Source organism: Ranitomeya variabilis, chromosome 1 (assembly GCF_051348905.1).
Source record: "Ranitomeya variabilis isolate aRanVar5 chromosome 1, aRanVar5.hap1, whole genome shotgun sequence".
NCBI classification, from domain to species: domain Eukaryota; kingdom Metazoa; phylum Chordata; class Amphibia; order Anura; family Dendrobatidae; genus Ranitomeya; species Ranitomeya variabilis.
In genome coordinates, this window is record NC_135232.1 from 65,602,153 (window position 1) to 65,746,331 (window position 144,179).

At 45.8% G+C, this 144,179-nt stretch overlaps 2 protein-coding genes across 2 annotated transcripts in view; one reads left to right on the top strand and one right to left on the bottom strand.

Annotated features, from left to right (window-relative positions):
• Positions 1–7,900: 7,900 nt before the first annotated feature.
• On the bottom strand, positions 7,901–75,381 carry LOC143805313 (uncharacterized). The gene is made up of 6 exons (XM_077284504.1): positions 75,201–75,381; positions 21,778–22,263; positions 17,528–17,638; positions 15,751–15,816; positions 9,321–9,411; positions 7,901–8,820 (listed from the first exon to the last, which is right to left on the bottom strand). The coding sequence occupies exons 1-6, from the start codon at positions 75,250–75,252 to the stop codon at positions 8,616–8,618; spliced, it is 1,011 nt and encodes a 336-aa protein (XP_077140619.1). The 5' UTR covers positions 75,253–75,381; the 3' UTR covers positions 7,901–8,615.
• Positions 75,382–99,478: 24,097 nt separating this feature from the next.
• The window catches only part of CIMIP2B (ciliary microtubule inner protein 2B), a 47,767-nt gene continuing 3,066 nt past the window's right edge, over positions 99,479–144,179 (top strand). The window contains exons 1-4 of the mRNA XM_077284516.1: positions 99,479–99,618; positions 105,342–105,568; positions 105,844–106,019; positions 120,101–120,239. Of these exons, the coding sequence (XP_077140631.1) occupies positions 99,551–99,618; positions 105,342–105,568; positions 105,844–106,019; positions 120,101–120,239 (610 nt within the window). The 5' untranslated portion in view covers positions 99,479–99,550. The remainder of the gene's footprint in view (positions 99,619–105,341; positions 105,569–105,843; positions 106,020–120,100; positions 120,240–144,179) is intronic.

Here is a 144,179-nt window from a genome sequence, read left to right on the forward strand (position 1 = left end):
TGTGCGATCACATCAGAGGACAGAGAAATAACTGATCGCTTTTTTTTTTTTTTTTTTTTTTGCGGTCGCCGGTAAACTGTTAATTACCGGCGATCGCAAAGCAGGGGTCGGTGCAAACCGACCCCGATCATGTTCTTTGGGGTCTCGGCTACCCCCGGCAGCCGAGACCCCAAAGAACATCCGGGTGCCGGGCGGCGGGCGCACTGCGCGTGCGCCCGCCATTTTTTCCCGGAAAAAAGATGGCGGCGCCCATGGGGAGACACGAGGAGCACCGGGGGAGGTAGGTAAGTATTGGGGGGCTATTGGGGGCCATCGGGGACCACATTTCTCTGTCCTCCGATGTGCGATCACATCGGAGGACAGAGAAATTAAACGGCAAATCGCGTTTTTTTTTGTTTTTGTTGCGACCCCCGAGTTGCGATCGCCGGTAATTAACCGTTTACCGGCGATCGCAACTCGGGGGTCGGTAAAAACCCCCCGAATCATGTTCTCTGGGGTCTCGGCTACCCTCGGCAACCGAGACCCCAGAGAAAATCCGACTCTGGGGGGCGCTATTCACTTTTTCCACAGCGCCGTTAATTAACGGCGCTGTGGTTTAAGTACCCTTAGCGGCCGCCGTTAAAAGGCGTATCGGCGGTCGTTAAGGGGTTAAAACATTTTCTCATTCAGATAGTCAAATAATTTATCTCTTTATTTCATGATACATGGGGCATAATTTCTATGTCATTTCTATATTCCTTTTTTTTTTTACTTTTTGCTGATCAGTGTAAAGAAGAATATGAAATATGTGTCTATTTTTTACATTCCTTTTTTCCACCACAAAGGACAGCTAAAAACATTTAAAATTGTGTCCCCCTTTTATTAAATTATTTTTACGTATTTTTTTTTTTTTTAACTTGGTCGGGGCTTGAGAGCGGTGATTTGTACTTGCAGTATGTTTTTTTTGTTTGTTTTTGTTTTATAAATCATTTTGTTTCTATTTTATTTTCTCTTTCTTATTTTTTTTTTTTTTTTTTTTTTTTTTAACACTCATTTTTCCCTCTATAAGGTTTTAAAAGGTATCTGGGGTCATTTGGACATATTATTACATTCTGTTTATTGCTGATTTTCCCTGGTACTGGTATATTGGCCTCAGTTAGGCCGGGGTCACACTTACGAGTGTGATGCAAGAAACTCATGCAAGTCTATCGCATCAATACCCACCACCGACACTCAGACCGGAGAGTGCGGCTGCATGTATTCCTATGCAGCGGGATCCAAGAAGTATCGTTTCTCCTTGCGGAGAGTGACATGTTCAGCATGTCGAGGTGAGGAGACTTAAAGCTGCAATGCTCCTCTGGGAAATATGCAAATTGTCTCTTCAGAGAGGAAGAGGACTAGAACCCTAGTACCACCTATTGGAAGTAGCAATCCTAACAGTCAATGTCGACTCTTTAACGAGCCTTGTCACATGACTTAGGATAAAAGCCAAAACCAGAATCTCAATTTGCAGACATTGTGTTTCGGGGTACTGCCCCTCGTCAGTGCAAAGTGGAGATCTGGTTTGGCTGAATGAGAGGCGTCTCCTTGCGGAGTGACATGATAAGAATGTCGAGGTGAGGAGACTTAAAGCCGCAATTCTCTTCCTCTCTGAAGAGACAATTTGCATATTTCCCAGAGGAGCATTGCTCACCTCGACATTCTTAACATGTCACTCTCCGCATGGAGAAACGGTACTTCTTTGATCCCGGTCAGACGCCTCTCATTCAGCCAAACTAGATCTCCACTTTGCACTGACGAGGTGCAATAGCCTGAAACACAGTGTCTGCAAATTGAGATTCTGGTTTGGCTTTTATCCTAAGTCATGTGACAAGGCTCGTTAAAGGGTTGACATTGACTGTTAGGATTGCTGCTTCCAATAGGTGGCACTAGGGTTCTAGCCCTCTTCCTGTCTGAAGAGACAATTTTCTCTGCAGCCGCACACTTCGGTGGCAGTGCCAGGTATTGATGTGATAGGCTCGCACAAGTTTCTCGCATCACACTCGCAACCCGGCCTTACAGGGGAAATTCAGCCTCCTGCCTGGATAGCAGAACTGACTGGGTTTCCTTGGACCCAGCACATCCTGTTTCCGCCCTACACCCAATGATTACATGACCGCCTGGTCTGGAGAAGGAAGCACTGTCAGTGCATCCTAATCTATAAATACAGCACTAATTCAGCACTTGTGTAGACATTAAGGGAGAAGGTAAACATGGTTTATCTTTGCTGTTGGTAGTCTGGCTGTATCTGTCAGCCGATTCTCTGCCCACAGCTGCACGATTTCCTGCATGCTGCTTACTCTGCATTGATGTTTTAGAACGTCAGTGCAAAGTAAAGTGTGGACCACCTTCACATTTATATATATATAAAAAAAACTGACCGGGACTTTCAAACAGAAAAGACAAATGTGAACAGGTGAAAGCTAAGAGAGCCTCTCTATATATAACTAACAAATTACATTTATAGTCATGGGGTGGTCCAGAAGTAGTATTTATGTACTTTGGAAAAAACTGAAATGAATATGGAGAATTGCTATACATTGTTTAGTAAGCACGATTAGAAAACATGGCTGAATCTGCTAAAACCGGCGCCACATTTGTCCAGTTTGTTGGTGGAATTGTAGCTAAGCCATCTTAACTTTGTTAGAGCCGAGTTGCCATACTAGACAACAACCCATGGATAAGTGTAGTTACAGAGCAGGCTTTTTTTTCTAATACCATACAACCTTTTTTAAGTAGTGTTTTTTCACAGATTCCATGTCAAAATCAATATGTAAAAAAAAATGCTTCAAATCAGCTTGCAACATGCTTCCCATTCATTTGAATGATAACACGTGCCTATTGTGAACTTGTGGTGTCCATTTCCACACGGTTTTAAACATATCAAATAACATTTCAAGGTCACTTTATTGCGGGGCACAGGAAACCATAGGTGTCTGCTACTACCAGTCTGGAGGATACGCCTTTACTCTTGTTCAGGTACACCCCATGGTTCCTATGTGCCCACAATGAAATTACAGAAAGGAGAGTTTAATGGTGAGCACCAAATATCCTCTTATCAATTCTTTGGCACATTGTCTGCACATAAATTATGGCAAAACATTGACTATTGCTACAAAATAGCTGCAAAAAAATGGCAAAAATCACAACAAAATAGCATGAAAAACTGTAAGTCTTTACAAAACCACACCAAAAGCCACGTGGACTTTTTAGCCAACAAAATCCATATGAAAAAAATCAAGCCATTTTTTTTTCAACATATACAGCTCTAGCAAAAATTAAGAGACCACCGCATCAAAACCCTGTTATGGGCAGCCCAATCTCCAGACCTGAACCCCATTGAAAACCTCTGGAATGTAATCAAGAGGATGATGGATAGTCACAAGCCATCAAACAAAGAAGAACTGCTTACATTTTTGTGCCAGAAGCAGTGTGAAAGACTGGTGGAAAGCATGCCAAGACGCATGAAAGCTGTGATTAAAAATCATGGTTATTCCACAAAATATTGATTTCTGAACTCTTCCTGAGATAAAACATTAGTATTGTTGTTTCTAAATGATTAAGAACTTGTTTTCTTTGCATTATTTGAGGTCTGTAAGCACTGGGGTTTTTTTTTATTTTGACCATTTCTCCTTTTCAGAAAAAATAAAATAAAATTTATTGCTTGGAAATTTGGAGATGTGTCAGTAGTTTATAGACTAAAAGAACAATTTACATTTTACTCAAAATTATACCTATAAAGAAAAAAATCAGACAAACTGAACATTTTGCAGTGGTCGCTTAATTTTTGCCAGAGCTGTATAGGCCGTCCCTGTGTACCGCGCATTTATGTGTTCGTATTGGTCTCATGTGGCCACCGTCTTTCCGTTGTGGGCACCAGATGCTAATTTTATCTATAAATTACATTGTAAGTTATTTAATATTTTCTTTTTTTAAATTTGACTCTTATGTCCTTGAAAATCCTGAATTCTTCCAGAAGACAATAAATGTTAGCAGGCATATATTTCTCTTTCATGTCTTATCCTGTCTGGATGTATCACTATACGCTGTTCTCAAATATCACATTTAAAATGGCAACGCACCATCTGTTATCAGCGGATTGTTCCAGTTCTCCCAGTGAATGTAACCACCAAAGACACCCGATCCCCACACACTTTGAAAAATATCCACAGATAGAGTTATAATCCGGGCAGCCAATCTCATTAATCTACTCGACATCTGAAATGAAACACTATGTATACTTGCGCACTGAGCGTTTTCCTAAATGGTCTTCGTTAAATATGTGCTACCATTTTGCGGTTGCAGATTGTCTATAAATCCTTTAGTTGTGTAGTCTGCAAAAATGTTGCAAATTTGCCAGAACTCCTGCACCCGCTTCTGACAGCTCTCTCGGTTCTCCTTTCCTTCTCTCAGGGTTAGGCCTCCTTCACATGTCCTGGTGATCCCTGAAAAACGAGTACTGGTGAGGTCCGTGTCCCTGTGTAGTTATGTGACAGCCGTGTGCCGTACGCGTGACACGTACCGGTGTCTGTGAAAAGCAGAGGTCATGAGACAATGATGAGAGTTGTCATTAGTGTGACACGTACCGGCACCTGGGAAGAAGCGGTACAGTTCATGCTGTTCCCTGGCGCCGGCTGCTGAAGGCAGCTCTTATCATTGTCTACTACTCGCGCTGAGATCAGTGCAACCAGGAGACGATGATGAGAGTTGTATTCAGCAGCAGCTGAAATTTAAAAAAATGGCGTGGACTCCCACTCGATTTTCATAACCAGTATAGGGAAAGCCGATGGCTGATGTTAATAATCTGAGAAAAGGGCTATATCCTAAAAGGTTCCCAGGCTATTACCGGTAATAACAGCTCACAGTTCTTTGCTTAGCCTTTAATGGTGAATCTACAGGGGATCCCAGAAAAAAATGAGGTGGGGACCCATTATAAACGAAAACCAGCAAAGGCTAAACAGCTGTGGATTGATATTAATAGCCTGACATGGGGTCAGAGATATTGGCCCCTCCAGGCAACCAACATCAGCCCTCAGGTACATCCATAAAATGCACCAAATACAGTATGATGCGTAGCCTCATTCTTCCCACTCGCTGTGTGGCGGTGGCAAATGGGGACATATGGTTGGGGTTCAAATCAACTTTGTATTGTCAGCTGACATTGATATCAAGCCCAGGAGTTAGTAATGGAGAAGCGTCTATAAGACGCCACCATTACTGACCCCATAGTCAAATTGTAAATAAAAAACACCCAGAATAAAGTCCTATATTTGAAATAAAAATCCACACCGTTTTACCGTTGCGGTGATCTCAATGAGGTCACCGCCGTTCATCTTCCCGGCACACAGTGAAGTGAGTGTGGGAATGCAGCCTCAGGGACCTGCAGTAACCTCGATGGTGTCACCGCACGTCACTGATGCTGTGCTCGCAGCAGCTCGTTCTCCCATGGTTTTCAGCAAATATGCAAATTACCTTATTACAGAGGAAGAGAGCTTGAACTCTGATGACATCTATTGGAAGTAGTAATACTAAAAGTCAATATCGACCCTTTACCTAGCCTTGTCATATCACATAAGATCAAAGCCAAAACAGAACCTTAATTTGTAGACATGTGTTTAGAGGTGTTGCCCCACCTCAATGCAAAGCGTGAGATCTGATTTGGCTGCACGAGAGGCTTTTGACTGGGGTCTCAGAAGTAACATTTCTCCTAGTAAAGAGTTTCATGCATGACATGCCAAGGTAAGCTTGTACGCAATGTCTCTCATGCAGCCAAATCAGATCTCATGCTTTTCTGCTCAACTTCTGCTCCTAAAATTCCTCGAAAAACATCAATCCTTGAGACTTCAATTACTGAAAAAGGAGAATGGTCATTTGTTAGTTGGAAAGACAGAAACTAATGGTCATCCGACCAACTAAAGGTCTATAATAAACATATTGTTGTTACTTGAACAATACAATGCACTGTGCGCACAATTATTAGGTAATTTGTATTTTTTATTACTAATTTTATTATTGAACATCTCCAATGCTCTTGGTCAATCCAAAGAGTTAATAAACCTGAAACTTGAATATTTAAGAAAGTAAAAGTGGGAATATCTACATGTGCAGAATTATTGTGCAACTAATAAAAAAATCAAAATTTTACATCTCTATTGTTTATTTTCAATTGTTAAAGTGAGAATAATAACCAAAACAGCTCAAAATGTAAAAAAATACATTTCTGGCATTTGAATAAAAATCTCAGTGACAATATATCTAACCTTCTATTCAATAACAGTCAGAATTCTTCTACTCATAGAGTCTATCAGATAGTTAATCAGTTGACGATTTTTTGGGGCAGCACCAACCACAGACTCTGATCAGAGAGGGGACTGTTTTCCCTCACAGTAAATTTCCCATATAGGAAGGGCCACAAGTTCTCTATAGGGCTTAGGTGAGGCGAGGAAGGGGCCGGATCATTATTCTGTCATTATTAAGGCATTTACTGGCTGCTGAGCAGTGGAGACTTCAATGCTGCGATGGAGCAGTGTCCTGCAGAAAAATCATGGATTTCTTGAAAGATGCAGACTTTTCCTTATACCACTGCTGGAAGAAAGTGCCTTCTAAAAACTGGCAGTAGGTTTGAGAGTTGATTTTGATTCCATCTTCAACCCCAAAAGGTCCAACTGGCTCATCTTTAACAATACCAGCCCATAGCAGTGCCCCAAGTCCATCTTGCTGGCGTCTGAGTAGAGGTGGAGGTTTGTGACCATGGTCCGTCAAGAGTCATTATTCTCCTCAGTCCATAAAACCCTTGAAAAATCTGTCTTCACATATTTCTTAACCAAGTATTGACATTTCGTCTTCTGTGTCTTGTTTAGTGGTGGTCAGGTTTAAGTCTTCCTTACCTCGACCATGTCTCCGAACACTGAAAACCTTGCACTTCTCTGCCTTGTTCAGTGGTGGTTGGGCTCAGCCTTCCTTACTTCGGCCATGCCTCTGAGCACCTTGTATTCTGTGTCTTTTTCAGTGCAGGTTGGGTTCAGCCTTCCATACCTCGACCGTGTCTCTGAGGCTTGAACACCCTGTACTTCTGTGTCTTGTTCAGTGGTGGTCGGGTTCAGCCTTCCATACCTCGACCGTGTCTCTGAGGTGTGAACACCCTGTACTTCTGTGTCTTGTTCAGTGGTGTTCGGGTTCAGCCTTCCATACCTCGACCGTGTCTCTGAGGCTTGAACACCCTGTACTTCTGTGTCTTGCTCAGTGGTGGTCGGGTTCAGCCTTCCATACCTCGACCGTGTCTCTGAGGTGTGAACACCCTGTACTTCTGTGTCTTGTTCAGTGGTGTTCGGGTTCAGCCTTCCATACCTCGACCGTGTCTCTGAGGCTTGAACACCCTGTACTTCTGTGTCTTGTTCAGTGGTGGTCAGGTTCAGCCTTCCATACCTCGACCGTGTCTCTGAGGCTTGAACACCCTGTACTTCTGTGTCTTGTTCAGTGGTGTTCGGGTTCAGCCTTCCATACCTCGGCCGTGTCTCTGAGGCTTGAACACCCTGTACTTCTGTGTCTTGTTCAGTGGTGTTCGGGTTCAGCCTTCCATACCTCGGCCGTGTCTCTGAGGCTTGAACACCCTGTACTTCTGTGTCTTGTTCAGTGGTGTTCGGGTTCAGCCTTCCATACCTCGAATGCGTCTCTGAGGCTTGAACACCCTGTACTTCTGTGTCTTTTTCAGTGCTGGTTGGGTTCAGCCTTCCATACCTTGACCGTGTCTCTGAGGCTTGAACACCCTGTACTTCTGTGTCTTGTTCAGTGGTGGTCAGGTTCAGCCTTCCATACCTCGACCGTGTCTCTGAGGCTTGAACACCCTGTACTTCTGTGTCTTGTTCAGTGGTGGTCGGGTTCAGCCTTCCTTACCTCAGCTGTGCCTCTGAACCTTGATCACCCTGCACTTCTGGGCCTCCAGGGAGGTTGCAGTTCTATAACATGACAGCATTGGAAGATAATGGCTTTAGTCACTTCACATTTGTTTCTTCTCACAACTTTGGCAGCTAATTTGCATCTTTCTGGCTCAACGCATTTGCTTGTCACCCCGTTCACTATTTGAAACAAAACTTTTGATAGTTCTGTGTTCACTCCCCAATATTTTAGCAATTTCAGGAGTACTGCATTCCTCCCTAAGGCTTGTATCAATTTATTTTTCAGTTGGTTAAATCATTTTTTTTTTTTGGCCCATTTTACCTGAATACAAATACATATCACCTGATCTCCTTCATCTAATAAGCATCGAGTTTATACAGCTTGGAGGTGGAAAATCGGCATAAAAATGATGATCTGTTCAAAATACTCACTGCCTAATAATTCTGTACACAGTGTAGACACATGGATGTGTATAAATTAGGTGGGAAGTTAGGAATCTAACGATCTTAAAAGTCAAGATGGTCAAGAAAAGACATTGTTGTGATTTCTAATACTAAAAATAAGAGGATGAATATTTATTGGTTGGGATTACAGAAATGTAATGGTTATTCAACCATTAGAAAGTCAAGGAGAGAGTATTTATTGAGGAGTCTGGGTCAGCCATGGCTTGGTCACAATGTGTATAAATCTAGGTCATCCTCTTACTGCTGATCATACAGCGGAGTGATTGTTCCGTCCTTCCACTCGATCAGGATCTCTCCATGCCTCAGGGTCGTTGAGTTAGAATCTGGACCCGGATACTCAGACAGGTCGACCTTGCCGGTTAAAGGGGATTGCTCATAGGGAGAACCAAATTTATGGTGAGGTTTGACATGATTTGGTAGTGCTGATAAAAGTTTCCGTTTCCTGGAAGGTAAAATAATATTTTAATATTACACCTTTAAATTTATGTATAACATTTGCTAAATATTCTGTACTAGCCTTGTAATGAGTATTTAAAGAGGAATTGTCATCAGGTCAAAAGTGGCCAGTTCCTGTTTCTATTATATTCTTGCTACTCCCTTGTGTTATCTGTTTTCTGTTTTTTAAAAATCCGCCATACCGTTCAAGAGATATTGGCCTTTATATTTAGTGTTAATGTTTCTGGCCTTTACTAAGGGGAGTGGCTCACAGGGTAATAATGTGTAAAAGCCCAAAGACACGCCCCAGGAGGATTATGTGAGCCACGCCCCTTTAGTAAAGGTCATAAAAATTAGACCGAGATAAAAAGACCCATATTTCTGGCACTATATGGTGGATTTTTAAAAAGAAAAAAATGGAATCTTCAGGACAGCATCAGGAATAAAATAAGAGCAAAAACTACCCACTTTTGACCTGGTGACAGGTTCTCTTTAAATCAGACTTACTTGTTGACACGGACATTCAGTACAAGTATGATCACCCCCAGGATGAATGTAAAGGGGCTTAAAATCAACATGGCGATTCTCCATCCACTGCCTGTGAGAAGAGGAGGAATATTGAATAATAATGAATGATAGTCCACAATACTTTGTAAATTACTTTCATCATATAACTCTATAGGGATCAGAATTTTATTTTTATAATACACAGCCCCAAAGCAAACCACATGCATCATTGAAAGAGGGGGTAGACCCCCGAAGCGTAAGGAAATGATTGCACAGTTGTAACTTAGAGTGAATATGTTTTTCATTATTCACTGTTTTAGCGTATTTGAAAGATGCCAAGATAAAAACGTTTCTAAAGTGCTAGAGAAACTTCTTGAGTGGTGTCCTTTCTAATATACTGCATACAGGGTCCCTTGCTTTCATTTGCAGGGCTACAGAGTTTACAAAATGTTTTTGGCCTGCAGCCTCCAGTAGGGGGAGCTCTCTGTATACAGCTCTCACAGAACTCAGTATCCAACAGGTTTTCAGATTTCAGAAAACCCCCAGCCCCCTGCAGCTATTTGTTTAATAAGAAAAAAACGTGCTGTTTCCTCTGCCACCCTTCCGTTCAGCACTAAGATTACGACTCTGCTAGAGGTGCCTGATTGGTTGCAGCGCTGTCCACATGACTTCAGCGCTGCAGACAACTACAAACATTGAGAGCAGCGTCAGAAACTGAGTGCTGGACCCGGGGAGGGTGATTCAAGAATTATTTTTTTTTTAAACAAACTTCAGACGGGGGACCTCGGAAACCCCCTTCTTCAGTAAGCTAAAAATTTCAAATGACCAACCAAGCTATACGATATGCAGACTTTCTGGAAAATTGGTGCATGGCCGGACAGTTTTCTTTTTATAGTGGTTTTTTTTTTTGTTTTTTTTTTTAAACCTGTGCCATTTAAGAAATATCTTTTTTGGGGACATAGCATAGTGAAGACTTGTTTGCTGGACAAGTGTCACTTTTTATTGGCACAGTCTATTGTAGCATATTATGCACTTGTGGCACACCAGGGTCCTGGTCGTCACAGTGACATTGCTTTCCTCACGGGGAGAGTGATGTTACATTTGGAAGCGATGAAGGATATCTTTTATCAGGTAACCACAATGCACCCAACAGGTTCCCACTCCAGGCCACAAGGGGGAGCTTTTGATCCTATTTCTAGGTGACTCCCCTGCATATGTATATATGAGTGGTTTGGAGGGAAGTTAGTCAGATTCTGTCAGAGGACAGAGGAGAGAGTAGTCAGACATGAAGTGTCAGAAGGACTGAAGGAGCCGTGAAGCCAGAGCCGCTACAGCTCCTAAAGAAAGAGATATACAGAAGGAAAGAACATCGTTCAGTGAGCGTGCAGGAGAGCAAAGCACAGGAGAGTAACATCAGGGGAGACCAGCTATGAGCAGGCTGCCTCCCTCTGAAGCGTAGATAACCGGTAGCCGGAACACCGAGGTTGTAAGGGACTCTACGACTTACAGCAGAGACCGGCAGGACAGCTGAACTGCAAGTTACCTGTCCGCCACACACACCTGAGACACAGTAACACATAGAGCCCGGGGCGTGATAGAGTCCCTGTAAAAAGACTCGAGTTACCTGTCATACAGGTATTGTCCTATCCTATATGGGGGACAGAGAGAAGAACTGTGAGGACCTTATCTGAAGTCATAGGTGGTAAGGGACTACAACACCACCGCACTAGAGGAAGGATTTTAACTCCACCTGGTAAAGGGGAACTCTGGATTCGCTTCCAAGCCGGCCGGAACCTGCATGCCCTGTGATCTGGTGCTGCCTGAAGTCTTCAGTAAACTAGGTAAAGAGACTGCAAATCTGTGTCCTCGTTCTTTACTGCGCCATTCACCATCTTCCATCTCCACAGCGGGAGCCCTGGGGATATACTTCACCTGTGGGAAGGTATACCATCTAGCTGCCATAACATCACCCTAGAGGATCACTTAAAGCAGCGTTGGTCCCCACTGAACGAATACCACAGGTGGCGTCACGAACATAAACTTTATTCAATTTTCTCTTTTACATGGGCGCCCAGGGCCACGGACAGGGTCGCCACCGTGACATCCTCCTGTGAACACCGGACCCAGTACCGGGTACCCCACGGCCCTGGCGGGTGACTTACACTAAAATACAGCAAAACATTATTTCTGGGGTTCAGATTAAGAAAGGAAAAAAAAAGCAATTTTGCCATTGGTTTCGGGGTTACCTTTTTACTGTAGTCAAAGCACAGTAAACATGACATGTTTTTTTTTTGTAGCTCTGGAAAAGTACAGCAATATCACATATACTAGATGGTGGCCCGATTCTAACGCATCGGGTATTCTAGAATATGTATGCGTAGTGTATAGCACAGCCCACGTAGTATATTGCACAGCCACGCAGTACATTGTGCAGCCCACGTAGTATATTGCACAGCCCACGCAGTACATTGCGCAGCCCAAGCAGTACATTGCGCAGCCAACGCAGTACATTGCGCAGCCAACGCAGTACATTGCGCAGCCCACGTAGTATATTGCGCAGCCCACGCAGTATATTGCGCAGCCCACGTAGTATATTGCCCAGCCCATGTAGTATATTGCCCAGCCCACGTAGTATATTGCGCAGCCCACGTAGTATATTACGCAGCCCACGTAGTATAATGCGCAGCCCACGTTGTACATTGCGCAGCCCACGTTGTATATTGCGCAGCCCACGTAGTATATTGCACAGCCCATGCAGTACATTGCGCAGCCCAAGCAGTACATTGCGCAGCCAACGCAGTACATTGTGCAGCCAACGCAGTACATTGCGCAGCCCACGTAGTATATTGCGCAGCCCACGCAGTATATTGCGCAGCCCACGTAGTATATTGCCCAGCCCACGTAGTATATTGCCCAGCCCACGTAGTATATTGCGCAGCCCACGTAGTATATTGCGCAGCCCACGTAGTACATTGCGCAGCCCGCGTAGTACATTGCGCAGGCCATTTTGTACATTGCGCAGCCCACGTTGTATATTGCGCTGCCCACGTTGTACATTGCGCAGCCCATGTAGTATATTGCGCAGCCCACGTTGTATATTGCGCAGCGCACGTAGTATATTGCGCAGCCCACGTTGTATAGTCACATAATATATTGCGCAGCCCACGTAGTATAATGCGCAGCCCACGTTGTACATTGCCCAGCCCACGTAGTATATTGCCCAGCCCACGTAGTATATTGCGCAGCCCACGTAGTATATTGCGCAGCCCACGTAGTACATTGCGCAGCCCGCGTAGTACATTGCGCAGGCCATGTTGTACATTGCGCAGCCCACGTTGTATATTGCGCTGCCCACGTTGTACATTGCGCAGCCCACGTAGTATATTGCGCAGCCCACGTTGTATGTTGCGCAGCGCACGTAGTATATTGCGCAGCCCACGTTGTAGTCACATAATATATTGCGCAGCCCACGTAGTATAATGCGCAGCCCACGTTGTACATTGCGCAGCCCACGTTGTATATTGCGCAGCCCACGTAGTATATTGCACAGCCCACGCAGTACATTGCGCAGCCCAAGCAGTACATTGCGCAGCCAACGCAGTACATTGTGCAGCCAACGCAGTACATTGCGCAGCCCACGTAGTATATTGCGCAGCCCACGCAGTATATTGCGCAGCCCACGTAGTATATTGCCCAGCCCACGTAGTATATTGCCCAGCCCACGTAGTATATTGCGCAGCCCACGTAGTATATTGCGCAGCCCACGTAGTACATTGCGCAGCCCGCGTAGTACATTGCGCAGGCCATGTTGTACATTGCGCAGCCCACGTTGTATATTGCGCTGCCCACGTTGTACATTGCGCAGCCCACGTAGTATATTGCGCAGCCCACGTTGTATATTGCGCAGCGCACGTAGTATATTGCGCAGCGCACGTAGTATATTGCGCAGCCCACGTTGTATAGTCACATAATATATTGCGCAGCCCACGTAGTATAATGCGCAGCCCACGTTGTACATTGCGCAGCCCACGTTGTATATTGCGCAGCCCACGTTGTATATTGCGCAGCCCACGTTGTATATTGCGCAGCCCACGTAGTATATTGCGCAGTCCACGTAGTATTGCACAGCCCACGTTGTATATTGCGCAGCCCACGTTGTATATTGTGCAGCCCATGTTGTACATTGCGCAGCCCACGTAGTATATTGCGCAGTCCACGTAGTATATTGCGCTGTCTACGTTGTATATTGCGCAGCCCATGTAGTATATATCACAGCTCACGCAGTATATTGCGCAGCCCACATATTATACTGCACAGCCCACGTAGTATATTGCGCAGCCCACGTAGTATATTGCGCAGTCCACGTAGTATATTGCGCAGCCCACGTAGTATATTGCACAGCCCATGTTGTACATTGTGCAGCCCACGTAGTATATTGCGCAGCCCACGTTGTACATTGCGCAGCCCATGTAGTATATTGCGCAGCTCACATATTATACTGCACAGCCCACGTTGTATATTGTGCAGCCCACGTAGTATATTGCGCAGTCCACGTAGTATATTGCGCAGCCCACATTGTATATTGCGCAGCCCACATATATTGCGCAGCCCACGTTGTATATTGCGCAGCCCACGTATATTGCGCAGCCCACGTAGTATATTGCGCAGTCCACGTAGTATATAGCAATGTAGGCATGATATCCCTGTTAAAAAAAAGAATTAAAATAAAAAATAGTTATATACTCACCTTCCGTTGGCGCCTGGATCCAGGCAGTGGTTACCGATGCTTGGGATCCAGCAAAGCTCCGCCGAGCCGCTCGCGCCAGCCGCCATTTTCCGTTCCCAGGATGCATTGCGAAATTACCCAGAAGACTTAGCGGTCTCGCGAGACCGCTAAGTCTTCTGGGTAATTTTGTAATGAATCGCCGGGAACGGAAGATGGCGGCCGGTGCGAGCAGCTCGGCGGACTACGGAGTGTGAGTATAGCAGGTTTTTTGTTTTTTTTATTATTTTGAACATTAAATTTTTTTACTGTTGATGCCTCATAGGCAGCCTCAATAGTAAAAAATTGGGGACACACAGGGTTAATAGCAGCGGTTACGGAGTGCGTTACCCGCGGCATAACGCGGTCCGTTACCGCCAGCATTAACCCTGTGTGAGCGCTGACCGGAGGGGAGTATGCGGGCGCCGGGCAGTGAGTGCGGGGAGTAAGGAGCGGCCATTTTCTTCCGGACTGTGCGCGTTGCTGATTGGTCGTGGCAATGGTCGTGGGCGTTTTGCCACGACCAATCAGCGACTTGGATTCCATGACAGACAGAGGCCGCGACTAATGAATATCCGTGACAGAAAGAAAGACAGACAGACAGACATAAGTGACCCTTAGACAATTATATAGTAGATATTATTTCTTTATGGTTTACAAATTTTACAAATTAAAAAACTTTTTAAAAGAAAAAAAGAAAAATGTGTTTATCTTACTCACTGAGCCACCATACTAACCACTAAGCCATTGTGCTAACCACTGAGCCACCGTGCTAACCACTGAGCCACAGTGCTGCCTTTTGTTTAATTTTTTGCCATGTTTTGAAACCTATAACTTTTTTGAGAACTTGTTTTTTTTGCTTTTTTTTATGGTGGGGTGAGCTGAGTATTGGCACTATTTTATTTCAGCATACAGTTTATACAACTTTTGCTCAATGTTATACCATTTTTTGGTGAGGTGAATGATAAACAGCAATTCTGGCATTTTTTATTTATACTATGCTGGATAAAAAAATATGATATTTTAATAATTTGTACCTTTTCTAACACAATAATGCCAAGTATGCTTAATTTTTTATATTTAGGAAAGGGAGGCGATTTAAGCTTTGCTGTGTTTTTAGAAAAAAATATTTTCTACGTCTTCTTAGAGGACTAGAACCTGCGATCCTTAATTTGCTGGTACAGTACATAGCAATACTTTTCAGTTGACAAAGAGGGGACACCCTACTCAGCCTAACCCCTTGTATGACGTGACCGCTATTGACTTTTGCTAAATTCCCACAATTGGAATAATCTCTGACAACAGTAGCAGCAGATAGATGTCACCTGTGTATCACAGCCAGCATCGGCTATGTCTGGAGTACGAATGCATCCATACAACATACTGTATATGAAAGTCACATGTCATAAAGGAATTAAAAATTGTTCACGGTTAAAATAATAAAAATACATAATTGGAATTGCTGCTGAAGTATCAACCAAAAGATTATAGTTGAATAAAAATTTTACCAAATGCTAAAAAAGGGAACAAAAATTGAAAAAAAACAGTTGATATTGCTGGTTTTTTTACTATGTTTCCACTAAAAAATAATAAAAGTTAACCCAGAAATTGTACAAATCACAAAACCTTACGCTACAAAAAAAACAAGCCATCTAAAACGTAACTCACCATCCTCCTCCACGACATAGATACTTTCAGTTAGATTCTCCCAGGAATTGACCTCCCACTCATTACCTAAAAAAGCATTAATGGCGAAAAGAGAATGAGACACCTACATGGCTTCATACCTGACATTGCAGATGCTGTACAGCTCCAAATTCTCAGGTCTACAACTGATAGGCTTAGCTAAAGTACAAATTCCAGACTTGATTTGGGTTGGGTTGACGAGGACCGACAGACCCATTCCTTACAGTCATTTTATAAGTGGCAGTCTCCGTGCCAAGCAAGACAAGCTTAGCTGTACTCCAAAGCAGGGTCTTCATGATGGGCCCTATCCTCGCTCTTTGTCCCTGCTTTTCAGCTAGAAGTCAGATGAACAGTTCTCAATGTATCAGGCACAACATTTCTTGTTTCCAGGCATTACTAGCCATCCCTCATGGACTATCCCTACATTTACTGGCTCTGTCAGATGCGGAGTTTCCCATCCAGTTCCGCCGTACACCCGAGATCCGTTACCTTCCCTTCACGTGGTTCCTTTTCTATCTTCCTCTGTACATCAGAGGATGAGACACTCTTTGTGACACCTGTAGCCAGCCTTGAGCTCCGGACGTTGCATGAATGTCCGCAGGGAATTTCTGTAAGGCCTCCTACTGCCCCGAACAATGGATTACCATTTTCGCTATCAGTCCACTGCACCCTGAATTTGACCTTGGTTAACAAACTTCCCTATCTGTCTGTCTATAAGGAAGCAGTCCCTTTTTACTGTGGCTTTCCTCTCCCACTATGGGCTAGACCCAAACTTTAACTATATCTGCCCCTCACAAACACTATACACTACATTTCCATATACTAAGCACATTACACTTGCAATGCTTAATTAACCGAAAAAACACCTTCACACTGAGCCAGTAAAATATACGTAAACTTTATTAAACACCATAAAAACAGCTATAAAAGGCTAGGTATCTTGCCACAAGCACAGGCAAACAAACAGGTGGGTAGCCCAGGTTATACCTCCAAATAGTGGTACCATGTAAACAATACACAAGAGGTACAAGTAACAATGAGTAATAAATATAAGGTGCACAGGTTATAACATAATAGACATAGGTATAGTTACCAATGGAGTACTCCTGAGGACCCACCACACCCGACGCGCGTTTCGCAATGAAATGCTTCGTCCAGGGGTAATATATATATATCTGCCCCTCACAAACACTATACACTACATTTCCATATACTAAGCACATTACAATGCTTATCAAAGTCTTTCTTACCCTACAGTCACTACCTTATGCCCTAAAACTGAACCTATGTCTTACTCTATACTTTATACATTACCATATTACAATATATATAAAATACACATAACATTATTCACACAATGCTACAATGCAATTTGTGGCTTCTTGAGCACAAACGTGGCAGTACAGTCCACCACTCTTACATTAATACCAGAGGAGGTCAGTTATGGAGACAGCAGAGCGTTGGGGACTTTTCTGCCTTCTGCTCCTCAGCCCTCGGGGACCCCGCTCTGTAACGTTACAGGGTCTCCACTTCATGGCTGAGTTACTGCGGCTCCTTCGGTTTTGCAATAATATCACTTACAGGTGATGGGGGGAATATTTAGGACAAAGAAATGTCCTGACCTGACTTGTTCCCCTGGTGGCTCCTATTACAGCTGGTATCGGACAGTAATGCCTACCTCTTTGTAGGAGTAATACTTCATAGAGAAATTCCATAATAAAGACAATCATTCCTATTTATAGCATTCCATTATACTTACTGGTGTCTGTGGTGTAAGTCAGTGCAGGCATCTGCGTCGCTGTGATCCTCTCGCTCATGTTTGGCAGACGGAGAGTCGATTTTATTTCATCTGTGATGTTGCTGGACTTTTCTATTAAAATACAACAGTCACTGTTATATGATGGATCACTGAACAAGGGAAGATATATATATATATGATGTATAGATGTATATATACAGTATAGAAGATTTCTATACTGTATATATACCGTTTTTCATTAAGTTTTCCATTTTATACATACAGTATTATGCTATGTATCTACTTATACTGTCATTTTCCGTATATTCCTTTTTTATATATTTGTGTATGGATTCACAGAGTCTCTTTATCTGTTTGTATTTACTGACCTAGTCAGACTCATTACTGATATGTTCCTTTGCTCCTCACATAGCGACAGTTTGCGAAAATAATTGCCAAATGGAAACATCACTACAGTCACAATTAAGGTGCACTACAGAATTATTCAATGTAACGTGCACTACGTTAATATTTTGCATGAACTGAGTGTTCAGTGAATATTTTCAACTACATCCTGGGACTCCACTTACACCTCAATTATACTAGGTGTGCGCACTTTGAGCTTCATTACAGATTAGGAAACACTAACAGTGCTTCCTCCTCCGGACCCAGCTCTGCTATGTAGCCAGGATGCAGAAAATATGCTGTTAATATTTTAACCCCTTAACCCCCGAAGCTTATTGGTTTTTTCGTTTTCGTTTTTCACTCCCCTTCTTTCCAGAGCCATAACCTTTTTATTTTTCTGTCAATATGGCCATGTGAGGGCTTATTTTTTGCGGGACTAGTTGTACTTTTGAACAATACCATTGGTTTTACCATGTCATGTAACAGAAAATGGGAAAAAAAATCCAAGTGCGATGAAATTGCAAAAAAGTGCAATCCCACACTGGTTTTTTGCTTGGCTTTTTTGCTAGGTTCACTAAATGCTAAAACTGACCTGATATTATGATTCTCCAGGTCATTACGAGTTCATAGACACCAAACATGTCTAGGTTATTTTTTATCTAAGTGGTGAAAAAAATTCCAAAGTTTGCTAAAAAGAAAAAAAAAATTGTGCAATTTTCCAATACCCGTAGCATCTCCATTTATCGTGATCTGGGGTCGGGTGATGGCTTATTTTTTGCGTGCCGAGCTGATGTTTTTAATTATACTACCTTTGTGCAGATACATTCTTTTCGTCGCTCGTTATTGCATGTTAATGCAATGTCGCGGCGATGAAAAAAAAAGTAATTTTGGCCTTTTGATTTTTTTTCTTGCTATGCCGTTTAACAATCAGGTTAATCCTTTTTTTTATTGATAGATCGGGCGTTTCTGAACGCAGCGATACCAAATATGTGTAGGTTTGATTTTTTTATTGTTTTATTTTGATTGGGGCGAAAGGTGGTGATTTGAACGTTTATATTTTTTAAATTTTTTTAAACACTTTTTTTTATTTTTACATGCTTCAATAGCCTCCATGGGAAGCTAGAAGCATCCACTACTCGATCGCCTCTACTACATAGAAGTGATGCACAGATCACCTCTAGGCAGTAGAATTACAGGCTTTCTATGAGCGCCGACCACAGGGTGGCGCTCATAGCAATCTGGTTGTGATGGCAACGCACCGATGACCCCTGATCACGTAACAGGGGTCAGAGTTTGACAGCAGCATTTAACTAGTTAATGGGTGCAGGCGGATCGCGATTCCGCTTGCGCCCATTGCGGGCACATGTCAGCTGTTGAAAACAGCTGACATGTCACGGCTTTGAGGTGGGTTTCCCGCCGGAGCCCACCTCAAAGCGGGGGGATACTGCCAGCTGACGTACTATTCCGTCAGCTGGCAGAAAGGGGTTAAAATACCCTCCCTACCCAGGTCTTTTAGGATATTATGGGGGCACAGTATGAGAAATAAATAAAAAATAATAATTACGTAAAATAAAAATGAAATACTGCCAGTCTGAAAATCTGCCTCTCGCCCTGCTCTCATAATAAAATAAATTTACCAATTTATAAAAATAATTTCTATGGAAAGGGAAATGCAAGGTAATTTTTTGTTTTAGCAGTCCAACTGCTCAGTGGCATAAATGGCATCACTAAATGCCTCGGTTCACTGTTCAACCCACTTATTTAGATTACTGCCATTCATTCTATATTGATTGACAGTGTTGGCTTGCCCAAAGCCAGTGCAATCTGAAGATAAATCTCCATTCTGTAATCACTGTGCAGAAGAGACCACAGAAATCACTCTCTCCTCACTTCTAACATTGCTTGTGTTCTCTGCTATGGCTTCAGTGCAGAAGAGACCACAGAAATCACTCTCTCCTCACTGCTGACATTGCTAGTGTTCTCTGCTATGGCTTCACTGCAGAAGAGACCACAGAAATCACTCTCTCCTCACTTCTGACATTGCGTGTGTTCTCTGCTATGACTTCAGTGCAGAAGAGACCACAGAAATCACTTTCTCCTCACTGCTGACATTGCTAGTGTTCTTTGCTATGGCTTCACTGCAAAAGAGACCACAGAAATCACTCTCTCCTCACTTCTGACATTGCTAGTGTTCTCTGCTATGGCTTCAGTGCAGAAGAGACCACAGAAATCACTCTCTCCTCACTTCTGACATTGCGTGTGTTCTCTGCTATGACTTCAGTGCAGAAGAGACCACAGAAATCACTTTCTCCTCACTGCTGACATTGCTAGTGTTCTTTGCTATGGCTTCACTGCAAAACAGACCACAGAAATCACTCTCTCCTCACTTCTGACATTGCTAGTGTTCTCTGCTATGGCTTCAGTGCAGAAGAGACCACAGAAATCACTCTCTCCTCACTGCTGACATTGCTTGTGTTCTCTGCTATGGCTTCAGTGCAGAAGAGACCATAGAAATCACTCTCTCCTCACTTCCACTCACTCTGGCATCCTACAGGCAACACGTGTCCCTGTCGTGGTGTACTACTGAGTGTGGGGTACATCAGTTTTACTTCAGGGCCGCAGGCCTCCATTGGCTCCAGGTCACGGATTCCATAAAAACAATTTACAAACAAGCACACAGGATAAGGCCCAATGGATGCCGGACACAATTTCAGCCCAGATTCACGGTATGAGTAGAGAATTCCTCTTACTATCTTCGGTGGCACTAGGAATTCATCTCTGCTTGTAGCAGTATATTCGGATTCCATCTCTCTCTGCCTCTGAGAGCTTGAGTCCAATATCTCCTGCAGCTCCGCAGGAAGAGTGCACCCAGAGGCCCCGACGTCTATCTCGAGATTCCCAGGCTGGCAAGGGGACTCGTGTGGAGGGGTTCTCTGGCAATCCACTGCCCCGAGTATTAGGCCCACATTGTCCCTAGCAACCTCTCAATTCACTCTCACTTCCTGAACTTAACTCTCAATTCCTCCTCTCTCAACTGGGCCGGTCTTTACAGTTAACCCTACCTAGGCCATACTGCAGCCCCTGAGGGTTCTACCTTCAGAAACACACATTTAACCCAGCAGAACATCACCTCCACCACTACGGCACATATATACAATAAACTTTCATTTTGGTGCAATGGAGTAAACAATTTGAAAACAAAAAGAACAATTTTTATTATTACTCCATCTCCTTCAAGGCCATGTGGTTAGTTTGAAGTATAATTTTGGGTTGCAGACTCACTTAATGACCTCTTTCACATGCCACTTTTTTGGTACATATGCTATTTGTTCTTTTTACGGATAGACCATGGACTGATTACAATGAATGTACCTTTTCACATGTACTTGACCATGAACCTTTGGGTGACATTTGCCATCTTATGGGAAACAGAGGAATACATCAAGCCTTTACATTTTGGGCATGGGAAATTTACATAGGGTATATATTATATAAATTTTGACATACTCAGACCAATACACGGACAGCCCAATGACCAAAAATATGCTGGTCTCAAGCTAGTCTTCAGCTGGAATCACACATACAGTTTTTTTGGCAGCTTTTGGTGAAGATTTAAGAGCCAAAGCAAGGAATAGATATACAGGGAATGGGAAATATTAAGATGACACTTAAACTTCTTTTTGTCTTATCTATTTCTGGCTTTTTCTTAAAACCTGTATTAAAAACTGCATGTGAGTTTCTGGATGTAATGAAATTGTCACATGATTATTACAATGAATGTATTATTATTATCTATATTATTATTATAATGACTAATAATGCACTTTAGATGAGACATGGCCCCTATAATTCATTTTTTGTCTTACTTTCATAGGATAATGTTGTCACTTGCTCTGGATCCTTCTTGGTACTTTGCTCGGGAGGCGATGATGGGCTGAAGCTCCCTGGACTATTGCTCTCTCCACAAACTGATAAATCCAACAGTGTTTTCCATTTGCTGAGCTTATCCACTCCACTTGACATGAACACTTTTTTGGTCCCTTGCTTGGCAGTCAGATGTAAGTTATGACCATAGAGCGTAAGGTAACCCCTTGGGTCACACAGCCAGACCTGGTTCCTTCTCCGCTCACAAGGTTCTATCTTCAGGGTGTGAAAGTTGTGGGATTTCATCACTGTTAGGCACTTGTTGCTATAGACATTGATGATGGATTTGGTGCCTAGGTCCCAGGTCCAGTACTGATGATCAGAAGTAATTTTACACTTGGCCAATGATACTCTGCCGGTGTCTTCAGCCGCATGGATACACTTCTCCAGCTGGAGGTTTCTTATCATGAAGTTCTGACCTTTGGTGACTGTAGATAAAGAAAAATGCTATAAAAACTTTTTGTGTCACATCTTACCCAATAATAACTAATTACAGAGAAAAATATAAAATAAAACTGTGTTCCTCATTACCCACTTGGACTACTGTAACCTCTTCATTCTAAAATGTGTCTATACAAATGCACAGAGAATGGGAAACAAACAAGGAGAATTGAAGCTACTAACACAGGAAGATAGATATAATGTCATAGGCATCACTGCAACTTGGTGGGGTGATACACATGATTGGAAAACACAAACATTGAAGGCCACAACTTATTTATTAGAAACAGGATTAAAAAGAGGGGAGGAGGTGTTTCATTGTATGTTAGGAAAATGTATATCTCCACAGAGATCCAAGCTTCAGAGAATGGTAGCTCTGAAGAAACTGTTTAGGTAAGAATTCAAGGAGAGAACAGAAAGGACACTATTTTACATGTTTTCTATAGGCTACCTGGACAGACTGAAGATATGGATGAACTCTTTTTACATCAGATGTCTCTGTTCTCAAAAAAGTATGACATAGTGATCATGGGAGATTTTAACTATCCAGATATTTGTTGGGAATCCATCTCAGTCAAAAGTAATGGGTCTGGAAAATTCTTAATCTTCTCTTGCTGACAACTTTAACAGAGAGCAAGAGGATCTGCAATCTTGGACCTAATTCTTACCAACAGGCAGTAAATAGCTGATGAAGTAAAGATGGCCGGGAATTCAAGAGGCAGCGATTATGCTATCCTTGAATTTTGGAATACAAGAGGAGAAAGAACAGTGAGGACTCAAAATTTAAGTATGGACTTCAGAAAATCAGATTTTAATGGACTCAGTAAGGCAGCACTGATGTCCTGGGTTCAAATCCCACCAAGGACAACATCTGCAAGGAGTTTGTATGTTCTCCCCGTGTTTGCGTGGGTTTCCTCCAGGTTTGCTCCCACATTCCAAAGACATACTGATAGAGAATCTAGATTGTGAGCCCCAATAGGGACAGTGCCAATAATGTTTGTAAAGCGCTGTGGAATTAATGGCGCTATATAAATGAGTAAAATAAGTACAGTTTGCTAAATTAATTCTCACCGCACAATCAGTAACAATCCCGAAAAGAAGGAAGAATTGAAAGCATTTAAAGAGACCAGGGTGGGTGAACACAGAACTTAATCACTTCTTAAAAAAGGAAAAAAAAGTATATTAAATAGAAAGAGGAGGGCATATCTAAAGAAGAATATAATGCTGTCAGTAGGGAATCCAGGTCAAGCGTTAGAAGAGCTAAAGCCAGTAATGAAGTGAGGCTTGCAAGGGAGACCAAAAGTAGTAAAAAAGGATTTTGGGGGTAAGTCAAAAGCAAAAGAAAAGTCAAAGATGCTACAGGATTTTTACAGGATGAAAAGGTGAAGTGGTCAAAAATTATGTTGAAAAGGCAGAACTTTTAAATTCCTTTGACAAAGCATAAACGCACATCAGGAACATTGTAAGTTTATCTTCTTATCCCGCAAAGACAGGACAGAGTTCTTTGCACCCACAAAAGCTGTTGGTGAGCTGGCTATATCCCTCTCTTTTTCCTTATACATGCGTTAGAAAGCATAATTATGCTCTGAAGATCCCCAAGGACACCATTGAAATGTCGCATCATCGTAATGAAAATTAGTCAAATAATGGGGCACATAATTTGTAGTAGACATTGCCCAAAAACAGGAGATAAAGGTTCAAAACATCCTTATTCCAGCACACAAGAAATGCAATGTTTTAACCTTCCACAGGTCTTTTTCTAGCAAGTGGGTTATTTGGGACTTCATCCTTAGGGCTGTCCCACACGTCCAGATAATTCCGGTACCGGAATAAATCGGTACCGGAGTTATCCGTGTCCGTGTGCCTGGGAACTCACGTAGGCCATATGTGCGGCACACGTGTGCCGCCCGTATGGCGAGTGGGTACCACACGGAGCGTGTGGTACCCACGCGTGTGGTACCCTGCATCGTGCTGAAGCCGCGATTCATATGTTCCCTGCAGCAGCGTTTGCTGCAGAGAAAATATGAATAATAGTGTTTAAAATAAAGATCTATGTGTCCGCCGCCCTCCCACCCCCTGTGCGCCAGGTCAGGTAATACCTGATAATACAATGTCTGACCTGTTGTATTGCAATGCGCAGTGGTCATACATGCGCCATCACGGATATTCGTGATATCAGTATGTGCCCGCTCTGATACTGCATGTGATACTAGAATGTGTCCACTATCGTTCTCACTCTTATGGGAATACTTATTACATCTTGTGTGTCCAGAAATAGTTTTTTTCACTGGCGCATATTTGTTTTTTTAACATCAGCACAGATTGTGAGCTATGGATATACTGATAAGAAATGTAAACTTTGGCCGCGATACATAAAAGTTGTTAGGAGCCCAGAGGGATGGCCATTGTCTCGCAGATCACAAGATGGGAAGAAACAGTAACATTAAGTAGTCAGACAGGAAATACCGGCTACTGCCAGGACACCTACAGCAGAAGGACAATTACATTAAGCTTCAGCAATGCAACTAATAGAATGCTATACAGCAGGGAGAAATGCAAAATTCCACATCTGGGCAAGAAAAACAAAAATTACATCTATAGAATGGGAGGAGTAGAACTAAGCAACAGCACGCGTGAAAGAGACTTGGGTATACTAATAGATTAGAGACTGCACATGAGTCAACAGTGTGATGCAGCAGCAAAAAAGGCAAACACAGTTCTAGGATGTTTTAAGAGAACCCGCAAAATCCGCTTGAATAGCTATGAAGGTGTAACAACCCTGCTGGCATCACTGCATGGCCTCCCATCCCCCACCTGCATTACACTCAAACTCACTTCTCTGGGCCATCTTGTGACTTCTCTCTGCTGCCAGCTCCATGCTGTGTGCATCATGTCTGCTGCTTGCTCTGTGCATGCTCTGTCTGTGTGCAAAGGGGTCAGCGCCGGCAACTCCTGAGTCTTATTGAGATTGTGTGCACCTTGCTAAGGTGTCCCCGGCTAATCTCCATGACGCTTCCTGTACTTAAGACATCCCCACCTATTGTGTGCTGACGTCACCGAAGATGGGGAAGCGGTGACGATCTCGCCACACATCTCCAATGACTATACCTGTAATCCGTTCCTAGGAACAACTCCGCCGTTTGGATGATTTCTTCTGGATAACAGGCAGAAGATGGTTCCTATGTGGATACCTTCAGCGTCCTTGTGGCCGGCTGGTGAAGGTTTCAAAACAGAAGTTTGTTCACCTTAATTTTTCTCTGACCGGGTGGAGGTGTTGTTCTCCACACTCATCACCAATGACTTTTCTTGTGTCCGTATCTAAGAAAATCTCTGCTACCTGTCGGGCAAAAGTTGAACCCTATGAAAAGGTTTCCAGTTTCCAAGTGTCCGGCTGGTGAAGATGTTAAGACAGCAGCATTCAAGTCCCTGTTACCTATGTACCTGGAGGAGGTGGTCGAGCTCATTGTGGAAGCTAATCCTGTTGAGCACCAAGACACTTTGTTTTCTGAGATTCATGGTGACTAGGGTTGAGCGATACCGTCCGATACTTGAAAGTATCGGTATCGGAAAGTATCGGCCGATACCGGCAAAGTATCGGATCTAATCCGATACCGATACCCGATACCAATACAAGTGAATGGGACTCAAGTATCGGACGGTAAATCAGCCCTTTCTGTCCTTCTATATGGGGTTCTGGAGGGGGGGGAGAGTGTGGGCGGTGCGTGGGCGGAGACTGCGTGTCTCTGTGCGGGCGGGGTCTGTGCGGGCCTGCCAGGGATCTCATTCTATGCGGCCGGCGCTGTATGCCCAGGCTTGATGCGGCGTGCCGGGGCTTGATGCGGCGTGGGAGGGCTCTGCGGCGTGCTGGGGGGGTCTATGCGGCGTGAGGGGGTCTAAGCGGCGTGCTGGGGGGTCTATGCGGCGTGAGGGGCTCTCTGCGGCGTTCTGGGGCGTCTATGCGGCGTGCTGGGGGATCTATGCGGCGTGAGGGGCTCTCTGCGGCGTGCTGGGGCGTCTATGCGGCGTGCTGGGGGGTCTATGCGGCGTGCTGGGGGGTCTATGCGGCGTGCTGTGGGGTCTATGCGGCGTGCTGGGGGGTCTATGCCGCGTGCGGGGGTCTCAGCGGCGTGCGGGGGTCTCTGCGGCGTGCTGGGGGGTCTCTGCGGCGTGGGGGGGGGTCTCTGTGGCGTGGGGGGGGGTCTCTGCGGCGTGGGGGGGGTCTCTGCGGCGTGCGGGGGTCTCAGTGCGGGCATCGTCCGATGGGACTACAAGTCCCATCGGGCTATGCCTGCTACACTGACAGTGATTGACACATTAGCCAATGATGGGACAGTAGTAGTCCCATCATCCGGCTAATGTGTTGAATGAAAAAAAAAAAAAATACTCCATACATACATTCTACATACATACATACATATAGACATACAGTACATTCATACATTACATACATGACATACATTACATTAAACATAGATTACATACTCACCATTACTTGTCATTTTGATCCCCGAAGCCAGTGTCATCTATAAAAAATGTGAAAAAAACAAACAACCAATATACTCCCTGTCCGCAGAAATCCACGAGTGTCCCACGACGATCTCCCGTGGAGAGCAGCAGCATCAAATAATGCGACCGCTCTCTAGGGGCTCAGAAACACAATGACGGGAGGAAGGTATCCTTCCGCCACTGTATTCCTCCGCCGCTGTAAAAAAAAAAAGTCCCTAGTCTCACTTTATGGTATTGCTGTATGAGACATTTTCCCATGCAGCAATTATATAAAGTGACACTTTGAACTCAGGTAACCTCAGTGATGCACTGCAGGAGCCATTGTCTCCTGTCAGTGTGTCACTGAGGGTCCTATAGAGCAGTGACGTCACCCGATGTCACTGTTCTATAGGGGAGATCGTCGTGGGACACTCGTTATTAATTGGACTACGGCGGACAGGTAGTATGCGGTTTATTATTTTACGTTTTTTGCAGGCGCTGAAGTATGGTAAGTATGGTGAAATGAAGAATATTAAAATACTTTTTCCTAATGTGTGCGTGTTTTATTAACCCTTTTCTTACTATTGGATTAATAACGGATAGGCGTCTTATTGACGCCTCTCCGTTATTAACCCGGCTTAATGTCACCTTACAATAGCAAGGTGACATTAACCCCTTATTACCCCATATCCCACCGCTACACGGGAGTGGGAAGAGAGGGGCTAAGTGCCGGAATTGGCGCATCTTACGGATGCGCCATTTTCGGGGCGGCTGCGGACTGGTATTTGTAGCCGGGGGGGGGGGGGGGGCAATATCCATGGCCCCTCACTAGGCTATGAATATCAGCCCGCAGCTGTCTGCGTAGCCTTTCTGGCTATAAAATATAGGGGGACCCCACGTCATTTTTTTTGGGGGTCCCCCTATTTTAATAGCCAGTAAAGGCTACGCAGACAGCTGCGAGCTGATATTCATAGCAGGCTACAAATATTGGCCCCCGGCCGTCGGCTTTCCCCCTCTGGCGCAGAAAATTGCGCGGGAGCCCACGCCGTTTTTTTTCATTTTTTTTTTTTTTAAATTCAACGCTCATAAAGGCCTCTTTCACCCTTGCGTCAGTACGGGTCCGTCGCTATGCGTCGAGCCGACGTACCGACGCACGTTGTGAAATTTGTACACGACGTGGGCAGCAGATGCAGTTTTTCAACGCATCCACTGCCCATTCTGAAGTGCAGGGAGGAGGGGGCAGAGATTCTGCTGCGCATGCGCAGTAGAAAATGGCAGACGCGACGGACAAAAAAACGTTCACTTGAACGTTTTTTCGTGCCGACGGTCCGCGAAAACTCGACGGATCCGTTGCAGAACGGACGCGACGTGTGGCCATTCGTCGCGATCCGTCGCTAATACAAGTCTATGGGGAAAAAAATGCATCCTGCGAGCACATTTGCAGGATCCGTTTTTTTCCGCCAGATCCGTTTTTTCAGTCGGATCCGTTGTTTTCCGCCAGATCGGTTTTTTTCCACCGGATCCGTTTTTTTCCGCTAGATCCGTTTTTTTTCCGCCGGATCCGTTTTTTCCTGCCGGATCCATTTTTTTCCGCCAGATCCGTTTTTTCTCATAGAGTTGTAATAGCGCCGGATTGCGCCTGATGGCCACACATTTCATCCGTTTTTTGCAGGATTCGTAAAAAAAAACTTTCCGCCGGACGGAAAACTCATAGGAACGTTTTTTGTCCGTTATTTTTCATGCATGTTTCCATTCAAATCATGCACATTTTCCGTTTATTTATTTTCCAAAAACCTCATCAAAACCTGCATCAAAACTAAACTGCATGAAAAACCGCACCAAAAACCTGCATCAAAAACAGCATCAAAAACCGCACCAAAAACCTGCAGCAAAAAAAGCACCAAAACTGCATCAAAAACTGAACCAAAAACTACATCAAAAACCGCACCAAAAACATGCAGCAAAAAAGCACCAAAAACTGCATCAAAAACCGCATCAAAAACTGCACCAAAAACCGCACCAAAAACCTGCAGCAAAAAGCACCAAAAACTGCATCAAAAACCGCATCAAAAACTGCACCAAAAACTGCATCAAAAACCGCACCAAAAACCTGCATCAAAAAAAGCACCAAAAACTGCATCAAAAACTGAACCAAAAACTACATCAAAAACCGCACCAAAAACATGCGGTTTTTGATGCAGTTTTTGGTGCTTTTTTGCTGCATGTTTTTGGTGCGGTTTTTGATGTAGTTTTTGGTTCAGTTTTTGATACAGTTTTTGGTGCTTTTTTTGATGCAGGTTTTTGGTGCGGTTTTTGATGCGGTTTTTGATGCAGTTTTTGGTGCTTTTTGCTGCAGGTTTTTGGTGCGGTTTTTGATGTAGTTTTTGTTTCGGTTTTTGATGCAGTTTTTGGTGCTTTTTTGCTGCAGGTTTTTGGTGCGGTTTTTGATGCAGTTTTTGGTGCAGTTTTTGATGCGTTTTTTGATGCAGTTTTTGGTGCTTTTTGCTGCAGGTTTTTGGTGCGGTTTTTGATGCAGTTTTTGATGCGTTTTTTGATGCAGTTTTTGGTGCTTTTTTGCTGCACCAAAAACCTGCAGCAAAAAACACCAAAAACTGCATCAAATACTGCACCAAAAACTGCATCAAAAACCTGCAGCAAAAAAGCACCAAAAACTGCATCAAAAACGGCATCAAAAACCTGCAGCAAAAAAAGCACCAAAAACAGCACCAAAAACCCGCAGCAAAAAAAGCACCAAAAACTGCATCAAAAACCGCATCAAAAAGCTACATCAAAAACAGCACCAAAAACTGCATCAAAAACCGCATCAAAAACTGCACCAAAAACCTGCAGCAAAAAAGCACCAAAAACTGCATCAAAAACGGCAGCAAAAACCTGCAGCAAAAAAAGCACCAAAAACTGCATCAAAAACCTCAACAAAAAGCTACATAAAAAACAGCACCAAAAACTGCATCAAAAACCGCACCAAAAACCTGCAGCAAAAAAAGCACCAAAAACTGCATCAAAAACTGAACCAAAAACTACATCAAAAACCGCACCAAAAACATGCAGCAAAAAAGCACCAAAAACTGCATCAAAAAACGCATCAAAAACTGCACCAAAAACTGCATCAAAAACCGCACCAAAAACCTGCAGCAAAAAGCACCAAAAACTGCATCAAAAACCGCATCAAAAATTGCACCAAAAACTGCATCAAAAACCGCACCAAAAACCTGCAGCAAAAAAGCACCAAAAACTACATCAAAAACTGCATCAAAAACAGCACCAAAAACCTGCAGCAAAAAAAGCACCAAAAACTGCATCAAAAACCGCATCAAAAAGCTACATCAAAAACAGCACCAAAACCTGCATCAAAAACCGCATCAAAAACTGCACCAAAAACTGCATCAAAACCTGCATAAAAAACTGGTGCAGTTTTGATGCGGTTTTTGATGCAGTTTTTGCTGCAGGTTTTTGGTGCGGTTTTTGATGCAGTTTTTGGTGCAGTATTTGATGCAGTTTTTGGTGCTTTTTTTGCTCCAGCTTTTTGATGCGGTTTTTGATGCAGTTTTTGGTGCAGTTTTTGATGCGGTTTTTGATGCAGTTTTTGGTGCTTTTTTGCTGCAGGTTTTTGGTGCGGTTTTTGATGCAGTTTTTGGTGCTGTTTTTGATGTAGCTTTTTGATGCGGTTTTTGCTGCAGTTTTTTGGTGCTGTTTTTGGTGCTGTTTTTGATGTAGCTTTTTGATGCGGTTTTTGATGCAGTTTTTGGTGCTTTTTTTGCTGCAGTTTTTTGGTGCGGTTTTTGATTCAGTTTTTGATGCAGTTTTTGGTGCTTTTTTGCTGCAGGTTTTTGGTGCGGTTTTTGATGCAGTTTTTGGTGCTTTTTTTGCTGCAGTTTTTTGGTGCTGTTTTTGATGCAGTTTTTGGTGCAGTTTTTGGTGCTGTTTTTGATGTAGCTTTTTGATGCGGTTTTTGATGCAGTTTTTGGTGCTTTTTTTGCTGCAGTTTTTTGCTGCAGTTTTTTGGTGCGGTTTTTGATGCAGTTTTTGATGCAGTTTTTGGTGCTTTTTTGCTGCAGGTTTTTGGTGCGGTTTTTGATGCAGTTTTTGGTGCTTTTTTTGCTGCAGTTTTTTGGTGCTGTTTTTGATGCAGTTTTTGGTGCAGTTTTTGGTGCTGTTTTTGATGTAGCTTTTTGATGCGGTTTTTGATGCAGTTTTTGGTGCTTTTTTTGCTGCAGTTTTTTGCTGCAGTTTTTTGGTGCGGTTTTTGATGCAGTTTTTGGTGCTTTTTTGCTGCAGGTTTTTGGTGCGGTTTTTGATGCAGTTTTTGGTGCGGTTTTTGATGCAGTTTTTGGTGCGGTTTTTGATGCAGGTTTTTGGTGCGGTTTTTGATGCTGTTTTTGATGCAGGTTTTTGGTGCGGTTTTTCATGCAGTTTTGATGCAGGTTTTGATGAGGTTTTTGGAAAATAAATAAACGGAAAATGTGCATGATTTGAATGGAAACATGCATGAAAAATAACGGACAAAAAACGTTCCTATGAGTTTTCCGTCCGGCAGAAACAGTTTTTTTTAACGAATCCTGCAAAAAACGGATGAAATGTGTGGCCATCAGGCGCAATCCGGCGCTATTACAACTCTATGAGAAAAAAACGGATCTGGCGGAAAAAAATGGATCCGGCAGGAAAAAACGGATCTGGCGGAAAAAAACGGATCTGGTGGAAAAAAACGGATCCGGTGGAAAAAAACAGATCTGGCAGAAAAAAACGGATCCAATGTAAAAAAAACGGATCTGGCGGAAAAAAACGGATCCGGTGGAAAAAAACCGATCTGGCGGAAAACAACGGATCCGACTGAAAAAACGGATCTGGCGGAAAAAAACGGATCCTGCAAATGTGCTCGCAGGATGCATTTTTTTTCCCCATAGACTTGTATTAGCGACGGATCGCGACGAATGGCCACACGTCGCGTCCGTTCTGCAACGGATCCGTCGAGTTTTGGCGGACCGTCGGCACGAAAAAACGTTCAAGTGAACGTTTTTTTGTCCGTCGCGTCTGCCATTTTCTACTGCGCATGCGCAGCAGAAACTCTGCCCCCTCCTCCCCGCACTTCAGAATGGGCAGTGGATGCGTTGAAAAACTGCATCCGCTGCCCACGTCGTGTACAAATTTCACAACGTGCGTCGGTACGTCGGCTCGACGCATAGCGACGGACCCGTACTGACGCAAGGGTGAAAGAGGCCTTTATGAGCGTTGAATTTAAAAAAAAAAAAAATGGAAAAAAACGGCGTGGGCTCCCGCGCAATTTTCTGCGCCAGAGGGGGAAAGCCGACGGCCGGGGGCCAATATTTGTAGCCTGCTATGAATATCAGCTCGCAGCTGTCTGCGTAGCCTTTACTGGCTATTAAAATAGGGGGACCCCCCAAAAAAATGACGTGGGGTCCCCCTATATTTTATAGCCAGAAAGGCTACGCAGACAGCTGCGGGCTGATATTCATAGCCTAGTGAGGGGCCATGGATATTGGCCCCCCCCCCCGGCTACAAATACCAGTCCGCAGCCGCCCCGAAAATGGCGCATCCGTAAGATGCGCCAATTCCGGCACTTAGCCCCTCTCTTCCCACTCCCGTGTAGCGGTGGGATATGGGGTAATAAGGGGTTAATGTCACCTTGCTATCGTAAGGTGACATTAAGCCGGGTTAATAACGGAGAGGCGTCAATAAGACGCCTATCCGTTATTAATCCAATAGTAAGAAAAGGGTTAATAAAACACGCACACATTAGGAAAAAGTATTTTAATATTCTTCATTTCACCATACTTACCATACTTCAGCGCCTGCAAAAAACGTAAAATAATAAACCGCATACTACCTGTCCGCCGTAGTCCAATTAATAACGAGTGTCCCACGACGATCTCCCCTATAGAACAGTGACATCGGGTGACGTCACTGCTCTATAGGACCCTCAGTGACACACTGACAGGAGACAATGGCTCCTGCAGTGCATCACTGAGGTTACCTGAGTTCAAAGTGTCACTTTATATAATTGCTGCATGGGAAAATGTCTCATACAGCAATGCCATAAAGTGAGACTAGGGACTTTTTTTTTTACAGCGGCGGAGGAATACAGTGGCGGAAGGATACCTTCCTCCCGTCATTGTGTTTCTGAGCCCCTAGAGAGCGGTCGCATTATTTGATGCTGCTGCTCTCCACGGGAGATCGTCGTGGGACACTCGTGGATTTCTGCGGACAGGGAGTATATTGGTTGTTTGTTTTTTTCACATTTTTTATAGATGACACTGGCTTCGGGGATCAAAATGACAAGTAATGGTGAGTATGTAATCTATGTTTAATGTAATGTATGTCATGTATGTAATGTATGAATGTACTGTATGTCTATATGTATGTATGTATGTAGAATGTATGTATGGAGTATTTTTTTTTTTTTCATTCAACACATTAGCCGGATGATGGGACTACTACTGTCCCATCATTGGCTAATGTGTCAATCACTGTCAGTGTAGCAGGCATAGCCCGATGGGACTTGTAGTCCCATCGGACGATGCCCGCACTGAGACCCCCGCACGCCGCAGAGACCCCCCCCCCACGCCGCAGAGACCCCCCAGCACGCCGCAGAGACCCCCGCACGCCGCATAGACCCCCCAGCACGCCGCATAGACCCCCCAGCACGCCGCATAGACGCCCCAGAACGCCGCAGAGAGCCCCTCACGCCGCATAGATCCCCCAGCACGCCGCATAGACGCCCCAGAACGCCGCAGAGAGCCCCTCACGCCGCATAGACCCCCCAGCACGCCGCTTAGACCCCCTCATGCCACATAGACCCCCCCAGCACGCCGCAGAGCCCTCCCACGCCGCATCAAGCCCCGGCACGCCGCATCAAGCCTGGGCATACAGCGCCGGCCGCATAGAATGAGATCCCTGGCAGGCCCGCACAGACCCCGCCCGCACAGAGACACGCAGTCTCCGCCCACGCACCGCCCACTTTACATTATAGTGATTTTAGCACTGTGGGGACTTCCGATTCCGATACCCGATACCACAAAAATATCGGATCTCGGTATCGGAATTCCGATACCGCAAGGATCGGCCGATACCCGATACTTGCGGTATCGGAATGCTCAACACTAATGGTGACCCACCTGCCTTATTCTACCCTGAAGATGTCATGTTGGCCTGGACTGTGTGTGGACCTATTCTTCTTCTGCAAATCATCCTGGCGAGCTTGACAAAGAGGGGCCATAAAGGGGGGTACTGTAACAACCCTGCTGGCATCACTGCATGGCCTCCCATCCCCCACCTGCATTACACTCAAATTCACTTCTCTGGGCCATCGTGTGACTTCTCTCTGCTGCCAGCTCCATGCTCCTGTGTCTTATTGAGACTGCATGCACCTTGCTAAGGTGTCCCTGGCCAATCGCCATGAGGCTTCCTGTATTTAAGACATCCCCACCCATTGGTGGGGGCCTATGCAACTTACTCCCTCAGTCAGTTCTTAGCTGCTGAGGTGCCAGGCCCTGTCTCTGTTACTCTTGTGTCCACCACCCAGGGGGGAGTTGTACCCTGGTCTCTGTCCTGTGCTTGCCACCCAGTGGGGCTTAGTACCCTGGTTTGTGTCCTTGTGTAGCCACCCAGTTGGGCTTCGTACCCTGGCCTATGTCTGCCATTTAGTGGGGCGTCGTACCCTGGCTTGTGTCCGTATTTCTGTGCCTTGTCCCGTTCCTGACTCTGTCTTAGTCTAGTCCCGTTCCTGTGTTTGTTTATATCCCTGTCTTGGTTTGCTTTTGGCTCTGCTCTCTGCGACTTTGCTTTGCTCCTTGCTCTGCACTCTGCGGCTTTGCTCTGCTTTCAGCTCTGCACTCTGTGTCTTGCTTTGCTCTGCTTTCGGCTCTGCTCTCTGTGACTTTCCTCTGCTCTTTGCTCTGCATTCTGTGACCTTGCTCTGCACTCTGTGGTTTTGTACTGAGTTCTGTTGTGAATTCTGTTGTGGGTTCTGCTCTTGGGCTCCCTCCGGTGGTTATAAGTGGTATTGCTGCTGTTTGTCCTTCACAGCAGTCATCAGGTGCTTCCACTTTGGACGGGGCTATTTAGTCTGGCTTCACCCTTTAGTGAGTGCCAGTTGTCCATTGTTTTTCTGGAGGATTCACATCTCTGCTTGGTTTCTCCTGCTGGATTGTCCAAATCATCAAAGATAAGTCCTGGCTTTGTTTTTGCAGTCCACATGCGGTGGACTTTATAGTTCAGTGAATTGCTATGTTTTTTCTTGTCCAGCTTTGTCTGTGTAAGGATTTATTCAGCCAAGCTGGAAGCTCTGGAGTCGCAGAGTTACCCTCCATGCCTTTAGTTAGGTGTGGAGATTTTTGTATTCTCTGTGGTGGATTTTTGTAGTATTTTAATACTGACTGCACAGTACTCTGTCCTGTCTTTTCTTTCTAGGTAGCGTGGCCTCCTTTGGGGATTTTCTCTGAGGCAAGATAGTTTTTCTGTTTCTTTCTTTAGGGGTAATTAGTCCTCCGGCTGTGACGAGGTGTCGAGGGAGTGACAGGAACATCCCACGGCTACTTATAGTTGCGGTGTTAAGGTCAGGGTCTGCGGTCAGTATAGAGGCCACCTACTCCAGAGCTCGTCCATGCTGCTCCTAGGCCACCAGATCATAACAGAGTTCTACACTCTGACTTTGCTCTGCTCTCAGCTCTGCACTCTGTGGCTTTGCTCTGTGGCTCCGCTCCTTGTTGTTCTACGTCTCTTGCTCTTGGCTCCGCCTCCTGCGTTTCTGCACTTAGCTCCACCTCCTGCTCTTGGGTACGCCTCCTGCATTTCCGCACTTGGCTCCGCCTCCTGCTCTTTGCTCCGCCTCCTGCATTTCCGCACTTGGCTCTGCCTCCTGTGTTTACGCACTTGGCTCCGCCTCCTGCACTTTGCTCTGCCTCCTGCGTTTCTGCACTTGGCTCTGCCTCCTGCTCTTGGCTCCACCTCCTGCATTTCCGCACTTGGCTCCGCTCCTGCTCTTGGCTCTGCCTCCTGTGTTTACGTGCTTGGCTCCGCCTCCTGCACTTTGCTCCGTCTCCTGCTCTTGGCTCCGCCTCCTGCATTTCTGCACTTGGCTCTACCTCTTGTGTTTACGTGCTTGGCTCCGCCTCCTGCACTTGGCTCCGTCTCCTGCTCTTGGCTCCGCCTCCTGCGTTTCTGCACTTGGCTCCGCCTCCTGTGTTTCCGCACTTGGCTCCGGCTCCTGCTCTTGGCTACACCTCCTGCATTTCCGCACTTGGCTCCACATTCTGACCTTGGCTCCGCCTCCCGCATTTCCGCACTTGGCTCCGCCTCCTGCTCTTGGCTCCGCCTCCTGCGTTTCCGCTCTTGGCGCCGCCTCCTGCTCTTGGCTACTCCTCCTGTGTTTACGCGCTTGGCTCCGCCTCCTGCGTTTCTGTTCTTTGCTCTAGCTCCTGTGCTTCCGCTTTGCATCCGCTCTTGCGGTCTTTCTCTACCTATTCATAAGTCCTCCTGTCTGAACAGGTTCTTACCTGTTTTACATACCTGCCTGCAGACCGGTCCCTACCGGTTCTTCCAGTGTACCAGCCTTGTCCGCCAGTCCTGTTAGAGCCAGCCATACCTGCTTGCCTACCAGAGAGCCAGCCGTGCCGGCCTGCCTGTCTATGTTCCGTTCTCCCAGTGGGATCAGCAGCCACAACCAAACCCCACCGTGGAGTGGTACCTGGCAGCTATCTGCCGCACAAGCCTGATCGCACCATCAGAGGCTCCAGCAAACACCAAGGAAGCTACTTAGTTACGCCCCTTCCAGGGTAGTCTGGTCTGTAGCCCAGTGGGGCCGCACCCCCGCACGCCCGCGCCAACCAGTAGGGCGCGAGCGTGACAGAAGGGCAAGTTGACATACAGTTTACTAAAGAGTTTTTTTGCACCAAATAACGTGAATAAAACCTTCCCAAAACTGTTTCTAAAGTGTTTTAAAATCTCTTCCTATTTATTTCTATGGGAAGCCCACTATGCTGTGAATAGGAAGAGGGATTTTTTTAGCTTTTGTTTTTCCTGAATTGCTGGGAATGTGTCCAAACTAAGCACTATCCAATCAAAAAGCTGCAAAAAACTCTTCAATAACTCTTAAGGAAATGAAAAGTTCATCCTAAACTGCCCCCCCCCCCCAAAATAAAGTTTGAAAAATTTGTTGTTTTTGAGCACCTCATGGAACTTCCTATGTGCATAGCCTAAAACTACAGAGGACCCATCAGACTCAAAAGGGTAAACGCTTTTTGATTACAAAAATTGATAATATGAATGAACATGAACTGTATAGTTCTACATGACATTCTAGAGATCCATTAAGGAACTTACTCTTGAAATTAATGTTATTTTTCAGAAATAACATGTACAGTAGGGAAAAAAAGTAGTCAGCCACCAATTGTGCAAGTTCTCCCACTTAAAAAGATGAGAGAGGCCTGTAATTGACATCATAGGTAGACCACAACTATGAGGCTATGTGCACACGTCAGGATTTTGTCAGGATTTTTCATCAGGATTTGTAGCCAAAACCAGGAGTGGAACAATTAGAGGAAAAGTATAATAGAAACATATGCACCACTTCTGCATTTATCACCCACTCCTGGTTTTGGCTACAAAACCTGATGAAAAATCCTGACAAAATCCTGACGTGTGCACATACCCTCAGAGTCAAAATGAGAAAACAAATCCAGAAAATCACCTTGTTTGATTTGGCAAGATTTATTTTTCAAATTATGGTGGAAAATAAGTAGTTGGTCATTAACCCCTTCATGACCCAGCCTACTTTGACCTTAATGACCTGGCCGTTTTTTGCAATTCTGACCAGTGTCCCTTTATGAGGTAATAACTCAGGAACGCTTCAACGGATCCTAGCGATTCTGAGACTGTTTTTTCGTGACATATTGGGCTTCATGTTAGTGGTAAATTTAGGTCGATAATTTCTGAGTTTATTTGTGAAAAAAACGGAAACTTGGCGAAAATTTTGAAAATTTCGCAATTTTCACATTTTGAATTTTTATTCTGTTAAACCAGAGAGATATGTGACACAAAATAGTTAATAAATAACATTTCCCACATGTCTACTTTACATCAGCACAATTTTGGAAACAAAATTTTTTTTTGCTAGGAAGTTATAAGGGTTAAAATTTGACCAGTGATTTCTCATTTTTACAACAAAATTTACAAAACCATTTTTTTTAGGGACCACCTCACATTTGAAGTCAGTTTGAGGGTTCTATATGGCTGAAAATACCCAAAAGTGACACCATTCTAAAAACTGCACCCCTCAAGGTGCTCAAAACCACATTCAAGAAGTTTATTAACCCTTCAGGTGTTTCACAGCAGCAGAAGCAACATGGAAGAAAAAATGAACATTTAACTTTTTAGTCACAAAAATGATCTTTTAGCAACAATTTTTTTATTTTCCCAAGGGTAAAAGGAGAAACTGGACCACGAACGTTGTTGTCCAATTTGTCCTGAGTACGCTGCTACCTCATATGTGGGAGTAAACCACTGTTTGTGCACACGGCAGGGCTCGGAAGGGAAGGAGCGCCATTTGACTTTTTGAATGAAAAATTGGCTCCAATCTTTAGCGGACACCATGTCGCGTTTGGAGAGCCCCCGTGTGCCTAAACATTGGAGCTTCCCCACAAGTGACCCCATTTTGGAAACTAGACCCCCCAAGGAACTTATCTAGAAGCATAGTGAGCACTTTAAACTCCCAGGTGCTTCACAAATTGATCCGTAAAAATGAAAAAGTACTTTTTTTTCACAAAAAAATTATTTTAGCCTCAATTTTTTCATTTTTACATGGGCAACAGGATAAAATGTATCATAAAATTTGTTGGGCAATTTCTTCTGAGTACACCGATACCTCACATGTGGGGGTAAACCACTGTTTGGGCACATGGTAAGGCTCGGAAGGGAAGGAGCGCCGTTTGACTTTTTGAATGAAAAATATCTCCATCGATAGCGGACACCATGTCGCGTTTGGAGAGCCCCTGTGTGCCTAAACATTGGAGCTCCCCCACAAGTGACCCCATTTTGGAAACTAGACCCCCCAAGGAACTTAGCTAGAAGCATAGTGAGCACTTTAAACCCTCAGGTGCTTCACAAATTGATCTGTAAAAATGAAAAAGTGCTTTTTTTCCACACAAAATTTCTTTTAGCCTCAATTTTTTCATTTTCACATGGGCAACAGGATAAAATGGATCCTAAAATTTATTGGGCAATTTCTCCTGAGTACGCCGATACCTCATATGTGGGGGTAAACCACTGTTTGGGTACACGGCAAGGCTCGGAAGGGAAGGTGCGCCATTTGACTTTTTGAATGGAAAATTAGCTCCAATCGTTAGCGGACACCATGTCGCGTTTGGAGAGCCCCTGTGTGCATAAACATTGGAGCTCCCCTACAAGTGACCCCATTTTGGAAACTAGACCCCCCCAAGGAACTTATCTAGATGCATAGTGAGCACATTAAACCCCCAGGTGCTTCACAGAAGTTTATACCGCAGAGCCGTGAAAATAAAAAAATAATTTTTCTTTCCTCAAAAAAGTTTTTTAGCCCGGAATTTTTTATTTTCCCAAGGGTAACAGGAGAAATTGGACCCCAAATGTTGTTGTCCATATTATCCTGAGTACGATGATACCCCATATGTGGGGGTAAACCACTGTTTGGGCGCACGGCAGGGCTCGGAAGGGAAGGCACGCCATTTGGCTTTTTGAATGGAAAATTAGCTCCAATCATTAGCGGACACCATGTCGCGTTTGGAGAGCCCCTGTGTGCCTAAACATTGGAGCTCCCCCACAAGTGACCCCATTTTGGAAACTAGATCTCCCAAGGAACTAATCTAGATGTGTGGTGAGCACTTTGAACCCCCAAGTGCTTCACAGAAGTTTATAACGCAGAGCCATGAAAATAAAAAATAATTTTTCTTTTCTCAAAAATGATTTTTTAGCCCAGAATTTTTTATTTTCCCAAGGGTAACAGGAGAAATTAGACCCCAAAAGTTGTTGTCCAGTTTCTCCTGAGTACGCTGATACCCCATATGTGGGGGAAAACCACTGTTTGGGCACATGCCGGGGCTCGGAAGGGAAGTAGTGACGTTTTGGAATGCAGACTTTGATGGAATGGTCTGCGGGCATCATGTTACGTTTGCAGAGCCTCTGATGTGCCTAAACAGTAGAAACCCCCCACAAGTGACCCCATTTTGGAAACTAGTCCCCCAAGGAACATATCTAGATGTGTGGGGAGAACTTAGAACCCCCAAGTGCTTCATAGAAGTTTATAACGCAGAGCCGTGAAAATAAAAAATAATTTTTCATTCCTCAAAAATTATGTTTTAGCAAGCAATTTTTTATTTTTGCAAGAGTAACAGGAGAAATTGGACCCCAAATGTTGTTGTCCAGTTTGTCCTGAGTACGATGATACCCCATATGTGGGGGTAAACCACTGTTTGGGCGCACGGCAGGGCTCGGAAGGGAAGGCACGCCATTTGGCTTTTTGAATGGAAAATTAGCTCCAATCATTAGCGGACACCATGTCGCGTTTGGAGAGCCCCTGTGTGCCTAAACATTGGAGCTCCCCCACAAGTGACCCCATTTTGGAAACTAGACCTCCCAAGGAACTAATCTAGATGTGTGGTGAGCACTTTGAACCCCCAAGTGCTTCACAGAAGTTTATAATGCAGAGCCATGAAAATAAAAAATAATTTTTCTTTTCTCAAAAATGATTTTTTAGCCCAGAATTTTTTATTTTCCCAAGGGTAACAGGAGAAATCGGACCCCAAAAGTTGTTGTCCAGTTTCTCCTGAGTACGCTAATACCCCATATGTGGGGGAAAACCACTGTTTGGGCACATGCCGGGGCTCGGAAGGGAAGTAGTGACGTTTTGGAATGCAGACTTTGATGGAATGGCCTGCGGGCATCATGTTACGTTTGCAGAGCCCCTGATGTGCCTAAACAATAGAAACCCCCCACAAGTGACCCCATTTTGGAAACTAGTCCCCCAAGGAACATATCTAGATTTGTGGTGAGAACTTAGAACCCCCAAGTGCTTCATAGAAGTTTACAACGCAGAGCCGTGAAAATAAAAAATAATTTTTCATTCCTCAAAAATTGTTTTAGCAAGCAATTTTTTATTTTTGCAAGAGTAACAGGAGAAATTGGACCCCAATAGTTGTTGCCCAGTTTGTCCTGAGTACACTGATACCCCATATGTGGGGGTAAACTGTTGTGAATTTACTTTTTGCTCCCTCTAGTGGTTACTAGTTATTTGACTCTGGTTTTTCTGTCATTCCTTTTATCCGCACCTGGGTCGTTAGTTAAGGGTGTTGCTATTTAAGCTCCCTGGACCTTCAGTTCAATGCCTGGCAACGTAGTTATCAGAGCTAGTCTGCTGTGCTCTTGTCTACTGATCCTGGTTCCAGTTATATCAGCTAAGTCCGCTTTTTGCTTTTTGCTATTTTGTTTTGGTTTTGTATTTTTGTCCAGCTTGTTCCAAATATATATCCTGACCTTTGCTGGAAGCTCTAGGGGGCTGGTGTTCTCCCCCCGGACCGTTAGACGGTTCGGGGGTTCTTGAATTTCCAGTGTGGATTTTGATAGGGTTTTTGTTGACCATATAAGTTACCTTTCTTTATTCTGCTATCAGTAAGCGGGCTTCTCTGTGCTAAACCTGGTTCATTTCTGTGTTTGTCATTTCCTCTTACCTCACCGTTATTATTTGTGGGGGGCTTCTATCCAGCTTTGGGGTCCCCTTCTCTGGAGGCAAGAAAGGTCTTTTGTTTTCCTCTACTAGGGGTAGCTAGATTCTCCGGCTGGAGCGTGTCATCTAGAATCAACGTAGGAATGATCCCCGGCTACTTCTAGTGTTGGCGTTAGGAGTAGATATATGGTCAACCCAGCTACCACTGCCCTATGAGCTGGATTTTTGTATTCTGCAGACTTCCACATTCCTCTGAGACCCTCGCCATTGGGGTCATAACAGTTTGCCAGGCCAGTATTAAATGTTTAATGCATTGCAGAAGAGGGATTATAAGAAAGAAGATTCTGAGTTTTTTTTTTTTTTTTCTTCTTCCCCTTTACCTCAGAGTGGCTATGCTTGCTGCAGACATGAATGTCCAGACCTTGATTACAAGTGTGGACCAGCTGGCTACTCGTGTGCAGGGCATACAAGACTATGTTATCAGTAATCCTAGGTCAGAACCTAAAATACCGATTCCTGAACTGTTTTCCGGAGACAGGTTTAAGTTTAGGAATTTTGTGAATAATTGTAAATTGTTTTTGTCCCTGAGACCCTGTTCATCTGGAGACTCTGCTCAGCAAGTAAAAATTGTTATTTCGTTCTTACGGGGCGACCCTCAGGATTGGGCTTTTTCGCTGGCGCCAGGAGATCCGGCATTGGCTGATCTTGATGCGTTTTTTCTGGCGCTCGGTTTACTTTATGAGGAACCCAATCTTGAGATTCAGGCAGAAAAGGCCTTGCTGGCTATGTCTCAGGGGCAGGACGAGGCTGAAGTGTACTGCCAAAAATTTCGGAAATGGTCCGTGCTGACACATTGGAACGAGTGTGCACTGGCCGCTAATTTTAGAAATGGCCTTTCTGAAGCCATTAAGAATGTTATGGTGGGTTTTCCCATTCCCACAGGTCTGAATGATACTATGGCACTGGCTATTCAAATTGACCGGCGGTTGCGGGAGCGCAAGACCGCAAATTCCCTCATGGTGTTGTCTGAACAGACACCTAATTCGGTGCAATGTGATAGAAAAATCGCAAATTCCCTCATGGTGTTGTCTGAACAGACACCTGATTTAATGCAATGTGATAGAATCCTGACTAGAAATGAGCGGAAAATTCATAGACGCCGGAATGGCTTGTGCTACTACTGTGGTGATTCTACACATATTATCTCAGCATGCTCTAAACGTATAGCTAAGGTTGTTAGTCCTGTCACCGTTGGTAATTTGCAACCTAAATTTATTCTGTCTGTAACTTTGATTTGCTCACTGTCGTCTTTTCCTGTCATGGCGTTTGTAGATTCAGGTGCTGCCCTGAGTCTTATGGATCTGTCATTTGCTAAGCACTGTGGTTTTACTCTTGAACCATTAGAAAATCCTATTCCTCTTAGGGGTATTGATGCTACGCCATTGGCAGCAAATAAACCGCAGTATTGGACACAGGTTACCATGTGCATGACTCCTGAACACCGCGAGGTGATACGTTTCCTGGTTTTACATAAAATGCATGATTTGGTTGTTTTAGGGCTGCCATGGTTACAGACCCATAATCCAGTCCTGGACTGGAAGGCTATGTCAGTCTCAAGTTGGGGCTGTCGTGGTATTCATGGGGATTCCCTGCCTGTGTCTATTGCTTCTTCTACGCCTTCGGAAGTTCCGGAGTATTTGTCTGATTATCAGGATGTCTTCAGTGAGTCTGAGTCCAGTGCACTGCCTCCTCATAGGGACTGTGACTGTGCTATAGATTTGATCCCAGGCAGTAAATTTCCTAAGGGAAGACTGTTTAATCTGTCGGTACCTGAACATACCGCTATGCGTTCATATATCAAGGAGTCTCTAGAGAAAGGACATATTCGTCCGTCTTCTTCCCCTCTTGGTGCGGGATTCTTTTTTGTGGCAAAAAAGGACGGATCTTTGAGACCTTGTATTGATTATCGGCTTTTAAATAAGATCACTGTCAAATTTCAGTATCCTTTACCGCTGTTGTCTGACTTGTTTGCCCGGATTAAAGGTGCCAAGTGGTTCACCAAGATAGATCTTCGTGGTGCGTACAACCTTGTGCGCATTAAGCAAGGTGATGAATGGAAAACCGCATTCAATACGCCCGAAGGTCATTTTGAGTACTTGGTGATGCCTTTTGGGCTCTCCAATGCGCCTTCAGTTTTTCAGTCCTTTATGCATGACATTTTCCGGAAGTATCTGGATAAATTTTTGATTGTTTATCTGGATGATATTTTGTTTTTTTCTGATAATTGGGATTCGCATGTGGAGAAGGTCAGGTTGGTCTTTAAAATTTTGCGTGAAAATTCTTTGTTTGTCAAGGGCTCAAAGTGTCTCTTTGGTGTACAGAAGGTTCCCTTTTTGGGGTTCATTTTTTCCCCTTCTGCTGTGGAGATGGACCCAGTCAAGGTCCGAGCTATTCTTGATTGGACTCAGCCCTCGTCAGTTAAGAGTCTGCAGAAGTTCTTGGGTTTCGCTAACTTCTACCGTCGTTTTATCGCTAATTTTTCTAGCATTGTGAAACCTTTGACGGATATGACCAAGAAGGGCTCCGATGTAGCTAACTGGGCTCCTGCTGCCGTGGAGGCTTTCCAGGAGTTGAAACGCCGGTTTACTTCGGCGCCTGTTTTGTGCCAGCCCGATGTCTCACTTCCCTTTCAGGTTGAGGTGGATGCTTCAGAGATTGGAGCAGGGGCCGTTTTGTCGCAGAGAGGCCCTGGTTGCTCTGTTATGAAACCTTGTGCCTTTTTCTCTAGGAAGTTTTCGCCTGCCGAGCGAAATTATGATGTGGGCAATCGGGAGTTGTTGGCCATGAAATGGGCATTTGAGGAGTGGCGTCATTGGCTCGAGGGTGCTAAGCATCGTGTGGTGGTCTTGACTGATCACAAAAATCTGATGTATCTCGAGTCTGCTAAACGCCTTAATCCGAGACAGGCCCGCTGGTCATTGTTTTTCTCCCGCTTTGATTTTGTTGTCTCGTATTTACCAGGTTCAAAGAATGTGAAGGCCGATGCTCTTTCTAGGAGCTTTGTGCCTGATGCTCCTGGAGTCGCTGATCCTGTTGGTATTCTTAAAGATGGAGTTATCTTGTCAGCTATTTCTCCGGATCTGCGACGTGTGTTGCAGAGATTTCAGGCTGATAGGCCTGAGTCTTGTTCACCTGACAGACTGTTTGTCCCGGATAAGTGGACCAGCAGAGTCATTTCCGAGGTTCATTCCTCGGTGTTGGCAGGTCACCCAGGAATTTTTGGCACCAGAGATCTGGTGGCCAGGTCCTTTTGGTGGCCTTCCTTGTCAAGGGATGTGCGGTCATTTGTGCAGTCCTGTGGGACTTGTGCTCGAGCTAAGCCTTGCTGTTCTCGTGCCAGCGGTTTGCTCTTGCCCTTGCCTGTCCCGAAGAGACCTTGGACACATATCTCCATGGATTTCATTTCTGATCTTCCGCTATCCCAGGGCATGTCCGTTATCTGGGTGATATGTGATCGCTTCTCAAAGATGGTCCATTTGGTTCCTTTGCCTAAGCTGCCTTCCTCTTCCGATCTGGTTCCTGTGTTTTTCCAGAACGTGGTTCGTTTGCACGGCATCCCTGAGAATATTGTGTCAGACAGAGGATCCCAGTTCGTTTCCAGATTCTGGCGATCCTTTTGTAGTAGGATGGGCATTGATTTGTCGTTTTCGTCTGCTTTCCATCCTCAGACTAATGGACAGACGGAGCGAACCAATCAGACTTTGGAGGCTTATTTGAGGTGTTTTGTCTCTGCTGATCAGGACGATTGGGTGACATTCTTGCCGTTGGCTGAGTTTGCCCTTAATAATCGGGCTAGTTCCGCCACCTTGGTTTCGCCTTTTTTCTGCAACTCTGGTTTCCATCCTCGCTTTTCTTCGGGTCATGTGGAGCCTTCTGACTGTCCTGGGGTGGATTCTGTGGTGGATAGGTTGCAGCGGATCTGGAATCATGTGGTGGACAACTTGAAGTTGTCACAGGAGAGGGCTCAGCGCTTTGCCAACCGCCGCCGCGGTGTGGGTCCCCGACTACGCGTTGGGGATTTGGTATGGCTTTCTTCCCGCTTTGTTCCTATGAAGGTCTCCTCTCCCAAATTTAAACCTCGTTTTATTGGGCCTTACAAGATATTGGAAATCCTTAATCCTGTATCTTTTCGTCTGGATCTTCCTGTGTCGTTTGCTATTCACAATGTATTTCATAGGTCCTTGTTGCGGCGGTACATTGTGCCTGTAGTTCCTTCTGCTGAGCCTCCTGCTCCGGTGTTGGTTGAGGGCGAGTTGGAGTACGTGGTGGAGAAGATCTTGGATTCTCGCCTCTCCAGGCGGAGGCTTCAGTACCTGGTCAAGTGGAAGGGCTATGGTCAGGAGGATAATTCCTGGGTGGTCGCCTCTGATGTTCATGCGGCCGATTTAGTTCGTGCCTTTCATGCCGCTCATCCTGATCGCCCTGGTGGTCGTGGTGAGGGTTCGGTGACCCCTCACTAAGGGGGGGGTACTGTTGTGAATTTACTTTTTGCTCCCTCTAGTGGTTACTAGTTATTTGACTCTGGTTTTTCTGTCATTCCTTTTATCCACACCTGGGTCGTTAGTTAAGGGTGTTGCTATTTAAGCTCCCTGGACCTTCAGTTCAATGCCTGGCAACGTAGTTATCAGAGCTAGTCTGCTGTGCTCTTGTCTACTGATCCTGGTTCCAGTTATATCAGCTAAGTCCGCTTTTTGCTTTTTGCTATTTTGTTTTGGTTTTGTATTTTTGTCCAGCTTGTTCCAAATATATATCCTGACCTTTGCTGGAAGCTCTAGGGGGCTGGTGTTCTCCCCCCGGACCGTTAGACGGTTCGGGGGTTCTTGAATTTCCAGTGTGGATTTTGATAGGGTTTTTGTTGACCATATAAGTTACCTTTCTTTATTCTGCTATCAGTAAGCGGGCCTCTCTGTGCTAAACCTGGTTCATTTCTGTGTTTGTCATTTCCTCTTACCTCACCGTTATTATTTGTGGGGGGCTTCTATCCAGCTTTGGGGTCCCCTTCTCTGGAGGCAAGAAAGGTCTTTTGTTTTCCTCTACTAGGGGTAGCTAGATTCTCCGGCTGGAGCGTGTCATCTAGAATCAACGTAGGAATGATCCCCGGCTACTTCTAGTGTTGGCGTTAGGAGTAGATATATGGTCAACCCAGCTACCACTGCCCTATGAGCTGGATTTTTGTATTCTGCAGACTTCCACGTTCCTCTGAGACCCTCGCCATTGGGGTCATAACAGTAAACCACTGTTTGGGCACAAGTCGGGGCTCGGAAGTGAGGTAGTGACGTTTTGAAATGCAGACTTTGATGGAGTGGTCTGCGGGCGTCACATTCCATTTGCAGAGCCCCTGATGTGCCTAAACAGTAGAAACCCCCCACAAATGACCCCATTTTGGAAACTAGACCCCCCAAGGAACTTATCTAGATGTGTAGTGAGCACTTAGAACCCCCAGGTGCTTCATAGAAGTTTACAACGCAGAGCCGTGAAAATAAAAAATAATTTTTCATTCCTCTAAAATTATGTTTAGCAAGCAATTTTTTATTTTCGCAAGGGTAACAGGAGAAATTGGACCCCAATAATTGTTGCCCAGTTTGTCCTGAGTATGCTGGTACCCCATATGTGGGGGTAAACCACTGTTTAGGCGCACGTCGGGGCTCGGAAGGGAGGGAGCACCATTTGACTTTTTGAACGCAAGATTGGCTGGAATCAATGGTGGCGCCATGTTGCGTTTGGAGACCCCTGATGTGCCTAAACAGTGGAAAACCCTCAATTCTAACTCCAACACTAACCCCAACACACCCCTAACCCTAATCCCAACTCTAGCCATAACCCTAATCACAACCCTAACCCCAACACACCCCTAACCACAACCCTAACCCTAATCCCAAACCTAACCCTAATCCCAACCCTAACCCTAACCCCAACCCTAACCACAACTTTAACCCCAACACACCCCTAACCCTAACCATAACCCTAACCACAAGCCTATTCTTAACCCTATTTCCAACCCTAGCCCTAATTCCAACCCTAACTCTAATTCCAACCCTAAGGCTATGTGCCCACGTTGCGGATTCGTGTGAGATTTTTCCGCACCATTTTTGAAAAATCCGCAGGTAAAAGGCACTGCATTTTACCTGCGGATTTACCGCGGATTTCCAGTGTTTTTTATGCGGATTTCACCTGCGGATTCCTATTGAGGAACAGGTGTAAAACGCTGCGAAATCCGCACAAAGAATTGACATGCTGCGGAAAATACAACGCAGCATTTCCGCGCGGTATTTTCCGCACCATGGGCACAGCGGATTTGGTTTTCCATAGGTTTACATGGTACTGTAAACCTGATGGAACAGTGCTACGAATCCGCAGCGGCCAATCGGCTGCGGATCCGCAGCCAAATCCGCACTGTGTGCACATAGCCTAATTCTAACGCTAACCCTAGTTCTAACCCTACCCCTAACCCTACCCCTAACCCTAACCCTACCCCTAACCGTACCCCTAACCCTACCCCTAGTTCTAACCCTAGTTCTAACCCTAATAGAAAAAATATATATTTTCTTTATTTTATTATTGTCCCTACCTATGGGGGTGATAAAGGGGGGGGTTCATTTACTATTTTTTTTTATTTTGATCACTGTGATAAGTTTTATCACAGTGATCAAAATGTACATGGAACGAATCTGCCGGTCGGCAGATTCGGCGGGCGCACTGCGCATGCGCCCGCCATTTTGGAAGATGGCGGCGCCCAGGGAGAAGACGGACGGACTCCGGGAGGATCGGTAAGTATGAGGGGGTGGTGGGGGGGTGGATCGGAGCACAGGGGGTGGATCGGAGCACGGGGGGAGCGGACAGGAGGACGAGGGAGCGGACAGGCGGACGGAGGGGAGTACGGGACAGAACGGAGGACTGGGGAGGAGATCGGTGGCGGTGGGGGGGGTTTCAGATCTGGATTTCCAGCCATGGCCGATGATACTGCAGCATCGGCCATGGCTGGATTGCAATATTTCACCATTTTTATAGGTGAAATATTGCAAATTGCTCTGATTGGCTGTTGCACTTTCAACAGCCAATCAGAGCGATCGTAGCCACGAGGGGGTGAAGCCACCCCCCCTGGGCTAAAGTACAGCTCCCCCTGTCCCTGCAGATCGGGTGAAATTGGAGTTAACCCTTTCACCCGATCTGCAGGGACGCGATCATTCCATGACGCCACATAGGCGTCATGGGTCGGATTGGCACCGACTTTCATGAAGCCTACGTGGCGTCATGGGTCGGGAAGGGGTTAACAAAAGGTCATCTCAATATTTTGTTATATATCCTTTGTTGGCAATGACAGACGTCAAACGTTTTCTGTAAGTCTTCACAAGGTTGGCACATACTGTTGGTGCTATGTTGGCCCATTCCTCCATGCAGATCTCCTCTAGAGCAGTGATGTTTTGGGCCTGCAGCTGGGCAACATGGATTTTCAACTCCCTTCAAAGGTTTCCTATGGGATTGAGATCTGGAGACTGGCTAGGACATTCCAGGACCTTTATATGCTTCTTATGAAGCCACTCCTTCATTGCCCTGGTGGTGTGCTTGGGATCATTATCATGCTGAAAGACCCATGCATGCTTCATCTTCAATTCTCTTGCTGATGGAAGGAGGTTTGCACTCAAAATCTCACAATACATGGCCCCATTCATCTATATATATAAGAGGCATCGTGATTACTCGCTAATCCTGCCCCCTGCACAGTAGCTCCGCCCCCCACCACATCACCACACAATCTCGCCCCCCCGACCCATTACCTCACACAATCCCGCCCCCACCACATTACCACACACAATCCCACCCCCACCACATTACCACACACAATCCCGCCCCCACCACATTACCACACACAATCCCGCCCCCCACCACATTACCACACACAATCCCGCCCCCACCACATTACCACACAATCCCACCCCCACATTACCACACAAAATCTCGCCCCCACATTACCACACACAATCCTGCCCCCCACCACATTACCACACACAATCCCGCCCCCACCACATTACCACACACAATACCGCCCGCCCACCACATTACCACACACAATACCGCCCGCCCACCACATTACCACACACAATCCCGCCCCCACCACATTACCACACACAATACCGCCCGCCCACCACATTACCACACACAATACCGCCCGCCCACCACATCACCACACATAATCCCGCCCCCCCACATTACCACACACAATCCCGCCCCCCACCACATCACCACACATAATCCCACCCCCACCACATATAATCTCGCCCCCACCACATTACCACAGATAATCCCGCCCTCCACCACATCACCACACATAATCCCCCCCACCACATTACCACACGAGGCTCCGTCCCCCCACATTACCACACGAGGCTCCGTCCCCCCACATTACCACACGAGGCTCCGTCCTCACACATTACCACACGAGGCTCCGTCCCCACACATTACCACACGAGGCTCCGTCCCCACACATTACCACACGTTAATTTACCACCTGCGTAAGCGCTATTGAATGTTGTCATTATTTACTTTAGTTTAATCACCGGCAGCGTTAATTAGATAGCAATGAGTGTGCTGAGCATTAGCTGGCTGGAAACACCTAGTTCTTTCATGTACACGGATCAGTTGTCCTGGTCCCTTTGCAGAGAAACAGCCCTAAAGCATGATGTTGCCACCCTTATGCTTCACAGTAGGTATGGTGTTCCTTGGATGCAACTCAGCATTCTGTCTCCTCCAAACACGACGAGTTTTGTTTCTACCAAACAGTTCTACTTTGGTTTCATCAGACCATATGACATTCTCCCAATACTCTTCTGGATAACCCAAATGCTCTCTAGCAAACTTCAGACTGGCCTGGACATGTAGTGGCTTAAGCAGGGGGACACATGTGGCACTGCAGGATAGTGAAGGTCATTCACTAGGTCCCCCATGTGGTACTGGGATTTTTGCTCACCGTTCTTGTGATCATTTTAACCCCACGCTGTGAGATCTTGCGTGGAGCCCCAGATCGAGGGAGATTATCAGTGGTCTTGTATGTCTTCCATTTTCTTATTATTGCTCCCACAGTTGATTTCATCACACCAAGCTGCTTGCCTATTGCAGATTCAGTCTTCCCAGCCTGGTGCATTTTGTTTCTGGTGTCCTTCGACAGCTAAAGTGTGACTGTTTGAGGTTGTGGACAGGTGTCTTTTATACTGATAACAAGTTCAAACAGGTGCCAGTGCGGTGCCCCAGGGTCCTGGTCATCGTAGTGGTATTGCTTTCCTCTCGGGGAGAGTGATGCTATGTTTGGAGGCAAAGAAGGATAACTCCATCCAGGTATCATAAACATGCAACACAGTTCACACTCCAGGCCACCAGGGGGAGCTTCTGCTCTTATTTATTAGGTCACTCCCCACAAATATATAACTGGTAGTCTATAGGGAAAGTTAGTCAGTTCCAGACAGGAGTCGGTTCCTGGCAGAGCTCCAGACCGTAGTTCTGTTAGTTCCAGACCAGAGTCTGAGGAGGATGGAAGGCTAAAAGGAGCTGTGCATGCCCTCAGAGCTGCAGCTCCCAGAAAGAGATATTGAAAGGCAGAACTGTATTGCAGCGAGCGTGCAAGGAAAGCAAAGCAAAGGAGAGGATACCAGAAGGGGACCAGCCCGGAACAGGCTGTCTCCTTCTGAGGCACAGAAGCCCGGTAGCCGGACCCCGAGGGAGTAAGGGCCGCTATGCTTTACTCCAGAGACTGGCTGGACAGCTAATTGCAGGTTACCTGTCTGCACCTACACCCAGGAGGCACAGTAGCACCCCTCAGAGGCCGGGGCGTGCTAGAGTCCCTATAAACAGCCTCAAGCCACCAGTCATATGGGTTTTGTCCTATCCGACTACAGGGGACAGAGAGAGAGACATTACATCTGTGAGACCCTTATTTGAAGCTTATGCAGTAAAGGACTACACCACCGCAGCGCAAGGGAAGGCTATTGATTTCCACCTGGACAAGGGGACTCTGGACTTGCCTCCAAGCCGGCCGGACTCTGCCTGCCCTGTGATCTGGTGCTCTCGACTGTGGATGCTGAAGTCTTCAGTAAAGGTAAAGAGACTGCAACCTTGTGTCCTCGTTATTCTCTGCGCCATTCACCATATCGCCATCTACACACCGGGAAGCCCTGGGGACATACTTCACCTGTGGGAAGGTATACCATCTAGCTGCCATAACATCACCCCAGCGGACCCCATTAAAACAGCGTTGGTCACCCTGACCGAATACCACAGGTGGCGTCACGAACATTCCCCTTAAAGACCTTTCCCCTTTACACGGACGTCCCAGGGCCACAGACCGGGTCAGCCACCGTGACATCCCCCTGTGAACCGCAGGACCCGATACCGAGTACCCCACGGTCCTTGGGGGGCGATCCAACTTTACTACAGGTAATGAGTGGATGACAGAGGAGCCTCTTAAAGAAGAAGTTACTAGTCTGTGAAAGCAAGAAATCTTGCATGTTTTTAGGTGACCAAACACTTTTTTTCCACCATATTTTGCAAAATAAATCTTGCTAAATCAGACAAGGTGATTTTCTGGATTTGTTTTCTCATTTTGACTCTCGTAGTTGTGGTCTACCTTTGAGGTCAATTACAGGCCTCTCTCATCTTTTTAAGTGGGAGAACGTGCACAATTAGTCGCTGACTAAATACCATTTTTCCCATGTATATATACCAGAATAGAGTATATATACACAAGGATGGGGGACATATATGCCAGGATGGGGGTTATATATGCCAAGATGAGGCCAGGATGAGGGACATATATACCAGGAAGGAGCCCAAGATGGTGGACATTACCACATAATTTGGAATGAGGTGCAACTCATACAGTATGTCCTTATATGATTTAGAACACTACAAGGGTCTATACATCTGAGGATCATTAGGGGGCGGGGGGAGGCATCTAGTTACGCCCCTGGTGCTGGTGTTTATTAGCATGACACCAAATGAAGTTCATTGTGAACTTTTAGCATCATAAAGGTCTTGATATTGTAAAATGGAATATAGCAATGGCCGCGTAGGTATAATACAATTACTGCTCTTATCTTACATGACAATGCCTGGCTGCCTACTTCTTGTGACTGTGTGGGACATTTAAAAAGCTAATTGCAACAGAATTTTGGTGCAATTTACTGCAGAAAAACAGTATTATAGGAATGAAACGTGTTAAAAATTTGGACTTAAATTTCCGGCACAAAGAAAGACAACTAAAATGAATGGAAAACTTGGACAAAAGATTCTAAACATGTGTCGGATATATCAAACAGCGTGATATTACACAGTATTGACACACTTGCAAACATTGGGATTGGGACATTTTCCACAGCCAAAAATGGCACAATCTGATTCTTATCTTTTCTAATATACACCATGTTCCAAATTATTATGCAAATGACATTTTTCTCGGATTATCCTAAATGGTCGGTGCAAATGAGTCGGTCTAATAAAAGTCATCACCCGTTAGATTATACATCAAATTTTATTGAAGAAACCTCCCAATGATAACAGTATAATCTCCAAAATGAATAAAAACTCAAAATGCACTGTTCCAAATTATTAGGCACAGTAGAATTTCTAAACATTTGATATGTTTTAACCCCTTAACGACTGCCGATACGCCTTTTAACGGCGGCCGCTAAGGGTACTTAATCCACAGCGCCGTTAATTAACGGCGCTGTGGAAAAAGTGAATAGCGCCCCCCAGAGTTGGATTTTCTCTGAGGTCTCGGTTGCCGAGGGTAGCCGAGACCCCAGAGAACATGATTCGGGGGGTTTTTACCGACCCCCGAGTTGCGATCGCCGGTAATTAACCGTTTACCGGCGGTCGCAACAAAAAAAAAAAAACGCGATTTGCCGTTTAATTTCTCTGTCCTTCGATGTGATCGCACATCGGAGGACAGAGAAATGTGGTCCCCGATGGCCCCCAATAGCCCCCCAATACTCACCTATCTCCCCCGGTGCTCCTCGTGGCTCCCGATGGGCGCCGCCATCTTTTTTCCGGGAAAAAATGGCGGGCGAATATGCAGTGCGCCCGCCGCCCGGCACCCGGATGTTCTTTGGGGTCTCGGCTGCCGGGGGTAGCCGAGACCCCAAAGAACATGATCGGGGTCGGTTTGCACCAACCCCTGCTTTGCGATCGCCGGTAATTAACAGTTTACCGGCGACCGCAAAAAAAAAAAAAAAAAAGCGATCAGTTATTTCTCTGTCCTCTGATGTGATCGCACATCAGAGGACAGAGAAATAGGGGGATTCGGGGACCCTATCATACTCACCCGGGGTCCCTGGGTCCTCTTCTGTCTTCTCCTGCCAGCCGGCTTTTTCATCATGGCGGGCGCATGCGCAGTGCGCCCGCCATCTGCTGCCATCTGCCGGCCGGCAGGAGAAGACAAGTTGGGGCTAAAATTAGGGTTAGGGTTAGGGTTAGAGTTAGGGTTAGGGTTAGGGTTAGAGTTAGGGTTAGGGTTAGGGTTAGGGTTAGAGTTAGGGTTAGGGTTGGGGCTAAATTTAGGGTCAGGGTTAGGGCTAGGGTTAGGGTTAGGCTACTTTCACACTAGCGTTTTTTGGCTTCCGTCGCAATGCGTCGTTGGAGAAAAAACGCATCCTGCAAAAGTGCTTGCAGGATGCGTTTTTTCTCCATTGGCTTGCATTAGCGACGCATTGCGACGGATTGCCACATGTCGCATCCGTCGTGCGACGGATGCGTCGTGCTTCGGCGGACCGTCGACACAAAAAAAACTACATGTAACTTTTTTGTGCGACGTGTCCGCCATTTCCGACCGCGCATGCGTGGCCGGAACTCCGCCCCCGCCTCCCCGCACCTCACAATGGGGCAGCGGATGCGTTGAAAAAACAGCATCCGCTGCACCCGTTGTGCGGCGCTTACAACGCTAGCGTCGGTACGTCGGCCCGACACACTGCGATGGGCCGAGTACGACGCTAGTGTGAAAGTAGCCTTAGGCTTCTTTCACACTTGCGTCGGTACGGGGCGGTCACAATGCGTCGGCCCGATGTACCGACGCACGTTGTGAAAATTGTGCACAACGTGGGCAGCGGATGCAGTTTTTCAACGCATCCGCTGCCCAGTCTATGTCCTGGGGAGGAGGGGGCAGAGTTACGGCCACGCATCCGCGGAAATGGCGGACGCGACGTACAAAAAAAAGGTTACATTGAACTTTTTTTGTGACGACGGGGGCTAAAGTTATGGTTAGGGTTGGGGCTAAAGTTAGGGTTGGGGCTAAAGTTAGGGTTAGAGTTGGGATTAGGGTTAGGGTTTGGATTAGGGTTGGGATTAGTGTTACGTTTGGGATTAGGGTTGGGATTAGGGTTAGGGTTGGGATTAGGGTTAGGGGTGTGTTGGATTTAGGGTTTTGATTAGGGTTATGGTTAGGGTTGAGATTAGGGCTGTTTTGGGGTTAGGGTTGTGATTATCGTTAGGGTTGTGATTAGGATTATGGATCGGGTTGAGATTAGGGTTAGGGCTGTGTTGGGGTTAGGGTTGGAGTTAGAATTGGGGGGTTTCCACTGTTTAGGTACATCAGGGGGTCTCCAAACACGACAGCCAATTTTGCGCTAAAAAAGTCAAATGGTACTCCCTCCCTTCTGAGCTCTGCCGTGCGCCCAAACAGTGGTTTACCCCCACATATGGGGCATCAGCGTACTCGGGATAAATTGGACAACAACTTTTGGGGTCCAATTTCTCCTGTTACCCTTGTGAAAATAAAAACTTGGGGGCTAAAAATCTTTTTTGTTGGAAAAAAATATATTTTTTTATTTTCACTACTCTGCATTATAAATTTCTGTGAAGCACTTGAGCTTTCAAAGTTCTCACCACATATCTAGATAAGTTCCTTAGGGGGTCTAGTTTCCAAAATGTGGTCACTTGTGGGGGTTTCTACTGTTTAGGTACATTAGGGGTCTGCAAACGCAACATAACGCCCGCAGACAATTCTATCAAAGTCTGCATTCCAAAATGGCGCTCCTTCCCTTCCGAGCTCTGCCGTGCGCCCAAACAGTGGTTTACCCCCACATATGGGGTACCAGCATACTCAGGACAAATTGGACAACAACTTTTGGGGTCCAATTTCTCTTGTTACCCTTGTGAAAATAAAATTTGGGGGCTAAAAAAATCTTTTTTGTGGGAAAAAAAATATTTTTTATTTTCACTACTCTGCATTATAAACTTCTGTGAAGCACTTGGGCATTCAAAGTTCTCACCACATATCTAGATAAGTTCCTTGGGGGGTCTATTTTCCAAAATGGGGTCACTTGTTGGGGGTTTCTACTGTTTAGGTACATTAGGGGTCTGCAAACGCAACATAACGCCCGCAGACAATTCTATCAAAGTCTGCATTCCAAAATGGCGCTCCTTCCCTTCCGAGCTCTGCCGTGCGCCCAAACAGTGGTTTACCCCCACATATGGGGTACCAGCATACTCAGGACAAATTGGACAACAACTTTTGGGGTCCAATTTCTCTTGTTACCCTTGTGAAAATAAAATTTGGGGGCTAAAAAATCTTTTTTGTGGGAAAAAAAATATTTTTTATTTTCACTACTCTGCATTATAAACTTCTGTGAAGCACTTGGGCATTCAAAGTTCTCACCACATATCTAGATAAGTTCCTTGGGGGGTCTATTTTCCAAAATGGGGTCACTTGTTGGGGGTTTCTACTGTTTAGGTACATTAGGGGTCTGCAAACGCAACATAACGCCCGCAGACAATTCTATCAAAGTCTGCATTCCAAAATGGCGCTCCTTCCCTTCCGAGCTCTGCCGTGCGCCCAAACAGTGGTTTACCCCCACATATGGGGTACCAGCATACTCAGGACAAATTGGACAACAACTTTTGGGGTCCAATTTCTCTTGTTACCCTTGTGAAAATAAAAATTTGGGGGCTAAAAAAATCTTTTTTGTGGGAAAAAAAATATTTTTTATTTTCACTACTCTGCATTATAAACTTCTGTGAAGCACTTGGGCATTCAAAGTTCTCACCACATATCTAGATAAGTTCCTTGGGGGGTCTATTTTCCAAAATGGGGTCACTTGTTGGGGGCTTCTACTGTTTAGGTACATTAGGGGTCTGCAAAGGCAACATAACGCCCGCAGACAATTCTATCAAAGTCTGCATTCCAAAATGGCACTCCTTCCCTTCCGAGCTCTGCCGTGCGCCCAAACAGTGGTTTACCCCCACATATGGGGTACCAGCATACTCAGGACAAATTGGACAACAACTTTTGGGGTCCAATTTCTCTTGTTACCCTTGTGAAAATAAAAACTTGGGGGCTAAAAAATCTTTATTATTAAAAAATATATATTTTTTATTTTCACGACTCTGCATTATAAACGTCTGTGATGCACTTGGGAATTCAAAGTTCTCACTACACATCTAGATAAGTTCCATGGGGGGTCTAGTTTCCAAAATGGGGTCACTTTTGGGGGGTTTCTGCTGTTTAGGCACATCAGGGGCTCTCCAAACGCGACATGGCGTCCGATCTCAATTCCAGTCAATTTTGCATTGAAAAGTCAAATGGCGCTCCTTTGCTTCCGAGCTCAGCCATGCGCCCAAACAGTGGTTTACCCCCACATATGGGGTGTCGGCGTACTCAAGACAAATTGTACAACAGCTTCTGGGGTCCATTTTCTCCTGTTACCCTTGGTAAAATAAAAATTTGGAGGCAAAAAGATCATTTTTGTAGAAAAAATGCAATTTTTTTATTTTCACGGCTCTACGTTATAAACTTCTGTGAAGCACCTGGGGGTTTAAAGTGCTCACCACACATCTAGATAAGTTCCTTAAGGGGTCTAGTTTCCAAAATGGTGTCATATGTGGGGGGTCTCTACTGTTTAGGCACATCAGCGGCTCTCCAAACGTGACATGGCGTCCGATCTCAATTCCAGCCAATTCTACATTGAAAAAGTAAAACGGCACTCCTTCTCTTCCAAGCTCTGCGGTGCGCCCAAACAGTGGTTTACCCCCATATATGGGGTATCGACGTACTCAGGAGAAATTGCACAACAACTTTTGTAGTCTAATTTCTCCTGTTACCCTTGTGAAAATAAAAATTTGGGGGCAAAAAGATCATTTTTGTAGAAAAAATGAGATTTTTTATTTTCACGGCTCTACGTTATAAACTTCTGTGAAGCACTTGGGGGTTCAAAGTGCTCACCACACATCTAGATAAGTTCCTTAAGGGGTCTAGTTTCCAAAATGGTATCACTTGTGGGGGGTTTCCACTGTTTAGGCACATCAGGGACTCTCCAAACGCGACATGGCATCCGATCTCAATTCCAGCCAATTCTGCATTGAAAAAGTCAAACGGTGCTCCTTCACTTCCAAGCTCTGCGGTGCACCCAAACAGTGGTTTACCTCCACATATGGGGTATCGACGTACTCAGGAGAAATTGCACAACAACTTTTGTGGTCTAATTTCTCCTGTTACCCTTGTGAAAATAAGAATTTGTGGGCGAAAAAATCATTTTTGTGAAAACAAATGCGATTTTTTTATTTTCACGGCTCTACGTTATAAACTTCTGTGAAGCACTTGGGGGTTCAAAGTGCTCACCACACATCTAGATAAGTTCCTTGGGGGGTCTAGTTTCCAAAATGGTGTCACTTGTGGGGGGTTTCCACTGTTTAGGCACATTAGGGGCTCTCCAAACGCGACATGGCGTCCGATCTCAATTCCAGCCAATTCTGCATTGAAACAGTCAAACGGTGCTCCTTCACTTCCAAGCTCTGCGGTGCGCCCAAACAGTGGTTTACCTCCACATATGGGGTATCGGTGTACTCAGGAAAAATTGCACAACAAAATTTGTGGTTAAATTTCTGTTTTTACACTTGTGAAAATTAAAAAAAATGGTTCTGAAGTAAAATGTTTGCAAAAAAAAGTAAAATGTTCATTTTTTTCTTCCACATTGTTTTAGTTCCTGTGAAGTACGTAAAGGGTTAATAAACTTCTTGAATGTGGTTTTGAGCAGCTTGAGGGGTGCAGTTTTTAGAATGGTGTCACACTTGGTTATTTTCTATCATATAGACCCCTCAAAATCACTTCAAAGGTGATGTGGTCCCTAAAAAAAACATGGTGTTGTAAAAATGAGAAATTGCTGGTCAACTTTTAACCCTTATAACTCCCTAACAAAAAAAAAATTGTTTCCAAAATTGTGCTGATGTAAAGTAGACATGTGAGAAATGTTATTTATTAACTATTTTTTGTGACATATCTCTCTGATTTAAGGGCATAAAAATACAAAGTTTGAAAATTGCAAAATTTTAAAAATTTTCGCCATATTTCCATTTTTTTCATAAATAATCGCAAGTAATATCGAAGAAATGTTACCACTAACTTGAAGTACAACATGTCATGAAAAAACAATCTCAGATTCAGCGGGATCCGATAAAGCGTTCCAGAGTTATAACCTCATAAAGTGACACTGGTCAGAATTGTAAAAATTGGCTCGGTCATTAAGTACCAAATTGGCTCTGTCACTAAGGGGTTAAAGAACTGAAAATGCTCATTTGTGGAATTTGCAGCATTAGGAGGTCACATTCACTGAACAAAAAGCTATTTAACTCTAAAACATTCTAAGGCCTCTTTTACATTTCCGCCTTTCTTTTTCCGTCACAACCCGTCGTTTTGTGAAAAAAAACGGATCCAGCAAATGTTTCTACTGGATCCGTTTTTTTCTCATAGACTTGTATTAGCAACGGATTGTGACAGATGGCCTTCCGTTTCACCCGTTGTACACTGGATCCGTCGTAAAATTGCTGTCCGTTGGGCGGAGATAACGCATAGAGGAACGTTTTTTCTGTACGTCGGAAAATCGCTCAGCGGCGAATCCTGCGCTCTCCGTTGTTGCCTATAATGGAAGCCTATGGACGCAGGATCCATCGCTGACTGTAAAAAGCAGGAATCCAGTGACGGATGCCGTCTTTTGATACTGAGCATGCATGGAAGAATTTCCCTTCAGGGAAATTCTTTCTCGCTCTCTCTCTCTTTTTACTATTGATGCTGCCTATGCAGCATCAAAAGTAAAAAGATATAATGTTAAAAATAATAAAAAAAATAAAAAATCGTGATATTCTTACCTTCCAGCGTCCCCTGCAGCCTTCCCAATGCCCGCAATGCTGCCGGCAGCTTCCGTTCCCAGTAATGCATTGCGAGACCTCTACGTCATCATAGGTCATTGCTCGCAAAGCATTACTGGGAACGGGAGCTGTCGGCAGCATTGCGAGCATCGCGAAGGCTGCGGGTGATGCCGGAAGGTAAGAATATCACTATTTTTTTTTTATTATTTTTAACCTGGGTTGTGTTGTGTATGCGTTTTCACAGCAGAAAAATGTGGCGAAGATGCATACACAATCTGTGCACATAGCCTCAACGGATCCATCAAAAAAATGGACCCAGTGCACCTGTTTTTTACAATCAGCACAGGATCCGTCTTTTCAACATTTTGATGGATTGTGACGGATTGTAAAAAACAGAAGTGTGAAAGAGGCCTAACAGGCCAAGTTATATGTTAACATAGGAACCCTTCTTTGATTTCACCTTCACAATTCTTGCATCCATTGAACTTGTGAGTTTTTGGAGAGTTTCTGCTTGTATTTCTTTGCATGAAGTCAGAATAGCCTCCCAGAGCTGCTGTTTTGATGTGAACTGCCTCCCACTCTCATAGAACTTTTGCTTGATGATACTCCAAAGGTTCTCTATAGGGTTGAGGTCAGGGGAAGATGGTGGTTACACCATGGGTTTATCTCCTTTTATTCCCATAGCAGCCAATGACTCAGAGGTATTCTTTGCCGCATGAGATGGTGCATTGTCATGTATAAAGATGATTTTACTCCTGACTCCTCCACCACTTTGCTGACGTCGCAGCCTTGTTGGGACATGGTGGCCATCCACCAACCATCCACTACTCCATCCATCTGGACCATCAAGGGTTGCTCGACACTCATCAGTAAACAAGACTGTTTGAAAATTAGTCTTCATTTATGTCTGGGCCCACTGCAACCGGTTTTGCTTGTGAACACTGTTTAGGTGTGGCCGAATAGTAGGTTTATGCACCACAGCAAGCCTTTGAAGGATCCTACACCTTGAGGTTCGAGGGACTCCAGAGGCACCAGCAGCTTCAAATAACTGCTGCTTTGTAATGGTATTTTGGCAGCTGCTCTCTTAATCCAATGAATTTGTCTGGCAGAAACCTTCCTCATTATGCCTTTATCTGCATGAACTCTGTCTGTGCTCTGTTTCAGTCAATCTCTTCCCAGTATGATGATCACTCTTAAGTTTTCGTGAAATATCTAATGTTTTCATACCTTGTCCAAGGCATTGCACTATTTAACGCTTTTCAGCAGCAGAGAGATCCTTTTTAGTTCCCATATTGCTTGAAACCTGTGGCCTGCTTAATAATGTGGAACATAATTTTTAAGTAGTTTTCATTTAATCAGAATCACCTGGAAAACTAATTATCACATGTGTTTAAGATTGATTTCAGTGATCCATTGAGCCCTGAGAGACAATACCATCCACGAGTTTATTTGAAAAACAAATCAATTAAATCTTTATGACACTTAAATCCAATTTGCATAATAATTTGGAACACAGTGTAATTCTGAAGGAACTTCTTTAACCATTCCTGTCTGATGTCCATATGCCACGAGTAGGATAAATCTACTGCAGAATTTAGATGCCATGGTCTACTGCTAAGTGCCTTAGTAGAGAAGACAAAGGTGGCAATAGTACAGTAATAATGACATTAAACAATCGCAAAGAAATATACCGTAAATATACTGTACGTATATATTGTAATGTGTATAGGAAACACAAAAAAAAGAAGATAAAAAATGTAATTCTTCACTCTTCAGTAAGGCGGCTGCATTTAGACAAGTTGTAAATCAAGAAGTCACCCAGTGATTATTTCTGAGCTGCTGAGCACAGACAGAGGGGCTGTTATACCAGCACCAGGACAAGCGCTCAGAAGACATCTAGACAAAGAAGTCTCCTCCATGTTATTCGTCCTGCAGAATTCCTACTACTATCCCTAGTTTATATATTCCATGTCCAGAGGACAATTTGGCACAAGAAACCAAGGGGCAGAGCTTCAGTGTTATCTTAACAAACAATATACCCATATATAGGGACAGCACGGTGGCTCAGTGGTTAGCAGTGCAGCACTGGGGTCCTGGATTCAAATCCCACCAAGACAACATCTGCAAGGAGTTTGTATGTTCTCCTCATGTTTGTGTGGGTTTCCTCCAAGTTCTCCAGTTTCCTCCCACACTCCAAAGACATTCTGCTATATTGTGCTAATAATGTCTGTGGAGATAATGGTGCTATATATAAGTGAGTATAATATATATTCAAAATTGGCAGTGTAAGGAGACAATAAGGGGCTACTTGACAATATAACTATTATAATACTGGCTCATGTACAAGAATATATAATACTATTATGGTAAGTATTTTATATTCTTGTACATGAGGCAGTATTATAGTAGTTATATTTATTCTTTTGCATAGGTTGCAGTATTAGTTATATTCCTTTACATAGGAGGTAGTTATTAGTTATATTAGTTATATTCTTGTACATAGGGGAAGAATGATAGCAGTTATATTCTTGTACATAGGGGGCAGTATTATCGTAGTTATATTCTTGTACATAGGGGGCAGTGTTATAGTAGTTATATTCTTGTACATAGGAGTAGTATTATAGTAGTTATATTCTTTTACATAGGAGCAGTATTATGGTAGTTATATTCTTGTTAAAAAATGCAGGATATCTGCGCTGGAATCACAAAAATGAGAGAACCTTATAGAGGACAGTAATTGTGCTGTGATCAAATACTGTATAGCATAAAAACTAATAATAATGACCTCATGAAGAGGATGCAGATCTAGGACTAAGACCGTACAAAATGATGTTCCTCACCCTCTATGTCATATGATCCGTTGATCCGTCCGTATAGTCCAGGTGAGTGAGGTGGTCCGGTCTGAGCTTGTAGGATTCTTCCAGGGTATGCGCTACAGTATCTGTCCCGGCCGGTGACAGAAACTCATGCGCCCTATACCCACGTGCAGGCTCTGTATGCTGCTCGGCTTTGGTAGGTACTCTGCTAGCGGCAGGACCTAACGTGACGTCACGTCCACGTGATACCTCACGTGACAGCCTATGGATAGCAAGAAGGACCAATTCCTACGCGTTTCGGAGCTGAACGTGCTCCTTCCTCAGGGATGGACCTCTTTAGCCTATGCGTACTATTTATAGCCTGCAGCGGGTAAAGTAACTGCACTAAGTATTAAATGCGAAAAGTTCTATTTCGCTGTTCAGACCCCTTGGGACAAGAGTGTCAAACCTAAAAATCATTTTAGTTTCCTCCCTTGACATATGTTGGATATAGTCACCCCCTCTCAAGCCTTCACACACTATTTTGAGACCTGTGATGATGGTGCCACATGCTGATCCATTATGATGGGTCAAAAAGTGTTTTGAAAGCGGGTGCCCTTCAAATTTTTTATCGATGTTCCTCATATGTTCACTGATCCTAATATGAAGGGCCCGCTTTGTTCTTCCAATATATAATTTGTCGCAAGGGCACCTGATGGAATAAATGACCCCTTTGGTGTTACAGGTTATGAAGTCCTCAATTTTCCACTCAACCCTATCTTTCACCAAGAGAAATTGTTTCCTCGTTTTCAATAATTTGCAGGATTTACATTTTGTGCAGGGGAAAAAACCTTGATGTTGACGTCCAAACGAGTATTTTAGTACCGAAGATGATTGTGGTACTGTAGGGGCTATTTTATTCCCTAGATTTTGGGCTTTCTTAAAGATAAAAGGCGGGTTTTCTGGTAGTTTTTCCCCAATTACTTTATCTTCCTTAAGAATATTCCAATGTCTTTTAACTATTTTCCGGAAGAGATGTGTGTTAGCACTGTACCTGATAATAATAGGGACAATTTCCCTCATTTGTTTATTATCATTTTTCTCTTTATTCAGGAGAAGACGTGATCTGGGTAATTCATTGACTTGTTTTTTTTACCAAAGATAGAGAACTGGCTGAATAACCTTTATTGATGAATTTCTGTGTGAGAATACCTGCTTCTCTCTCAAAATCCTGTTTTCGGGAACAGTTTCTGTGCGCCCTGATCAGTTGACTTTTGGGAACATTAAGTAACCAGTTGGGAAGATGGCAACTGTTCAGTGCAATATAGCTGTTCCCATCCGTGGGTTTATGAAACGTTTTAGTTTGAATCCTCCCTTCAGAAATAAAAATACTAAGATCTAAAAAGTCGATAGCTTCAGTACTGGTGGTAGCCGTGAATTTTAAAAAATACGAATTTTTATTTAAAACGTTAATAAAATCAGACAAAGAATCCGGACCACCAGACCATATAAAAATGACATCATCAATGAACCTCTGCCAGAGCACCAAGTTCGCACCCCATGGAGAATTTTCATATATGGTGTCTGCTATGGGCACCAGGTTCGCACCAAGTTATGCCAATCTTTACGTTGGCAAATGGGAACATGACACCATATATGAAAATTCTCTATGGGGTGCGAACTTGGTGCTCTGGCAGAGGTTCATTGATGATGTCATTATTATATGGTCTGGTGGTCCGGATTCTTTGTCCGATTTTATTAACGTTTTAAATAAAAATTCGTATTTTTTAAAATTCACGGCTACCACCAGTACTGAAGCTATCGACTTTTTAGATCTTAGTATTTTTATTTCTGAAGGGAGGATTCAAACTAAAACGTTTCATAAACCCACGGATGGGAACAGCTATATTGCACTGAACAGTTGCCATCTTCCCAACTGGTTACTTAATGTTCCCAAAAGTCAACTGATCAGGGCGCACAGAAACTGTTCCCGAAAACAGGATTTTGAGAGAGAAGCAGGTATTCTCACACAGAAATTCATCAATAAAGGTTATTCAGCCAGTTCTCTATCTTTGGTAAAAAAACAAGTCAATGAATTACCCAGATCACGTCTTCTCCTGAATAAAGAGAAAAATGATAATAAACAAATGAGGGAAATTGTCCCTATTATTATCAGGTACAGTGCTAACACACATCTCTTCCGGAAAATAGTTAAAAGACATTGGAATATTCTTAAGGAAGATAAAGTAATTGGGGAAAAACTACCAGAAAACCCGCCTTTTATCTTTAAGAAAGCCCAAAATCTAGGGAATAAAATAGCCCCTACAGTACCACAATCATCTTCGGTACTAAAATACTCGTTTGGACGTCAACATCAAGGTTTTTTCCCCTGCACAAAATGTAAATCCTGCAAATTATTGAAAACGAGGAAACAATTTCTCTTGGTGAAAGATAGGGTTGAGTGGAAAATTGAGGACTTCATAACCTGTAACACCAAAGGGGTCATTTATTCCATCAGGTGCCCTTGCGACAAATTATATATTGGAAGAACAAAGCGGGCCCTTCATATTAGGATCAGTGAACATATGAGGAACATCGATAAAAAATTTGAAGGGCACCCGCTCTCAAAACACTTTTTGACCCATCATAATGGATCAGCATGTGGCACCATCATCACAGGTCTCAAAATAGTGTGTGAAGGCTTGAGAGGGGGTGACTATATCCAACATATGTCAAGGGAGGAAACTAAAATGATTTTTAGGTTTGACACTCTTGTCCCAAGGGGTCTGAACAGCGAAATAGAACTTTTCGCATTTAATACTTAGTGCAGTTACTTTACCCGCTGCAGGCTATAAATAGTACGCATAGGCTAAAGAGGTCCATCCCTGAGGAAGGAGCACGTTCAGCTCCGAAACGCGTAGGAATTGGTCCTTCTTGCTATCCATAGGCTGTCACGTGAGGTATCACGTGGACGTGACGTCACGTTAGGTCCTGCCGCTAGCAGAGTACCTACCAAAGCCGAGCAGCATACAGAGCCTGCACGTGGGTATAGGGCGCATGAGTTTCTGTCAACGGCTGGGACAGATACTGTAGCGCATACCCTGGAAGAATCCTACAAGCTCAGACCGGACCACCTCACTCACCTGGACTATACGGACGGATCAACGGATCATATGACATAGAGGGTGAGGAACATCATTTTGTACGGTCTTAGTCCTAGATCTGCATCCTCTTCATGAGGTCATTATTATTAGTTTTTATGCTATACAGTATTTGATCACAGCACAATTAGTCCTCTATAAGGTTCTCTCATTTTTGTGATTCCAGCGCAGATATCCTGCATTTTTTAATTTGATTTCTTATACTGCTACAGTTAGGTGATACTGTAGAAATATCAGCTGCAGGTTTAGAGGAGGGGCAGCGCTTTTGGTATAGACTTTAGTTATATTCTTGTACCTAGGGGCAATACTATAGTAGTTATATTCTTGTACATGAGGCAGTATTATAGTAGTTATATTCTTGTACATAGGAGCAGTATTATAGTAGGTATATTCTTGTACATAGGAGCATTATTATAGTAGTTATATTCGTTATATTCTTGTACATAGGAGCAGTATTATAGTAGCTATATTCTTTTACATAGGAGCAGTATTATAGCAGTTATATTATTGTACATAGGAGCAGTATTATAGTAGTTATATTCTTGTACATAGGGGCAGTATTATAGTAGTTATATTATTGTACATAGGAGCAGTATTATAGTAGTTATATTCTTGTACATAGGGGCAGTATTATAGTAGTTATATTCTTGTACATAGGAGCAGTATTATAGTAGTTATATTCTTGTACATAGGAGCAGTATTATAGTAGTTATATTCTTGTACATAGGAGCAGTATTATAGTAGTTATATTCTTGTACATAGGAGCAGTATTATAGTAGTTATATTCTTGTACATAGGGGCAGTATTATAGTAGTTATATTCTTGTAAATAGGAGCAGTATTATAGTAGTTATATTCTTATACATAGGAGCAGTAATATAGTAGTTATATTCTTGTACATGAGGCAGTATTATAGTAGTTATATTTATTATTTTACATAGGTTGCAGTATTAGTTATATTCCTTTACATAGGAGGCAGTTATTAGTTATATTAGTTATATTCTTATACATTTGTGGCAGTATTATAATAGTTATATTAGCTATATTTAGTTATATTAGTTATATCAGTAGTAATATTCATACTGTCCCCTCACACCATTTCATCATATTTTCCCCTAGCCTCTTATATTGTCAATTCACACTTTTCCTCCCGATAATGTATAATCACACTACTTCTATTCTGTCCCATCACACTTTTCTCTCCATACTGTCACTTCACACAATTCCCCCCCCCCCATATTGTTCCCTCACACTATTCCCTCCATACTGTTCCCTCACACTTTTCTGACCCCATACTGCCCCTTACACTTTTCTCCTTGTACTGTCATTTATCATAAGAGATTTCCAAATCATGGCATTCTTGTTTTTAACCCCAGTATCAACTTTTTTGGTATTGGGGGTGTAGAAAATCACTCACAATATATAAAAATAAAATCTATCTGTTGCTATCAATGATAACATACATTGGTCATTGAGAGGATTATGATTTCATCCATATTGTCCCGTTTTGCTGTTCATTTTCAGATGTCTCCACCTTGTGTGAATTGGTCGGCTGCCGTGTATGAAGTCATTTACATAGGCTATTGTGTGACACTACTCTTTCCAGTATAAATTCTGTTACAGCATGATTTTTTTTTATCATTAAGAACCTCTAATAAGAGGGTTTTCTCACATGTGCCCTGCTGAAAACACCTTATAACACTTATCAATGGGTAGCAGAGTTGTATATTCTGGGGAAAAAAATCACCAATTTTAACAACATGGTAAACTCCATATATTAAATCTGGTGCAACATGCGGCATTGGTTTCTTCAATTGTCACCTTCTGCTATGATGGCACTTTGCTATTTCTGTCGAGGACCTGTGGCTTACGGTCATATCAGATTGTGATGATTTCTGCTGTACATAGAGTAAGGGTCCCTTTCCACTTGCGAGGAAAACGGACGCGTGCAATCCGATAAAAAATCGGATTGCACTCGGACCAATGTTAGTTAATAGGTGTCTTTTGATTTGCGATTTTTTTCTCAGCCGAAATCGGACTGAGAAAAATCTGGATCGGCTGAGAAAAAAATCGCAGCATGCTGCGTATTGCTGCGATTCTCGGACGAGACTCGCCAATGCAAGTCAATGGGTGCGAGAAAAAAATCGCACAGCACTCGCACCATGCGAGTTCTGTCCGATTTTTACGCACCGGTGTCCTTTGAAAAGCCGGCAATTCAGCGCGGTGTACAGTAAAATCACACTGACAGGTTAGAATAGAGTAGATATATACACATAGAATGTGTCTATATACATATATATATGTCAGTGAGACACCTATATATGTATATTTATATTTAATGCAGCACTAGATAGCATTAAAGCCGCTAATTCAATTGCCGGCTTCTCATTTCTCCTGCACAAACCCGACAGGATATGAGACATGGTTTACATACAGTAAACCATCTCATATCCCCTTTTTTTTGCATATTCCACATTACTAATGTTAGTAGTGTGTATGTGCAAAATTTCAGCGCTGTAGCTGCTGAAATAAAGGGTTAAATGGCGGAAAAAATTGGCGTGGGCTCCCGCGCAATTTTCTCCGCCAGAGCGGTAAAGCCAGTGACTGAGGGCAGATATTAATAGCCAGGAGAGGGTCCATGGTTATTGGCCCCCCCGTGGCTACAAACATCTGCCCCCAGCCACCCCAGAAGAGGCATATCTGGAAGATGCGCCTATTCTGGCACTTGGCCACTCTCTTCCCACTCCCTGTAGCGGTGGGATATGGGGTAATGAAGGGTTAATGCCACCTTGCTATTGTAAGGTGACATTAAGCCAGATTAATAATGGAGAGGCGTCAATTATGACACCTATCCATTATTAATCCAATTGTAGGAAAGGGTTAAAAAACACACACACACATGATTACAAAGTAGTTTAATGAAATAAACACAGCGGTTGTTGTAATAATTTATTGTTCTCCCATTCCATTTCCAGGACCTCGCTTGGCAACATAATAAACGCACAAGATACATACCTTCTGCTGTCAGATCTCGTCCCACGAAGTAATCCATCTGAAGGGGTTAACTAATATTACAGGCAGGAGCCCTGCAAATGCAGCTGTGCTCCGTGCCTGTAATCCCCAGCGAATGAATGAAATGTAGGTCATTGACCTACATTTCCTTCAGTCGCGGTGATGCGCCCCTGCTGGATGTTCTCATGAACTGCAGCCTGGGAACTTTTTCCCACGCTCCAGGTCATATGAGGACATCCACCAGGGGGCGCATCACCGCGACTGAAGGAAATGTAGGTCAATGACCTACATTTCATTCATTCCCCGGGGATTACAAGCACGGAGCACAGCTGCATTTGCAGGGCTCCTGCCTGTAATATTAGTTAACCCCTTCAGATGGATTACTTCGTGGGACGAGATCTGACAGCAGAAGGTATGTATCTTGTGCGTTTATTATGTTGCCAAGCGAGGTCCTGGAAATGGAATGGGAGAACAATAAATTATTACAACAACCGCTGTGTTTATTTCATTAAACTACTTTGTAATCATGTGTGTGTGTGTTTTTTAACCCTTTCCTACAATTGGATTAATAATGGATAGGTGTCATAATTGACGCCTCTCCATTATTAATCTGGCTTAATGTCACCTTACAATAGCAAGGTGGCATTAACCCTTCATTACCCCATAGCCCACCGCTACAGGGAGTGGGAAGAGAGTGGCCAAGTGCCAGAATAGGCGCATCTTCCAGATGTGCCTTTTCTGGGGTGGCTGGGGGCAGATGTTTGTAGCCAGGGGGGGCCAATAACCATGGACCCTCTCCTGGCTATTAATATCTGCCCTCAGTCACTGGCTTTACCACTCTGGCGGAGAAAATTGCGCGGGAGCCCACGCCAATTTTTTCCGCCATTTAACCCTTTATTTCAGCAGCTACAGCGCTGAAATTTTGCACATACACACTACTAACATTAGTAATGTGGAATATGCAAAAAAAAAGGGGATATGAGATGGTTTACTGTATGTAAACCATGTCTCATATCCTGTCGGGTTTGTGCAGGAGAAATGAAAAGCCGGCAATTGAATTAGCGGCTGTTCACAGATATCGCGCTGAATGAAATCTAAATACAGAATATATATATATGTGTCTCAATGACATATATATATATATATATATATATATATATATATATATACTGTATATATGTTTTCCCTAACATTTGAGCACATAAATCCATTAGATGTCGGTTTTGCAAGCCTGCGCGAAAATCTCACAGTACGGATGCCATACGGATTACATACGGAGGATGCCATGCGCAAAATACGCTGAAACACCCTGACTACGGATCAATATTTTGGGGACATTTCTCCGTATTACGGCCGTAGTACGGACGTATAATACGTGGCGTATTTTCTTACGCCATGTGTGACCCCAGCCTAAGTGATCAGACAATTATAGGTTCAAGTACCATAAAGGTGTGCAAAATGCAGTGAAAAGTAAGAAAAAATAAATAAAATAAAAAAAAATATGAAAGTTAGAGTAACCGACATTAAAAATAGAGAAATATATACAGTCATAGCTGAAATTGTTCCAGAAAATTTAGTATTTCTCCCAGAAAATTGTTGCAATTACACGTTTTGTTATGCACGGTTCATTACCTTTGTGAGTATTGGAACAAAACAAAAAAAATGAGAAAAAAGGGCAAATTGGACATAATTTCAGACAAAACTCCAAAAATGGGCCGGACAAAATTGTTGGCACCTTTCTAAAAATGTGGGTCAAGAATTTTGTTTCAAGCATGTGATGCTCGTTCAAACTCTCCTGTGGCAAGTAACAGGCGTGGGGAATATTAAAATCACACCTGAATCCAGATATAAAAGGGAGAAGTTGTCTCAGTCTTTGCATTATGTGACTGTGTGCCACACTAAGCATGAAGACCAGAAAGAGGAGAAGAGTATTGTCCAACGACTCGAGAACCAAAATTGTTGAAAAATATAAACAATCTCAAGGTTACAAGTCCATGCTCTGCAATCTTGATGTTCCTTTGTCCATGGTGGCAACATAATTAATGAGTTTACAACCCATGGCACCCAAACTAATCTCTCTGGATGTGAACGCCATAAAAAAATTGATGGAAGATTGCAACGCAGGATATTCTGGATGATGGATAAGCAGGAACACAGTATCTAAAGTCAAATATGGTGGAGGTTCAAAGATATTTTGGGGATGTTTTGTGGATGTAGGTGGCATAAAAAATGATGGAAGGCTGCAACCCAAGATATTCCGGATGGTGGATAAGCAGCCCCAATCAAGTTCGAAAGAAACTCAAGCTGTCCTGCAGGCTCAGGATGCATCAGTGTCAGTGCGATCTATCCATTGACATTTGAATGAAAATAAATGCTATGGCAGGAGACCCAGGAAGACCCCACTGCTGACACAGAGGCATAAAAAAGCTAGACTGCAATTTGCCAAAATGTAAGTGAGTAAACCAAAATCCTTTTGGGAAAGCGTCTTGTGGACAGATGAGACTAAGCTAGAGCTTTTTTGGTAAAGCACATAATTTTACTACTTACCGAAAACAGAATGAGGCCTATAAAGTAGAGAACACAGTACCTAAAGTCAAATATGGTGGAAGTTCAAAGATATTTTGGGGTTGTTTTGTTGCCTCTGGCACTAGGTGTCTTGACTGTGTGCAAGGCATCATGAAATCTAAAGATTACCAAAGGATTTTGGGTTGCAATGTAGTGCCCAGTGTCAGACAGCTGGGTTTGCGTCCTAGATCATGGGTCTTCTGGCAGGATAATTACCCCAAACTTACTTCAAAAAGCACCCAGAAATGGATGGAAACAAAGAGCTGGAAAATTGTGGAGTGGCAGCAATAAGCCAGGATCTAAATCCCATTGAGCACCTGTGGAGAAATCTTAAAATTGCTGTTTGGAGAAGGCGCCTTCAAATATGAAAGACCTGGAGCAGTTTGCAAAAGAAGAGTGGTCCAAAATACCAGAAGAGAGGTGTAGAAGCTTGTTGATGGTTATAGGAAGCGATTGATTGCAGTTATTTATTCCAAAGGGTACGCAACCAAATATTTAGTTGAGGGTGACAACAATTTTGTCCAACCCATTTTGAGGTTCTTGTGTGAAATTATGTCCAATTTGACTGTTTTTCTCTGTTTTTGTTGTGTTGCTCCAACACACACAAAGGAAATAAACATGTGTATAACAAAACGTGTGTAATTGCAATAATTTTCTGGGAGAAATACTTACTGTCTGGAACAATTTCAAGGGTGCCAACATTTTCGGCCATGACTGTATATTTAAATATACATATTTGGCAATGCTACTTCCATAAAAGTCCGATCTATCAAAATATTAAATTAATTAACCCAATCGGAAAAACGCAGTAATGAGGAAAAAAAAATAAAAAAATTGCATTTTTTTGGCTGCCACAACATCTAGAAAGAATGCAATATAGGCATTGTACATATCCCAACATTAGATCAATTAAAACATTGCGCACAAAATCAAGCTCTTACACAGCCACATTGACTGAAAATTGAAAATGTTCCGGGTCTCAGAAATCGCAAAACATTTTGCCTTTTTTATGAATTTCCATTTTTTTTTCACCATTTAAATATAATGAACTTTTCATGTTTGGTATCACCTGCCAGGTCATTTTTACCATAAAATAAATATTATAAATACAAAATTGGTCCGATTTTCATCCAGAAAATTGGGACAATTTTTTTTCTCACTTGTCATCCGTCTGCTGTCCGTGTACAATCCATTTTTTACAGCAGTAGCTATTAATCACACAACCATTTACCGTTTCCTATGGTACAGATTTGTAATGTCTCCTTAAAAATCAGATGCTATACTGCGGCTCCAAATGGCATCTGATTTTTTTTTTTTGCATCCATCCGATTTCAGAGTGAAATCTGAGTATGCTGCAATTTTTTTCAGATTCTGTCAATAAAAAAAAAAAGGTAATCGGCACTGCCCCATTGAATAACATGGTTCAGTGTGCTGCCCAATATAAAATCAGATAGCACTTGTCCGATTTAGGATGTTTTCGGCACCTAGTAAGTAAATTAGGTTACTTGCATTTATTATGTGTTTTTATTAACATTATTAATAAAGATTACATGCATTTTTGATAAAACGCACTGAAAGCGCATGCGCGGTTCCTACTCGCAGATTTTCTGCATCTAATGCAATTCTATGGGAAAATCCTCACATATAACTCAGCGTACCTGTAAGGGTGTGACAGAGACTGTTGTGTACCTGTCCTTGAACACAACAATTGTAAAGTGTGTACTGTGACATGTGGTTTCATTATGGTTTATGGTGTAATGTGAAATGCATTGAATAAGTACTGATGCTGCTGTGTGGGTACTATATTGGTAATGCCTAAAGTAACGCTATACAGTCAGCTCAGATTTAGGGAAAGAATAGTATTGTTAGTATACTGTTAATATAGGAAAGTAATGCAAGCTGTGTGCTGGGGTGTAGGTGAAAGATTAGATCATCCTAGCAACAGACTGCAGGAAAAGATACAGTTGAATCATAGGAGAGGAAATGGTCAAAATAAAAAAGGGGAATCGTTTCCTGGTTTAGTCAGACTGAGTTAATGAAGTTCAGGTTTAGGCTGCAGTGGGCTGGAGGGACGTGGAGTACATAGCATTCTGGCAACATGAGGTTGTACCAAATTTCCTGCTGACCTTCCTGTAACTTCCGGGGCCTACGGCCTGAACTAGGCACTGAGGAGTGTGCCTCAATCCCTTACAATACAGAGGAACCACATGAGGGAAATGTAGCGGATCTTGGGAGTTCTGTTGGGCCGGATAGGAAATCCCTGGGGCTGACAAAAGGGACAGTCTGAGCTGAACGTGAGTAGACGCTTGAAATGTACTGTGTTGATGAAACTGGAAATGGAGGGTGCTGTGCCCAAAACTGGGTGTTAAAGACTGATGTATCTGAACTGTCCAGTAAAGTTGAACTTGATATAATGAACCAGGTGTCCCCTGATGTGTGGCGGCTGGTCGTGGACCAAAGGATGTGAATGCAACGGAGATCTCTGGCCTGAAAGTGAGTACACCCCAGTCTCTTTATTTGTGGGGTATCAGGGTGTGGAGAAGCACCAGCTCTCCCAGGCACCTTAAATTGTGTGAACACACCCCAACACCACATCACCGTCATTTGAGGTTTCTGATATGTGGTAATTTTGTTGTAGAAATTTCTGCAACTAAGGCCTCATTCAGACATCAGTGATTTTTATGGCACATGAAAACTGAACATTTTTTTATCCGTGTGTTGAATGAGATTTTCATCAGTGATGGCTCCGTGCGTCAGTTTTTACCATCAGGTTTTCATCAGTGATTTTGTCGTAGAGTTTGCTCACATCTGCATATAAATACGCAGAGGGCAATGTGATAAAAATATTGAATTGCACTCACACCAATGTTATTCAGTGAGGCAGTGTTCACGTGCGAGTTTTTCCTCAGCTGTTAATCAGGCTTAGGATAAAAATTGCAGTGTGCTGTGAATGGTCGCGTAAAACGGCCCGAGACTCGCCAAAGCAGGTCAATGGGTGCAAGAAAAAAATCTAAAAAAAAATATATAAAGCTATAGATAGATGACAGAAAGATATTACATAGATAAAAATGAAGCAGCACAGCATGCAAAACATTAAAAAAAAACAAAAAACCTCACAGTGCAAGCCTCCTGGACAATCCCATAATCAGTCAGATATATAAAGATAAGAAGAGGCAGCAGTCCAGTATTAGGCAGAAAGTGTGGACTTTATTAACCAGTGGCGTAACGAAAGTCTGATGGGCCCTGGTGTAAGATTTAGACTGGGCCCCCTCCATCTTGTGTGTATATATATACAGTATATGCCCTCCATCCTGGTAATTATGTCCCTCATCCTGGTATATGTCCCCTGTTCTGCCGCCATTTATTTAAGTATAATGCACTCCGCATAGCCCTCCCTATAGTATAATGCAATGCACTCTCAATAGCCCACCCTATAGTATAATGCACCCCCCATAGTCCTTCATACAGTATAATGTACCCCACATAGTCCTTCATACAGTATAATGCACTCTCCATAGTCATCTATGTAATATAAAGCAGAGCCCATAGTCATCTATGTAGTATAATGCACAGCCTATAGTCATCCATATAGCATAATGCACAACCCATAGTTATCCGTGTAGTAGAATGCACAGCCCATAGTCATGTGACTATGTGATAACATATATTGTTCTATGGATTACAGAAATGGTCACTGGACCAGGGTCCTACAAATTGATTAGCTTGACTACTTAAACTAACTGTATAATAATAATGATAATAAAAATAATAATATATTAATATATAATAATAATCTAATAGTAATAGTATAATATTATCTAACAATAGAATACAAATAATATATGTATAGTGATACAAGTAAAAATAACAACAATATAATTGTATAATTCTTGGAGGATATTAACCAATAATAACCATAATAAAATTATTATTGCTATTGTATTATTATTACTATATTGGTAGCATTTTGTATCATTTTTATAAAATAATACTTCTTACCCATCGGGAGGATGCAGAGACATGACAGCAGCCACAGACTGGGAATCCCCATTATCTCCTGTAATAACAGACTAAACTCTGTCTCTGGACCTGAGTTCTGTGCGATATTAAATCCTCGAGGCTGCAGAGAATCCGGGCTTTTCTGTGTCAGGGTGGAGCACCCATTCCTGTAAGGGAAGGAGGTCTGCACAATGATGGGAAATCAGGCCTAGGCGTATGGAACAGAAAAAAAACTTAGGAGTTTTCTTTTGTTAGACGGCAGCAGCCAGAGGTTGAGGGAAGAATGTTAATCAAGAAGACTGAACTCAGAATCCATTATCCCCTCCCATCCATTCTCGTATCATCATCAGAATTCTCTTATGTGTAGATTTATCAAGATGTTTTCTGGCAAAGATGTTCATGTGTCCTTGGTTGTCAGATTTATAAAGGTACACGTGTGGCCAAAAGTTTTGAGACTGACACAAACTTGAGTTTTCACCAAAGTTTTCATCTTCACTATATTCAGATCTTTTAGTGAGGTGGTTCTATGGTTACCGAAGAACAAATGCCATGAATAAAGAATGCGATCTAACCATCCTCCGATAATTGTATTGATTGATGGCGGTCACCAATCCCAAGAATGTGGCTATCTCGTGAAGTCCACTTGAGAAAGAATTGGGTGTGGGTGTGCATGCTTTACATCTGCTCTACAGCCATGATGAAAAGTTCTGAGACTGACACAATTTTTGGTTGTCACACTGTTTGCTCCTTTAGTGTTTTTAGATCTTCTAGTCGGAGGTTTCTATTGTTCTTGAAGGACAATTATCAGAAATTCATAAGTTTTTACACTTTTATTGACAAATACATCAAGTTTCTGCAAAGACTCAACGTTTTCAGTGTTGACCCTTATTTTGCAAGACTTCTGCCCTTCTCCGTGGCGGCTGGATATCAGCTTCGGGACCAAATCCTGACTGATGACCACCCACCCATTTCTGTCTAATAAGTGCTTGGAGCTTATCACAATTTCGATGTTTTTATCCTGCTTTTTTGAGAATTGACCACATGTTCTCAATGGGATTGAGACCTGGGGAGTTTCCTGATCAAAGACCCCAAACTTCAATGTTTTCTTCACTGAGTCACTTAGTTATTATTTTTCCCTTGTGACGTGGTGGCTATCATGCTGGGAAAGCCAGTGTTCATCACTAAATTGTTCTTAGATCCGTGGGAGAAATTGCTCGAGTTTGCTATTACTGTATATAAAATGGAGCTCTGCAGGTCCTCATTCATGGGATCACTACAGGTCCCAGCAGGTGGATCCTCAGCAAACAATATCTCATCTATGGGGCATCTATAGGGTATAACATATCCTTGTTAATACTTCTTTTTGTCCTAACCTCATTTTTAAGGGGCAACTTTACCAATATATAGAATTTATAATAATGCATCAAGGTTGTAAGTCTAGCAGCTGACATCAGTCACACTTATAGATAAAGGTATTTTGGGAGATTCTCGGCATCGGAGATTGCCACATACCAAAATTTGAACTTTTCTGCCACCATACAGCTGTTTTTAATTCATTTAGGAGATGGTGTCAGGGCTGGATCTGTAGCGTGGCGCAGTGTGGTAGCCATCGGCGAGCTACTCATGTTTCATGCCCCGGGACTCTACATGGAAATGGGTGTCCTAGCTGGGTGTGTGGACTTGTGGGCGCTATGACATTGCAGGCAGCATGACGCCGGTGACGTCAGCTGGCCAGGAACAGGTCTTATAAACTTCATCAACTTCCCTCATCCCCAACAACGGTATAACAGTCAGTGAGAGTCCTGTACTTTAACCCACAGATCCACATCCTTTTCCCCTTATGGAAGCTACTTTGCCACTATGGCTGCTACTGAGCCTCTCTCTTTGGAACTACCCCCCAGGGAACTCCCTACATCCTACATTCCCTGCTCTGTTCCATCCCATTATCTCCTGTACTTGCACTCTCGATTTAACTCTGTTGGGCTTCTTGCCCCAGATCTTGTCTCCGGAGAATCACTCAATCCTTTTTGTCACTTTCTCTTGTCTCTCCACTTGATCATGCTATCTGTCCTCTTGGTCTCCTCTCACTTTAGGGACACTCACGTCATGAGGCTTTGCTGAGTATAATAAGACCAGAGGTTTGCTCTAGCTGCAAGCTGGGCAGACCCCTGTTTAACTTTTGACAGGAAACTCTCTCTGTCCCTTCACCATAGCCCCTCCTACTCTGGGCTAGTCCCAACTGTTAACCCTAACTTTCCCTGTTAACTACTTGTTGCTGGGCAGAATACAGCTTCATCATTAACAATACAGGCTATTACACACACAAACATCATAACGCATTGCAACAATACATACGTCTTCATGGAGGAACGTGGGCTACCACCAATCCCACATTCATTGTCTATTCTAAGGATAAATCATCAAATGAAAAGTCTGGATAACCCATTTATCTGATGGCAGACAGAGATCTTAAAAAAAGTTAGGAAATAAAACACAAAGTATATGAGAAAGCTGCATTCACAATAACATTTAAGCATTATGTATATGAAACAAACAAAAAAACATTTGTTGATGACATTTTGTATCTTCAGTTTAGTAATACACAGCTTAAATTCCCCTTGTTCCTTTTACACAGTAATAGGGTAACATAATAAAATTCTAGCTTCTTGTGGTCACAACTAGTAGGAGTTCACTGTGCATACAGATTTATCCAGCCTCTACTTGGAGGAGATCACTCCATATAGGTTTATACAGCCACCACTAGAGGGAGCTCAATATATACAGATTTATACAGCCACCGCTAATGAATTTACAGTATATAGCCACCACTAGAGGGAGCTCACTGCATACAGATTTATACAGCCACCACTAGAGAGAGCTCACTGTATTCAAATTTATACAGCCACCACTAGTGTTGAGCGATACCTTCCGATATTTGAAAGTATCGGTATCGGATTGGATCGGCCGATATCCAAAAAATATTGGATATCGCCGATACCGATACCCGATACCAATACAAGTCAATGGGACACAAATATCGGAAGTGATCCTGGATGGTTCCCAGGGTCTGAAGGAGAGGAAACTCTCCTTCAGGCCCTGGGATCCATATTCATGCAAAAAATAAAGAATAAAAATAAAAAATATGGATATACCCACCCTCGGATGAGCCCTGGCTGTCACCGCTGCAAGCGTCTGCCTCCGTTCCTAAGAATGCAGAGTGAAGGACCTTCGATGACGTCGCGGCTTGTGATTGGTCGCGTGACCGCTCATGTGACCGCTCACGCGACCAATCACAAGCCGCGACATCAGGTCCTACACTCACTGCATTCTTAGAAATGGAGGCTGCCGGTTGCACTGCTGAGGTCCAGGGGCCGTCCGAGGGTGAGTATATCCATATTTTTTATTTTTATTCTTTATTTTTTACATGAATATGGATCCCAGGGCCTGAAGGAAAGTCTCCTCTCCTCCAGACCCTGGGAACCATACGCACCGCACAAGCCTGGGAACTTATAGGAACTTCCGATTCCGATTTCCGATATCACAAAAATATCGGAACTCGGTATCGGAATTCCGATACAGCGAATATCGGCCGATACCCGATATTTGCAGTATTGGAATGCTCAACACTAGCCACCACTGATGAATTTATACAGCCACCACTAGAGGGTGCTCACTGCACACAGATTTTTTACAGTCGCCACTAGGGGGTACTCACTGCACTAAGATCTACATACAGATTTACACAGTCACCACTAGAGAGAGCTCACTGCATACAGATTTATACAACCACTACTAGAGGGAGCTCACTGTATGCTGATTTTTACAGTCATCACTAATGAATTTATATAGCCACCACTAGAGGGAGCTCACTGCATACAGATTTTATACAGCCACCACAAAGGGGAGCGCACTGCATACAGATTTATACAGCCACCACTAGAGGGAGCTCACTGTATACAAATTTATACAGCCACCACTAATGAATTTATACAGCTACCACTAGAGGGTGCTCACTGCACACAGATTTTTACAGTCGCCACTAGGGGGTACTCACTGCACTAAGATCTACATACAGATGTACACAGTCACCACTAATGGGAGCTCACATTTATGAATTACGATTTTTTTTTTCTTAAGTCACAATTCTCACTTCAATAAGAGTGTAGTGACAGAAGTGCTGTATCTAGAGATGCACTTGTTACCGTATTAGATTTTGTGCAAATAAATGCAATGTTGGCACAAGTACAAGTATATTACAGAAACTCATTGGACAAAATTTATCATTTACCACATGATGAATTTTCCTTCAAAACATTTTTTTAATATAGGGTAGTTGTATTGTAAAAATAAATAAATACTGTAGTACTTTATGCTCTTTGTTTTATTTAGCAAACACCCATCAGCAGTCAGGTTTAAACCCCTAGTCCAACAGTTCCTGGGATCCACTACTCTGATCGCTTAAATCCCTGGCAGAATTTGGAGTCAGAGATCTCACTGGTTACAGCACATCTGGCTAAAAGAGCAGCGAATATAGCGTTTATACAGTAGTAGTATATACACCGATAACTTCTGTGAACCAGCTTTATGGGGGCCATCAGCTTTTTTACATACACATAGGGGCAGAGGGTTGACGGGTCCTCTTTAAGAATTTTTTTTTATTTTGCCTGCCAAAGGGATAACTCAAGGCCCATGGGCTTGATTAAAAACATTTCATAAACTACAAAAATGACATATGATTCTTATTACTGAGATTTCAGAAATTATTCTACCACTCAATACATACTATTCAAGAGAAACTGAAGAATCTGCATCAATCTGTACTTAAGCCCCTCTGATGTCACCCCACAGCAATAATGCTCATAACGACATAGCAAAGCCCAGATAATTGCTTAACCCCTTCACCCCCGGAGCTTTTTCCGTGTTTTCGGTTTTCGCTCCCCTCCTTCCCAGAGCCATAACTTTTTTATTTTTCCGTCAATATGGCCATGTGAGGGCTTATTTTTTGCGGAACGAGATGTACTTTTGAACGACATCATTGGTTTTACCATGCCGTGTAACAGAAAACGGGAAAAAAATTCCAAGTGTGATGAAATTGCAAAAAAAGTGCAATCCCACACTTGTTTTTTGCTTGGCTTTTTTGCTAGGTTCACCAAATGCTAAAACTAATCTGCCATTATGATTCTCCAGGTCATTACGAGTTCATAGACACCTAACATGACTAGGTTATTTTTTATCTAAGTGGTGTAAAAAAATTCCAAAGTTTGCAAAAAAAAATAAATTGCGCGATTTTCCGATACCCGTAGCGTCTCCAATTTTCGTGATCTGGGGTCAGGTGAGGGCTTAATTTTTGCGTGCCAATCTGGCGTTTTTAATGATACCATTTTGGTGTAGATACGTTCTTTTGATCGCCCGTTATTGCATTTTAATGCAATGTCGCGGTGACCAAAAAAACGTAATTTTGGCGTTTTGATTTTTTTTTCTCGCTATGCCATTTAGCGGTCAGGTTAATCCTTTGTTTTTATTGATAGATCGGGCGATTCTGAACACGGCGATACCAAATATTTGTATGTTTGATTTTTTTTTAATTGTTTTATTTTGATTGTGGCGAAAGGGGGGTGATTTAAAATTTTATATATTTTTTATTTTTTTTATATTTTTAAACTTTTTTTATTTAATTTTGGCATGCTTCAATAGCCTCCATAGGAGGCTAGAAGCATGCACAACTCGATCGGCTCTGCTACATAGAGGTGAAGTACAGATCACCTCTATGTAGCTGAAATCCAGGTGTACTTTGAACGCCGACCACAGGGTGGCGCTCAAAGCAATCGGCCATCAACAACCATAGAGGTCTCCTTGCCTCTGGTTGTTATGGCAATGCACCACTGACCCCCGATCATGTGACGGGGTCAGCAGCGCGAGTATTTCCAGCCGCGCAGCCGGGAGCGCTAGTTAAATGCCGCTGTCAGCGCTTGACGGCGGCATTTACCTAGTTAATGGGTGCGGGCGGATCGCGATTCCGCTCGCGCTCATTGCGCGCACATGTCAGCTGTACAAAACAGCTGACATGTCGTGGCTTTGAGGTGGGCTCACAGCCGGAGCCCACCTTAAAGCAGGGGATCTGCCAGCTGACGTACTATTCCGTCAGCTGGCAGAAAAGGGTTAATAATATAATGATAAAGGGGGTGAAAAACTAAGTCAAGGGGGTTGTACTAGGATTGGAAATTATCCCCAAGCCATAGGATAGGGGAAAACTTCCCAATCGCTGGGGGTCTGATTGCTGAGAGGCCCACCAATCTCAAGAACTGGTCTCTAAAGTGCTCGGTCTGAATGAAGCGGAGGCTAAGCACGCTCCATTCATTCTCTGAAAAACCGCCAGAGATTGCCGAGTGCTGCCCTTGGCTGTTTTCGACACTCCCGTTAGACGTGAATGGAGCAGAGGTGTGTAACACTGCTGAGCAAAAATCATGTTCAAGAGTGTTTAAAGTTTGCTCAAGAACATTTAGATAAGTGTGAAATACTGAGAGAATATAGTCTGGTCTGCTGAGACCAAAAGTAAACTCTTTGGATGAAATAATACGTACCATGTTTGGAGGTCAAAAAGCACTGCATATCACTGCAAAATGCACCATACCAACAGTGAAGTCTGGAGATGGGTACATCATGGTGTGGGGCTGTTTTTCAGCATACTGCACTGGTAAACTTCATATAATCGAAGGAAGGATGAATGGACAAATGTACCTAGAATTTTCTTGAAAAAGAATCTCCTGCCATCTACAAGGACGATGAAGATGAAACAAGTGTGGATATTTCAGCAAGACAATGATCCCAAACACACATCCAAGGAAACTTCCAATTGGTTTCAGAGAAAGAAAATAAAACTGCTAGAACAGCCGAGCCAATTACCAGACCTGAACCCAGTAGAAAATGTATGGAAGGAACTAAAGCTCAAAGTTCATAGAAGGACCCACGGGACCTTCAGGATTTGAAGAGTGTTTGTGTGTAAGAATGGGCCAATATCACACCTGAGCAATGCCTGCGACTAGTTTCTCCATACAGAAGGCATCTGGAAGCTGTCATCATCAACAAAGGCTTTTATACAAAGTATTAATTACATTTCACTAAGCATGTTCAATAATTTTTCCCTGTGTCATTTCTCAATGTTACACGTAATTTATGGACATGTATAGTCTGCTTTCTTTGCCTGTATGGATTGGATGGGTTGTTACCGACATCTAGTGAGAATTTCTTATCAATAGCACCTTTACAAATATATTTACTTTGGTAAAAAATTGGTAACGTGTTCAATAACTATTTCACCCCTGTACATTTAATATACTGTATATACACACATATTTAGAGCTATACATTGTATATCATTTACTGGCAAGGGGACAGAGCATCAGGAATCTGCTCCCACAGAGATTATTTAATTTTTCATTCCTGAAAACAATAGTTCATTATTATTGTCTGAAAACTTGAGAACGTTCCAGACAGGAAACTTCATTATTTGTTCAGGAAAATGTAAAAATAGGGTAAAATTTTATTCTCCTGAAGTTATTTTTTCAGCTTTTATAAATCTGTGCCAAAATTCAGCATCTGCTGTTGCAGTAGAAAATATTTCTGCAAAAAAGGTTAGTTATATTCTTGTACATAGGGACAGTATTATAGTAGTTATATTCTTGTACATAGAGAGCAGTATTATACTAGTTATATTCTTGTACATAGGGGCAGTATTATAGTAGTTATATTCTTGTACATAGGGGCAGTATTATAGTAGTTATATTCTTGTACATGGGAGCAGTATTATAGTAGTTATATTCTTGTACATAGCAGTATTATAGTAGTTATATTCTTGTACATAGCAGTATTATAGTAGTTATATTCTTGTACATAGGGGCAATATTATAGTAGTTATATTCTTGTACATAGGAGCAGTATTATGGTAGTGATATTCTTGTACATAGCAGTATTATAGTAGTTATATTCTTGTACATAGGAGCAGTATTATAGTAGTTATATTCTTGTACATAGGAGCAGTATTATAGTAGTTATATTCTTGTACATAGGGGCAGTATTATAGTAGTTATATTCTTGTACATGGGAGCAGTATTATAGTAGTTATATTCTTGTACATAGCAGTATTATAGTAGTTATATTCTTGTACATAGCAGTATTATAGTAGTTATATTCTTGTACATAGGGGCAATATTATAGTAGTTATATTCTTGTACATAGGAGCAGTATTATGGTAGTGATATTCTTGTACATAGCAGTATTATAGTAGTTATATTCTTGTACATAGGGGCAGTATTATAGTAGTTATATTCTTGTACATAGGGGCAGTATTATAGTAGTTATATTCTTGTACATAGCAGTATTATAGTAGTTATATTCTTGTACATAGGGGCAATATTATAGTAGTTATATTCTTGTACATAGGGGCAGTATTATAGTAGTTATATTCTTGTACATAGGGGCAGTATTATAGTAGTTATATTCTTGTACATAGGGGCAGTATTATAGTAGTTATATTCTTGTACATAGGGGGTAGTACTATAGTAGTTATATTCTTGTACATAGGGGCAGTATTATAGTAGTTATATTCTCGCATACATAGGAGCAGTATTATAGTAGGTATATTCTTGTACATAGGGGGCAGTATTATAGTATATTCTTGTATATATGAGCAGTATTATAGTAGTTACATTCTTGTACATAGAGAGCAGTACTATACTAGTTATATTGAACATATGGGCAATACTATAGTAGTAATATCCTTGTACATAAACAGAGAAAAAGGTGGCACTCACCATCCGGTAAAACATTCCTTTATATAGTCCATGACATGGGAACATCTGGAGAGGAGCGGATCCCTACTGTGGACGACGGCCGTTTCACGCTAGTTGCGCTTCATCGGGTCCTTTGACCCGGACCTGCGACACCCATAGGACCGCACCGCCCCCCCCCCGTGAGTATAATAAAAGTTATTTTTCTTATCTTTCAGGTCGGACCGCGGACTTATCTACAGCATTATAGAATGCTGTATATCAGCCCTGAAATGCAGTGGCCGTATCTTATCTGGGCCAAAACTGCTGAACAAATTAAAAAATTGAAAAATTCTATAATCACTGCTCCATATATGCAAACATATACTGTATATTTCCATACATCATTTAGAAACCTATCATTGCTACCTGTTAGTCAGATTCCATATAAAGTACAACACAAGCAGATGACTTCAGCAAAAGTCAAAAAACTGTGACCATATTTAGGTTACATGTGAACGGGGACTGAATGTCATTCGCATAAAAATTGCAATGTGAAAGTAGATGATGTCCAACAAACTGAATAAGGAAGAATTGCATCCAACATGGTAAATAATGTAACATTACGTTTCTTAAGAAGTTTCTTTCCCTGAGGGAATCTAGATTGTAAATTCAAAATGTTTCCTTGGTAAGAAGATGTTTTTTTAGTACCAAAAACACAGGATCTAAAGTATTTTGCGGCATTGGAGCTTTGTCATTAACATGTTCTTGTCGTACATTTATTGTTGGATTAGGGTACCAAGGGCCCAACAGTGACATTGATACTGGGGGCCCACTGTTCAGCTGCTTTCAATATTACCTGACCCTCATTCAGAAACTTGCCTATGTTGTTCGACAGCCGCAACACATGCAGAGATAGGCAACAAAACTGCACAGCTTATCAGCGTTGTTAGATGCACCGGGCAGAGATTTCATGAAATTACATCCACTCGTCTTGGACAGTTAGGCCTCTTTCACACGTCAGTGTCTCCAGTATTTGTGGTGACAGTTTTCACACGTACTGGAGACACTGACACACGTAGACCCATTCAAATGAATGGATCTGTGCACGTATCTGTGTTTTTTAACAGACCATGTGTCTGAGTGACCCACACGTACACATGTCCGTTTTTGTGCAGCTGCACGGATCACACGGACCCATTCAAGTCAATGGGTCCGTATAAACATGTACCGCACACGGATGCCGTCCGTGTGATGCATTAGTATCACACGGACAGCCCCCGGGGAAGAAGTGCTACAGTAAACGCTGTTGCCCGGCGGCTGGTGCTGAAGCCAGCTCTCATCATTCTCCCCTGCTCTGCCAGCGATCGGCACAAGCAGAGGAGCATGATGAGAGTTAAAATAAAGTCCGAGCGATGACAGCAGGTGGGAGCTTTTGGGATTCTTACCCCATCATCCGACACCTGCTTACGCTATTAACAGTGACAGCAGCAGCAGATGATTGGGGTATTCCACAGCCGCCACCTGCGATCTAACTAAATAAATGAATGAAAAATCCGACGTGGGTTCCCCCCTATTTTCTTGAACCTGCAATCCTCAGCTGTCAGCTTCTGCTAGGTTGGTTATCAAGAATAGAGGGGTCCCCACACTATTTTTTTAAAAAAAATTATTTAAATAAATAATTTAAAAAACGACATGGGGTCCCCCCCTTTTTTGACAACCAGCCTTGCTAAAGCACACAGCTTGGGGCTGGTATTCTCAGGCTGGTTTAGGGGCTATGGATATTGCCCCCCCACCCTAAAAGCAGCAGCTTGCAGCTGCGCAGAAAAGGTGCATCTACTAGATGTGTAAATTCTGGCGCTTCCCACTTGCTCTGTAGCGGTGGCAAGTGGGGTTCATTTTTGTGGGGTTGATGTCACCTTTGTATTGTCAGGTGACATCAAGCCCCGAGGTTAATAATGGAGAAGCGTCTATAAGACACCCACCCATTACTAATCCTATAGTTGAAATGTTAAAAAAGATACAGCCAGAATAAAGTCCTTTATTAGAAAAAATTACACAGACTCCTTTAATATTCTACATTAACCATACTTACGGCAACATATAATTCCCCGATGCCCTCAATCTTCTGTAATAAAAATAAAATGAAAAAGCAACAATAAACCATACCTGTCCATCGTTCTGTCCCACGCTGTAATCCATGTCTGGGGGCTAAATAGTTTTCAACCTGGACGGTGCCAAAATGCAACCATCCAGGCTGAGAACCACTGGTGAATGAGCTGCTGAGAGCGCAGCATCATTCACCAGCCCATTCAATACCCCAATCATCCACTCCTGCTGTCACTGTTATTAGCGGCAGCAGGTGTTGGATGATGGGGTAAGAGTCCCAAAAGCCCCCACCTGCTGATCGCCGGCAGACCAGGGGAGAATGATGAGAGCCGGCTTCAGAACCAGCAGCCAGGGAACAGCACTTACTGTAGCGCTTCTTCCCCGGCGGCGTCTGTGTGGTACTGATGCAGCACACGGGTGGCACATGGTTGCCACATGTGTGCCGCACATAGTACACACATGGACACACGGACACCAATATGTCTGGTACCGGTTTTTCCAGTACTGGAAATATCAGGACGTAGGAAAGCGGCCTTAGGCCGTGTTCACATAAAGTGTAAATGCTGCATTTTTGTTTTTCTGCTGCAGATTTTTGTACGGAATATCTGTTGTGTTTAACTGTCAGAGCAAATCGTATGTGATTTCATGAAAACTCTTGATGGCTTTTCATATAAAGACACTGCTGAACTGTGGGGTTTTGGTGCTTTTTTTCTCTATAGGTTTCTATGTGGAGCCTGGAAAAAAAGGAATCTTAAAAAAAACCCACAGTTACAGTTTTAAGCACAGAATCAAAAGTTTTCTATGCTATATAGAATGCTGCTTCAAATCTGCTCCAAAAACACATCTGTAAAGAAACCAGATTGTATCTTAATTTCCCAGACAACCATGTTTGTTTTTGCAAAAACCAAAAGAACTGGCTTTTTATCTGTATATTGGCTTGTGAATTCAAGTGTTTATGTCTGGTGGATCAAGAAGACAGACTAGAAAGGCCGTACTGGGCCCCTGGCAATTAGGGGAGGCCGCCATGACAGGGGAACGTGCGACGTAAGTGAGCTTATTAGGACTGCTGGGGGTGACAAGGTTAAAGGAGCTGAGGGGAGGGGAAGAGTTTTTTGAATTTGAAAGCGGAGGAGGGGTTATGGGCAGGGGGGGGGACTTTATAAAAAGGGGCGGCCACGTGAGTGGGGCAACCATTTTGGGTACTCACCGGCCACAGACGAAAGCTCCCACCCACCCTCCCTTTTATTGTCATTAGTCTAAGGTTATTGATTTGGGTGTTAGTAATTTTGGGCTAAGAATAGGCTTATAGTTTATGAAGATATTTTACTATGACTAAGTATGGTAAATGATCTGTCGCGGCAGCATGGCATGGGGTGGTGATCCTCGAAGTTGGTGGAAGTGGAAAATGGTGGATGGATGGGGGGGGATCTCAATAGGTCCTGGACTCCCCGGGGTGATTTTAAATTGGTCAAAGGGGCACAGATAATCCCAGGAAGGGATTAGTAGGGGAACCAAAACAGGTGTACGGGTTTGGCCTGGCGGGTGGAGTTTGCCTCTGAGCTGGTGCATAGCGGCTGGGGGTAAGGCGGATATAAGGCCAAAAATAGGCGGGACGTTTGGCGGAAAAATGTTGGACATATGTTTCGGGCTTCGAGGGTCACCCACTTCCGGGGTTTATTGTTTCATGATTTTGTATGTTTAAATGTTAATAAACGGCTGCTGTGGCCAATTAATCCAACCTAATTGTCTGTGTGTTTTAATGGCGTTTTCTGTTTTTTCTTAGATAAAGGGGGTGGCGGTCGTTTATGTCAGGGGTAATATGAGGTAAGGTAAAGGTTTTTATACTAAAAGCTCACAGGAGTCACGGATACCCATTGTCATGCCAACTGATATACTATCTAACATACTGTGTAAGGGTACTGTCACACAGTGGCACTTTTGTCGCTACGACGGTACGATCCGTGACGTTACAGTGATATCCATACGATATCGCTGTGTCTGACACGCAGCAGCGATCAGGGACCCTGCTGAGAATCGTACGTCGTAGCAGATCGTTTGGAACTTTCTTTCGTCACTGGATCTCCCGCTGTCATCGCTGGATCGTTGTGTGTGACACCGATCCAATGATGCGTTCGCTTGTAACCAGGGTAAACATCGGATTACTAAGCGCAGGGCCGCGCTTAGTAACCTGATGTTTACCCTGGTTACCATCGTAAAAGTTAAAAAAAACAAACCGTACATACTCACATTCCGGTGTCCGTCAGGTCCCTTGCAGTCTGCTTCCCGCTCTGACTGACTGCCAGCCAGAAAGTAAGAGCAGAGCACAGCGGTGACGTCACTGCTGTGATCTGCTTTCACTTTACGGCGGCACTCAGTCAGAGCGGGAAGCAGACTGCAAGGGACCTGACGGACACCGGAATGTGAGTATGTACTGTTTGGTTTTTTTTACTTTTACGATGGTAACCAGGGTAAACATCGGGTTACTAAGCGCGGCCCTGCGCTTAGTAACCCGATGTTTACCCTGGTTACCCGGGGCCTTCGGCATCGTTGGTCGCTGGAGAGCGGTCTGTGTGACAGCTCTCCAGCGACCACACAACGACTTTCCAACGATCACGGCCAGGTCGTATCGCTGGTCGTGATAGTTGGAAAGTTGCAGAGTGTGACAGTACCCTAAAGGCCCCATCACACTAAGCGAGATCGCTGCTGAGTCACAAGTTTTGTGACGCAACAGCGACCTCAGTAGCGATCTCGCTATGTTTGACACGTACCAGCGACCAGGCCCCTGCTGTGAGATCGCTGGTCGTGTCGGAATGGCCTGGACCTTTTTTTGATCGTTGAGGTCCTGCTGACATCGCTGAATCGGTGTGTGTGAACACGGATTCAGCGATGTCTTCACTGGTAACCAGGGTAAACATCGGGTTACTAAGCGCAGGGCCGCGCTTAGTAACCCGATGTTTACCCTGGTTACCATCGTAAATGTAAAAAAAAACAAACACTACATACTCACATTCCGGTGTCCGTCAGGTCCCTTGCCGTCTGCTTCCCGCACTGACTGAGTGCCACCGTAAAGTGAAAGCAGATCACAGCGGTGACGTCACCGCTGTGCTCTGCTCTTACATTCCGGCCGGCAGTCTGTTGTGAATTTGGATTCTGGGCTCCCCCGGTGGCCGCTTGTGGAATTGGACTTGTCATCCTCTTTCCTGTTTCACCTGATTCCATCAGTAGTGGGTGTCGCTATTTAAGCTCATTTCTCTGGTGGTTTCTTGCCGGTCAACAATGTTATCTGATGCCTCTCAGTGCTTGTTCCTGCTTCTAGACAACTACTGATAAGTTGGACTTTTGTCCATGTTTTGTTTTGCCTATTTGTTCCAGTTCGCAGCTGAAGTTTTGTTACTGTGTCTGGAAAGCTCTCGTCGATCAGGGATTGCTACTCTGGCGTTATGAGTTAATGCCAGAGTTTAAGGTAATCTCTGGATGGTGTTTTGTTAGTATTTTTCTGCTGACCATGAAAGTATACTATCTGTCTTCTGCTATCTAGTAAGCGGACCTCAAATTTGCTAAGACTATTTTCCTGCTGCGTTTGTTGTTTCATCTGAACTCACCGTCATTATATGTGGGGGGCTACTGTCTTCTTTGGAATATTTCTCTAGAGGTGAGCCAGGTCTTATATTTCCCTCTGCTAGCTATTTAGGTCTTAGGCCAGAGCTGGGCATCTAGCTATAAATAGGAAATGCTACCTGGCTATTTCTAGTTGCGCGGCAGGCTTAGTTCATGGTCAGTATAGTTCCATCTTCCGAGAGCTTGTCCCTCTATAGGCTTGCTATGATCTCTGCCTGCAGAGATCATGACAGTTTGACCGGCCCACTAAAGTGTTAAAGACCCAGGTTGAGAAAGGAGAGTTATAAGAAGTCTGCTGGAATTTTTTTTTTTTTTTTCTCCAGTCTGCCTTGCTGCAGTCTTTTTTCTCTCTCTCCTCCTAATCTCTGTATGCTCTGTGTGCACCTGACAATAATGGATCTCCAGAGTGTAACTGCGGGTTTGAATAATCTCATCACGAAAGTACAAAATTTACAAGATTTTGTAGTACATGCTCCGGTATCTGAGCCGAGAATTCCTTTGCCGGAGTTCTTCACAGGGAATAGAGCTAGCTTCCAGAATTTCCGAAATAATTGTAAGCTTTATTTGTCCCTGAAGTCTCGTTCAGCTGGAGACCCTGCTCAGCAGGTTAGGATTGTGATTTCCTTGCTCAGGGGTGACCCTCAAGATTGGGCCTTCTCATTGCCAGCAGGGGATCCTGCGTTACGCGATGTGGATGCGTTTTTTCTGGCCTTGGGCTTGCTTTATGAGGAACCTCATTTGGAACTTCAGGCAGAAAAAACTTTGATGGCACTATCTCAGGGGCAAGACGAAGCTGAAGTTTTCTGCCAAAAATTCCGTAAATGGTCTGTGCTTACTCAGTGGAATGAGTGCGCCTTGGCGGCAACTTTCAGAGAAGGTCTCTCTGATGCCGTTAAGGATGTTATGGTGGGGTTCCCTTTGCCTGCAGGTCTGAATGAGTCCATGACAATGGCTATTCAGATTGATAGGCGTCTGCGGGAGCGCAAACCGATGCACCATCTGGCGGTGTCTATGGAAAAGACGCCAGAAAGTATGCAGTGTGATAGAATTCTGTCCAGGAGTGAACGACAGAATTTTAGACGGAAGAATGGATTGTGTTTCTATTGTGGGGATTCTACTCATGTTATATCGGCATGCTCTAGGCGTACAAAGAAGCTTGATAAGTCTGTTTCCATTGGCACCATTCAGTCTAAGTTTATTTTGTCTGTAACCCTGATTTGCTCTTTGTCATCCATTGCCACGGACGCCTATATTGACTCTGGCGCCGCTCTGAGTCTTATGGATTGGTCCTTTGCCAATCGTTGTGGTTTTGATTTAGAGCCTTTGGAGACTCTTATTCCTCTGAAGGGGATTGACTCCACCCCATTGGCTAATAATAAACCACAATACTGGACACAAGTAACCATGCGTATCAATCCGGATCACCAGGAGATTATTCGTTTCCTGGTGCTGTATAATTTACATGACGATTTGGTACTGGGATTGCCATGGTTGCAGTCTCACAACCCAGTCTTGGACTGGAGAGCTATGTCTGTGTTGAGCTGGGGATGTAAGGGTATTCATGGGGACGTACCTTTGGTTTCTATTTCGTCGTCCATTCCCTCTGAAGTCCCTGAGTTCCTCTCTGATTATCAAGACGTCTTTGACGAACCCAAGCTTGGGTCGTTACCTCCGCACCGTGAGTGCGATTGTGCCATAGATTTGATACCGGGTTGTAAATATCCAAAGGGTCGTTTGTTTAATTTGTCTGTGCCGGAACATGCTGCTATGCGGGAATATATAAAGGAGTCTTTGGAAAAGGGACATATTCGTCCATCTTCTTCTCCCTTGGGAGCTGGGTTTTTCTTTGTCTCAAAAAAAGACGGCTCTTTGAGACCATGTATTGATTATCGGCTTCTGAATAAGATCACTGTTAAGTATCAATACCCATTGCCATTGCTTACTGATTTGTTTGCTCGTATAGAGGGTGCTAAGTGGTTCTCTAAAATTGATCTTCGTGGGGCGTATAATTTGGTGCGGATCAGGCAGGGGGATGAGTGGAAGACCGCATTTAATACGCCCGAGGGCCACTTTGAGTATTTGGTCATGCCTTTTGGTCTTTCTAATGCCCCTTCAGTTTTCCAGTCTTTTATGCATGATATTTTCCGCGATTTTCTGGATAAATTTATGATAATATATCTGGATGATATTCTGATTTTTTCTGATGACTGGGACTCTCATGTCCAGCAGGTCAGGAGAGTTTTTCAGGTTCTGCGGTCTAATTCTTTATGTGTGAAGGGGTCTAAGTGCGTTTTTGGGGTCCAGAAAATTTCCTTTTTGGGGTATATTTTTTCTCCCTCTTCCATTGAGATGGATCCCGTCAAGGTGCAAGCTATTTGTGACTGGACTCAGCCCTCCTCTCTTAAGGGTCTTCAGAGATTTTTGGGCTTTGCCAACTTTTACCGCCGATTTATTGCTGGTTTTTCGGATGTCGTTAAACCACTGACTGATTTGACCAGACAAGGCGCTGATGTTGCTAATTGGTCCCCTCATGCTGTAGAGGCCTTTCAGGAGCTTAAGCGCCGTTTTGCCTCTGCCCCTGTGTTGCGTCAGCCTGATGTGAATCTGCCTTTTCAGGTTGAGGTTGACGCTTCGGAGATCGGAGCTGGGGCAGTGTTGTCGCAGAAAGGTTCCGACTGCTCCGTCATTAGGCCTTGTGCCTTCTTTTCTCGCAAATTTTCGCCCGCAGAGCGGAATTATGATGTTGGGAATCGGGAGCTTTTGGCCATGAAGTGGGCGTTTGAGGAGTGGCGCCATTGGCTCGAGGGGGCTAGGCATCAGGTGGTGGTATTGACTGACCACAAAAATTTGATTTATCTTGAGACTGCCAGACGCCTGAATCCTAGACAGGCGCGCTGGTCTTTATTTTTTTCTCGCTTTAATTTTGTGGTGTCATACCTACCGGGTTCTAAGAATGTTAAGGCAGATGCCCTTTCTAGGAGTTTTGACCCGGACTCTCCTGGTAATTCTGAACCCACAGGTATCCTTAGGGAGGGAGTAATTTTGTCGGCCGTTTCTCCTGATCTGCGGCGGTCCTTGCAAGAGTTTCAGGCGGATAGACCGGATCGTTGTCCGCCTGATAGACTGTTTGTTCCGGATGATTGGACCAGCAGAGTCATCTCTGAGGTACATTCTTCTGCATTGGCAGGTCATCCCGGAATTTTTGGTACCAGGGATTTGGTGGCAAGATCCTTCTGGTGGCCTTCTCTGTCACGAGATGTGCGAGTCTTTGTGCAGTCATGTGACGTTTGTGCTCGGGCCAAGTCTTGTAGTTCTCGGGCTAGCGGACTGCTGTTGCCCTTGCCTATTCCTAAGAGGCCTTGGACACACATCTCGATGGATTTTATTTCAGATCTGCCTGTTTCCCAGAAGATGTCTGTCATCTGGGTGGTCTGTGACCGTTTCTCTAAAATGGTCCATTTGGTTCCTCTGCCCAAGTTGCCTTCTTCTTCTGAGTTGGTTCCTCTGTTTTTTCAGAATGTTGTCCGATTGCACGGTATTCCTGAGAATATTGTTTCTGACAGAGGTACCCAATTTGTGTCTAGATTTTGGCGGGCATTCTGTGCTAGGATGGGCATAGATTTGTCTTTTTCATCTGCTTTTCACCCTCAGACTAATGGCCAGACCGAGCGGACTAATCAGACCCTTGAGACATATCTGAGGTGTTTTGTCTCTGCTGACCAGGATGATTGGGTTGCTTTTTTGCCATTGGCAGAGTTCGCCCTCAATAATCGGGCCAGTTCTTCCACCTTGGTGTCCCCGTTTTTCTGTAATTCGGGGTTTCACCCTCGATTTTCCTCCGGTCAGGTGGAATCCTCGGATTGTCCTGGAGTGGATGCGGTGGTGGAGAGATTGCATCACATCTGGGGGCAGGTTATGGACAATTTGAAGTTGTCACAGGAGAAGACTCAGCGTTTTGCCAACCGTCATCGTCGTGTTGGTTCTCGGCTTTGTGTTGGAGATTTAATGTGGTTGTCTTCTCGTTTTGTCCCTATGAGGGTCTCTTCTCCTAAGTTTAAACCTCGGTTCATCGGCCCTTATAGAATATTGGAGATTCTTAATCCTGTTTCTTTCCGTTTGGACCTCCCTGCGTCCTTTTCCATTCATAACGTTTTTCATCGGTCGTTATTGCGCAGGTATGAGGTACCTGTTGTACCTTCTCTTGAGCCTCCTGCTCCGGTGTTGGTTGAGGGTGAGTTGGAGTACGTTGTGGAGAAAATTTTGGACTCTCGTGTTTCCAGACGGAAACTCCAGTATCTGGTCAACTGGAAGGGTTACGGCCAGGAGGATAATTCTTGGGTCAATGCATCTGATGTTCATGCTTCTGATCTTGTTCGTGCCTTCCATAGGGCTCATCCTGGTCGCCCTGGTGGATCTGGTGAGGGTTCGGTGCCCCCTCCTTGAGGGGGGGGTACTGTTGTGAATTTGGATTCTGGGCTCCCCCGGTGGCCGCTTGTGGAATTGGACTTGTCATCCTCTTTCCTGTTTCACCTGATTCCATCAGTAGTGGGTGTCGCTATTTAAGCTCATTTCTCTGGTGGTTTCTTGCCGGTCAACAATGTTATCTGATGCCTCTCAGTGCTTGTTCCTGCTTCTAGACAACTACTGATAAGTTGGACTTTTGTCCATGTTTTGTTTTGCCTATTTGTTCCAGTTCGCAGCTGAAGTTTTGTTACTGTGTCTGGAAAGCTCTCGTCGATCAGGGATTGCTACTCTGGCGTTATGAGTTAATGCCAGAGTTTAAGGTAATCTCTGGATGGTGTTTTGTTAGTATTTTTCTGCTGACCATGAAAGTATACTATCTGTCTTCTGCTATCTAGTAAGCGGACCTCAAATTTGCTAAGACTATTTTCCTGCTGCGTTTGTTGTTTCATCTGAACTCACCGTCATTATATGTGGGGGGCTACTGTCTTCTTTGGAATATTTCTCTAGAGGTGAGCCAGGTCTTATATTTCCCTCTGCTAGCTATTTAGGTCTTAGGCCAGAGCTGGGCATCTAGCTATAAATAGGAAATGCTACCTGGCTATTTCTAGTTGCGCGGCAGGCTTAGTTCATGGTCAGTATAGTTCCATCTTCCGAGAGCTTGTCCCTCTATAGGCTTGCTATGATCTCTGCCTGCAGAGATCATGACAGCAGTCAGTCAGAGCGGGAAGCAGACGGCAAGGGACCTGACGGACACCGGAATGTGAGTATGTACGGTTTTTTTTTTTTACTTTTACGATGGTAACCAGGGTAAACATCGGGTTGCTAAGCGCGGCCCTGCGCTTAGTAACCCGATGTTTACCCTGGTTACAAGCGAACGCATCGTTGGATCGGTGTCACACACAACGATCCAGCGATGACAGCGGGACATCCAGCGACGAAAGAAAGTTCCAAACGATCTGCTACGACGTACGATTCTCAGCAGGGTCCCTGATCGCTGCTGCGTGTCAGACACAGCGATATCGTATGGATATCGCTGGAACGTCACGGATCGTACCGTCGTAGCGACAAAAGTGCCACTGTGTGACAGTACCCTTACACAGAGCTATCAGCCAGACATTCTGCAAACCACCCAACAGACAAGAGAAAGGACTGCAGCCAACTCATCATGGGGGACACTGATCTGTGATTCTATAGGAAACAACCCAGGGGTTTTCGGCTCCGGTTGGAAGGACACTGATCTGATCCAGTGACCATCTCTGAACCATGGATCTGTTTGGAGAAAGCCAGGTTTGGGACCCGCTGGTCGTCTGGTTCCATGGAGATGGTCAGATAAGCCAGGTGGTGACTCTCGTGTCAACTGGCTTTGGACCTTGTATGGACTCTATGGACAGGTCTTGGTCATCTCCCTATGCTTGCCGTTACCCCTTCTCTGTGCGTTCATCCACAGATGGAGTAGCGACCCTGGGAGCTCTGACATCATGTCATACTGGAAATACGTGGAGACGCAGTGATCTTTTATATGCGCCCATGTAACCAAGCGATTCCAGCCATGGGGGGATTGTTCTGTTTGCTATTGTGTGCTGTGGTTCAATAAAGTATTACCACACTGTTTTACCTTAACCCTGTGTTGTCTGTGTAGTGTATTGCCCACGGGGAGATAGAGCGGGCGTTCAGAGGTATGAGCCGTGGTCCATGCAGTCTTGCTAAAGACAGCTGGGCCAGCGGACGAGAGCACCCACTGACCCCGTTTCTCCACAACATCAAATAAGGGGGAAAAGGCATAAAAAATGCAGCAAGAATGTAATAATCATAAAAAACTTGTTATGGTGCAGTTTGGTATGGATACTTGCAGGGAAAAAACTGTACAAAAAAATGCAGCATTTACTATGTGTGTGAACACAGCCTTAGAGACGAGTTTGGCAAAATGGCACTGAAGAAAAAAAAAGTACAGCTCATTTAGCAAAAAAGCAAGACCTCGTATAGTGAGGCCTAAGTAAATATGAGCATGTTCTGGCTGCTATAGTGAAATATTCCATTTTGCTGGCTCCTCAGGTCGCATTGGGGCACGGGCAGACTGCAGACTGTAGGCGCTTTCCTAATTTTTGCCAGTAATCTCATTAGGACTCCACCTCTATGTACTTTGTATCAGTAGATGGGACGGCTGCCAATGTTCACAAGAAGATGTTGTGGTTTGTGTGAATGGTGACGTAGCCTTGGTGATGATTGAGGGTTCAGCCTTATGATGGAGTCATCTCAAAAGCATTTCACATACAAAAGCCATTTTATAGGCAGGAAACGTACAAATTCTAGAGCGAGGTTGTGGAAGATCACTATCACATAGTACTGCATCACATTTTTTAATAGAATCCTACAGAGGAAAAATATCCCAAAAATCCAATATTGTAAACTGTGTACGAGGCCGCATGCAAACCTATAGAGCTATATTCGCTATGTGATCTAACACCATCAAAGCGGTGTAATACCCCAGGTCTCATCATTGCAAGGTCACAGCTTCTTCAGACGTCATTGCTTGTCATTTGGGGACTTTTTTCAGCAGGTAAAGATAGAGTCCAGCTCACCCGCATGCACTACGTGAAGATCCGGAGCAAAGGAAGGGTCCGCGCCTTGGATGTGAATGATTGCAAAGAACGAAAAATCCAGCTCAACAAAAATCCTAAAAACCTCTTCTTTATTGGTGTGAATAGAAAACACTCCAGTTAGTAGGGTGTCACTACCTGAAACTAGTTGTTTTATCCACGACCATGGCATTTTAATTCACCGATTGGAAGTTTTCTATTCACACGAATAAAGAAGAGTCTTAAAGAAGAGTCTGGATTTGTCTTACTCTTTTCAGCAGACTTGAACATGGGCACAAACTATTTTCTGGGACAATTCACATTACTGACTTGTTTTTTTTTTGCACACCGATGGTCCTCATAAACCAGTTGGAGAGGTCCTGTTCTGGTCTGTACTGTGGACAGATCTCACCCTTTGGAGGCAATGGATTTGCAGAAAAAAAAGGCAATGGAATCAATGTGCGGACCAACTTTCCTGGACCACTTTTAGAAAACCTCCTTCCATTTTTTTTGTTTGTGAATGTGATAACGTGGAAAGTAAAAAAAAAAATAATAACAGGCACATGGACTATAAGAAAAGTACAAATCCTCACACTGAGAAAAAAATTAAGGTCCCTATTCATCAAGGTGTTTTTGCCAGAATTTTGCTGTAAAACCCTTTGAAATATTGCAACTCGAGGGGGCAAATATTTGGAATCTTTTGGCATTTTTTTTAACGACACTCCTGGACAGCTCCACCAACGCTGGATGTAGCTGGGGTGATAAAGGGCGCAACCAAGTCGATTCGACTTAGGGCTCATCCAGATGTCTTTACACATCAGTCCGATCACGGGCCGCAATGAACAGGCTGGCCGCAGGTCTACCCAACCACAACTCAGCAGCCTCATAGACATACAGCTGCTTCTCACAAAATTAGAATATCATTAAAAAGTTAATTTATTTCAGTTTTTCAATACAAAAAGTGAAACTCATATATTATATAGAGTCATTACACACAGAGAAATCTATTTCAAGTGTTTATTTCTGTTATTGTTGATGATTATGGCTTACAGCCAATGAAAACCCAAAAGTCATTATCTTAGTAAATTAGAATAATTAACAAAAAACACCTGCAAAGGCTTCCTAAGCATTTAAATAGGTCCCTTCATCTGTTTCAGTCGCTCCACAATCATGGGGAAGACTGCTGACTTGACTGATGTCCAGAAGGCAGTCATTGACACACTCTACAAGGAGGGTAAGCCACAAAAAGGTCATTGCTAATGAAGCTGGCTGTTCACAGAGTGCTGTATCCAAGAATATTAATGGAAAGTTGAGTGGAAGGAAAAAGTGTGATAGAAAAAGGTGCACAAGAGACTGGGATAACCGCAGCCTTGAAAGGATTGTTAAGAAAAGGCCATTCAAAAATTTGGGGGAGATTCACAAGGAGTGGACTGCTGCTGGAGTCATTGCTGCCAGAGCCACCACACACAGACGTATCCAAGACATGAGCTACAAGTGTCACATTCCTTGTGTCAGCCACTCATGACCAATAGACAACACCAGAAGCGTCTTACCTGGGCCAGGGAGAAAAAGAACTGGACTGTTCCTCAGTGGTCCAAGGTGTTGTTTCCAGATGAAAGTAAATTTAGCATTTCATTTGGAAATCAAGGTCCCAGAGTCTGGAGGAAGAGTGGAGAGGCCACAATCCAAGCTGCTTGAGGTCTAGTGTGAAGTTTCCACACTCCGTGATGGTTTGGGGAGCCATGTCATCTGCCGGTGTAGGTCCACTGTGTTTTATCAAGACCAAAGTCAGCGCAGCCGTCTACCAGGAAATTTTAAAGCCCTTCATGCTTCCCTCTGCCGACAAGCTTTTGGAGATGGAAGTTTCATTCTCCAGCAGGACTTGGCACCTGTCCACACTGCCAAAAGTACCAACAACTGGTGTAAAAACAACAGTATCACTGTGCTTGATTGGTAGCAACCTCGCCTGACCTTAACCCCATAGAGAATCTATGGAGTATTGTCAAGAGGAAGATGAGAGACACCAGACCCAACAATGCAGACGAGCTGAAGGCTGCTATCAAAGCAACCTGGGCTTCCATAACCCCTCAGCAGTGCCACAGGCTGATCGTCTCCATGTCACGCCACATTGATGCAGTAACTGATGATCCCGACCAAGTATTGAGTGCATTTACTGAATATACATTTCAGATTTTAAAATCATTTTTCAAGCTGGTGTTATAAAGTATTCTAATTTAATGAGATAATGACTTTTGGGTTTTTCATTGGCTGTAAGCCATAATCATCAACATTAACAGAAATAAACACATGAAATAGATCACTCTGTGTGTAATGACTCTATATAACATGTGAGTTTCACTTTTTTTTTATTGAAGAACTGAAATAAATTAACTTTTTGATGATATTCTAATTTTGTGAGAAGCACCTGTGTATAAGACTGCAGAGTTCGGTTTCGGAGAAGACTCTAGTGAACCCTTTGTAAGTCTATGTTTTCATGCTGCAGTCTTGCCGCTGCGTGTCCCTTCTTTTATCCACTTCAGGGTTTCCGTAACAAAAGTCGTTTTGACGTGGCAGGGCATTATGTTAATTTTTGCAGCACTATTTCTTGCCTATTCTGGGTGGAATCTCCATGTCTGTGTGCAGCAGTTCCCAGATTTTGCTCTGTCCTCCCTGCTCCTCCTCTCTCCTCCTCCCTGTTACTAGTTTCTAATCATCCCTGACAACACACAATACACAGCGACACGGACTCACACTCAGTGACACAAACACCCGGCCACAGACACAGGGGAGCAGATCCCCAGAGAGGACCCTGGGCATCATGGCAGCCATCTACCCCCAAAAAATCAGCCCCATGCTGATGACACCTGACCCCCATTATATCCCAGGGTAAGTCCAGCTCCAGGCACGGCCTCTTTACTCTTAGTCCTCCTTCTGCCAAATATTGATCTTTTCTGCCTGATGGAAACATTATTGGTAAATACCAGAGTGATACCTTTCACCTGTCCTGAGACACAGTAACAAACCAGGGGAGAGATGTGGGCTGATGTGTGCAGGGGGCAGAGCATTTCCTGGATTAGATTCTATGGTAACAAACCCTCAGCTGTGAAGCATTGCTTCTATATCATTACAGTAAATACAATGTCTTTATCCACTGACAGCAAGCAGAAAGCTGGAAAATGGTGACATTGGTAGTAAAAGGACATTAAGGTCTAAGAACCTTTTCTGCTGCGCTATGCGATGCCACGCTCACTTCTGCTAGTCCGGAGCTCGTTCACCTCATGACACATAATTATATCGGTAAGCCTACATAATACTGCAGAAGTGCAGAGGCCGGTGACCAATGTTCACTTAGCAGTCTGATACCTGAGGGCGATGCCACCATGTATCCAAAGCTATGCTCAGCGGAAAATGTATCACCATGTATCTGACACTCTCCACTGAGTATCCTGAAAGGTATCACAATGTATCTGATCCTCCGGATTCTCAGTGGAGAGTGTATCACAATGTATCTGATCCTCAGGATTCTCAGTGGAGAGTGTATGACAATGTATCTGATCCTCAGGATTCTCAGTGGAGAGTGTATCACAATGTATCTGATCCTCCGGATTCTCTGTGGAGAGTGTATCACAATGTATCTGATCCTCAGGATTCTCAGTGGAGAGTGTATGACAATGTATCTGATCCTCAGGATTCTCAGTGGAGAGTGTATCACAATGTATCTGATCCTCAGGATTCTCAGTGGAGAGTGTATCACAATGTATCTGATCCTCAGGATTCTCAGTGGAGAGTGTATCACAATGTATCTGATCCTCCGGATTCTCTGTGGAGAGTGTATCACAATGTATCTGATCCTCAGGATTCTCAGTGGAGAGTGTATGACAATGTATCTGATCCTCAGGATTCTCAGTGGAGAGTGTATCACAATGTATCTGATCCTCAGGATTCTCAGTGGAGAGTGTATCACAATGTATCTGATCCTCAGGATACTCTGCGGAAAATGTATCACAATGTATCTGACACTCTCCACTGAGCATCTTAAAGGGTATGACAATGTATCTGACCCATTGGGATACTCAGGTAAGAGTGTATCTCAATGTATCTGATCCTTTAAGATACTCAGTGGAGATTGTATCACCATGTGCCTGATCCTTTAGGATACTCAGTGGAGTGTATCACAATGTATCTAATCCTTTAGGAAACTCAGTAGAGTGAATCACCATGTATCTGATCCTTTAGGATGCTCAGTGGAGTGTATCACAATGTATCTGATCCTTTATGATACTCAGTGGAGAGTGTACCACAATGTATCTGATCCTTTAGGATACTCAAGGGAGAGTGTATCACCATGTATCTGATCTTTTAGGATACTCAGTGGAGTGTATCACCATGTATCTGATCCTTTAGGATACTCAGTGGAGTTTATCACAATGTATCTAATCCTTTAGGACACTCAGTGGAGTGTATCACCATGTATATGATCCTTTAGGATACTCACGGGAGAGTGTATCACCATGTATATGATCCTTTAGGATACTCACGGGAGAGTGTATCACCATGTATCTGAGCCTTTAGGATGCTCAGTGGAGTGTATCACAATGTATCTGAGCCTTTAGGACACTCAGTGGAGAGTGTATCACAATGTATCTGATCTTTAGGATACTCAGTGGAGAATGTATCACAATGTATCTGATCTTTAGGATACTCAGTGGAGAATGTATCACAATGTATCTGATCCTTTAGACTACTCAGTGGAGAGTGTATCACAATGTATCTGATCTTTAGGATACTCAGTGGAGAATGTATCACAATGTATCTGATCTTTAGGATACTCAGTGGAGAATGTATCACAATGTATCTGATCTTTAGGATACTCAGTGGAGAATGTATCACAATGTATCTGATCCTTTAGACTACTCAATGGAGAGTGTATCACAATGTACCTGATCCTTTGGCAGATGAGCTTCTCTCGTATCCCTGACCTATTCTGCTGTCTCTATCTCTATGTGATACTGTAGATTTAGTATTTTGTCTTCCTATGTATTACCCAGGACCACTTGGTTGCAATGTATCCAAGCTCATCGGATACCAGCCATGTTCTGCGCTCACACCCCACCCATCCTTAAGCACAGCAAAGACTTGGAAGTATTGTTGCCGATAATAACCAACCAACCAATCAGAGTGTTCCGATGAGATTAGAATGTCGCATATTGACAGACGGCCGGATGCTATTGGCTGTCCTTAGTAATGTTTTTATAGTTATGATAAACATGTAAAATAATTAAAGGGGAAATTAGTTAAAAAATCTGGGACACTCCTATCCAGAAATATGGTTAACCCTATGTGCTTCCAGCCCGTCTGCAGTAATGGAGGTGACACAACCGGTCCAGACGGTCTGACGTGCTCCCTGCAGAGCTTATAGAGAAGCAATGGCAAACACTGCTGCTGGGGAATTATTAAGTAGGGACTGGTCACCTTTTCTAGAGTTTCTATTTAAGTCTTAATACTTAAAGACTAGCTAATTGACTGCATAATGCCAGTTTATAAATGTGCTACTATGTGCCAACATGACCTCCTGGCAGTGGTGTACCGACCACAGAGACGGGGTATGCCATGAGAGCCATAGTGGAAGGAGCCGGGCCTTTTTTTAAATTTCTCCTGTTTGCTGTGATTCTTTTAAAGAAGCTTCCTGCAGTCGCCACTAGGGGGAGCTCACTGTATACAGAATTATACACCCCTCATTAAAGGGGTTGTCCAGGACCATTATATTTTTTTACTATGAGCCTACAACAAACAGGCAGGTAGTTGCTAACAGAGTTTACTATCTGCTTGTTCAACCCGGCGTCAGCTTAGAGCGGTCACTGACCACTCCTGCCGGCGATTTTGCTGCTCCTTGTCCACAGGGCAGCTCTGATCTCTTGACCTGCTCTACTGATTGACAGCCAGCTTCCCGCAGTTAGGCAGCATTGAGCTGACTGACAATCAGCATGGTGTTAGCAGCCATACCCCATCAACTGAACGGAGGGAAAAAGAAGCTGCTGCTCTGTCAACGTGATGAAGCCGTTGAATCACCGATAGGAGCGGTTGGTTCTTTGTTGACAGAGATCATAGCAAGTAGGAAGCAACTACCTGCGCGTTAGTACTTATGTCTATAGTAAAAAAAAATAATAATCGCGGGTTTCCCTTTAAACACTAGCTGTATACATCCATATGTAATGAGCTCCCCCTAGTGGTGGCTCCAGGGAGGCAGACTTTTATAATTTGTCAAGTCAGAGAAAAAAGATCTCTCCTTTATAAAACAAAATGAATCTGCACATAATTGTGAACCTAGAATTGGAATGATGGACATTCACTTGGAGTGGGATACAGTACAAGTGTATCTAAGTCTATCATGTATCTGCCGAGATCTCGTATCCAAGCCAGATATCATCCACTTTCTGAGAGTCACCAGATCCACATTTACAGTAATTGCTCTTTTCCTGCCCGGGTCACCGATGTCAGATAATGATATAGTGCCGCACACGGTAATTGATCTCCTTGTTACAGTATCAGCGCCGGATACACTGACGGATGCACAATGGCCTCCTGTGTGTACACATCTCCATGGCGGCAGTCGGGCTTGGATACCACAAGGCCTGGGACACCAGTGACAATACAGTAGCACCATTAACCCCCTCGTGGCCATACGTCAGAAAATAAATTATTCTACTACATGCAAAACAATGCAGTTTAACCCATTTATGACCAGGTTATTGCACTCTTAGCTGCTGGGTAACACAACTGAAAATCAATTGTCCAGAACTAGCGCACATTTTGCATTGACATCTATGCACCAGATATATAGAATATAATATACCATGCTGATAGATTTGGTATGAATTAAAATTCTCATTTTCCCTTGTAAATGTCTTTTATTTGGTATATTGACAAATGTCTCCTATTGTATGACACATCCAGCGTGACACCCGTACACAGGAGAGCTTACTATTTCATACCCCTGCGGAGGGTGATGTCTAGTAACATAAAGTGCACAGCAGTAAAAAAAACATTCTTGTAATATGGACAGATTATTTAGTGTCGTATTGAAAGGAAGGTATTGAATACAAATATATTGGTTTAAATCTACAAAAAATGCCTCGTTACTTTGTAAATACATTACATTACTTAGCTTTTACATTACATCTACAGGTATGTTCACACATTGCCTTTTAGTTCCATTTTTCCATGTGTTTCCATTACTACGAAAAAACAGTGTTCCACTGTATCGGTAATGTGAATGAGATTTCTGAAGTCTCATGCAATAGAAGGGTTGATGAAAGGTTACAAAACCATCTCTAAAGAGTTGGAACTCCTACAATCTCTAGTCAGACAGAAATGTAAGATCTTCCTAGGAGTGGTTGACCTGCAAAGATCACTTCAAAAACAAGTCAGTCCATGAGATCACAAAGGAACCTAAGATAACATCTAAGCAACTAAAGGCCTCTCTCACATTAGCTATTGTTAATGTTAATGAATCTACCACCAGGAGGAAACTGAGCAACACAAGTGTGCAGGGCACGACTGTAAGAAGGAATCCACTGTTCTGCAAAAAGAAACCTGCGGCATTGCTTCCTATCTGCAGTTTCCTAAAGATTACATGGACAAGACAAGTAGATGCACCAGGGCTTGCTTTTTGCAGTAGAGCTAACGTTTTTATCATCACCATTTTGAGGCCATATGACTTTTTGATCTCTTTACACTTTTTTTATCTTTGTTTTGGAAGCTGAAATGACCATAAAATAACAATTCTGCCATTTCATTTTTTTATTGAGTCATCTTACAATATATTGGATAAATATTATATTTAATTAGTCTGGACAGTTCCGCATGTCATGATACTAAATATTATACATATATATATTTTTTTTTAAGGTATCAATATATTCTGTGAAAAGGGTGTGATATGAACTTTTATACATATACTACATACAGTATATATATATATATATATATATATATATATATATATATATATAAATATAAATATTTTTACAGATGTTTCCTTTTTTTGCATTTTTTATTGTTTTCCTTAAGGGACTGAGCCTGCACTCACTCGATCTCCTATGAAGCCTGGCCACTGAATGGGCATAACTGGTATTCAAATATGGCAGACACGGGGGCCTTCAGTAGTAGGACTCCCTCTCTCCCAGCTGCTATAATCATGATGAGGATGATGGGGGTGTCGATGGACATCTAAAGGGACACCTTTCCCCTTATTTAAACTTTTTAATCATTGCTGTCACTATTTCCAGCAGCATCTAAGAGGTTAAACTGCGGCAAATGGAGCTGGTGTATTGAGCAGGCTCATCTCCTGAGCCCGCTCCATCCATGCCGTGTCTACATGTATAGCGGATGTTGTAAGTGGAAGCCTGGGCAGAGTGGTGCCCCCAGGTTCTGTGGTCCCTGGCACTTGCTCAAGTTCATCGGGTGCTGGCGTCAGCCCTACATAATGATGAAGCACCTTGCTTTTTTCGGGCACGTTCATAGTGCAGGAGAAGGTAAAGAAGATGACAAACAAAAGATAAACCCTATCCCGGCCTATAATGTAATACCTCTCTATGTGTCTATTGTAGGTATGGTGGCTTCTGTCCCCAGTACAAATATAACCTGGGTAAGACCTATGGCAAGCTGACCGGCCAACTGCTGACCAGTCCTGACGTCCGCCATTCAGGGCAGCTGGTGCTCCAGTCCTGTCCCTTCCCTCCTCCACGTAATGATAGCAGATTGGACATATCAAAGAGAAGGAAACCACGTCTGGGAGACCAGAAACTCACCTGGAGTATGATCCCAGGCTACACCGGTAATGTGGCCCTCAGGGGCCAATATGCTTCACCTTTTTACAGTTTTGTCTTTATGAATTAATACATGTCTTTATTCACATGTTCCTTTGGCCACCATCAGACACTCCTACGTAATGTTTTATACTAGGCTTCTAACAGGATTGTCCGTGGAGAACTGATATTGTGCAGGGAATGGAAAGAAAGAATAGTTCAGAAAAATCATCCTGGTGAAGAGAACCATACCGTGCCCACATATAGCAAATATTTGCTCTCCTCAATTTTCTTATCTTCTCAGGCTTCATCCCCAGATCTCAGAAATTCTTTGCAAAGACGTACGCTGAGACCACTCGGGATGCCCTGATTGACTTTCACAAGGAGCAAGACCAACAGCAGACTCATCTCAAGGAGCAGATACTGGTCAGCAAACTTCAGAGTGGTCAGCAGCCGCCTCGAACAGAGCATGAGAAGCAGGTGAGATGAGAACATGGATGGCTTCCAGTAAATGTCTTGTCTGGGAAAGCATATTTATGAAGTATCTGAAAGATGGGTTGCACAACTTTCAGCCCGAGGTTCTGGACCATGATGTTTGTCCAGTCTGACCTTCAGGGCACGGACACCTTCATGGTGGATACCAAAGACACTGCTGTCAATAAGCAGAAACATCAGTAGATGATAGCTTCATTCTTCCTTCTCTATATGTCTGATTGTCAAGTCCTGCGCAAGACTTAATGGGGTTGTCCAACAAACCTTTTCATTTTCTTACTTATTACTCTTTAAAAACAATATGTCTATCTTCTCCTGATTGATGGGAATCCTAGAAAGAGGCACAAATTATCGATTTACAATTTTAAGTTTTATTGGAGTCCTTCTTATGGATAAAAAGTTGGGGCACTTGGCAACCATACTGCATTTTTTGAATTTTGCATATTTGGAATTATAGAGTTTAGATTTTTGCATTCACAATTCTGCAGTTTCTTTTTGGAAAGTGTCAGCACGCTGGCCATCAAAAACTTGAGACTGTAGACTGAAGATGATGACTACTGGGCATGTTGCAGACATGCACTTCCCAAAATACAGGCTCTGGGCAGACACTGAACAAGCAAGAAATGCAATAAACTGAACTCTCTAATAGGATGCAGTACATCTCAACATCACCATGATTATACTACAATGTGTGCGCAATTATTAGGCAATTTGTATTTTTGATGATTCATTTTATTATTGCACAACTCCAGTTCCGTCGGTAAATCCAAAAGGTTAATAATCCTGAATATTTAGGAAAGTAAAAGTGAGGTTTTGTCTTAGGATAATATCTGTGTGCAGAATTTAAATTTGTCATCTCAATTGTTTCTTTCCATCTTAAAATGAGAATCATAAACAAACACAAAATGTACAAAAATACATTTCTGTGATCAATATAGTAATATTGCCGCTTTTCTTCTCAATAACAGCCATTAGCTCCATCCATGGAGTCTGTCAGTTTCTGAATCTGTTGATAAACTTTTTGGGCAGCATCAACCGCAGCCTCCAGACACTGATCAGAGAGGGGACTGTTTTCCCTCACAGTAAATATCCCATATAAGAAGGGCCACAAGTTCTGAGTAGGGTTTAGATCGGGTGAGGAAGGGGCCGGGTCATTATTCTCTCATCTTTAAGCCCTTTACTGGCTGCCGAGCAGTGGAGAATTCTATGCTGCAATGGAGCATTGTCCTGCAGAAAAACATGGTTTTCTTGAAAGATGCAGACTTTTTCCTGTACCACTGCTTGAAGAAAGTGTCTTCTAAATCTGGCAGTAGGTTTGGGAGTTGGTTTTGAGTCAATCTTCATCCCCAAAAGGTCCAACTAGCTCATCTTTAATGATCCACGCTCATAGCAGTACCCCAACTCCACCTTGCTGGCATCTGAGTAGAAGTGGAGGTTTGTGCCGGTTACTGATGCAGCCATGGCTCATCCATCTGTCCATTAAGAGTTGCTCTCATCTCATCAGTCCATAAAACCTTTGAACAATCCATCTTCGGATATTTCTTGGCCCAGTCTTCAGGTTTCATCCTCTGTGTTTTGTTCACTGGTAGTCGGGTTTCGCCCTCCTTACCTCAGCCATGTCTCTGAGCACTGAACACCTTGTACTTCTGGGCCTCCAGGGAGGTTGTAGTTTCTACAGCGCAGACAAGCGCAGACACTGACTTATGACACCCCCACCCTCATCATGGGTGATTTCAATATCCCAATTGCTTCTCCCCTCTCCCCATCTGCTTCTCACCTTTTATCTCTAACCTCCTCTTTCGGCCTCTCGCAGCATACTAACTCTCCAACACATGATGATGGAAACTCCCTTGATTTGGTCTTTTCCCGGCTTTGCTCACTGGATGATTTCACAAACTCCCCTCTCCCGCTCTCTGACCACAACCTTCTTTCATTCTCTATCAAGAACTGCCATCCCGCTCAGGTCATCCCCACTTTCCACACTTATAGAAACATACAGGCCATTAACACCCAGAAACTTATGAAGAACTTGCAGTCTTCATTGGCCCCAATCTCCTCCATCTCTTGTCCTGATTCTGCTCTGAAGCATTACAATGAAACCCTGCAAAGTGCCCTGGAAGAAGCTGCACCTCCTATACATAGAACAACTCGGCACAGACGGCGACAACCGTGGCACACGCTGCAAACACGTTTCCTGCAGCGGTGCTCCAGGTGCGCCGAACGTCTGTGGAGAAAATCTAATCTGCCCGAAGATTTCATCCATTATAAGTTCATGTTAAAAACATACAACTCTGCCCTTCACCTCTCCAAACAAACCTATTTCAACACCCTCATCACCTCGCTGTCCAATAACCCTAAACGTCTCTTTGACACTTTCCGGTCCCTACACAACCCAAGAGAGCAGGCCCCAACCACAGATCTCCACGCTGACGATCTGGCCAATTACTTCAAAGAAAAAATTGACCACATTCGACAGGAAATCATTTCCCAATCTCTTCATACCAAGCACTGTCCTCCCTCCCCCACTGCATCTAGTTCACTCTCTGACTTTGAACCAGTTACAGAAGAAGAAGTAAGCAGGCTCCTTGTGGAGCGCCCCCACACCGCCGCAGGGCCGAGGGGTACCCGGAGCCGGGCCTCTAGGTCTCAGTCCTGGGGTTGTCACGGTGGCTAGACCCGGTCCGTGGCCCTGTCTGTCAGTGGGGGACGTCCGGTGCAATAAGTGGTGTAGTAACGGTGTAGCGGTGCGGTTGTGGGGTGCAGGTCGCGGTAAATAACGAGGACACCAGGTTGCAGTCTCTTTACCTCTTTACTGAAGCTCTCTGGGTCCTCAGTCCAGAATACGGCTCACCAGGCTGCGCAAGTCCGGCCGGTCCAATGGCACTTCCAGAGCTCTCCTTGCAGGTGGAAATCGGTGCCTTCCTTCTAGCGCTATGTGTTGCAGTCCTTCCCTGCTGTGCTTACGGAAAGTACCCCACAACTGTTGTGTCTGTTTCTCGTGTTCCCTCACAACAACTTAATTCGCAATGATCTTCCTCGTCCCTCCAGATACTATGGTAGGAACGCACCCGTATGACGGGGAGGCTCGGAGATCTTCCGGGACTCTATCTGCGCCCCTCTCCTGTTGGTACCCCCCCTTTGCCTTCCTGGGTGATGCGTGAGACAGTCCGCCTAAAGCTAACTGCCCTGCCGTAGGTCTGAGGTATGGCTTGAAACTCTTTACCTCCTCGGCGTTCCGGCCACCGGTAGTGCGCCTCAGTAAGGTGCTGCCTCTTTCAGCACAACCCTCACTGGTATCTCCTTTCGCTTGATTTCGTTTCTCACTCAGCACAATCTATCTCGCTTCTTAGTCCTTCCTCGGGCACCGCCGCTATGCTGAGCAGGCACGGTCCCTTTACGTTCTTTCCATGCCAAGCCTCTGCCAGGATCCCACCCCTGGCAGAGACCCTACAGTCTCTCCCTTCACAACACCCCCTGCCACAGGGTGTTGCTCCGTTCAATCCCGTCAGCGTTCTCCCTAACTTCCTGCCTGACCCCCAGTTTACCCACTATGGTGGGGAGTGGCCTAATGAATAGCACCCTTAGCTCCCCCCGGAGGCCCAGCTGTGAAATGTATTGGTGACTGTGATACCTGCTCAGAGAACTCCTTCAGTGCCATCGAACGCACCATGGCCCCCCTTAGTGGCTGAGCCATGATACTGCAACGACCAGGACTCTGGGGCGCTGCACTCCCCCCTGGTTAAACACAGTACTCCGGGACTGGGAAGAAAAACAACAATACAGGTTAGCAAAAGACATACAATTTTGTTGAGTGCAAATAACAGTAAGTATACTTAAGTAGGCTTCCCTTTATGGGAGGTGAGGACACTTTTAACGTTACAAACATAATCAACATTATAAATTACAGAGCATAAATAACTTCTGTTACCCAACCGGGTATTCTACTTAGTGCAATTTTTGGAACAATAACTTAACATTGCCTTTAAGAAACTCACACTCTTAGTCTATCAAAGGCCTTCCTATAATCACATTATAAGGTATTTCAACTTTACATTCTCCTTCTTGTGAACCTGCAGGACCGCCTGTCCCTACGGCACCAGACCTACTGCCTCTCCTTTCTTTTACAGGACCGCCCTGTTCAGCCAGGGCCTACTGCCTTTCGCTACTATACACAGTATAGACATAACATTCCTTTCATTTAAAGAACTCTGAGCCCGCTCTACTCGGCTCCTTTAAGGACTCACTCTCTAACCCCTACGGGTTCACTCTCTGTCCTTAGTAACAAAGTAACTTTTCAATGGGGACGCGGGGTTTACCTTCTATCCTCACCTTCATTATTACTTCTTTTACTTTCAACTATGCAGGCTTCTACATCTACCCCTACGGGCTCTCTGCATCTTTCCTTTCTACAAAACATTATTCAGATTTCACATTTCAACAACTTCAACACATATAACTCGGCATGTAAAACAGTTACATTTTCTTTTTCAAGGCATCATTATCACATTACTGTTCGGTAACAGTATCTCTTTCAAATTTACTTCGTCACATCCCCTTTAAGAGGGGACCAAGTCTTTCTGAGGTAGCTCGTCTTCTCAGCCTACCAGTCTTATGCAAAGTTCCAGCCCGGGATCTTCACAAAGTGTCTTTAACTAGGACTAGTAGGAAAGGTTTCTTCGCAAAGTGTCTTTAACTAAAACCAGTAGAGAAGGAATCTTCGCAAAGTGTCTTTTGGCTCAAACCAATAGGGCAAATATCTTCGCAAAGTGTCTTTGGCTAAAACCAGTAGGGAGCACCCTTAAGAAGGTGCAAACTATTTACAAAAGAAAGTTCGAATCATGCACAGTCCATGATTTCTGCAGTTTGTGTAACTTTAAAACTTGTATAAACTTCAGGAAAACAACAGTGACCCCGGGTCAACAAAGGGGTCACCTTTAACCCTAGACGGGTTTAGCAGCAAACAGGAACAGTTAAAGGAATGAACAGTTAACTATTTACATTTTCATGGTATCGAGGTTTATTCTTCTTCTGGTGGCTTGGGTTCCTGGAACCCAACCGCCGTGGTGCCAGTGTCCGCGGTCCGGACATGCAGATGGACTCGACTGGCCAACTCTGGGGCTGCTACTAGGCGTACTGTTGCAATGGTGACAAGATCGGGTACTCCCGGGACCAGGTCTGGGGTAGCAAGTGCTGCGGCTCCAGACATACACCGCCGAACATTCCGTGCATACCACCCGAGGGGGTTCAAGTGGCGGCTGTAGGTCACTGGATCCCCCTTTTGTAACGGTTCTCCGCTTCGGCCACAACAGGGAGCCCTCACATTACAATGTGCAACAAAAACATCAGTATCCAGTCCCGGCTCGTGTATGAGGCCCCACCCCCTTTTTACATGGTAGGCCAACACAGTGCCCCGCCTTACCGCGTCTCTGTCATCCCATGCCGGGGGGGGTTGTTGTACTTTCGATGGGCCCATCGACTCAGCTCCTTTCCGTCCTTTCCACTGCAGAATCAAGCACTGTCTATATTGTTCCCATGTAAGCACCGCAAGAGTGGACCCGTTCTCCCGGGATCCATCCGCTCTAAACCAGGGGGTGTCCCAGCGAAGAACTACTCCATCTAAGCTCACATCCACGGGTTCCCCCACTCCAGTCGACAGCGGTGGCACCATCCTCCCTAGGTCATCGGGGGATAGCACCATTAGCCCTGCCGAGATAAGTCGCTCCCTACTGAGATGGAGGTGGGTCATGGAAGCGGGCTCGTGGAGGGGAGCAGGGACGTCGGCCATACCTGCGCCTAATGTGGTTCCATCGGTGTCGCTCCGGTCCGTTAACGAGGACACTGGAGTCGGCTGCAGCCCGGACCGGGGCTCCTCCAATGGGATGCTCGGATTCGGCTCCGCTTGCTGTGGTTCCTCCTCCTCTAACTCCGAGGTCGGGATTGGTGGACGTAGCTCTGCTGTCGGGTCCGCGGGCTTCCGGTCCATCTCCGGTGAAGAAAGGCAGGCCGGAACCGCTTCTTCCTCGCTCAGGCACTCGCCGTTCATCATCGCTGCCTGATAGTCGGTGGCAGTGCATGCACCTAACTCCGCCATTTCTCCGAGGTCGAGCTTCTCCGTCGCCAGCTTCTCGCCGTTGCATATCAAGGGGTGTTTCTCTTCTGCTCTGAGGCAGGTCATCTCTTTGCAGCCAGAAGTGCAGGGGGCGGTAGCCATTTCTCGCGCCACACTGGGAGTCTCCGCCCATAACACACCCTCCTTCTCCTGGGGTGTAGCAATGGCGGCGCCTTTTGGCGGGAACTTTTGGCGGCTAATGGCGCAGCACAATCTTGCAATAAAGTACAGTAAATCACAGTCTCTAGGCACACATGACCTGATTCTTCAGGCTTAAGTAGATCCTGTTCGTGACGCCAAGTTTGGAGCGCCCCCACACCGCCGCAGGGCCGAGGGGTACCCGGAGCCGGGCCTCTAGGTCTCAGTCCTGGGGTTGTCACGGTGGCTAGACCCGGTCCGTGGCCCTGTCTGTCAGTGGGGGACGTCCGGTGCAATAAGTGGTGTAGTAACGGTGTAGCGGTGCGGTTGTGGGGTGCAGGTCACGGTAAATAACGAGGACACCAGGTTGCAGTCTCTTTACCTCTTTACTGAAGCTCTCTGGGTCCTCAGTCCAGAATACGGCTCACCAGGCTGCGCAAGTCCGGCCGGTCCAATGGCACTTCCAGAGCTCTCCTTGCAGGTGGAAATCGGTGCCTTCCTTCTAGCGCTATGTGTTGCAGTCCTTCCCTGCTGTGCTTACGGAAAGTACCCCACAACTGTTGTGTCTGTTTCTCGTGTTCCCTCACAACAACTTAATTCGCAATGATCTTCCTCGTCCCTCCAGATACTATGGTAGGAACGCACCCGTATGACGGGGAGGCTCGGAGATCTTCCGGGACTATATCTGCGCCCCTCTCCTGTTGGTACCCCCCCTTTGCCTTCCTGGGTGATGCGTGAGACAGTCCGCCTAAAGCTAACTGCCCTGCCGTAGGTCTGAGGTATGGCTTGAAACTCTTTACCTCCTCGGCGTTCCGGCCACCGGTAGTGCGCCTCAGTAAGGTGCTGCCTCTTTCAGCACAACCCTCACTGGTATCTCCTTTCGCTTGATTTCGTTTCTCACTCAGCACAATCTATCTCGCTTCTTAGTCCTTCCTCGGGCACCGCCGCTATGCTGAGCAGGCACGGTCCCTTTACGTTCTTTCCATGCCAAGCCTCTGCCAGGATCCCACCCCTGGCAGAGACCCTACAGTCTCTCCCTTCACAACACCCCCTGCCACAGGGTGTTGCTCCGTTCAATCCCGTCAGCGTTCTCCCTAACTTCCTGCCTGACCCCCAGTTTACCCACTATGGTGGGGAGTGGCCTAATGAATAGCACCCTTAGCTCCCCCCGGAGGCCCAGCTGTGAAATGTATTGGTGACTGTGATACCTGCTCAGAGAACTCCTTCAGTGCCATCGAACGCACCATGGCCCCCCTTAGTGGCTGAGCCATGATACTGCAACGACCAGGACTCTGGGGCGCTGCACTTGCATCTTCTCGCCCGACCACTTGCACCAGCGACCCCATTCCGTCGCATCTCCTCCAGTCCCTTTCCCCGGCTGTCACCTCTCACCTAACAAAAATATTCAACCTTTCCCTCACTTCCGGTATTTTTCCCTCCTCATTTAAGCATGCCATCATACATCCACTACTTAAAAAGCCCTCCCTCGATCAAAATTGTGCCGCTAATTATAGACCTGTCTCTAATCTTCCCTTCATCTCTAAACTCCTGGAACGCCTGGTCCACTCCCGTCTTACCCGCTATCTCTCAGATAATTCTCTTCTCGACCCTCTTCAATCTGGTTTCCGCTCTTTACACTCTACTGAAACTGCCCTCACTAAAGTCTCTAATGACCTACTAACAGCTAAATCTAATGGTCACTATTCCATGCTAATTCTCTTGGATCTCTCCGCAGCATTCGACACTGTGGATCATCAGCTCCTCCTCACTATGCTCCGCTCCATCGGCCTCAAGGACACCGTTCTCTCTTGGTTCTCCTCCTATCTCTCTGGCCGATCCTTCACTGTTTGTTTTGCTGGTTCCTCCTCCTCTCACCTTCCCCTTACTGTTGGGGTTCCTCAAGGATCAGTCCTAGGCCCCCTCCTCTTCTCTTTGTATACTGCCCCTATTGGACAAACAATCAGTAGATTTGGTTTCCAGTACCATCTCTATGCTGACGACACCCAATTATATACCTCTTCTCCTGTTATCACGCCGACCTTTTTAGAAAACACCAGTGATTGTCTTACCGCTGTCTCTAACATCATGTCCTCCCTCTATCTGAAACTGAACCTGTCAAAAACTGAACTCCTCGTGTTCTCTCCCTCTACAAACCTACCTTTGCCCGACATTGCCATCTCTGTGTGCGGTTCCACCATTACTCCAAAGCAACATGCCCGCTGCCTTGGAGTCATCCTTGATTCCGAGCTTTCATTCACCCCCCACATCCGATCACTGGCTCGCTCTTCTTATCTGCATCTCAAAAACATTTCCAGAATTCGCCCTTTTCTTACTTTCGACTCTGCAAAAACTCTTACTGTCTCACTTATTCATTCTCGTCTGGACTATTGTAACTCTCTACTAATTGGCCTACCTTTTACCAGACTCTCCCCGCTCCAATCTGTCCTGAATGCTGCTGCCAGGATCATATTCCTCGCCAACCGTTACACCGATGCCTCTACCTTGTGCCAGTCATTACACTGGCTACCCATCCAATCCAGAATCCAGTACAAAACTACTACCCTCATCCACAAAGCACTCCATGGCTCAGCATCACCCTACATCTCCTCTCTGGTCTCAGTCTACCAACCTACCCGTGCCCTCCGCTCTGCTAATGACCTCAGGTTAGCATCCTCAATAATCAGAACCTCCCACTCCCGTCTCCAAGACTTTACACGTGCGGCGCCGATTCTTTGGAATGCACTACCTAGGTTAATACAATTAATCCCCAATCCCCACAGTTTTAAGCGTGCACTAAAAACTCATTTGTTCAGATTGGCCTACCGCCTCAACGCATTAACCTAATTATCCCTGTGTGGCCTATTAATAAAAAACAACAACATAATCAAGTTCCTCCATCATGTTCTCATACACTTTATGCAGTTAATAGCCTCTGTGTCTGTACTGTTACATACTTAGGCAGTTAACTGGTTCATGCAGCTTTACATGAAAACCCGAGCCTTACACTATGGCTGGTCCAAATAACTAAAGCAATTGTTACCATCCACCTCTTGTGTCTCCCCTTTTCCTCATAGATTGTAAGCTTGCGAGCAGCAGGGCCCTCATTCCTCCTGGTATCTGTTTTGAACTGTGATTTCTGTTATGCTGTAATGTCTGTTGTCTGTATAAGTCCCCTCTATAAGTTGTAAAGCGCTGCGGAATATGTTGGCGCTATATAAATAAAATTATTATTATTATTATTATTTCTGAAATATGACAGCAATGGAGGATAATGGCTTCTTGTTCGGTCACATTTGATTCTTCTCAGATGTTTGACAGTTATTGTGCGTCATTATTTTCTCAATACGTTTTTTGTGACCCTGTTGACTGTTTGTGTCGGCAGCGGATTACTCTCCATACTGTCCAGCCATTTAACAGTGAATATTAGTGATGAGCGAGTATACTCGTTGCTCGGGTTTTCCAGAGCACGCTCGGGGGTCCTCCGAGTATTTTTTAGTGCTCGGAGATTTAGTTTTTGTTGACGCAGCTGCATGATTTACATCTGTTAGCCAGCATAAGCACATGTGGGGGTTGCCTGGTTGCTAGGGAATCCCCACATGTAATCAGGCTGGCTATCAGATGTAAATCATGCAGCTGCGTCAACAAAAACTAAATCTCCGAGCACTCACAAGTGCTCAGAGACCACCCGAGCATGCTCGGACAAACCCGAGCAATGAGTATATTCGCTCATCACTAGTGAATATCTGTTTATTCAGGTACAAAGATAACACAGCTTATAAGGGTACCGTTACACTAAATGATTTACCAACGATCACGACCAGCGATACGACCTGGCCGTGATCGTTGGAAAGTCGTTGTGTGGTCGCTGGAGAGCTGTCACACAGACAGCTCTCCAGCGACCAACGATGCCGATGTCCCCGGGTAACCAGGGTAAACATCGGGTTACTAAGCGCAGAGCCGCGCTTAGTAACCCGATGTTTACCCTGGTTACCATCGTAAATGCATACCTCCCAACTTTTGAAGATGGGAAAGAGGGACAAAGTTTGCGGCGCGCTTCGCGCGCCGCGGCAAATTTTAGGCCACGCCTCTGACCACACCCATTCATAATTAGTCACACCCATATCCACATCCCAACCACACCCATTTAGCACTGCCGATCACACTGTTTCATATACAATAATTATAAACAAAAAAATATGGCCACACAGTGCCCCATACTGTATAATGGCCACACATGATGCTCCATACTGTACGATGACCACACATGACGCTCCATAATATATAATGACCACACATGACGCTCCATACTGTATAATGAACACACATGATGCTCCATACTGTATGACCGCACATGATGCTCCATAGTGTATAATGACCGCACATGATGCTCCATACTGTATGACCGCACATGATGCTCCATACTGTATAATGAACACACATGATGCTCCATACTGTATAATGACCGCACATGATGCTCCATACTGTATAATGACCCCACATGATGCTCCATACTGTATAATGGCCGCACATGATGCTCCATACTGTATAATGACCGCACATGATGCTCCATACTGTATGACCGCAAATGATGCTCCATACTGTATAATGACCGCACATGATGCTCCAGACTGTATAATGACCGCACATGATGCTCCATACTGTATAATGACCCCACATGATGCTCCATACTGTATAATGACCGCACATGATGCTCCATACTGTATAATGACCGCACATGATGCTCCATACTGTATGACCGCAAATGATGCTCCATACTGTATAATGACCGCACATGATGCTCCAGACTGTATAATGACCGCACATGATGCTCCAGACTGTATAATGACCGCACATGATGCTCCAGACTGTATAATGACCGCACATGATGCTCCAGACTGTATAATGACCGCACATGATGCTCCAGACTGTATAATGACCGCACATGATGCTCCAGACTGTATAATGACCGCACATGATGCTCCATACTGTATAATGGCCGCACATGATGCTCCATACTGTATAATGGCCACACATGATGCTCCATACTGTATAATGGCCGCACATGATGCTCCATACTGTATAATGGCCACACATGATGCTCCATACTGTATAATGACCGCACATGATGCTCCATACTGTATAATGACCGCACATGATGCTCCATACTGTATAATGACCGCACATGATGCTCCATATTGTATAATGACCGCACATGATGCTCCATACTGTATAATGACCGCACATGATGCTCCATACTGTATAATGGCCACACATGATGCTCCATACTGTATAATGACCGCACATGATGCTCCATACTGTATAATGACCGCACATGATGCTCCATATTGTATAATGACCACACATGATGCTCCATACTGTATAATGACATACAGGCACGCAGCTCACACACAGGCACGCAGCTCACACGCACGCAGCTCACAAACACATGCAGCTTTGACACAAATGCATCACACACGCAGCCATCACACACACACGCAGCCATCACACACACACACACGCAGCCATCACACACACACACGCAGCCATCACACACACACACGCAGCCATCACACACACACACACACGCAGCCATCACACACACATGCAGCCATCACACACACACGCAGACATCACACACACACGCAGCCATCACACACACACACACACGCAGCCATCACACACACACACACACACACGCAGCCATCACACACGCAGCCATCACACACACACAGCCATCACACACACACAGCCATCACACACACACAGCCATCACACACACACAGCCATCACACACACGCAGCCATCACACACACACACAGCCATCACACACACACACACAGCCATCACACACACACACACAGCCATCACACACACGCAGCCATCACACACACGCAGCCATCACACACACGCAGCCATCACACACACACACAGCCATCACACACACACGCAGCCATCACACACACACGCAGCCATCACACACACACACGCAGCCATCACACACACACACGCGCAGCCATCACACATGCAGCCATCACACACACACAGCCATCACACACACGCAGCCATCACACACACACACGCAGCCATCACACACACACACGCAGCCATCACACACACACACGCAGCCATCACACACACACAGCCATCACACACACACACCCAGCCATCACACACACACACGCAGCCATCACACACACACACACGCAGCCATCACACACACACGCAGCCATCACACACACACGCAGCCATCACACACACACGCAGCCATCACACACACACACGCAGCCATCACACACACACACACGCAGCCATCACACACACACACACGCAGCCATCACACACACACACGCAGCCATCACACACACACACACAGCCATCACACACACACACGCAGCCATCACACACACACACGCAGCCATCACACACACACACACGCAGCCATCACACACACACACGCAGCCATCACACACACACACGCAGCCATCACACACATCACACACACACAATCTCCTCTGTGATGCAGGGGCGGCTGATGTCCATGTGCAGCTCTCTGCTGAAGTCTTCAGTCTCCTGCTCACAGCTCTGCACTGTCCCGGCACCTCCCCCGTCTCTCCTTCTCTGCCGGGATAGCAGCTAAGAGCAGAAGCCGGAGCTCCGTGCACACACAGCCAGAGGTAGTGAATCGCTGACCTTTCTTCTTGATTGCTGCAGGCTCTCTCCTTCAGCGTGGCAGCGCCGCACAGGGGGCGGGAGGGGGGGGGGGTGTTGCGCGGGCGGTCAGGAGGCAGCTTTTATAAAAAAAAAACAAAAACAGGCTCTCTCTACGTCCCGGAAGTGGGCGGGGCTTCACCGGCGGCCGCAAATTCGGGATTTTAAATGCCCGAAGCGGGACAGCGGGACCCCGGTGCCAAAGCGGGACTGTCCCGCTGAAATCGGGACGGTTGGGAGGTATGGTAAATGTAAAAAAAAAAAAACAGTACATACTCACATTCCGGTGTCACGTCCCCCGGCGTCAGCTTCCCGCACTGACTGTGCTCACAGTCAGTGCGGGAAGCAGACACCAGGGGACGTGACACCGGAATGTGAGTATGTACTGTTTGGTTTTTTTTACATTTACGATGGTAACCAGGGTAAACATCGGGTTACTAAGCGCGGCCCTGCGCTTAGTAACCCGATGTTTACCCTGGTTACAAGCGAACACATTGCTGGATCGGTGTCACACACAACGATCCAGCGATGACAGCGGGAGATCCAGCGACGAAAGAAAGTTCCAAACGATCTGCTACGACGTACGATTCTCAGCAGGGTCCCTGATCGCAGTAGCGTGTCATACACAGCGATATCGTATGGATATCACTGGAACGTCACGGATCGTGCCGTCGTAGCGATCAAAGTGCCACTGTGAGACAGTACCCTAACTGGTATTTCTTATAGCTTGGGATCTTACCATCTTGTTCCTCAGCTTACAAAGTGAAAGTGAAAGTATACTACAGCTACACACACAGTGAACAGGAATGTCCTGAGGTTTTTTTCTGCAGTGTTTTACTGGTAATATAACACTATTGCTGGACACAGAAAACTTAAATCGCATAACAATTTTTGACTTTTCAGAGTCAGTTAAATATCTGTTTTTGGCCCATTTCGCTTGAGGAAAATAAGCTGCCTGATAATTCTGCACACAGTGTGAACAGTCACCTTGTGGCTCTCAGCCTTTGTGAATTCACCTCACTGCTTTTCGACTAATGTCCCCTTGCACTATATGCACAGTCTGTAATCAGTAGTGATATTTGTGTTTTTTTTCCTGTTTTGTCCCCATTTCCAGCTTCTCACAGCCAAGTACCGGACTCCACTCCCTGCACTGTCTAAAGAACCGGCCCCCTACATTTCTCCCAGTGCTTTCCAGATACAGGTCTCCCCTTACTACATGGAGGATGAGGATCCCAACAAGTATTTCATCTCAGGTGCTTTCTTTTTTTAAAACTTTTTAATTCATAAACGGAAAAAAAAAAAAAAAAGAATTTAATGAATAAAAAATTGAATTACAAATTAAAAAATAAAAATAAAATAAAAAAATGGCAAAGAAACAGATTCTTAGCACATACCATCTACAGATGTGTCTTGGTGGAGGCATGAGTAGTCACTCAGTAATAACTCTTTAGAGTGGGTCTGCTATTTCTCCACTAGGGGTCCCTCTTCTTTCCAATTAGAGGTGACACATGGTTTTCAGATATGGACTTCCCCTTTAACCCCTTCATGACCGGAGGTATTTTTGTTTGTGTTTTCGTTTTTTGTTCCCCTTCTTCCCAGAGCCATAACTTTTTTATTTTTCCATCAATATGGCCATGTGTTGGCTTGTTTTTTGCGGGATGGGTTGTAATTTTGAATGACTCCATTGGTAGTGTTGAGCATTCCGATACCGCAAGTATCGGGTATCGGCCGATACTAGCGGTATCGGAATTCCGATACCGGGATTCCGATACTTGGCGCGTATCGGATACCGGAATCGGAAGTTCCATGATTCAAAATTCAGAAATTCAGCCAATGAGAAAGATTCCAAGTGTGGGCACATCCTGTTTAGCATGGAGGGCATGAAAGTACTGGCAAGGCTGTGATTGGCTGCTGAAATGATGTCATGATGCAGTTTAAAAGTCGCTGGCGCCATTTTGCGATCACTCTGCTGTGAATTCAGTTAGTGACAGGACGCTGTTTGCTGACTGAGGGACAGTTTAGAGATAGCGATTTGCTTCTTTGTGCTTTCCAAAGGCTAATTTAGCAACCGCTGTGTTCACCTACTATTCACCTTGCTTTTGCCTTGTAGCGCTGTTTTCACAGCGATCTGCAAGGTCTCTCTGTGTGTGTGTGTGTGAGTGCAGCCCACTCTCTAGTCTGAGTGCAGCCACATAGGCCATCCATAGCTGGTTGTATTCAGTTCAGGGAGGGTGGTTCATTGCCTCATACTGTCCTTTTTTTTTTTTTTTTTTGAAGTAGTGCAGGCTGCTGCACATTTTTTCAAATAATTCCTATTAGTGTCTTTCCACCCGTCTCCATCTAATTTGTGGAAAAACACTACATAGGATAAAGTAGAGGAGGGTTTTTGGGCCTTGCAGCGCCGTTTACGGCTGTCTGCACGGTCTCCGTGTGACTGCAGCTCGCCCTGTAGTCTGTGAGCAGCCGTAGCTTGGTTGTCTCCAGCTCAGGGTTGTTCACTGCGTCATACCGCCAAATCAATTTTAATTTTTTTTCAAGTACTGTAGTCTGCTGTTAATTAATTTAAAAAAATCCTATTAGTGTCTTTCCACCCGTCTCCAGCTAATTTGTGGAAAAACACTACATAGGATAAAGTAGAGGAGGGTTTTTGGGCCTTGCAGCGCCGTTTACGGCTGTCTGCACGGTCTCCGTGTGACTGCAGCTCGCCCTGTAGTCTGTGAGCAGCTATAGCCTGGTTGTCTCCAGCTCAGGGTTGTTCACTGCGTCATACCGCCAAATCAATTTTAATTTTTTTTCAAGTACTGTAGTCTGCTGCTAATTAATTTAAAAAAATCCTATTAGTGTCTTTCCACCCGTCTCCAGCTAATTTGTGGAAAAACACTACATAGGATAAAGTAGAGGAGGGTTTTTGGGCCTTGCAGCGCCGTTTACGGCTGTCTGCACGGTCTCCGTGTGACTGCAGCTCGCCCTGTAGTCTGTGAGCAGCCGTAGCTTGGTTGTCTCCAGCTCAGGGTTGTTAACTGCGTCATACCGCCAAATCAATTTTAATTTTTTTTCAAGTACTGTAGTCTGCTGCTAATTAATTTAAAAAAATCCTATTAGTGTCTTTCCACCCGTCTCCAGCTAATTTGTGGAAAAACACTACATAGGATAAAGTAGAGGAGGGTTTTTGGGCCTTACAGCGCCGTTAACGTCTGTCTGCACGGTCTCCGTGTGACTGCAGCTCTATCCGTTGTCAGTTCAGCCCCCAAAAAAGAAATAAATAATAAAGTTCACCAAACACACCAGTTACACCACTTTACATTTGTGTAGGCCACATTAACTCATATTAAAGTCTAGTCCACACTTTAGCTAATTAGTGTTTCTTATACCTGTTAGGAGGAGTTTTTCAGGAATAAGCACACAAAGCCGTTAGTACTTTTCTGCTTTTCTTTATCAGTCAACCACGATGAAGAAGGCAGTGAGTAAGGCACGTGGGCGTGGGCGCGGAGCAGGGAGGGGACGTGGGGATTCTGTGCCCGCTGCGGGCACCGGTGACTCATCAGCACCCACTTTCACGAGGGAACAGTCGTTCATGCGCAGCTTTGTCGCCGAGCGCCGTACACCGCTGCTGCGTGAAGACCAAATTGAAGCCGTTGTGGGATGGATGGCAGCTAATGCATCAACTTCCATTAGTGCCACATCCTCTCAGACACAGAGCACTGGAGAGCAGCCATCTGTCTCTTCACCACCTGCCAAATTGCCCAGGCAGACAGAGAGCCCAGGACAGGAGCCGTCTCTACTTCTGTTCTCTGAATCTCTTGGCTTGGAAACAGGGGGCCAGCCAAGCAGCATTGGAGAAATGGAAGAAGAGGCAGGGTGCAGTGATGCCCAACAGCTTTTTCTCTCTGAGTCTGAAGAGGCGGGTGGGCCAGTGGCTCCGTTCACCACATCGCAGGCCGCATCAGCTGATGATGACACTCAGGTGCCACTTACTGGTGCGTGCTCTGCTGCTGAGACTACCCGGGAGGAGCAGTTGGGGGCAGAGGGTAGTGTGGATGACGAGGTCCTTGACCCATCTTGGCGTCAGGGACAGGAAGGTGGTGGGAGCAGCTCTGAGGAAGAGATTCCCCGTACGGTCCAAAGAGGGAGAGGGAGGGGGAAGACTGCGGATCCTGCAGCCTCCGCTTTGGCACCCGTAAGGAGCATGTCTCTTCCAAAAGTCAAAAGGGGGGCTCCCAAGACTTGCAGTGCCTGGTCCTTTTTTGACACAGTTGCAGATGACATTTGCTATGTCAGATGCAAGGTGTGTCATCAAAAAATCAAAAGAGGTCAAAAAGTCGCCAACCTCAATACCTCCAACATGTGGAAACATGTGCGCAACAGGCACCCGGCGGAGTTAGACAAACACACTGAAGAGCTAGGCCAACCAACAGCGGCAGCTACCACCTCTTCAGCTCGTGTTGCCTCTTCCTCTAGCTCACACGCAGCTGGTTCGGCTTCCTCCCAGGATCGCCGTGGAAGAACCTCTGGCCCTGTTGTCCAGAGACCCGCTGTAATTCCACCCGCAGCACCACTTTCCCAGTCAACCACACACTCCCAGCCCAGTCTACAGCCATCGGTAGTACAGGCATGGGAGAAAAGGCGGCCTTTCTCGTCAAACCACCCACGAGCACAGGCTCTGACTGCAGGCATTGCCAAACTTCTGTCACTGGAAATGCTGTCATTCAGGCTGGTGGAGACTGACAGCTTCCGTGACTTGATGTCATTGGCAGTCCCACAGTACAGTGTGCCCAGCCGCTTTTACTTCAGCAGGCAAGCCGTCCCTGCCCTGCACAAGCATGTGGAGGGACACATAAAACATGCGCTACTGAACGCCGTCAGTAGCAAGGTCCACCTCACCACCGATGCGTGGACCAGTCAACATGGACAGGGGCGATACCTTTCCCTCACTGCCCATTGGGTTAATGTAGTTGAGCCGGGTACAGACCGTGCGAGTGGCGCAGGACGTGTCCTGCCCACTCCAAGGATTGCAGGAATCCATTCTGTACGCATTGACTCCTCCTCTTACACCAGTTCCTCAGAATCATCGCTGCAGGAGCCGTCACAGTCCACCTCCACATGGACCCGTGATGAACGTGTACCTGTTACGACCGACATGAGCACAGCCGTGGCCAAACGTCAACAGGCCGTCTTGAAATTAATTTTTTTGGGGAATCGTAGCCACACAGCGCAGGAGCTCTGGAATGCCATCAAGCAGGAGAGCGATGTGTGGTTTGAGCCAGCGAATCTCCAGCCAGGCATGGTAGTGTGTGATAATGGCCGAAATCTGGTGGCAGCCCTGGGCCTCGGCAACCTCACTCACATCCCATGTCTGGCACATGTGCTCAATTTGGTCGTGCAGAGTTTTTTGAGGGACTATCCGGATCTTGATGCACTGCTGCACAAGGTCCGCCTAGAGTGTGCTCACTTGCGGCGTTCCAGCACGGCAAAAGCGCGCATTGCGGCTCTGCAGCGCCGACACCGCCTGCCGGAACATCGCATCATATGTGACCTACCTACCAGGTGGAATTCCACGTTACATATGTTGGAGCGGTTGTGTGAGCAGCAGCAAGCTGTAATGGAGTACCAGCTGTATCAGGCGCACAAAAGTCGCAGTCAGCGCCGTACAGACTTCACAACCACAGAGTGGGCCACTATGAAGGATGTCTGCCAGGTTTTGCGTCCCTTCGATTATTCCACGCGGATGGCGAGTGCAGATGATGCACTAGTCAGCATGACTGTCCCCCTTATCTGCCTGCTTGAAAAATCACTGCAAGCGCTAAGGGATGATGTTGTGGAAGAGGTGGAGGATGAGGATTCACCACTTCCATCATCTTCTGGACAGTCAGCGCCACGTGGTTCCTCACAAACGCGTAGGCAGGGGACAGTTTGTGAGGAGGATGAGGAGGAGTCAATGGAGGAGGAAGACATCCGTCCAGAGGAGGGAGTTACACAATTGTCCAGTACTCAGTGTGTACAGCGAGGGTGGGGTGATGACGAGCGGGCAGAGATCACGCCTCCAGCTGGGGACAGCGTTTCTTGGGCAGTTGGCAGTCTGCAGCACATGGTGGATTACATGCTGCAGTGCCTGAGAAACGACCGCCGCATCGACCACATTCTCAACATGTCTGATTACTGGGTGTTCACCCTCCTCGATCCTCGCTACCGGGACAACGTAGAAAGCCTCATCACACCGTTGAACCGGGAGCGAAAAATGCGGGAGTACCAAGACACACTGGTCAGTTCCATCATCTTCTCCATTCCAACTGAGAGAAGTGCTGCTAGTGCATTCCAAAGCAGCTCAGTGCGTCCAGGCAGTGGTGGAGGCTCTGCACAAAGAGGGAGCAGAAGCAGTGCCTCTGCCCAAGGCAAGACCAGTATGGCCCAACTGTGGCACAGTTTTGTGTGCCCCCCACAAAAGTCTACACCATCACAGACGGCTCCAGTCAGCAGGAGGCAACGGTTCCGTCAGATGGTGACAGACTACATGTCTTGCCCTCTTGCTGTACTCCCAGACGGCTCTTCCCCTTTCAAGTTTTGGGTCTCAAAGCTGGATACATGGCCAGAGCTAAGCCAGTATGCATTGGAGGTGCTGTCTTGCCCTGCGGCCAGTGTATTATCGGAACGTGTCTTTAGTGCTGCAGGTGGTGTACTAACTGACCGTCGCATGCGACTATCCTCCGATAACGTTGACCGGCTTACTTTCCTGAAAATGAACAAGGCCTGGATCTCGCAGGAATTTGCCACTCCTCCTCCTGATTAAATAATTAGGTCACTGTATACGTTATCCAGGTCTCCTGTTGTGTTCATCTTTCAACCACCTGAACTTACATTCCTGGGCTCCAACAACGCCAGTTGAGGCTCAGAAGTGCCATCTGCACAGTCAAAACATACGACCCAGTGTTATTGGGTTTCAGTAACGTCAGCTGATCCCCAGCTGTGTAGCCGGCAATGTGTCCTGCGACCGCCACGCTGACACAACTGAAATGTAAGGGAACCTGTCCCCCCCCCCCCCCAAGGCGTTTGTTACTGAAAGAGCCACCTTGTGCAGCAGTAATGCTGCACAAGGAAAAGGTAGCTATTTTCATTATGCTCCTTGCACACGCAGAACTTAACACTTATAAAATGTGTCCACTGATACCGTAAAACCGTCCCGGAGGTGGGACTTTCCTTCGTAATATGACGCAGCACAGCTGTCATTCCTACCCCCTCGGCGCCGTGCCCCGGCTCCTCATCGTTGTTTGATTCCGTCCCGGAGCCTGCGCTGTTATGTTATCCCTTGGCCAGGCACACTTAGCGCTGCCCATCTTCTGACATCATTTGGTGTCAGGCTGGCTGCGCCTGTGCGGCCGCGCTGTCCGAGAGCCCGCCTCGCAGTGTGGTCTAATGTAATCCCACCGCGGGCCTGGGATCAGTGGCCATGCGCAGTGCATATCCTCGCCTCTCGCTCCACTCCCTACGGCTTCTTCAGACTGTGCGGTGCCAGCTGATCCGTAATAGCATGCCACGGCCGTGGCAGCGCACAGTCTGAAAAAGCCGTAGGGAGGGGAGCGAGAGGCGAGGATATGCACTGCGCATGGCCACTGATCCCAGGCCCGCGGTGGGATTACATTAGACCACACTGCGAGGCGGGCTCTCGGACAGCGCGGCCGCACAAGCGCAGCCAGCCTGACACCAAATGATGTCAGAAGATGGGCAGCGCTAAGTGTGCCTGGCCAAGGGATAACCTAACAGCGCAGGCTCCGGGACGGAATCAAACAACGATGAGGAGCCGGGGCACGGCGCCGAGGGGGTAGGAATGACAGCTGTGCTGCGTCATATTACGAAGGAAAGTCCCACCTCCGGGACAGTTTCACGGTTTCAGGGGACACATTTTATAAGTGTTTAGTTCTGTGCTTGCAAGGAGCATAATTAAAAGAGCCACCTTTTCCTTTTGCATCTTTTGAGCTGCACAAGCTGGCTCTTTCAGCTACAAATGCCTTGGGGGGGGGGGTTAAAGGTTCCCTTTCTCCAATCAGGCTTCGGCCTACATTGTGTTCCTCTGCTTCTACTGCTGTCCCTGGGCTCCAACACCGCTAGTTGTTGCCTGGTAGTGCTGTACGCACAGTCAACAGTCGCTCCTCTGTTATTGGGGTTCAGTAACGTCAGCTGTTCCCCTGCTGTGTGTGTGGCAATCCCTCCAACCTCCTCCAACCTCATCCAAACTCCTCCTCCTCCACCTGTCCCTGGGCTCCAACACCGCTAGTTGCCGTCCAGAAGTGCTGTACGCACAGTCAACAGTCGCTCCTCTGTTATTGGGGTTCAGTAACGTCAGCTGTTCCCCTGCTGTGTGTGTGGCAATCCCTCCTACCTCCTCCAACCTCCTCCTACCTCCTCCTCCTCCACCTGTCCCTGGGCTCCAACACCGCCAGTTGCCGTCCAGAAGTGCTGTACGCACAGTCAACAGTCCCTCCTCTGTTATTGGGGTTCAGTAACGTCAGCTGTTCCCCTGCTGTGTGTGTGGCAATCCCTCCTACCTCCTCCAACCTCCTCCAACCTCCTCCTCCTCCACCTGTCCCTGGGCTCCAACACCGCTAGTTGCCGTCCAGAAGTGCTGTACGCACAGTCAACAGTCGCTCCTCTGTTATTGGGGTTCAGTAACGTCAGCTGTTCCCCTGCTGTGTGTGTGGCAATCCCTCCTACCTCCTCCAACCTCCTCCTACCTCCTCCTCCTCCACCTGTCCCTGGGCTCCAACACCGCCAGTTGCCGTCCAGAAGTGCTGTACGCACAGTCAACAGTCCCTCCTCTGTTATTGGGGTTCAGTAACGTCAGCTGTTCCCCTGCTGTGTGTGTGGCAATCCCTCCTACCTCCTCCTACCTCCTCCACCTGTCCCTGGGCTCCAACACCGCCAGTTGCCGTCCAGAAGTGCTGTACGCACAGTCAACAGTCCCTCCTCTGTTATTGGGGTTCAGTAACGTCAGCTGTTCCCCTGCTGTGTGTGTGGCAATCCCTCCAACCTCCTCCAACCTCATCCAAACTCCTCCTCCTCCACCTGTCCCTGGGCTCCAACACCGCTAGTTGCCGTCCAGAAGTGCTGTACGCACAGTCAACAGTCGCTCCTCTGTTATTGGGGTTCAGTAACGTCAGCTGTTCCCCTGCTGTGTGTGTGGCAATCCCTCCTACCTCCTCCAACCTCCTCCTACCTCCTCCTCCTCCACCTGTCCCTGGGCTCCAACACCGCCAGTTGCCGTCCAGAAGTGCTGTACGCACAGTCAACAGTCCCTCCTCTGTTATTGGGGTTCAGTAACGTCAGCTGTTCCCCTGCTGTGTGTGTGGCAATCCCTCCTACCTCCTCCTTCCTCCTCCACCTGTCCCTGGGCTCCAACACCGCCAGTTGCCGTCCAGAAGTGCTGTACGCACAGTCAACAGTCCCTCCTCTGTTATTGGGGTTCAGTAACGTCAGCTGTTCCCCTGCTGTGTGTGTGGCAATCCCTCCAACCTCCTCCAACCTCCTCCTACCTCCTCCTCCTCCACCTGTCCCTGGGCTCCAACACCGCCAGTTGCCGTCCAGAAGTGCTGTACGCACAGTCAACAGTCCCTCCTCTGTTATTGGGGTTCAGTAACGTCAGCTGTTCCCCTGCTGTGTGTGTGGCAATCCCTCCTACCTCCTCCTACCTCCTCCACCTGTCCCTGGGCTCCAACACCGCCAGTTGCCGTCCAGAAGTGCTGTACGCACAGTCAACAGTCCCTCCTCTGTTATTGGGGTTCAGTAACGTCAGCTGTTCCCCTGCTGTGTGTGTGGCAATCCCTCCAACCTCCTCCAACCTCATCCAAACTCCTCCTCCTCCACCTGTCCCTGGGCTCCAACACCGCTAGTTGCCGTCCAGAAGTGCTGTACGCACAGTCAACAGTCGCTCCTCTGTTATTGGGGTTCAGTAACGTCAGCTGTTCCCCTGCTGTGTGTGTGGCAATCCCTCCTACCTCCTCCTTCCTCCTCCACCTGTCCCTGGGCTCCAACACCGCCAGTTGCCGTCCAGAAGTGCTGTACGCACAGTCAACAGTCCCTCCTCTGTTATTGGGGTTCAGTAACGTCAGCTGTTCCCCTGCTGTGTGTGTGGCAATCCCTCCTACCTCCTCCTACCTCCTCCTCCTCCACCTGTCCCTGGGCTCCAACACCGCCAGTTGCCGTCCAGAAGTGCTGTACGCACAGTCAACAGTCCCTCCTCTGTTATTGGGGTTCAGTAACGTCAGCTTTTCCCCTGCTGTGTGTGTGGCAATCCCTCCTACCTCCTCCAACCTCCTCCAACCTCCTCCTCCTCCACCTGTCCCTGGGCTCCAACACCGCTAGTTGCCGTCCAGAAGTGCTGTACGCACAGAGCCAAACACCTCGCCAATGTGTTAGTGGGGTTCAGCACCGCCAGCTGTTCCCCTGCTGTGTATACGGCAACGTGTACTGCGACCGCCACGCAGACACAACAAGTTAAATGTAAGGGAACCTGACCCCCCCCCCCCCCCAGGCGTTTGTTACTGAAGGAGCCACCTTGTGCAGCAGTAATAATGCAAAGGGAAAAAGTGCCTCTTTTCGTGATGCTCCTTGCACATGCTGAACCTAACACTTATGAAATGTGTCCCCACACAGCGTTAAACCGTCCGGTAGGTGGAACTTTCCTTTGTCGTGTGACGCAGCACAGCCATCATTTTTACCCCCTTGGCGCCGTGCGCCCACTCCTCAGCGTTGTTTGAATCTGTCCCGGAGCCTGCGCTGTTAGGTTAGCCCTTGGCCATGCACACATGTTGCGCTGCCCGTCTTCTGACCTCATTTGGTGTCAGGCTGGCTGCGCCTGTGCGGGTGCGCTGGTCGAGATCCCGCCTCGCAGTGTCGTCTAATGTAATCCCACCGCGGGCCTGTGATCCGTGCCCGTGCGCAGTGCATATCCTCTCCTCTCACTCCCCTCCCTACGGCTTCTTCAGACTGTGCGATGTCAGCTGGTCCCTAATAGCATGCCACGGCCGTGACAACGCACAGTCTGAAAAAGCCGTAGGGAGGGGAGTGAGAGGACAGGATATGCACTGCGCACGGGCACGGATCACAGGCCCGCGGTGGGATTACATTAGACGACACTGCGAGGCGGGATCTCGGCCAGCGCACCCGCACAGGCGCAGCCAGCCTGACACCAAATGAGGTCAGAAGACGGGCAGCGCAACATGTGTGCATGGCCAAGGGCTAACCTAACAGCGCAGGCTCCGGGACAGATTCAAACAACGCTGAGGAGTGGGCGCACGGCGCCAAGGGGGTAAAAATGATGGCTGTGCTGCGTCACACGACAAAGGAAAGTTCCACCTACCGGACGGTTTAACGCTGTGAGGAGACACATTTCATAAATGTTTGGTTCCGCATGTACAAGGACCATAATTAAAAGAGCTAAGTTTACCTTTTCCAGCATTAGTGCTGTACACAATGGCTCTTTCAGCTACAAACGCCTGGGGGGGGGGGTGTTAAAGGTTTCCTTTCAACTTGCTCGAGTGCAGGCTTCGGCCTACACTCCGCTCCCCCTGCTCCTCCTGCTGACCCTGGGCTCTAACACCGCCAGTTTTTGCCCAGATGTGCTAGCTGCACAGAGAAAAACACCAGCCAATGTGTCAGTGGGGTTCAGCACCGCCAGCTGTTCCCCTGCTGTGTAGCCGGCAACGTGTCCTGCGACCGCCACGCAGACACAAGAACTGAAATTGAAGGGAACCTGTCCCCCCTCCCCCAGGCGTTTTTACGTTATCCAGCCACCTTGTACAGCGGTAATGCTGCATGTGTGCAAGGTGGCTCATAAACGTATTCTCCTCGCACATGTGGAACTGAAAACACGTCTGAAATGTGTCCTCTGTGTGACCATTTAACCGTCCCGGGGGTGTGACTTTCCTTTGTAATGACACGCTGCAACCCCCTTGGTAGCGCTGCCCGTCTTCTGGCATCATTGTTTGGCTGGCTGCGCCTCTGCGGCCGCCCTGACCCACACAACGCCCCTCGGTGTCTTATTTATTGGGACTGCGAGGGTGTGATTGATGGGCAGGATCAGTGCATCAGTTCGCCTGTCCCTCCTCTCCTTCCGCCTTCTTCGGACTGTGCGGCTTCATGGCCGTGGCATGCGATAAGGGATCAGATGACGCCGCACAGTCTGAAGCGGGTGTAAGGACCCGCGTGTGAGAGGCGAACATATGTGCTGCGCCAGGCCCTGAATCCCAGCCCCGCAGTGTTTTAACAATGTTAAGACACTGCGGGGCTGGGATTCATGGTGATCGCGAACCGCAACGGCCGACATTAAATGATGTCAGAAGATGGGCAGCGCTAACGGCGCTAGGCCAGGGGATAACACGACAGCGCAGACTCCTGTACAGCAAATAACAACGCTCAGGAGGCTGCACCCAGCACCAAGGTGGGATTCTTGACATCTGTGCTGCGTCTCATTACAAAGGGAACTCTCGCCTCCATTACACAGTTTGACTGTATAAAGGGCTAAATGTTATACGTGTTCCATTCAGCGTGTGCAAGGAGAAAAATTACAAGAGCAACCTTTGACTTGCGCAGCACTACTGCTGCATAAGCTGTGGCTCTTCTACTTTGTAACCCCTGAGGGGGGGTTAAAGGTGACTTTTGAAATCGGTTCAATTAGGCTTCGGCCTACACTCTGCTCCACCTGCAGAGCCCGGGCTCCAACAACGCTAGTTGCTGTCCGGAAGTGCTGGCTGCACAGAGCCAAACACCTCGCCAATGTGTCAGTGGGGTCCAGCACCGCCAGCTGTTCCCCTGCTGTGTAGCCGGCAACGTGTCCTGCAAAAGCCACGCAGACACAACACACCCAAAGCTGCCGCCTGTGCAGGCTTCGGCCTACACTCCCCTCCCCCTGCTCCTCCTCCTCCTGCTCCTCCTCCTGCTGTCCCTGGGCTCTAACACACCGCCAGTTTTTGCCCAGATGTGCTAGCTGCACAGAGAAAAACACCAGCCAATGTGTCAGTGGGGTCCAGCACCGCCAGCTGTTCCCCTGCTGTGCAGCCGGCAACGTGTCCTGCAAAAGCCACGCAGACACAAGAACTGAAATTGAAGGGAACCTGTCCCCCCTCCCCCAGGCGTTTTTACGTTATCCAGCCACCTTGTACAGCGGTAATGCTGCATGTGTGCAAGGTGGCTCATAAACGTATTCTCCTCGCACATGTGGAACTGAAAACACGTCTGAAATGTGTCCTCTGTGTGACCATTTAACCGTCCCGGGGGTGTGACTTTCCTTTGTAATGACACGCTGCAACCCCCTTGGTAGCGCTGCCCGTCTTCTGGCATCATTGTTTGGCTGGCTGCGCCTCTGCGGCCGCCCTGACCCACACAACGCCCCTCGGTGTCTTATTTATTGGGACTGCGAGGGTGTGATTGATGGGCAGGATCAGTGCATCAGTTCGCCTGTCCCTCCTCTCCTTCCGCCTTCTTCGGACTGTGCGGCTTCATGGCCGTGGCATGCGATAAGGGATCAGATGACGCCGCACAGTCTGAAGCGGGTGTAAGGACCCGCGTGTGAGAGGCGAACATATGTGCTGCGCCAGGCCCTGAATCCCAGCCCCGCAGTGTTTTAACAATGTTAAGACACTGCGGGGCTGGGATTCATGGTCATCGCGAACCGCAACGGCCGACATTAAATGATGTCAGAAGATGGGCAGCGCTAACGGCGCTAGGCCAGGGGATAACACGACAGCGCAGACTCCTGTACAGCAAATAACAACGCTCAGGAGGCTGCACCCAGCACCAAGGTGGGATTCTTGACATCTGTGCTGCGTCTCATTACAAAGGGAACTCTCGCCTCCATTACACAGTTTGACTGTATAAAGGGCTAAATGTTATACGTGTTCCATTCAGCGTGTGCAAGGAGAAAAATTACAAGAGCAACCTTTGACTTGCGCAGCACTACTGCTGCATAAGCTGTGGCTCTTCTACTTTGTAACCCCTGAGGGGGGGTTAAAGGTGACTTTTGAAATCGGTTCAATTAGGCTTCGGCCTACACTCTGCTCCACCTGCAGAGCCCGGGCTCCAACAACGCTAGTTGCTGTCCGGAAGTGCTGGCTGCACAGAGCCAAACACCTCGCCAATGTGTCAGTGGGGTCCAGCACCGCCAGCTGTTCCCCTGCTGTGTAGCCGGCAACGTGTCCTGCAAAAGCCACGCAGACACAACACACCCAAAGCTGCCGCCTGTGCAGGCTTCGGCCTACACTCCCCTCCCCCTGCTCCTCCTCCTCCTGCTCCTCCTCCTGCTGTCCCTGGGCTCTAACACACCGCCAGTTTTTGCCCAGATGTGCTAGCTGCACAGAGAAAAACACCAGCCAATGTGTCAGTGGGGTCCAGCACCGCCAGCTGTTCCCCTGCTGTGCAGCCGGCAACGTGTCCTGCAAAAGCCACGCAGACACAAGAACTGAAATTGAAGGGAACCTGTCCCCCCTCCCCCAGGCGTTTTTACGTTATCCAGCCACCTTGTACAGCGGTAATGCTGCATGTGTGCAAGGTGGCTCATAAACGTATTCTCCTCGCACATGTGGAACTGAAAACACGTCTGAAATGTGTCCTCTGTGTGACCATTTAACCGTCCCGGGGGTGTGACTTTCCTTTGTAATGACACGCTGCAACCCCCTTGGTAGCGCTGCCCGTCTTCTGGCATCATTGTTTGGCTGGCTGCGCCTCTGCGGCCGCCCTGACCCACACAACGCCCCTCGGTGTCTTATTTATTGGGACTGCGAGGGTGTGATTGATGGGCAGGATCAGTGCATCAGTTCGCCTGTCCCTCCTCTCCTTCCGCCTTCTTCGGACTGTGCGGCTTCATGGCCGTGGCATGCGATAAGGGATCAGATGACGCCGCACAGTCTGAAGCGGGTGTAAGGACCCGCGTGTGAGAGGCGAACATATGTGCTGCGCCAGGCCCTGAATCCCAGCCCCGCAGTGTTTTAACAATGTTAAGACACTGCGGGGCTGGGATTCATGGTCATCGCGAACCGCAACGGCCGACATTAAATGATGTCAGAAGATGGGCAGCGCTAACGGCGCTAGGCCAGGGGATAACACGACAGCGCAGACTCCTGTACAGCAAATAACAACGCTCAGGAGGCTGCACCCAGCACCAAGGTGGGATTCTTGACATCTGTGCTGCGTCTCATTACAAAGGGAACTCTCGCCTCCATTACACAGTTTGACTGTATAAAGGGCTAAATGTTATACGTGTTCCATTCAGCGTGTGCAAGGAGAAAAATTACAAGAGCAACCTTTGACTTGCGCAGCACTACTGCTGCATAAGCTGTGGCTCTTCTACTTTGTAACCCCTGAGGGGGGGTTAAAGGTGACTTTTGAAATCGGTTCAATTAGGCTTCGGCCTACACTCTGCTCCACCTGCAGAGCCCGGGCTCCAACAACGCTAGTTGCTGTCCGGAAGTGCTGGCTGCACAGAGCCAAACACCTCGCCAATGTGTCAGTGGGGTCCAGCACCGCCAGCTGTTCCCCTGCTGTGTAGCCGGCAACGTGTCCTGCAAAAGCCACGCAGACACAACACACCCAAAGCTGCCGCCTGTGCAGGCTTCGGCCTACACTCCCCTCCCCCTGCTCCTCCTCCTCCTGCTCCTCCTCCTGCTGTCCCTGGGCTCTAACACACCGCCAGTTTTTGCCCAGATGTGCTAGCTGCACAGAGAAAAACACCAGCCAATGTGTCAGTGGGGTCCAGCACCGCCAGCTGTTCCCCTGCTGTGCAGCCGGCAACGTGTCCTGCAAAAGCCACGCAGACACAAGAACTGAAATTGAAGGGAACCTGTCCCCCCTCCCCCAGGCGTTTTTACGTTATCCAGCCACCTTGTACAGCGGTAATGCTGCATGTGTGCAAGGTGGCTCATAAACGTATTCTCCTCGCACATGTGGAACTGAAAACACGTCTGAAATGTGTCCTCTGTGTGACCATTTAACCGTCCCGGGGGTGTGACTTTCCTTTGTAATGACACGCTGCAACCCCCTTGGTAGCGCTGCCCGTCTTCTGGCATCATTGTTTGGCTGGCTGCGCCTCTGCGGCCGCCCTGACCCACACAACGCCCCTCGGTGTCTTATTTATTGGGACTGCGAGGGTGTGATTGATGGGCAGGATCAGTGCATCAGTTCGCCTGTCCCTCCTCTCCTTCCGCCTTCTTCGGACTGTGCGGCTTCATGGCCGTGGCATGCGATAAGGGATCAGATGACGCCGCACAGTCTGAAGCGGGTGTAAGGACCCGCGTGTGAGAGGCGAACATATGTGCTGCGCCAGGCCCTGAATCCCAGCCCCGCAGTGTTTTAACAATGTTAAGACACTGCGGGGCTGGGATTCATGGTCATCGCGAACCGCAACGGCCGACATTAAATGATGTCAGAAGATGGGCAGCGCTAACGGCGCTAGGCCAGGGGATAACACGACAGCGCAGACTCCTGTACAGCAAATAACAACGCTCAGGAGGCTGCACCCAGCACCAAGGTGGGATTCTTGACATCTGTGCTGCGTCTCATTACAAAGGGAACTCTCGCCTCCATTACACAGTTTGACTGTATAAAGGGCTAAATGTTATACGTGTTCCATTCAGCGTGTGCAAGGAGAAAAATTACAAGAGCAACCTTTGACTTGCGCAGCACTACTGCTGCATAAGCTGTGGCTCTTCTACTTTGTAACCCCTGAGGGGGGGTTAAAGGTGACTTTTGAAATCGGTTCAATTAGGCTTCGGCCTACACTCTGCTCCACCTGCAGAGCCCGGGCTCCAACAACGCTAGTTGCTGTCCGGAAGTGCTGGCTGCACAGAGCCAAACACCTCGCCAATGTGTCAGTGGGGTCCAGCACCGCCAGCTGTTCCCCTGCTGTGTAGCCGGCAACGTGTCCTGCAAAAGCCACGCAGACACAACACACCCAAAGCTGCCGCCTGTGCAGGCTTCGGCCTACACTCCCCTCCCCCTGCTCCTCCTCCTCCTGCTCCTCCTCCTGCTGTCCCTGGGCTCTAACACACCGCCAGTTTTTGCCCAGATGTGCTAGCTGCACAGAGAAAAACACCAGCCAATGTGTCAGTGGGGTCCAGCACCGCCAGCTGTTCCCCTGCTGTGCAGCCGGCAACGTGTCCTGCAAAAGCCACGCAGACACAAGAACTGAAATTGAAGGGAACCTGTCCCCCCTCCCCCAGGCGTTTTTACGTTATCCAGCCACCTTGTACAGCGGTAATGCTGCATGTGTGCAAGGTGGCTCATAAACGTATTCTCCTCGCACATGTGGAACTGAAAACACGTCTGAAATGTGTCCTCTGTGTGACCATTTAACCGTCCCGGGGGTGTGACTTTCCTTTGTAATGACACGCTGCAACCCCCTTGGTAGCGCTGCCCGTCTTCTGGCATCATTGTTTGGCTGGCTGCGCCTCTGCGGCCGCCCTGACCCACACAACGCCCCTCGGTGTCTTATTTATTGGGACTGCGAGGGTGTGATTGATGGGCAGGATCAGTGCATCAGTTCGCCTGTCCCTCCTCTCCTTCCGCCTTCTTCGGACTGTGCGGCTTCATGGCCGTGGCATGCGATAAGGGATCAGATGACGCCGCACAGTCTGAAGCGGGTGTAAGGACCCGCGTGTGAGAGGCGAACATATGTGCTGCGCCAGGCCCTGAATCCCAGCCCCGCAGTGTTTTAACAATGTTAAGACACTGCGGGGCTGGGATTCATGGTCATCGCGAACCGCAACGGCCGACATTAAATGATGTCAGAAGATGGGCAGCGCTAACGGCGCTAGGCCAGGGGATAACACGACAGCGCAGACTCCTGTACAGCAAATAACAACGCTCAGGAGGCTGCACCCAGCACCAAGGTGGGATTCTTGACATCTGTGCTGCGTCTCATTACAAAGGGAACTCTCGCCTCCATTACACAGTTTGACTGTATAAAGGGCTAAATGTTATACGTGTTCCATTCAGCGTGTGCAAGGAGAAAAATTACAAGAGCAACCTTTGACTTGCGCAGCACTACTGCTGCATAAGCTGTGGCTCTTCTACTTTGTAACCCCTGAGGGGGGGTTAAAGGTGACTTTTGAAATCGGTTCAATTAGGCTTCGGCCTACACTCTGCTCCACCTGCAGAGCCCGGGCTCCAACAACGCTAGTTGCTGTCCGGAAGTGCTGGCTGCACAGAGCCAAACACCTCGCCAATGTGTCAGTGGGGTCCAGCACCGCCAGCTGTTCCCCTGCTGTGTAGCCGGCAACGTGTCCTGCAAAAGCCACGCAGACACAACACACCCAAAGCTGCCGCCTGTGCAGGCTTCGGCCTACACTCCCCTCCCCCTGCTCCTCCTCCTCCTGCTCCTCCTCCTGCTGTCCCTGGGCTCTAACACACCGCCAGTTTTTGCCCAGATGTGCTAGCTGCACAGAGAAAAACACCAGCCAATGTGTCAGTGGGGTCCAGCACCGCCAGCTGTTCCCCTGCTGTGCAGCCGGCAACGTGTCCTGCAAAAGCCACGCAGACACAAGAACTGAAATTGAAGGGAACCTGTCCCCCCTCCCCCAGGCGTTTTTACGTTATCCAGCCACCTTGTACAGCGGTAATGCTGCATGTGTGCAAGGTGGCTCATAAACGTATTCTCCTCGCACATGTGGAACTGAAAACACGTCTGAAATGTGTCCTCTGTGTGACCATTTAACCGTCCCGGGGGTGTGACTTTCCTTTGTAATGACACGCTGCAACCCCCTTGGTAGCGCTGCCCGTCTTCTGGCATCATTGTTTGGCTGGCTGCGCCTCTGCGGCCGCCCTGACCCACACAACGCCCCTCGGTGTCTTATTTATTGGGACTGCGAGGGTGTGATTGATGGGCAGGATCAGTGCATCAGTTCGCCTGTCCCTCCTCTCCTTCCGCCTTCTTCGGACTGTGCGGCTTCATGGCCGTGGCATGCGATAAGGGATCAGATGACGCCGCACAGTCTGAAGCGGGTGTAAGGACCCGCGTGTGAGAGGCGAACATATGTGCTGCGCCAGGCCCTGAATCCCAGCCCCGCAGTGTTTTAACAATGTTAAGACACTGCGGGGCTGGGATTCATGGTCATCGCGAACCGCAACGGCCGACATTAAATGATGTCAGAAGATGGGCAGCGCTAACGGCGCTAGGCCAGGGGATAACACGACAGCGCAGACTCCTGTACAGCAAATAACAACGCTCAGGAGGCTGCACCCAGCACCAAGGTGGGATTCTTGACATCTGTGCTGCGTCTCATTACAAAGGGAACTCTCGCCTCCATTACACAGTTTGACTGTATAAAGGGCTAAATGTTATACGTGTTCCATTCAGCGTGTGCAAGGAGAAAAATTACAAGAGCAACCTTTGACTTGCGCAGCACTACTGCTGCATAAGCTGTGGCTCTTCTACTTTCTAACCCCTGAGGGGGGGTTAAAGGTGACTTTTGAAATCGGTTCAATTAGGCTTCGGCCTACACTCTGCTCCACCTGCAGAGCCCGGGCTCCAACAACGCTAGTTGCTGTCCGGAAGTGCTGGCTGCACAGAGCCAAACACCTCGCCAATGTGTCAGTGGGGTCCAGCACCGCCAGCTGTTCCCCTGCTGTGTAGCCGGCAACGTGTCCTGCAAAAGCCACGCAGACACAACACACCCAAAGCTGCCGCCTGTGCAGGCTTCGGCCTACACTCCCCTCCCCCTGCTCCTCCTCCTCCTGCTCCTCCTCCTGCTGTCCCTGGGCTCTAACACACCGCCAGTTTTTGCCCAGATGTGCTAGCTGCACAGAGAAAAACACCAGCCAATGTGTCAGTGGGGTCCAGCACCGCCAGCTGTTCCCCTGCTGTGCAGCCGGCAACGTGTCCTGCAAAAGCCACGCAGACACAAGAACTGAAATTGAAGGGAACCTGTCCCCCCTCCCCCAGGCGTTTTTACGTTATCCAGCCACCTTGTACAGCGGTAATGCTGCATGTGTGCAAGGTGGCTCATAAACGTATTCTCCTCGCACATGTGGAACTGAAAACACGTCTGAAATGTGTCCTCTGTGTGACCATTTAACCGTCCCGGGGGTGTGACTTTCCTTTGTAATGACACGCTGCAACCCCCTTGGTAGCGCTGCCCGTCTTCTGGCATCATTGTTTGGCTGGCTGCGCCTCTGCGGCCGCCCTGACCCACACAACGCCCCTCGGTGTCTTATTTATTGGGACTGCGAGGGTGTGATTGATGGGCAGGATCAGTGCATCAGTTCGCCTGTCCCTCCTCTCCTTCCGCCTTCTTCGGACTGTGCGGCTTCATGGCCGTGGCATGCGATAAGGGATCAGATGACGCCGCACAGTCTGAAGCGGGTGTAAGGACCCGCGTGTGAGAGGCGAACATATGTGCTGCGCCAGGCCCTGAATCCCAGCCCCGCAGTGTTTTAACAATGTTAAGACACTGCGGGGCTGGGATTCATGGTCATCGCGAACCGCAACGGCCGACATTAAATGATGTCAGAAGATGGGCAGCGCTAACGGCGCTAGGCCAGGGGATAACACGACAGCGCAGACTCCTGTACAGCAAATAACAACGCTCAGGAGGCTGCACCCAGCACCAAGGTGGGATTCTTGACATCTGTGCTGCGTCTCATTACAAAGGGAACTCTCGCCTCCATTACACAGTTTGACTGTATAAAGGGCTAAATGTTATACGTGTTCCATTCAGCGTGTGCAAGGAGAAAAATTACAAGAGCAACCTTTGACTTGCGCAGCACTACTGCTGCATAAGCTGTGGCTCTTCTACTTTCTAACCCCTGAGGGGGGGTTAAAGGTTACCTTTGAAATTGGTTCAAGTAGGCTTCGGCCTACACTCTGCTCCCCCTGCAGAGCCCGGGCTACAACACCGCTCGTTGCTGTCCGGAAGTGCTGGCTGCACAGAGCCAAACACCTCGCCAATGTGTCAGTGGGGTCCAGCACCGCCAGCTGTTCCCCTGCTGTGTAGCCGGCAACGTGTCCTGCGACCGCCACGCAGACACAACACACCCAAAGCTGCCGCCAGTGCAGGCTTCGGCCTACACTCCCCTCCCCCTGCTCCTGCTCCTCCTCCTTCTCCTGCTGTCCCTGGGCTCTAACACACCGCCAGTTGGGGCCCAGATGTGCTAGCTGCACAGAGAAAAACACCAGCCAATGTGTCAGTGGGGTTCAGCACCGCCAGCTGTTCCCCTGCTGTGCAGCCGGCATCGTGTCCTGCAAAAGCCACGCAGACACTTGCTCTTGTACCTTCTGCTCCCCATCCTGGTTCCAGTACCGTCAGCTGGTTCCGGGCAGAGCCTTTGGCTTAGGTGCCTCCCTTTGGTATCCGAGTTCCACCAACGTCAGGTGGTCCTTGGTAGTGCTTTCAGGCACGGGTACCTCCTGCTTAGTAACCGGGTTCCAGTAACGTCAGCTGGTCCTCGGTAGTTCCATTGGCTCTTGGACCTTCGGCTACCCATCCGGGTTCCAGCACCGTCAGCTGGTTCTCGGCAGTGTCTTTTGCTCTTGTACCTTCTGCTCCCCATCCTGGTTCCAGTACCGTCAGCTGGTTCCGGGCAGAGCCTTTGGCTTAGGTGCCTCCCTCTGGGTATCTGAGTTCCACCAACGTCAGGTGGTCCTTGGTAGTGCTTTCAGCACGGGTACCTCCTGCTTAGTAACCGGGTTCCAGTAACGTCAGCTGGTCCTCGGTCGTTCCATTGGCTCTTGGACCTTCGGGTAGCCATCTGAGCTCCAGTTCCATCAGCTGGTTCTCGGCATTCTCTCAGCCTTCTTGTACCTTCTGCTGCATTTCCAAGTTCAAGAGACTAAACACGATGACCCGGAAGACCACCCCTAAGATGACGACGACACCAGAGACGACAACCACCGTGATGACGACGACCCTGGAGACGATGACCCTGAAGACCACCCCGATGACGACGACCCCGGAGACGACCCCGATGACGACGACCCCGGAGACGACGACCCTGGAGACGACGACGACCTGGAAGACCGAGAAGCAGAAGAACAAGAGGCTGCAGAACAAAGAGCAGAAGGACATTAAGCATAACACAAAATATCAGAGCAAAAAATATTATGTAAATTATAAGCAGAAGAAGACTAAGCAGTGTATGGGGGTGAGTCCGTTCCTCCTCGTGGTGCCCCTGGATAAAGCCTGATGCTGCAGGCCAAACTGAACGCGGACAAATGTAACTGTTTTGTGACAGGCAGAACGGAAGGTGTAATCTTCAAACTTTTATAGATAACAACTACGGGAATGCCTGTCACAAATAAGAATATGATGAAGAAGTAGAATATGATGAAGATAATAGTAAAATAAAAAGAATATGAACAATGTAACCCAAAAAATAATAGGTAGAAGATGAAGAAGAAGATGAAGAAGGTGAAGAAGTTGATGTCAAAGAAGCTGATGATGAGGATAATGAAGAAGAAAGCGTGGGAGAAGTAAAAAAGAAGGTGAAGGGCGTGGAAGTAGTGAAACATCAATATCTGACATAAAAAAAAAAAATAACATAGTCAAATTCTTTCTAACGCCGAACGTCATAAAAAAAAAAAAAAAATCCTGCTATTCTATTAGATTGGGCTAAACCTCTGTGCCTTTAATGTCTCCGCCACGTCCCCCAATACATCCTACATTATTCTTAGTTGTTTTCCTTCATGTAGAATGAACCTACAAGTGTATAAAGGGTTTATTTTAATTCCGATATTTTCGTCCCATTGACTTGCATTGGGATCGGGTATCGGTATCGGATTGGATTCCGATACTGTGACGGTATCGGCCGATACTTTCCGATTCCGATACTTTCCGATATCGGAAAGTATCGCTCAACACTATCCATTGGTTTTAACATATCGTGTACTGGAAAACGTGAAAAAAATTCAAAGTGCGGTGAAATTGCAAAAAAAGTGCAATTCCACAGTTGTTTTTTGTTTTGCTTTTTTACTACGTTCACTAAATGCTAAAACTGACCTGCCATTATGATTCTCCAGGTCATTACGAGTTCATAGACACCAAATATGTCTAGGTTCTTTTTTATCTAAGTGGTGAAAAAAATTCCAAACTTTGTTAAAAAAATAAAAATTGTGCCATTTCCGATACCCGTAGCGTCTCCATTTTTCGTGATCTCGGGTTGGGTGAGGGGTTGTTTTTTTGTGTGCCGATCTGATGGTTTTATTGCTACCATTTTGGTGCAGATATGCTCTTTTCATCATCTGTTATTGCATTTTAATGCAATGTTGCGGTGACCAAAAAAATTTAATTGCAGCGTTTTGTCTTTTATTTTTGTTACGCCGTTTAGCGATCAGGTTAATTCTATTTTTATATTAATAGATCGGGCGATTCTGAACGCGGTGATACCAAATATGTGTATGTTTGATTTTTTTTATTGTTTTATTTTGAATGGGGCAAAAGAGGGGTGATTTAAACTTTTATATTTTTTATATTTTTAAAAACATTTTTTTTACCTTTGGCATGCTTCAATAGTCTCCATGGGAGGCTAGAACCTGCCATAATCCGATCGCCTCTGATACATATAGGCGATGATCAGATCGCCTGTATGTAGCAGAATTGCTCACTTGCTATGAGTCCCGACCATCTGGCGGCGCTCATAGCAGTCTAGCAGTGACAACTATATAGATCTGCTGGAGACCTTTGGTTGTCATGCCAACCCATCGACGACCCGCGGTCATGTGACACGGGCGCCGATGGGTGGGATTTCCGTCACGCTTGCCGGAATTTCATGTTAAATGCCGATGTCGTAGTTTGACAGTGGCATTTAATGGGTTAACAGCTGCGGGTGGATCATGATTCCACCCGCGGCTGTTAGCGGCACATGTCAGCTGTTCAAAACAGCTGACATGTGCCGGAAAAGATGTGGGCTCAGCGCCAGAGCCCACATCAAAGGGAGGGTGTCCGACATCGGCGTATTATTACGCCCGATGTCGGAAAGGGGTTAAATAGAATCGATCATTCCTAAAATGTCAATTAAACGACAGAAAATAAATATTTATATAGGAGACTATAAAAAAAATCACACCAGGCAGACATAATTTAACTTAATATTTGCTGAAATATCTACTATTATTTAATATGGAGATGAAGGCGCTCTGGTGCACCCTCGGCGTGGTCTATGCCTTAGAGCAGGGGTGGGGAATCTTTTTTCTGGATATTTGGATATTTATACTGTCCTTCTGGGGCCGTACAAACTTCGCCCTATGGGAGGTGGAGCCGCATATTCATCACTGTAATAAGCGGCACCACGTGACTGCTCATACAGGAAGAAGCTGCGGCACTGAGAGGAAGCATCGAGGGAGCCGGGTGAGTATTTTATTTCCAGCGGGCGGGCGCACAGGTGGTGGGAGGGGGGTGGTGACAAGGATCTTTATTTAAAACACAAAAAAGAACAAAAAAACCCAATGATTTTTCATTCATTCTCTCCAGCGAACGCTGCTGGAGAGAAGAAATGAATGGCGGCTTCAGCACCACGCTGGGGGGACAGCGCTTACTGTAGCGCTGTCTCCTGCACAGCACACGGACAGCATCCGTGTGCGGTACGTGTTTTACACGGACCCATTGACTTTAATGGATCCGTGCGCTCCCACGAACACTGACATGTCTCCGTGTTTTGCACACGGACACACGGTCCGCAAAAAATCAATGACATCTGCAGAGACATGTCGATTTTAATGTGTCTACGTGTGTCAGTGTCTCCGGTACGTGAGAAAACTGACACCTCACGTACCGGAGCCACTGATGTGTGAAACCGGCCTAAAACAGATTATTTCTCTAGTTACAGCACCCAGAACTAAAAGACAGACTAAAAAAGCCACCTTGTGCAGCAGCAATGCTGCATTCTGACAAGGTGGCTCTTTTAGTTTCATACGCCTGGGTGGGGGGGGGGGGGGGAGGTGACAGGTTCCCTTTAACGAGCCTTGTCACATGACTTAGGATAATAGCCAAACCAGAACCTCAATTTGCAGACACTGTGTTTTGGGGTATTGCCCCTCATTAGTGGAAAGTGGAGATCTGGTTTGGCTGATTGAGAGGCGTCTGACCGGGATCCAAGAGGTATCTTTTCTCCTTGTGGAGAGTGACATGATAAGCATGTCGAGGTGAGGAGACTTAAAGCCGCAATGCTCCTCTGGGAAATATGCAAATTGTCTCTTCAGAGAGGAAGAGGACTAGAACTCTAGT

Coding starts and splice junctions, on each gene's coding strand:
- LOC143805313 (XM_077284504.1), bottom strand. CDS start 75,252: ATGGGGATTCCCAGTCTGTGGCTGCTGTCATGTCTCTGCATCCTCCCG. Junction 22,264..75,200: donor TCTCTGCATCCTCCCGATGG/GTAAGAAGTATT, acceptor CTTTATCTACAG/TCACCAAAGGTCAGAACTTC. Junction 15,817..17,527: donor GACTTACACCACAGACACCA/GTAAGTATAATG, acceptor ATGCTTTTTTAG/GTAATGAGTGGGAGGTCAAT.